The sequence below is a fragment of the Coffea arabica genome, chromosome 5c (assembly GCF_036785885.1).
Source record: "Coffea arabica cultivar ET-39 chromosome 5c, Coffea Arabica ET-39 HiFi, whole genome shotgun sequence".
In the NCBI taxonomy this organism is placed as follows: Eukaryota; Viridiplantae; Streptophyta; class Magnoliopsida; order Gentianales; family Rubiaceae; genus Coffea; species Coffea arabica.
In genome coordinates, this window is record NC_092319.1 from 36,101,906 (window position 1) to 36,229,787 (window position 127,882).

The following is a 127,882-nucleotide window of genomic DNA, read 5'->3' on the forward strand; positions in this document are numbered from 1 at the left end:
TCTTAAAAAACAAAATAAAACTTCAGTTAATTAAATGAGTGTCTTCAAAACTGTAAATACACTAAATAAATTAAGAGTAAATCTTTCCTACACTGACGATGTATATACTATCATCGTTAGATTCATGACATGTGTGCAAAAGTTGAATTTTAAATTTAAATTTTGCATAGTTGTCATTCATCAAACATTGATAGTGTATATACTGTTAGTATAAGAAAGATTAATCTATAAATTAATAAATTATTGATTTATTGATTAATGAATATCTCTTTAAATAAATCATATTTGTGTGGTCTCAAGGTTATTAATTTATAGAGGTTTTACTGTACATGCACGATAGATAAATTATTAAGGTAATTATATCTTATAATTTTTTCACCTAAAATTACTCTTATCTTGTATTATAAAGGTTTACATGAGAATTGAAACGATTTGTTTATCTGGATTCAACCAATAGATTAAATGTTATATGGCTAATTCATGGCTAAATATTATTATTACTTTACCCCCTTAACGTTTGGTGCTACTATCAATTTTCCCCTTAATGTTATATTTTAGCCACTTTACCCCCAAGACTAACGGTCAAACTTAATGGAATTTATTAATTAAAATGAAAAGACATGTTTAACCCTTAAAATTATTATCACTTTACCCAAATAAAATATAGTCTCATTATCAATTTACCCCCTAGAGTTATTTTTTAGACAATTTATCCTACCATTAAACCAACTTAATAAGTTAAAAAATTTTAGAAGAAAATACCCTCCTCTTTGCATAATAAAAATAATAAAAAATTTAGAGTGACTCTTCTCCTTTTTAGTATCAAGAAAAAAAGTCAAAGTATTAATTTTTTTTCTTGGCAATCTTATTAATATTGAAAAAAATAAAAAGATGGAGAGGGGGAGGGGGAGGGGGAGGGAGAGGGAGAAAAGGAGAGAGAGAGCTCAATTCTTTTTTTAAAATTACAAATAAAAAAGAATTAAATACTTTTATTATTTTAAAATTATTTCACTTTTTTATTTACCATCAAATTCCAATTCTAATCTCGACAACCTTAAAGTAATAAGTACAATAATGTTAGACTTTTCTTTATTTTCTTTTTTTGCAAAATCTATTTTTTTTGTCTCCTTCTTTCCCATCTCTTTTTCTTTTCCTAGTATTAATAAATGTGAAAAAATAAAATTTGAGAAAATCCTTTTATTTTTATGTTTTTCGGTCTCTTAAAGTGAAAAAAAGGAAGAATAACAATTCCAATTTTTTTATTTTTAATTATATATAAAGAAGGGTAAATATATTTAAAATATTTTGACCATACTAGTTAGATTAATGATGAGGTAACATGCCTAGAAAATAATGTTAGGAACTAACGTGATTGTATCACTATAATCTAAACGAATAAAGTGATAATAACAATGTAGTAATGCGATAAAATAAAAGGGTATTTTTGTCCAAAATTCCTTGACATGTTGAGTTAAATTATTTATGGGGGTAAAGTGACTAAAAGATAACGTTAGGGAGTAAACTGATAGTAGTGATATAGTTTAAGGGGGTAAAGTAATAATAACTCTTTTTTTCTAGCTTTAGTTATTAAGCTTAAGGATGTTAATCACTGGAGTCAATCTAGTAGTCAAAAAGGCTTTTAAGTCTTTTTCACTATCAAGTTTAGAAGTCGAATCCTGTACCTAATAGCTGAAGATAAGAAAGTGATAGAGAGGGGTAAAAAAAAAAGAGTAAATCTTATATACACTGACAGTATATATACTATCACGGTTGGATGCACAACATACATGCAAAATTTGGATTATATATCATGCATCCAATGATGAAAATATATACACTGTCAGTGTATAAAAGATTAATTAAAAAAAAAAGGTTATGAATGTTGTCAGTATGAAATACTTGTTTTGGGCCATGAAAAGCAAATTTGTGTTAATCTTGCGCCTTAGTTTAGAATTAGATGTTAACACTTTTTGGGTGGACCCATTGTATCATATTATTAGATATGAATGATTTATGTGCTTAGTTGGCTTTTCTTTATGATTATTGGAATTGTTTTATGTGCTTGAGAAAACAGGAGTAAGAAATTTCATTAACTTGAAAAACTCATACATGAGATGAATTTGGACTAATTCAAATTGGGCCCGATCCTATTTTCTTGAGCCTTGTTGAATGTGTCTGCACTAGAAAGAGTGCAATTGTCAATCAATTGAGCTTGAGCCCACTAAAGCCCAATCCTTATAACCCAATTAACAGACCTATTTAAGCTCCACTACTGGATATAGATTTTTTACTTAGTATTTGACTATAAGATGAGAGAGTCAAATATTGTTAGGCAGAACAAGAAGACATCTATGAACAAGATAATCAATAGCTGCTTGTATATTGTTATTGTTAGTTTCTACAGAAAAATTTTTATGTTTTTCATGAATGCATTTTGCAATCACTTTTTTATCTCATATACATTAAATCGTTACGGTATATTATTCTACAAAAACTCCTAAAAATAGCAATCCAAACAGCACCTAAACATCCCAATCATTTTGTGGTTTAACAACTTGTATACTATAATATAAAGGTAGAGCATGCTTATGGTATTAACAATTTTTGCCACCTTATGCCGTTCCATATTTACTCTGATTCCACTTAAATTTTAGAACTTCAAAATTTTCCTTAATTTTTTGCATGACATTTTTTAGTGTCAGAATTTCAAAGTTCCATTTCTTCCTCTTTCATGATATTTTTAATTTAATAACTTATTCTATTATACTAAAGAATATATATAATTTTCAAGAAAAAATATGCATTTTTAAGTAAGCACGCTCATTGAGTGTGTAATAAACATTAGCTACATACTAGTTTAAACTGACTGAAATACTGTTACAATGATATACTTTATCACAAAATTAACAATAAGTCAAATAAGTTTAGTTGTTAATATTGAAATCATTCTTGAATAATTTTATTGCCCTTTAATTTCAGTAACGCCTATATTATATTATATGCACGTCTTACTGCTCACTTAGGCATTTGCACTCCAAGCTTTTATGGTTTAATTAATATATAGTTATTAAAACTATAGAAATACAAAGCTTACAAAAGTAATCTTATAAGTTTGATACAAAAGTAATCTTATAAGTGGTTATATTTAATACAATGCATGTCTATTTGCAAGTTTAAAGAATTTAGGACAGTAAGTTGAACCAAATAGAATGTGCAAAGTGTGCAAAATGTACTTTTAAGAGTACAAACTAGATGAGAAACAAGTTAAATGCCAAGTGAAAATTGACTTGTCAATTGCATATTTGTGACGCCCACATGCATAAAAAGCCATTTGTTTTTTTTTTTTGTTGTGCACAAAAAAAAAAAAAAAAAAAACAAAGTGAGAGTGAAATGAAAGTTTGGAGCATAAAATGTATGATACTCATAGATTCTAGGGTACAAATAAAAAATAAGGGTGCATGGTGAAATGAGTTCAATACATATAATATCTTACAAACTCCATGTATTAAAAAGAAAAATTCCATTTATTAAGTATATATACACGCAAGAAGTATGGGGAAGATTTCCATATGAAGATTTCCAAATGAAATTAAATAGTTATGCGTGATCTTACAGGACTGCATCAAGTATTGCAGAGGCAGATTTTGGTTGAGTTTGAAAGTGAAGTTTCCCCGGAACATTACTGGATTCTTTTACTTGCTTCATGAAAAATTCTATACATCTAGTTTACAACGCAACAACGATGATCACTTCTAACTTTTCAACACCAAGTTATGGCCTTTTACCCAAGGCTACTCGGGGATGATTGTAACCTCTGCAGCTATTGCAGTACTTAAATAAACTAACATAACCCAAACTATATTTGTCCAAAAACTTTAAAATTAATGCCATTAGAAACTAGATTCAGGGTACTACAAATCTCCAGAAGACATTGTTCTGCGACGGGGACCATAAGTGGGTCTAAATTCAGTCAAAATTCAATGGTTTCCAGTCATAACCGATGCAGAGTTCCATTTTTCAGCCAAGTTGTCGGGTTTTCTGGCGTTTATGGACAATGGACTAGTACTAGAATTTTATCCTGTTAGAAAGCTCTTCAAGTCTCGTTTCAAACGCAATTGACAACACTTGATTTTGACCTTTCTATACCAAGTTATGGCCAATTTGCTAAAGCTGTGCAAGGAAAACTGTTACTTCTACTGGTTCGGATTTCTTTACAAGCTTTTGCATACGAATTGCTCAATGCAAATTCAATTCAAGGTCTTCCGGGATACATATAGAACTCATTTATAATCCATTCTAAACAAAAGTATACTGAGTATATAATAAATTAGTATGAAAGTCCTCATTTTGGAAACATTTTAAACCAGTTTAAGAAATGAATGGATTTGATCAGAAACTCCTCACCTTAGCAAGCCTAGAGAAATCAGCTTGAAGCCATGCTATTCTTCTTCAAAACTCTAGCTACTGAATTCTATTTTTCCTTCCTCTTTTCTAGCAGCCAAACTTATGCTATTTCTATTCTTTACCTAAGCCACTCCTTGCTTTTGTTTTTCTTCTGCTCTTTTCCAAAACCAGTCTAGCTTTCATTTCCCCTTTTGCCGATATTGTTTGTTATATTTTCAACAAAACTTTGGAAGTCTTGCTATTCAGTCTAATGTGAAATCACCAATTCCTTGTTGGTTGTTTGTCTCCAAGGGTTTAAAGGGCAATAGCTCATGCTTGCTTATTGCCACTTGTTCTTTCTACATTTTGGTCCCCAAATTTTGAGGCAGGTCATGATGAAGTCCTAAATAAAATCTAAATCTATGAATTGACCTCATGAGTTGGTCCAAACATGCAAATAATTCAAATTAAAGAACACTAAAGTTCTTAACTCTTTTTTTTTGCTAACCCCAGATTAGTTTAAAAGTAATCCAACGTAGGCAAACTCATAAAATATAAATTTTTGAAAAATGGAGTCGTCACAACAACAACTTTTACTCGAATCATTTGATCTTGATTCACCTATAAAAATCCTATAAAGATTTGAATTAATTTTCTAAAGAAAATTTACAAATGCACAGTTAGCAAAATATGGGGATTTGAATTATATATACATTAACTATCACATTTACCCTTTAATTTCTTTTCATTTTGTTGTTTACAGTGTTTTAAATGATTATGCAAATTGTACCACAAACTTTGAAATAAATAGTGGGAAGTTGTATATTATTTAGAGTTGGAGTCTTACAAGCAATCAAACTAACAAACTAGGAATATGTGGTACTTGAGTTCTTTAAAAATGACAACTCATGTTCAAGACATTTTATGTTTTTAAAATTTTGAAGGACAAATAAGTGATTTAACAAAAGCATAAAAACTTTAAAATTTGAGATAATATTGATTAAATATACAAAAGAAAAGAAATTTGGTCTCTAATGTGATATGTACATGTCTATACATATGGAAAGTTTTTAAAGATATGTATAAATATAATATTCTTTACCTTTGATATTTTCCATTTTAAGTGGAAGAATTGTATGAATTCAGTATTTTTGGGGGTGTTTTCCAAAACTTACACTATAGTATTATATGTGAAAAACTTGTCACTATAGTTATTTGTCAGGGTGCTTTTTAAAATTTAAAATTTTATTGAGATATTATTAACAATTATTTAACTGTCTTTGCCACAACCACCCACCATCACCCACCATTACCACTCGCCATCACCTCCACCCACCACTGCCACCACTGCAACCATCTAGCTACTCCTCTCTCCTCCCTCTTTTTCTTCTTCCTCTCTCCTCTTCCTTTTCCTTTCCTTCCCTCTCTCACACCCCTTTCCCTTCCCTTCCCCCATCCCCCCTTCCCATTTTCGCAACTAGACTTGGTCGCTGGAATAGGGAAAGGAGGGAAGGAGAGAAGAGAGGAAGGGAAGAGGGAGAAAGAAAAAGGAGGGGAAAGAGGAGGGGGAAGATGGAGAAAGAACAAGGAGGGAAGAGGAAGGAGAAATGAGAAGAAAAAGGGGGAAAAGAGGGAGAAGAGAGGAGGGGAAGTGGCGGTGGTGGTAGTGCTGGGTGGTGGTAGGTAGTGGTGATGGATGATGGATAAGAGAAAAAGAGGGGGTAGGATTTGGTATGTGTCTATGTATACACACATGTATACATACATATATACATGCACGCGCAAGCGCGCACGCACACACACACACACATATATATATGTATGCATGCATGCATGTATGTATGTATTTCTATTAGGTGTATTTAAAAATTTTGAAGTGGTTTTGGGGTGTCTTTGAAGTTGTTTTCAGATTGTATTATTGTAAACTCCAAAAACAAAAACGCTTATTTCAAAAATAGGAAAATTCATACGGAGCCCATTGTTTTATGACTTGTAACGGATGCCAGGTAGAGTACTATACAAGGTGGGCCCTTATTTTCTTGTCCTCTTTTTTTATGATTTTTATCTCAACATTATCACATGTTAGGATTTTTTACTATAAATTTTACTCAAAATAATTTGAGTTTTGTTGTCTATTCTATGTTACACTTTCCCATTTCATTTTAGTAAAGAATTCGATAAAAGAAAGAAGAAAATAAGGGCTAGATTTTCCATTCAATTCAACCAACAGGTACGTAAACCTTCAAATAGTTCTTATCCAACCAAATTGTATTGATTAATTTTTTAATTTCAATATCTGCAATGAATTGAAGTGGCCATTGTTCAATATTTGGTAATCAACATGATGATTTCAAGTACTGTATTGGTGATATGTAATTTTATCAAAATCAACAATTTTTTTTATGTAAATTCATCAAAATCAACATTTCTTATGCACGGAAAAATTGTCTGACAGTCTAAATTTAACTTATTGTTTCATGGAATATAGTCTGATGTGTAGTTTTTGATGTATAGCCTATCCTAACTTCTAGATTGGTTGATACAAGAGCTATAAATGTGTCTTTCTTGATCTTCTTGATGTGAGATGAACACACAAAGGACTTGAAAATTGTACTATAAATAATTCAAGATCTCATCATATATAATTGTGCAATTGGCATAACTCTATTAAATTTTTTCTTGTAATTAATTTAATTTTTATCACAAATTTATTGCACACATATTATATTAATATGTATTGCTAATGATTCTAGAGATGTTTGAACTTAGAAATAAGAAACTTATATGCTATTAGAACTCTCTAAGAACAATAATTATTTGATAATCATATAGAAGACTATTAAAGCCTTTTTTTTACCCAATTATAATTTTTTCTAGTTATTAGGAGAATCCCTTTCAAAATTCTCCTACTTGAAAATTTGGAAGTTGAACTCCTAGCCTCTTTAGGGTAAGTGTCTGTACTAACACCCATGCCTAACTTTCTCAAAATATGTATTATTAGCTTAAATGGTTATTACTTAAAAGTATTCGACAAAAGTGCAAATAGCCAAAAATATAAATTACACTTGAATATGGGAGATGATGAGCAATAACCTATCCATAAACTGTGAACATACACTCAAAGAATATGATATTTGTATTGTTGTAGCATATAGGTTTTACTTTTTAATCCCTATAATAGCTTAATAGTCAAAGTATATATCTTCTATATAATATAGATTAGAATTTCAATGAGAATTCCTTTTCTTGTTTTTAGAGTTTATGTGCATGATACATAAAACAAGAGTCCTTATCTTTCTTACAACTAATAAAGGAACTCCATTTCTTCTCGGGAATTAAATGGATTAACATACCAACCACGAATGCTTGATTTTTGAGTTAGGAAGCTATGCTGCGAGTTATGACCTCTCTTTTCGGGCCACTATTTTTGCAAGCAATAGAATAATGCCCGTACAAATTCTCTTATTTGTCTTATAGTTGCTTATAAGGCTTTTTTTTTTTTATTTTATTTGTTCTTCTTATAGTTCTTCGTTTGGGTATCATTTTTTCACCATTAGGATTTTATTTGGTAACTTTTTAGCTATATTTTCCTGATGATTTTTGTTCGTTGATTACATACCCAACTCTCTTAACTTTCTTAAGACTATTAGAACGAGAACAAGGGCTAAACTTTGCTTTGATCCGTCTTACCTGAAGAGGCTTTGTTAAAGCTAAAAAAAACATTAGACGAAATTAAACAACTAAAGCTACTTGGACAAGCGAAGAAAGTATTTTGAAAAGCATCCTGCTAAAGCAATAAGGAGGGCATTGGGAAATTCTTAATGGAATATTCTGGCCTTCGTTCTCGACTCCGGTCTCGAATTACAATCTTAATATTATTTTCTCCTTTTGTTAGAATAACCTAAAATTCTCTCTTAGTGTCCGTTAATGTGAACCTTGGTATCTTTGGACTTTAGAATGATATTAATTACCTAACTTTGTAGATAGTTACCATCAACACATTACATAAATATGTGCATACAAATTTGTATGAATATGAATAATATGATATATTATTGTCTATTATTTTTTGCATGACTACATTATCCTTATAATTTCATTGAGAAGTCAAAATATGGATGAGATTTTTTGTTAAATCTACATGATATTTCTTCGTATTATTTTTATGAAGTAGAACTTATTGGTCATAAAATATTTTATCAGGCACTTTTTCCTTGACAATTAAAGTAGGTTTTTACCTATCCTCTTGATTGTTCAATCAAAAATTTAAGAGAAGAGCAAGTTTTAGATAACTAATTATTTATTAGATATTTTACTATCTATTAACTGTAAATTTTGAATTTCGTGAGGCGTTGACATATATTGCTGATTTCAACTTCACAAAAAAATTATCAATTATTTCCATGATAGAAATAATAATTTCAGAGAAGTACTACTTAGGAGTCAATATGTGTTTTATTTGCCAAGTGGCAAACCAAATTGGTGAAGATACAAATCAATGGATTTTTTTTTTACCTCCCAACGCTCCCCACTCTTTTTCCATCCCCAACTATGAGATCTAGAATTCAAACCTTGAACCTAATAGCAAATTAATAAAGTTTAACACAAAAATTAAATTGATATTGGCACTTATGTAGATAATTTTTCAAACATGTTAGCCATAAAGCATGATATTTTGAATAACAAATATTTGATTTTTTATTTAATGACAAGTATTAATATAAAGGCATAAAAAGAAGCACTTATACAACTTCGCTAATAACTTTATCTAAATAGAACTAGAAGAAGAAGTAATTCACCAGTAAGACTACTTTTCTTCATCAACATCTAAAAGTGGGTGAAGTTCTAAAAAGAAAGAAATAATTGTAGAAAATATGAAAACAACTTATAAGCACTAGATGCTTAGAAGTTCTTTACTCATTTTAGTATGATATTTTTCTCTTAAATTACTTTCTATCAATTGCATGAGGAAATAAGGACCCTCATTTATCTTAAAAATTTTAATTTCATAGTCTTCTAAATTTGTACTTGATACAAGGATTTGTATTTTGTAATTGAATTGTTTGTACTAAAAGACAGCCAAATAATTGCAAAATTATAACAACCTTCATCAAGGTTTCTCAATGTGAAAAGTAAATTGAAGTATTTGATAGAGGTCATTACAATTTTAGAAACTGAGATAACAAATTCAAGACATATAGCTATGATTAATTATTTTGTATATATGCATGCATCTACAACTATATGATGTATTTTAAACTAGGTCTACATAGGCTTAAGAAACCAATAATATTTAATATCTTCCTGTTTTGATTGTTAATTTTATATGGTAAATTATTCCTAAAATCAAATTGGTATCATACATTGATTGATTCCTTAAAAGAAATAGGTGTTATATTTAGTTCTAGAGGAAGTTTTATTCTCTCTTAATTTAGTTGAAAAACTAGGAGTTAATTTAGTATTGTTATTGTTGTTACTTATCAAATGTTTGTCAGAACATCTTTAAGATAAAAATGTCAACAAAATTCATGCTACATATTTTTTCTTGGATTTCTTTCTAAATTTAAAAGAATATTGTATAATGCCTTAAAACTTGAAATTTATAATCTCAGCAAAAACTTACCTATTCTACTTTGGCCATATATTGCTTTCTAGGAAGAAATGGATGTGCAATTTGAAAATTTCCCAAAATGGCTCGACTCCTTCTTGCAGAGGACCTTTTTTGGATCTTGCTTGAACCATGAGCTGCAAAAGAATGAATTGAATAGGTACTGCATCACTTGTGATCTAGATGCTTGCAGGTATTGTGTCTCATCTGGTCTACATAACGAACACACGCTACTCAAAATACATCGGCATGTCTACAAAGATGTTGTGCCCTTGGATGAGATGGAGACTCATATGGATTGCACAAAGATCCAGGTAGTTTGAATTAATTTTAAAAGTAATAGACATATGAACTATATTAGTTTTCATTTTTGGTTCCATGAAAAATGTAAATTATAAGGCTTTCAATTTTCAACCTTGTCCAAGTAACTTTTCGGGATAATAGGTCTATGGAAAATTTATATCTCATCTATGCTTTTGATCTTGCCTTATTTTTCTCTTGTATTTAGAAAGACCTTCATTCTACTTGTATAAATTGCTCTACCCTCATATCCAAAAGTTGGATGATCTATAAGATATACAATTTTTATTTTAAAAGACAACTAATTTCTTTTCGTTATAAAGAATTTAGTCCTACAACATTTTAGCGCAAAAAATCTGAATTGCATTCAAACTATTAAGTTGATCAACTTTTAGCCCTTCAACAATTAAGTATATATTTTTACCCTCGAACTAGTAAAATGGTATATTCCCCACCCTTTTGGCTAGAGATAATTTTGAAAATCTCCTCAAGATTTATGTTAATATTACTTGGCACATTTAGAGTTTCAAAAATATCACTAATCTCACGTAAAATTGTACCTTTTGTAACAATCTCACCTTGTATCATTAATAAGAGAGATATATTTTCCTCCCAATTCTACCTTTCTGTATTGTCTTATGCCGAATTTTCTACCAAATTGATTATAATATCATATGTTTTGCCTAAAAATTTTCTTTGCTGTAATATTTTGTCTAAAAATGGTTAAAGTAGTGAAGATGGTTTTGTGAATTCTCGTGCTATGATAGTGATTAATAATCCTATCTCATTGATATGGTAGTTGAGTGATATTCTTGAAACTTCAAAGGTGTTAAGAGATATTACCATAAATCTCAGGGGAGGTTTCTGAAATCATCTCTAGCCAAAAGAGTGAAAATTATATCCTTTTATAAGTTCGAGGGGGTAATAATATGCACTTCATAGTTGAAGGGCTAAAAGTCAACTAACTATATAATTTGAGAGCCATTTAGATTTATTGTCCAATTTTTTATTTCTTGCAATTATTTATCCAAGAACTATGGTTTTACACCAATCTAGTCTTTTAGTAGTTGTTTTGACCAAATCTTGTATTTTTGACACTACTGACTACTAAGTAATGGGGCATGTTTGAATATATTTAGCCTCACATAGTCACATGACATCAAACATGTTAAATTTATATTAGTATCTAATTAAGTATCAAAAGATTTGATTTTGAATGCCTCAAAATCTCCAATTCAATTCGCTTTAAGTAGACATACTCTCTAAAATTTTGCTTAATGTCTAGTTTGATTCACACTGCTTGTTTCAAACTGCATACTTTTAATCGAATGTCTAATTTGTTTCTAATTATACTCAAAATAAAAAATACTATAGTTGGTAAATTTCTCAAGGTTCTCAGAAGTTGCTCAAGATAGATTCATTTATGTTTGTTCTTCATTTTGAAAACTTCATCTGGTCTAAATTAACATAAGGTACTCCATCTAAACAAACATACGGTTAATGTACCATAACAATTTGGTTGGAATGGTGCCTACTCCACTCTATAACAACCTTTGAAACACAAGTTTAGCTACTTATTTTAAGTATCCTAATATTTTTTTTGAAATTGCCATGATTTTACTGATGGTATTGAATTAGCTCTAATTCACTGGCTTTCACCTAACTTTAAATATCTCTATAGGCATTGTATGATTTCATAAGGGAAATTATATTCCAAAATTCCTAGTACAATCATTTCTAGATTTATAACTTTGACTTCGAGCCTAGTTTTTGAAACTTATATCATTTGGCCTTGATTTTGATGAAACATTCATGCTCTTGGCCTATTCATAGGGAGACCTCTCTCTTGTTAGTTTTCTTCTACAAAGTTTGTTAAAAAAATTTTATAAGAAAACTTATATCTATCCCAATCTTTTAAAATTGTTTGGTTTACTTTCATTTGCCTTCACTTGAAAAAGTACTTCAATTATGATTATTATTTAGCTCTAGAGAGAATTCAATATGAGGTCATCACTCACCTAGAAAATTCTTAGTTGTTCAAAAGGACTGAATTATACTTTATTTTTATTATCTGTTTGGGTGTTCAATTTTCTGATATAAAATCAAGACAATGTGAAAATTTGTTTTGTTTTTTTTGCTATTGCTTAAAAGGTATCATAGTAGGATGATAATGAGTCAAAGAGATAAAATTGCAATATGAAACTTTCTTTTCTATTCTTGAAGATATTAAATCAATATTCATGGCAAAGATTAGTTTGAGTTTTCATTAATGTGACATTATTTAAAATATTTCTTTCCATTTTAAACTAGTTGTTATATGACAAAAATGTTTTTAGAAAAAGAAAAATAATGATGGCATACCCATAGTTTTAATTAGGAAAAAGGTATTCTACAAATACACTTTTGTGAAACTTAACAAGTAACCTATATATATATATATATATATGTCTCGTCAGTAGGATTTGTGGAGTTTCTTTGTTTGTCAAACAAAGAACTTTTCTCAGTTAGTTTTGAAAATTTTGAAAGTAAAATACAATTCCACTATTCTATATTTACTTTTTAATGCATATAAAAGTTTTACATCAAAATTATTTTTAAATAAGTACTATATCAGTTTAGCATAAAAACTTGAGTGGCCAAGACACCATGTCTTTTTAAAATTATAAACATGATGTCTTCAATGTATATATGAAATCCATTAAGAGGTATATTGTGAAAAATTAAATGAAGTACCTATCTTCGTCTTGTTCACAACCTATATCCGGACAGTTTGTTTAAAATTTAATGCCCTTATATTCACAATTTTGGACTTCTTAATCATTTTAATACTAAAAAGGTGAAAATTCTGTGAATGTGGTGTGAATATGAATTAATTTTGTCACCCCAAATGAAATTATTATCTTTTCAAGTCAGATCAAGGTGTAGAACAAATATATTAGATCAAAATCTATGGACCTGGATTTTTTGAGTTTTTGGTCGACTAAGCGAAATACCTTTAACAGCAAATTCAAGGTATTTTTATCAATCTAAAATAATCTTGTTGTAGCCTCATGTTGAACTCAACTTAGGGTACTAGCAATCTAAAAAATCATTAGTAGAAGAAAGACAAAACTCTCTACTAGCTATCAAGAAAATATGTACAAATGATTACATATCTTTGCATTGTGATGGCAATAAATAAAACTAATATACATCCACTATCATATTTACAATGATATATCATACTTATAGTAATGAGTTCTAAGGATAGCTTGTTTTGTAGCAATAAATCATATTCATGCTTTGGCAAGTGAGTTTTTTGGGTGTTGGTCTAAAATTTTACTGTAACTTACAGTAGAAGTTTTTAAAAAAAATTTTGAAGTGTGTTTTTTTTTTAATATTTTGAAGTGTACAGTTTAAAAATTTTGAAAATTTTTTTGAGGTTACTGTAGCTAAAGTTTTTAAAAAACTTGTAGCAGACAAACTTGGCAAAAACCTTGGCTGCCAAACAAGGCGCCCTTATCTTACTTTTTCTCTTATGCTAATGAAATTTTTTTGATTTTTGATTTTTCCAATTCAGCCATACAAATGCAACAAAAAATGGGTTATTGCTTTGAATCCTCTTCCGCACTGTGGTTCAGGTGCACAAATTGAGGGAGATGTATCATGTGATGTGTGTAAGAGAAGATTGAATGACCCTGATCAGTATCGCTATTGTTGTATTGCCTGCAAGGTAGAATAGACTAGAAATCAATTCTTCTGTAAGTTTTCACATTGTTTTGTATTTTTTTTAAGGTTGCATCATTATGGTAACACATCTCTTAGTTCCTTTTGTTAAAGGATAAAAAATTCTATGATGTAAATACATGATTTTGAATCCTGCAATGTGCTGCTAAATGGGAGGGTAGTAGGGAGATTTCAATAGTTCAAATTTTCCAATCAATTTCATTTGCAAGTATAAAAAAATTAAAAAGTTCAAAACCATAGGTATACTTTTTAATTTTGCATGTCCAATGGCATTACTATTCTACAAAATGAAAGTAAAATTAATAAATAGTAAAAGTGATTTAAACTATGTTCTATACAAAAAAGTAGCAAGTGATATACATACTTTGGTATTTTTAAGATTTTTTTTGGTGCTTACAAAATAACTTGTTGGACAAATTCAAAACATCAATTCGCCCATCTCTCAAACTTAGATAAATAGGTGGATTTAATTCTAAGGATTGGTATATAAGTGCAATGCATCTCTTTCATATGTAGAATATTTTGCAAGTATGAGAAATTGACTTCCCTTACTATATACTCCCTCCATCCACTATCACTACCGTGGCCTTATAGTCATTTTGGACCATAAGAGATAATTTTAAAAAAATAAAGGAAAAAATATAGTAATTCTCTACTTATAAGCATACATTTTCTCCTTGTTCTATCATAAACTACCTTTATAATATTACTTTAGGATCATCACATTTATCAGGTTATATTACTATAAGACATGCTAAAATGAGGGTTTTAGAAAAGAAGAATGGTGAAGTAGAGACATGGATGAGATATTGAGACATTAGGAGTGGGCTTGCAAAATATAAAAAAAAATAGAACAATATAGGAATAGGCTAATCTATGTTGGCTACAAATAGGTGCTGACATTCTCGTAAGTAACATAAAGAGGATGTTTTCATAAGGGGACTTTCAGTATCGTCACCATATAAGGGTGATATAGACTCGAGATTCGAGAGTTAGTGGTTGAAAAGGGAACTAATTATGTGATTTGGCATCGAGAAAGGGCTTTTGAGAGAGTGGGAAATAGATGCAGATTAAAATCTAAGGATGATTGTAATGAAAGATATAAGAGGTAGGAGTATGAAAGACAACTTGTGATATGGCATTGTTGAATAGAGGAGTTTAAAAGGATGAAAAATGTGTTTAAGTTAGAGTACATGATTAGATGAAAGTCAATGAAATATCAATTGGATTAGATGTACTTTTTAAATATTAATGGGCAAAAAAAAATTTTTTTTTTTTGGTTTAGTCTAAGCAAATTCTATCATATTGATATTCCAAGGTAGTGTAAAGCCATGATTCAAAGTTGTTGGTGTTGCTTGGAATTGAGTGAAAGTTCAAAGAATACAAGGCAATTAATGACTCTTTACTCCATATGTGGTTGCTTTACATTGTACCATCCTTTTCTTATTTAGTCGGAATTTAAAGACTTATCGTGATTATGCATTCTTGTTTCTTTTCACTTGAATATCTATAGGTGGAAGCATTTTCAAGGAAGAGAAAAGAGATGGAGGGTTCATCACTAGAGTGTACAATTGTTGAAAGGCCAAAGCGCAGAAGAAAGGGAGTCCCTCAAAGAGCTCATTTTTATTAGGTCTGGACTGCATGTACCATCTACTGATCCATGCTTTAGACATAATATCTACCAATCCAATTCAACATTACTGTTGCCTTGTGAGCTTCAATTTTCACCAACATAAGTGGGAAAGTTTGAGACTAATTCGATCCAACTTTGGATTTTGGTTCAACTTTTATTCTATTGAACTTGGTTAATTGTATGGGATAATTTGGTCACAATTTGAATTTTTTGATGGTTGATGCTGTTAATTGACAATTTGAGATTGTCTTGTGGTAAACTTATTAGGACTTAAAGTAGAAATTGGTTCATTAAGTTTTCATGGGTTCTTTTTATGGATTAAGTTCAAATGATAGTAGACTTGGTTGTCTTGGAATCAGCCTTCCTCTTTGATTAGCCCCATTCATAGGCAGCATTATACAATTCATGACTTGGAAGCTTATATTTAACCTTAAAATTCAAAAAACAGGTGACAATAGCGTTTCTTATCTGAAACCATACAAGTTCTTTTATTTTTTGTTTGGATGCAGGTAATAACTATATATTGTCTGTGGAGCCAGTAGCTCAACCAGGCGAAGTTTTTCCTCTTATTTATGTTTATCAAATAAATGTTTTCAAAAGTTGCAATAGGGTAGTAATATTGGAAAATTATCCCATTGAAGAATGGGTTTTAATATTATTGTTTAATATTTTTTGTTACAATAAGAATAAATTTATCATAATACACACTAAACAATTTTTAGAATTTTTTGCCAAAATAACTATCTTGCTAAAAAATATTCGCATGGTAATACACTTTCAAATTTTATTTCGATAATGATGTTATTATTGCCACCTAATTATCCTGACTGCTACGCAGAATAATAGGAAAGGAAATGTTTCAAATTTTATTCTCACGTTAATCTATTTATTTCCACATAGATTCCCAAATTAAAAGGAAAATGACCATCTGTAAAAATTTTATTCGATATATCCAATCTACTAAAAATTGTACTCTTGTTTTGTACTGCCATTGTATCTCTTAGAATTTTGCTTAACTACTATATTGCAATTCTTTTCTTTTTTTTCTTGCAATTTGTAATTATATCTATGATAAAGTTCTAAATCTATTCATTTAAGTATTTTATATTAGAACACATGCACATAAATTCTGGACAAAAAAATGATCAAAATTTAATTTGACATAAAAGAATTCGATGTCAAAAGCAAAAGGAAGTGAAGAAAAATCTCTTTCATTCGAAAACCATGATTACTAGCATATGAATTTAGCCTTGACAATATCAAGAATAACATAATATAAGAGTCAAGGATTGTTAACCACTGATCTTTGGAAAACAAGCATTGTGTTTTGAGAAAAAGTGAACTGTCTTTCTTGTTCATTCATTAAAAATAAAAAGAATGATTAATGTAATGAGGAGGGATCATAATGAAAAAAAATGGAAAATATAACATTTCGTGGGATTAGTTTTCCATTCTGGGCGTGTACATTGCAATATATACACTAGAAATGGAATAAAGTTTTTAGTTGTATTAGTTTGGGAATATTTTATGAATAGAAGATTATTTTGGTTAAAAACTTCAATTTTTAAGGGTTTCTCTAACAAATGTGCAATATAGACTTTAGGTGTTCATATTTTGGAAACGAAATGTGGGGAAAGTGTATAAATGTAAGGAAAGATAATAATTATTAATTTGTGCATTCATATGATAAATTATGTATGATTTTAGTGTATTAAAAAGTGGTAAGTTAGGTGTAATTTAGGTGTAGTTACAAATGCCCGTTAGGCACCCGTTGGGGAAATCCAATTTTTAGAATAAAGTTTACGAAAACTTAAAACACAAGAAGATGTAATACTGGACTGTCCACAGACATAGTTATAAAACTCGACCCGATTCGGCGGTCAAACCAGTTAATTAGGTGAACCGGCCATAAGACTGGGATGAGTTGTTAATTAAATCAGCTAAACAACAAATCCATTGACCTGTTAACAATCTACTGATTCAATCGGTAAATAAAAAAAATCGTCAATTGAATCGCAGGTTGAACCACTAACTTAAAATTTTTACTACTTTTATAATTTAAAATATATTATTATATTATGTAAGATAACTATTGTGCAACCTACGGTTGAACTACTCAACTTGCAATTAAACCAATGACCCGATGATCCGGTATTAATAATTATATTCATAGGTTTTCAGTAAATTGTTTGCTTGATTTTCTAGGTCTTTACTCAATAAAATTAACTTACATAATCACAACATTATCTAAGAGATGCAATAAAAAATGGAAACAAGAACCTGTATTCAAAAAAGTTTTGCAATTCTCTCTCTTTTTCTTATCCTGTATTTCTTTTCATTTTATGCACCTTGTTACACAGGATGTAACAGATGCTAATACAAAAAGTTTTTGCAACCCGTGAGAATGACACGATGAATGCGAGCGACTGTATATTCGTGAACTTCTTTCGTTCACTTCTCTTCTGCAGGACATCTCAACCAGACTAGAGTAAAAAAACATACCAGTACACAACGTCATTTCATTATTTTCCATTGCAATGGCAGATGTAAAAGGTACAAAAGAAATTCGCAAACATTACAATTTCTGCAGCCTGCAAGCAAGTAGCCAAAAAATAAGATAGATACATTAGTAACAAATTTGGAGCAATTGCTCGAGTTTGCAACCCTAGCATAAATATTCTTCGAGATTTAACTCTTCTGATGAACAGCAACATGGTGAATGTCCATATCCTTCAACATGACTGAACGGCCACACGAGTCACAGGGAGCTGTCCTAGACCCACACAGACTTTCATGCTCTGAAAGTCCTCGTAATCTATCTCGTATATCTGCAGCAGATGTCCCAGCTTGAACCATGTCTCCACAAAACCGGCATATAACTAACCGCAGTGCACACTCAGAGGACTGGTGTTGCACCTGAAGCATAAAACAGTGAAATGTTAGCAGGATCAGCGAAGCAACAAAATAATACACAAAAGTATCGTGTAGCTGACATTCAGAGTGGAAAGGCAACAAACAATAGTTCAAAGTGCGTGTTGCTTACCATCTGTTCTTTCTCAAGGACAATTCCACAAGGGCATTGGAGTGGCTCATGAAAAACTTTCATGTGCTTTTCAATCTCTCCTTGTTGAAAAGCATTCCCACATTTCTTGCAGTGGACATGGTTTTCGGCCTCCTCAATCCTGAGAACAACACCACAACCAGCATGCTGACAGACAATGTTGTGTCTGCGACAATAAGCCTCATGTAGGGCTATCGTCCTCGAAGGAATGTAATGCTTGCAGTTACTGCACTCCACGGTATCTGCATCAATCGTTGACGAGGAAGACACAGCTTGCTGACCCACCTTAGGCTTCAAGTTGTCTTGAATATTTACAGATGCCTGATACTTTGTTTTCCCCTTGAAGCCATATATACCAATACTATAAGTTCCTGGGCCCAAGCTCAGGTCCTTGGAGCTAAGTATCAATACTTTTGAACCAACGTCATGAGAAGACCATCCATGCTGGTGTTGTGTGGGAAATAAGAGTGGATGCTTGGACACGTAAATATCACAGTCTCCATCTTGTGTCTGTGGTTCTATCCTTATTTCAATTTTGGCATCCCCAGGGGAAATTCTATTCCAAGTCCCATCATCTATCACAAATTTATAATACATGTAATTCCCTTCCTCAACAGCTCCAGATTCTGATTTCCCAAATGTGAGAGGTCTCAATACTTGATGATTGGCTTTCTCCGGATTTGAATCGGAGCCAATAATATCAACTTCAATATCAGTTTCTAGAACAGACACACTTGAAGAGGGCTTCAACTCAAGAACATGTAAATTGTATGTTAGGGCACCATGATTAACCCTCAGCATGTCACCTTCTGACAGAGTTGCATGCTGGCGAAGGCTTGTTTCAAGGACAGCCTTGTGATTTGGAATGTCAGAAAAGCCATATTCATCGGGCTGAAGTTTTGCAAATGTCCCTTTTGGCAACCATACATAACGGACCTCAACCATTGGTAACATAGAAGTCTCCGCTGGGAACAGGTTACTCCATACATGAGGCGGTACTCCTACAGAACCTTCATCAGCAGTAAACTCCAGAACACCAGCATGTGTTGTCCTACGATTTTGACTTCCAGAATTCATAGTTTCTGAAAGGTCATCTTTTACAATCACAGACAAGGAAAAGTGCAATGGCCCCTTATCAAAAGCACCCTGCTCCGACAACTCTGAGAAGCAGGATGGTGGCAACTTTATTTTATCTCCATTTCCCTGGTAAGGCATAGCTTCCAGCATACGAGAAAAAATAACTCCTCGTCCCACAAGCCTATCCTCTTCCATTTGCTGATTAGCCTGCAAAAAAGTAATTGAATCCATGTTAGATTCCAAAACTGAATCATGAGGCAGTAATTACATAGAGTGCTTCCATCATTTTTTTTGTAGCAGATAAAAAAATAAGTAAGTTGAGGAGTTGACTAAGAAACTGTTCATTTTTGTCGCATGCACCGCAATTTAAACTTTAATTAATTCTTCCTATTAAATTTTGAATTACGAAAAACTAGCCTAATATTGAATTACCAAAAATTTTGCACTATATTCTCAAAGACAGTTGAGTCAATATTACAGAGTATTCAACTAGGGGTATGATCAGCTAAAGTTCCCGTATGCTAAGTAAGTGCAAAGATGACGTGACATGAGACTAACAGTGCAAACCACATTGCAGTTCTCATGAGAATTAAGTGACAAAACAATCAGTGAACTTCACAAATGCTCCGACAACCAAATTTAGACAGTTGCAGGTGAAGAAACTCATGATGCAGTACACATGGGTCGCCATTCAATTGTGCAGAAACATCATTTTTTTAAGCCAATACCAAAGCCCATTGATCCCCTCACAATCAACAATTCCGTTTAGTCTACAGGAGATATCCATTGTGATCAAAATTCAAAAGTACCTCAACAGTGATTCGTTTGCTGTCATTCTATAGCTGCTCTATCATACACTTCATTCATTTGCCATTTAGAAGTGAACGATACATTTCTTTGTTTACTAAATGCTCCAAATTTCACATCGTAGTACATTGATTCTTCATTCCTTCATACTGCTACTTAACTTTCCAGATTTCTTCAACAAATCTTAAAGCACACAATTGTAATCCTCATCACAACAGGGTTCAATGATCAGTCACAAACCAGTAGATCATTGGAACCTCCAAATCATTAACATTTACACGAACAACTTAACCCACCTTTAACTACATGATTAATAACAATTCCAATCACCACTCAACATATATTTTCTCTAATTTCTTTTTTTCCATTTTTCTCTTCCACTAAAACCATTAATATACTCCATTCAACTGGAGAGAAAGTTTCCTTAAACTTTTAATGATTTATCGACTCATTAATGTTCTTTCATTATCCAATCCTGCTATCTCTCTCCATTTTCCACATATTAAACTTCACTAAGAAGTCCAAAAGTTAGTAATAATTCTTTTAAGGAATGCAATGATATCCAATCCCAAGTAACAAATTCTCATTAAGCCCTATAAATCCCACTTAAAAAACGTACTAAAAAAATTCCCTAAATCCTTAATTTGTGCTATTAGAACAGCAAAAGATCAAAAGCAATTCAAGCAGTTTAGCTTTAGACTTAAATTAAAATAAATATAAAAAACGAAAATAAAAACAAACTAACTGACGAACCTTGGCTTCGGCTTCTGCAGCATCGAGCCGGCGGGCGCGCTGGGCGGCTTCAAGCGCTTCACGTTGACGAAGGGCTTCTTGCTTGGCTTTCTTTTCTCTCTCGATTTTCAATTTCGCTCTTTCTTTCCTTTCCTTTTGCTCTCTCTCAAGCTTCTCTCGGGCTCTTCTCAGCTCGAAATCCATCTCTGCGATAAATTCCCACAAAAATTCTCTCACCGGAGGAAAATTCGAGATGGGTTTATTGAGGATTTAGAGGATTTCTTTGAGTTGAAGAACAAGAGAACGATCCAATTCTTGATGGAATTTTGATTTGATTTTGTCTGTTCGGTTGTTCGTTGGTTTGGTTTTTGTAGCGAATCACAAATGGAGCTTCCTTAAAATGGTTTTGGGTTCAGTACTACTTGTTCGAGAAGGATCTGGGCTTTTCGGGTTGTGGATGGGTCTATTTTGGTTGGCTTAAAGGGGCGCGGTGGTCCAACGGGAGAGAACCCGTTATACGTGTGGCATGTATGGAATTTCGGAAGATTTATTTGGTCTAACAAATTTGGGCATTTTTTTCCTTCTTTTTTGTGTGTTCATATGAGAACTGAGAAGCCTTACAAGTTAAAGAGAAAAGAAGAGGGGAATTTAGGGTTGATTTGGAACCCAAAACATTTATATAAAACCAAAAAAAATGATAAAACATAAAGAAAACATTTTATATGAGAATTGAGAAACTTTACCAGGAAAAGGGAAAAGAAGAAGAGAGATTTAGGATTAATTTGGAATCCAAATTGGCATGAATGTAGATGGGGCTGCGAGTGGAAATCGAAGAGTAGCTGGATGTGGAGGGATAATCAGAGATGCGACAGGCTTCTGGCAAGACGGTTTCTCGGTTAATCTAGGTTATACAACTAATGTAGTAGCAGAACTTTGGGGTATTCTAATAGGATTAAAGTTGGCATGGAATAAAGGGATAAGCAAGCTTATGATTGAAACAAACTCTAAACCTATGCATGGAGTTGTGATGAAGAAGTACACAAGAGACCGCACACTTCAATCTCATTTTGCAAATAATTAAGAATCAATTCAAGAAATAATGGGATTGTAAACTGCAACATCAATGGAGAGAGAGCAACAAATATGCAGATCACTTAGCTAAGTGCAATCTAATGCATGGACTGGGAAAAGAAATTTATCATGATAGACCTTCATCCTCGATTAGAAATCTGTTAGCCTATGATTTTATTAGCGTCACTACGCCAAAGCTAGTTCAAGCGTAATGGGTCTCCATACTCTCCACCCTCCCATATCACCAAAAAAAAAAAAAAAATTGAATCCAAAACATTTATATAAAACCAAAAAAAAGATGATAAAACGTAAAGAAAAAAATTGGTCAATAGTCCAAAGATAAAGGACCAAAATGGTTGTTTCTCCTAAGTTTTAATTGTACATGCTACGCATTGACTAAAGGGAACTTTCATTTGTAGCCATTAAATGTTTATTATATTTTGATTTTCTTCATAGTAATTTATGATTGTGCCCCTACTGATCAATGAAAAATATACATTTGATTATTGGGCTGTCAAAACATTTGCTTTTACCTTGATATTTGATAAAAATTCAATATAAATGTGTGCCCATGAGTAATTTGATCAAAATTTTTAAAAGATCATGTAATGGACATAAACCATTACATGATGATAATTACATGTACAAACTCATAATGAGTTGTAGAACATTAGTGGATTCCTTACTACAGATCACTTACTATTATGTTTATTTTATTAATACCCAATATTAGTTAGAAAATTAAAGAATTTATTTGAGTTGTGCCTCACTAAAAGATTTTTTTGACTCCACCACCGAAGATAAGGCTAATTAATTTTTTTGGGGTACAAAGATAATACTAATTCATATGATGCTTGGTTTGTTAAGATCATACTACAGATATGCAGTCGATCCGTCTTTCTTTTGATTAGGGTCTTACAACTATTTTGGGGACAAAATCTGATTTTTGAAAATGCTCATATGATATCACTTAACAACGTTGTATTCTAGTTATTTATTTACACCTTCAAAAAAGTATATCGCTAATTATTGCAGTTAAGATGTTTGTTCTATCAGACTTACACCTTCACATTTTTTCTCTAATGTTCAAGGGGCTAAGTAATATTGTTACAAACCTTACGAAGGTTTTTGAAATTATCCCAAAAGATAAGGAACATAGCTTTTCAAAATAATTTTAAAAATATTAATTAGAAGAACAACTAGGAACTACCCCTTTGCCAAGCAAATTGTAGGGACCAAATCCGTAAATACTCGTAATATCAATTATCACATTCAAAAGACCACTTTTGATTTTTGACCTTAATAAAACAATTGAAATGATTAAAAAATATTGCCCCTCTTCCAAGCAAATTGTAGGGACTAAATCCGTAAATTTCCCCAAAATTCCCCTAAAAACCCTCTCTTTGTTCTCATTTCTCATTTTCTCCTCTTCCCGCCGTTTCCTCTGTCCTCTCTCAAGGCATAGCAAATATGCCATTTCGCCTTAAAAACTTATCTTTGTATAAATTATAATTAAATACATATTGGACTTGCTATCCAAGAAATCCAACTTACCAAAAACCCTAATTAATCAGTTCCTCTATAACGCAAGAAATTACTAAAATTGGGAAGAGAGGGAATCAGTAACCTTGTCTTTTCTGCAGATGTTGAAAGGTTCCATCACCAATTTGATCCTGGTAAGTCATTTTCCCCAATTTCTTTCAAGTTATAAAAACCCCTTATTTTTGGTTCGACCTAATTCTAGGAGTTATATTACAGTTGCCCCATTTTTTTTTTTATTTTGGTTAGAAATCATTAATATTTTGGCTAGTGTTATTGGGTACTTTTATGTTGGATATGGACTTTTAGATTCTCATGCAACTTTGGATTTTTATTGCTAATTCGAATTTTAGAAATTTACACTACAGTTTTAGTAAGTGGTACTATTTTTTATCCTGATGTTAGTCGTCAATTGCTTTGTCAATGGCTTGATTGATGTGCATTTGGGGATATTTTTGGCCAGTTATATTCAATAAGTTGACAAGGGATTTCTCATTTTGGAGTTGTTACCATGAGTTCACAAAACAAGGACTCTGCAAGCTCAACCGGAAGCTCACAGGAGCAGCAAAAGCCGCCTCAGATTGAGCCCATTCGGTTGCCTACTGTTGAGGAAATGCGCGGCCAAGATATATGGAATAACTGTGCTGTTCGTAGCGTTGTCAGCGGAGTGATGGGTATTATTCAGTTCTGTATCATTTTGTGGTTTTTCTCGTTGTGTGTGAATTGTATTTGGTGTTTGAGGGTGGTTGTTTATTGTTTGACTTATGGATAAGCTAGGCTGGGCTTAAAATTTTGGTGTATTTGGTTAGGTAGAGTAAAAATGAATTCTTCAACCTGTAACAAGCTTGACTGTTAGTGTTTCCAAACGATTGCCAATGCATTGTCCCTTTTGAGCATTTTGTTAGATAATGTGCTAGTACATGGGCTATAATTGTTAAACTCTTTTACTTTGTTGCATGAGTCTCACTATTGGAAATCTATTCAAGGAATAATTGTCTTTTGTTATTCTTTTGTTGTTGGGATGTTTCTTTAGGAGGAGGGCTCGGGTTGTTCATGGGTCTATTTCTTGGGGCACTTGATAATCCTTTGATGCAAGAAGAAATGACTGGTAGGCAGATGTTTATATACCAAGCAAAGCAGATGGGTAGAAGGAGCTGGAGTTCGTGCAAGGCCTTTGCTCTTATGGGTTTGGTTTTCTCAGCTGCTGAGTGCGTTGTTGAGAAGGTAGAGTGCAAGGGAATTCTTTCTTCTCTACTAGTGAATTTAATTATTCTTATGACAATTGTGTGGGGTGACTGAGCATAATTTACAGGCACCAAATGTTTTTAATGAAATCATGTGCAATGTAGTGATAGTCACATTTGCAATCACCCAAAAAGTCTTGTACAGCAATGTGGCCCAAAGAGATATGCACTTGAGATCATTCTAAATAGATTGACAATTCACATAGAGAATTCAAAGTCAAAATTCATTAATGAAGCAAGTTTCTGCATTTGAATTTGTATCAATAGCTAACAAGGCTGTGAATTTTTTAATTTTAGTCAACATCTTATTCTCTGACATTGAAGTCAAGTACCAAGAAATGGATTAATCTTTTTGGTATATGGTTTTCCTTTCTTTTCTTTTGGGGGGCTGCTGCCAGAGAGGGGGGGGGGGGAGGGTGGAAGGAGAGCTATTGATGTGCAAATTGCTACAACAACATCCTGGACAGACATACACGCAAAGTTTATGCAGATGAGCTTTCGTAATTAGCTGTCAAAGCTCTTCAGACGTTAAAAGAAATTGTAGGTTTTCACCTACAATAACCACTAACTACACAATCATGTCCTATTTCTTAAAGATAATTGGATTACTAACATTTAATAGAGTTGTCAGACCTTTTTAAGATTTTTATGTCCTTACAATTATTATTATTGTTATTTTGGTGGGGGTAGGGTATGGTGACAGTCAGCTGTGGTGATTGAAAGGGACTTTATATGGGCAGATACAGAAGGAAAGAGGCACAGTGGCAGTCATGTATAAAGGTTGCAAAGTAATGTTAGTTTTGATTTTTTTTTTTTTTTTTTTTTTGTGTTTTTCCGTTTGCCTTTGGTGTCATTTTTACTGTATTAGACGCTTTGGGCATAACATGTAACTAAAACCTCAACACTTGGGATCTTCTGTGCTTCTGTCTGTTTGGTGTCTCATTCCAACCTGATTAAATTTTGCTGTTGAACTTCTTTTGCTATTCTCTAGCTGTTTGGGACCTCATTCCAAGTTTGTTAGTTTCCTTTGGAACTTCTTTTGCTATTCTTAAAACTTCATGTGAATTCATTCTGCTCGTGAAATTCTTCATTTGAGGCTAATGGAAACTTTGTGCTTCTTTGAAGGCCCGTGCAAAGCATGACACTACTAATACAGTTGTTGCAGGCTGTGTAACTGGTGGCACGATATCTGCCCGAGGTAATAGCTGATGCTGACCTCCTAAACTTGGACTCTTTTTTGTTTATGAAGACATCATTAGGAGAATGACTCCAGTGCTCGCTAACTTAGATAACTTGTTTTACTCCTTAACGTTTGATGTAGTGAACTTTTCCTCAAACTTTTGTAGATGTTTCAAATTAGTCTTAGGGCTAACCAGCCTTTTGTCTGTGGAAAATGAGAAGAACTTGTTCTTGTTAACCATATATAAGTAATTGATCAGTATAATTAGGCAGCGCTTGCATATCCTGGAGACATGTTGCTGCTAGCTGATGGTTGTAATGCATGTAATTTGTTTCTGTGGGTAATAGTAGTTGAGGGTCTAATTTTTCCCTTTGTAGGAGTTCCTATGAATAATTAGTTCGTAGTTTTGTTTCTAGATTAATATGCAAGTTTCTTAATAGAGCTAATGCAGTATGTTAATAAAGCTTAAAGATTGAAATGCATCAAATTAAATTTTGAGTTGCTTGATAAGTTTTTCTGCAAACCTTGGGATCTTTACATCAGTTTCACTCTTATTTATTAGGGAAGAAATAGTTAAATGGAAGGTCTTTATCTGGTTACTAGCTTACTGTGTGTGGGTTAAAATGGCCGATATTATGTTTATTGATCTTTAATGGAACATGGTGTTATGATCTGATAAAGTAACATTTGCAGTGGCTTAAGTTGCTCCCACTGAAGAGTGTATGTGACCTAACATGTTTATCTCTCAATCGGATACTAAGTGTGGGGCATCACACATGATCATCTGGTAGAGTTGATCAGAGAAACTAGTGTGACCAGAATGTTTAAATTTTTTATATGATGATGCAACGTTGATTGGCTGGCAGAAAGGGCATTCATCAACAACTTTTTCTGACTTCCACTGAGACTACCAGAGCATTCATATTTTGCAACATGTTTCTTACATTTTTCATCTTCATTTTCTTTTGCTTTGGTTCTCTGAGGTTCCCTTGGTGGGCCTGAGCTGAAAGTATTTGATTTAAACCATGTGAAGTAGTGACTTGAAAGAGTTGTGAATCAAGTTAATTTGGGCCACTGAATACCTTGTTAATAGTGCATATCTTTGTTTTTCAATTCAATAGGTTAAAACAAAAGTTTTGGATCTCCAGTTTTGTTTAAAGAATCTGTTTTCTGTTTTAAGGACTTTGACCATGATTCTTGATTAATGACCCCCAAATTTGAATTGCTTATGAGGAAGTATTATAATAGTCTATGCCACTTTTTATTGTAATAGTATATGCCACTTTTTATTCCCTCAATAAGCTTTTCCATTGTTTTGCTCAGACCATAGATTAGGACACCATCTGCTAAGGAGATATTAGATCAGATGAAATAGCTGGTTATTCTACCAATGTTTATATTCTTCTTTGAGGATAAGCTTTTGAGTTCATCTATAATATGTATTTCCTGTAGAAGTTAAGCATACGTCCAAAATTCATGTCTATTGATTTGTGGATGGCTCTTAACCTTCTTGTGATAAAGAATTCAGTGCTTATTGTCATGCTTTTAGTATGTAGTTAAGAAAACTAAGATGCAATGGGATTTCTGAATGTTATCCCAATGGCTATATGGATCAAAAGAATTGGCTGCGATTATTGCAGCCTATGCATTCCATTGTGCTATGCTTGTAGTACCACTGAGGAAAAGAAATATGTTGCAAGGATTTCTATACATATTGCCTGCAGTCTGGCAAGACAGTTCAATATTGGTAGTCATTCTTTAGCTTAATCTAAATGCTTAATTTAGTGCTAAATTGAATTAAACCAAAAAAATTTTCTTTTTGCTGTTGAAATTTCGCTGAATATGCTATTACTATGGTGTTCTTTGTTTTTTCGCTTGTGTAAACTGAATGAGCCATTCTATATTGTTTAGGTGGTCCAAAAGCGGCCTGTGCTGGTTGTGCTGGCTTTGCTGCATTTTCAGTCTTGATAGAGAAATTTTTGGACAGACACGCTTGATGATGGAAATTATTGATTCAGTTTTGCAGAGATATCAGATAATTAGCCACAGTGGGATGTTTCTCAGACACACCTAGTAAACATTTTCATAATCTTCATTTTTGTTCAGCTACATTCCCTTCTTAGTTTTAGCCCATTCATTGCGGATGTAAAGGGATTACAAGCTGTCAATTGGGTAACAATATGACCTGATTCTATTCATGCTTCTACTCATTGTCTCATTAATGAAATAGCTAGAATGGGAATTGAAAGTAGTATACTGGGAGAGCTGACCAGGAAAAGCATGCTAGTTTTAATGTTATTTTGTTGTTTATTGTTCTTTTGCTTCGTGTTTCTTCACATTTGTGCTGTAAGATCCCTTTCGAGGAAGAGAAATAAGCTGTTCAGCTGAATATCTGTAACGAATGTTCAAGTATACTGTTGAACTATAACTTAGAGACGTTGCCCTGTACCTTAACATATATAATTTCGCATGGCGGTATGAGCTTGAAATTAACATGTATGGTATTCCTTCTAGTGTGCAAGAGAATGTTACCTTGTGGTTGGAAAAATTACAAATTAACGGGACATATGAGGACAATGCATTCAAAAGTTTGTATAAGTATACAGTGAGGTTTGTTCAGCTCCATTTGCATTATCTCTTGAAAGCTTTTCATTGCTAGGGTGGTAGGTAATAGGTACAATGATGCTGCTATTTTAATTCTCACCACCATTTCTTGGTATAGGGACACCACTAGTTTTTTACTTTTTGTGGCTCGTCCCACTTAAAGTTGATTTCTGGAAGGAGAAACCTTCTCCATCTTTGAGTATTCTCAAAGTGTGTTGATCTGCAACTCAAGTTAATACTCATCTATTACAAAGGAAAATGGTTTCTTTTTTTGATAATTATCCTGCCTTGATTTGAGCTCGTTTACATTGACCAATGTAAGTTGCAATTTGAAGTTCTGTTCCCTGACTTTGGATCTCATTCCTATTTGGTTCATCAATTTGTGAATTAGCCAAAATAGTTCTCTATTGACAATTTGTTAACTAAGCCTGATTGATAGTTTGTCTGTCGAGTTCCAACTCATTAATGGACTTGAAACTCATCTGGCCTTGAACAATCGTTTGGAAGGAAAAAGAAAAGTTTTTTTTCATATGCCTTGATGATAGACCATTACACGGTTACCCTTAGATCTAGTACCGCCTGGAGAAAATGTCATTAGAATTTGTTTAAAAATTGCAAAAAATGGTGACGAGTACAGAGTAGGAAGAAGTTGTTTGTATTATGTAAATGACATACATTTAAAGAAAAATTTTCAGTTATTCATCAAGGTGCATAAATTAGTTAGATTTACATGAAGTGCACGAAGGATAAACTTAGATAAACCCTTCCTGTTTCCTGAAAAATTTTCATCGGAAAAGGATTAGGTGGTCACATCAAAAGTAGAGGGGATTAAAATTGGGGAAAGGGCTAATATTCTCATTTACCCATGAATTACCTATTAGAAAACAGGAGGAGAAAGTCCATCAAAAGACCAAGGAAACAAATAGAATAGAATAGCTAGTGCATATTTGAAAATCCAATCCAATACTATCAAACACAAAAAACTGAAAATTAATACTCTAATACCATGTCTTCTGGGCTATAATGTAGCACACTTGATAGTTCTACTAATTTACAGCACATGCTATCTAAGTAACTTCTTCATGGCCATCTCACTTCAAGAAATAATGGCCTTATTCTGGTAGCAAACAGCAATGCCAATGTACTTACTCCAGCTCTTCTTTCATAAACCCTTCAAACCTTTCCTTTACAACTGATGGTAAGCTCAATGAGACAACTAAGTTTTCAATATCCTTCCCTTGGGATTCGCACACAACTAGGTTGTCCACTAGTGAAGCAGGAGCAACTTCTTGTGGATCTCCCCACCCAAATTTAATTTCGTTAAAAGGGAGCCTACTCCATTTAGAGATCCAAAATGTGTAAACTCAAGTTGTTGTCTTGCCACTTCATAATGGTCTATGGCTGATTTGATGTAGTCTTCTGTCACTGCTTTTGTGGCATCGTGTACAAATTTTACTGCAAATGAAAATGGTTTTTGAGCTAATTCTCCTGCCTTGGAATGGGCACATGACCAAGCAATGCCATTTCCAAAATAGCAGTTTGGTAATGGTGGCTTGGACTCAGGTCTACCGTCAACAGCAGTGAGAATTCGAGTTCAAAATTCGTTGGAGTTATACTGATATCTTTAACTTCCATAGCTGAAAGTCTTATGTCGTGTTTGGATTGCAATTTTCTGGAGTTTTTTATAGAAAATATACTATAACAATTTGATATATGTGAAATAAAAAGGTGATTGAAAAATGTGTTCACGAAAAAATGTAGAGATATTTTGATGGAAAACCCCTTTCCAAGGCCTGTAGAGGGTGTTTTTATAAAAGCAAAAGGACTTATGCATGACTTTTCCATTCAGAGCATCCACAATGCTATTACACTTTGTGGAGTGTAATGCACATGCCACGTCAGCATTCCACTTTCTCCTCTTTTATTACACTTTCACTCACAATGGATTACACTCCACAAGGTGTAATAGCATGGGTCCACAATTAATCAAATATTTATTTTAATAATGCATAACTCATATTCCATAAATAAATAATGTAATTTTTAAAACTAATTTTGTTATTTTTAAAAAATAAAGTACTAACTTTCGTTAAATTTTGTACATTTTGAATTTTTTTATTTTCTAAAAATGATATTATTAATTTTTAAGTTTGAATAATATATCTTTTTCTATGTTTCAAAAATAATATATTGTTATTTTTTTAAAAATAATTATGTAGGAAATTAAACAAATATTTGATACTTCAAATGCGAAGATATCATAATAATCCATACTTAATTAATAATTCGGAATGTAATTAGTTGAACTCCATAACATAATATTACATAAGTTAAATCAAATAAAATACAAATAATAGAGTAGAATATTGGGATATGTTTTAGCAAAAAGTATTGTGTGTTTATATAGAATTCTAAAAATAGTGCCGTTGGAAATGTTAAATGTGCTTTGTGCTGGAATTTTACCGTTGCCATAGGGCCCACCTTCAATGGATTACACGCATCATGGACATGATGCGTGTAATCTCTATGACACGGCTCCAATGGGGAGCCGTGTCATGGAACGGTGTAATGGCTCCCCATTACACCCGCGTTGTGGCTGCCCTCAGAGAAGGTGGAAAAGCAAGTCTCTTCTTTTCTTGTTTTATGTATTCATCATGAGTAGTATTGACGATTGGAGGCTCCCTTGGAGATAATATAGATCGATCCACAGATGAGGCAGAACTGACAAAGTCATGCCTCTTGCAACTTCAGCCCAAGAGTTCATGAAATGTATGAAGGATTTTCCATCAATTAGAACATGATTGAGTACCACTCCAACAACGATACCACCGCATTTAAATGTTGTCACCTAGACCAAATGTGATGTTGTTAAGGGTGAAAGAATTTGCTTAAGGTCTTAAAGAGTAATAAAAAGCAATGAGAAGAGACAACAAACGAAATAAACTGGTGGCATAAAGCCACTAGAAAACTTAGCATAGAACAGATTTAGTAAATATTTAATTTCGTGCTTATAGTGCAATAGCAAATAAACACGACGAGAAAGTTGCAAAGGATGGACAATTCTCTGGCCTTATATGTGTGAAAACAAAAGGGTGAAAGAGTTTCAAACAGAATCAAAGAGTTGAAGAAGAAAAGTTTTGAACTTTCATAAGAATTAAAGATCTTGAGTTCAAATTCTGCTTCCCTTTTTACTTTTAAGTTTCATTCTTTTCCTGTATGTATATATAATATAGTTCTCATATGTAAGACTGGCCGATCAAAAATGCAAAAATTTTTGAATATCTTCATTGCAAATAGCAAAGAAATAATTGTTTTACAAAAACATGAAAGAAAAGAGCAGATATCAAAAGTTCACCATGTAAAAAAAAAAAAAAAACTGAAAGCAATAAAGGTCAAATAGGATGACAAAGAAACAAAAAAGGGAAAACAAATACATGTACCAACCTCTATAATTGCACCATTTACGTTTAATTCTAGTTGTTTAAGTTTTCGCTTTTCTAATGCTTTGTAATTTTAGGTTTTGAATTGAAGAGTATCTTACAGGACTAAACTCTTAACGATATAAAGCCTCCATACTCTGTGCCATTACCAATTTACCACATATAAACGTTGCAAATTTGCAATCTATAGAGCTAGACTTGACGAAGAAATAGTCAGAATTGGAAATGTAAGAAGCTCATTGCCTCTAAAGTTCGAGATAGCAAATTGATACACAGCTTCACACCCTCAATGGGGGGTCTAGAACAGTAACCATCCCAAGAAAAAAAAAATAGTGTAATTTGTACCATACCCGCACCGTTAAAGGTGGTACATCCAATATGTTTTTTGCTTTGTCATTTTAGTGAACAAGTTCTCGTCGATTCATAGGATTAATGTTTGTGATATCTCCCAGCAGTTCCATCTCATACTCACAGGTTGCTTCAACAAATGGCACACCTTCTCCGTTGCATCTCACCAACATTTTTCCATCCCAACTTGTAGCTACGCAACCTGCAAGAGGATAAAATTCCACCAAGACTTTGGCTAGTTCTGTTTTCAAGACTTCGGCTGAAGTTTTGTTTGTCCCATTTCCCTTTCCCTTGTAGGAAAACACTATCTCAATTGGGTAAGGAAAGGTTTAATTGGTCAAGATTCGATAGGAAATACAAACCACCTGGCGATTTTCCTGCGGGGAGGACTTGATACATGAAAGGGCTCCTCCTTTGCTATTGAGTATTCAACATTTTCCCTGTCTCGTTTGAAGATCAAATATCCAGAAAATTAAGAAAATGTCTTTAGATTTGGATGAGAAAACGAATCACAACAGATAAAATAATAACGGGTGTCTTGCAAGGGTGGAAAAAGAAGCATTTACTAGTATGATTTGCAGTAAAGTAAGGCAACACATTTTTCTAAACTGGGCAAACTGCCATGGATGTCATTCAAGTTTGTATCCACCGTGCTATTCATATTCAATGCATAGAGGAGGAATTCTTGAACTGCCTATTATTCTATGCTTAGTGAGTGTATCCACTAAATGCAGTGTATTCATGGTCCTCTACATGTTTAATAATTTTTTTTTTATTCACAAACATAGAATGCAACTTATAAAGACCTGTTATTCAACTCATTGGAGGGATTGAGACGGTAAGATTAAGAAAGATGTTTTGTACAGGACTTGGTACATTCTTATATAAGTTATTGTTTTCATATATTTATATGAATTAATTTTCGATACACTGACAATGTATATACTTTTATCATTAGATCCATGACACATAATTCGAATTTGAATTTAAAATTCAAATTTTGCATATGCGTCGTATATTTAACCATAATAGTGTATACACTATCCGTGTATATAAAATTTATTTTATATATATATATATATATATAGACACACACAGAGATTAATTTTCATGGATAAAATTGGGTTAATACCACTTTGTCCCCCCAAACTTTGGACGATTACCCACTTTAGTCCCTAAACTTCAAAATGGGACACTTAAGTCCCTAAACTTATAAATAGCTCCCACTTAAGAAAAATTGTTAACAAATCCTGAATGACGTTGGTGGTCGAAGTGTTCCATTTTATAAGGGTTTAGGGATTTAAGTGTTCCATTTTATAAGTTTAGGGACTTAAGTGGGAGGTATTTATAAGTTCAGGGACTTAAGTGTCTCATTTTGAAGTTTAGTGACTGAAGTGGGTAATCGTCCAAAGTTTGGAGGGACAAAGTGGAATTAACCCAATAAGATTTAGTGGAAAACAAAATTCTACTAGTGTAAAACCGAGTCATATAATAAAGTACGACAATCAAACAAAACCGCAGATTAGTACCACAGTAGCCACTATAACAAACTGCTTAATTAGTACCATAGTAGCCACTATAAGAGGTTTTGAACCAATCAATTTTGTATCGCATAAAAATGCTGCAAATACTGACTTCAAAGAACTCTAAACCTGAACTTTCCGAAACAGTGTGCACTTAAAAAAAAACCTTGAATTGAAAGAGAATTTCTGGTACAACACAAACCTCTTCGTATGATTTTTTATACATATAATAGTTACGTTTGTGTAAACGTATTCATGTACTAAACGATGCCGTACATGAGGATTTCTGCGCCTTGTGTGCCTGCGATCTGTAGTAGAATTGATACCAAATGAAAACTTAGAAAAAACTAGAGTTGAATTTGTAAAACGAGATGATTTGAACAGATAACAAGAAAAGAGTAACTTTGGTTCTCTCTAGCAAGGAAATGCGTACGTAAATTGTATTGCAACCCGTCCTTATATAATGCATGCAAGAGATAGATCATAGATGCGTACGTAAATTGTATTGTAACCTATCTTTGTAAAGATAAACGACACAGAAGATTTAACGTTGTTTGCCTCCATAATTGAATCTATGTCTAGAGAAACAACTCGTTCTTTATTACGAGAGAAAAATCCTATGCAAGAATATAATTTGAACTGAATCCCAACCCTTTATTATAAGAGGAAAAAAATCTAAACAAGCATATAACTTGAACTCAATCTCAATCCTTCCAGACCATCTCTCATCTCCTAAGAACTCTCTTTCACCCCATGTATAAGGCGCCCCTTGTATGCTACTTTGTAGTATGCTAGACCCTACCTATTTATAAGTTACATTATTTAACCAATACCCAAGTAATAATAGGAAATAATTGGTAATTCCTAATCTTAAATAGAATAAGAAATAATTCTTAATTCCTAAATTCATATAAATAGGAAATTTCTTGACCACTATTTCAAGTAATGAACCCACCAAAGAGATCCAATATGAGAGTCGAAAGTCCAATGTTGGTCAAAAAATTTAAATTGTTAGGTTTCGACTCGTTATTTACATATTAACCGTTTTTTCTCTATCTCTCAAATTAATGTGGAACACAATTCTTTACTCATAAACTTAACAAATGCTCTAATACTTGGGAGAAATTATTTATTAGAAAACTGACTTAATTTCTTTTAGATAAGTTTCTTTTTTTTATATGAAAATAACTAGTTTCCTTAACGCCTTCCTACAACTTAGTGCCTTCAAGTAACCTAACAAACTTAGTGCCTTCCTACAACTTTTGGACAAGTGTTGATTTAGATTTCATAAGTTTTGATGGTTCAGATGGTATATTTTGACGCTTTATTGTCTTAGTGTTTACATTTATTTTTATACTCCCTCCGTCCCACTTTGATAGTCCTATTTTCCTTCTTGGTCTGTTCTAAATTGTAGTCCACTTTCCAATTGAAAAATATAAGTGTCTTTTAATTTCTCTAAAATACCCTTATTCAATGTAAGTTGTTATTACTATAAACTACCTTATTTAATATAGATTGTTAGTATTGAATATAACCTACCCCATTTAATACATTTAGATTTTTCAAAACATATTGATATATGAAAAGTCAACTTTATTTAATGTAAGAGTATTTTAAGAAAATAGCAATTTAATTTTATTTTTCTAATAAAATTAATTACTTTTTTTTTAAATTGTGTAAAAAGAAAAAAACTAGAACTATCGAAATGGGACAGAGGGAGTAGCATCTGTTTGTGCTGGTACCTATGTATGGTCCAATTGGTATTGGTAACTGCAGATGTTTCAACCTTGTTATGTACTGCTTTCTGTCTACAAGTGGATTTGGGCCTTCTATGGTTGCCAAGTAAGGGTTGTGGTCCATATCAAGCCCAATTAGGTCGATTTAGTTTGAATGGTTAACTTTACTGTGTTGGTTCCTTTCGCAACCACATCTGAACCATATCCGTACGAGTGGAGAAGAATACTGAACAATTCTTTTTTCAGGTCATTATTTTTCTCCAGTTGATTGCAATGGAATTGTTTGAAAATGTTTTCCAATTGACTATAATGGGATTGTTTCTTCTCCACGACTTCGTTTCCTCTGAATTTTTTTGTTCAATTTGTGATTAAAACCAGAGTAATGGTGGCAGAAAATTTCTTTTTTTTTTTTTATAAAAATAAGACAGTGAATTAAAAAATAAATTTTGAGATTTTTATTGATCCAATATTTTTTCTGTTTTACTAACGGACATCCTATGGTTATATGATGACATTCTATTTAAATTGCTTAACAATCCATCAATTATTCTTAATTAGTCACATTTATAAAACTATGAGAATGAAACATGCTTGCATGAAACTTTAGGATTGAAATTGATCAAAATTATAAAATAATGAAAATAAAATGTGTTTTGACTAAAATAAAAAAAATTATCCAACACTCCAATCAATGGAGATGAAAAGTGCATTTTTTCCGTTATCGCATTCAATGTTGACTTGCAACATTATGACCATTTGATTCCTCGTGCTGAGAATGATGTCGTTGTCGTCTATGACTCGTTATCAATTTATCATCTCATTTTTCTCGTTTCCAGGCTTGTGGGACCGTGAAAACGGGATTATGGGAGACTAGGAGAGCAATACAAGTGTCACGCTGCTAGATGTAGCAACTTTCACTGTGACACGAGTAGCGAACATGGAGCTCGATATATAATTTTACTAGCATGGTTCTGGCCGCGCTATGCAGCGGCCTACCCACTGGTATGAACAGCTTAATCTGTAACAATGAGGATAATTTCCTAAAACATCATCATGTATATATAGGCTCAAGAGGTAAATACTATGCAAATCACAATAATATATTACATAAACTCAATCATTCATGTCTTAGTAGAATAGATACTTGGATGCCAGCTACAGTTACATATTAGGAGGCTTAAATAAGCTTCATTGCCTAATGAAGTACAGCATTGATGGTTAAACTATTACTAAATATATTACGATCCATTACTTTTTAAGTCAAAAGAATAATGGATCATAATATAATTCAAAAGATATTGTCTAAGCAATGAAGGAAAGGCAATGAACAAAAGAATATTGCATGTATAGATGCCAGGTTTGAATGATTTCTCAACCATTTTATTGTGAAAGAGAAATGCTTTCTCAATATTTCCCTCCCAGCAGTAGCCTTGAATAATTGTGTTGTAGGTAATTTCATCAGGGACCAACCCATTCTCCAAAAGCTCATTGAGTTTCCCCATTGCTTGTTCAGTTTTTCCAGTCTTGCAAAGCCCGGCTATCACAGAGTTGTATGTGATAATGCTAGGAAAAATACCTTTTTCTTTCATCCCACTCTAGAGCTTGAGAGCTGTGTCGACATTTTCATCTTTAAAGTAACCGACAATTAGAGTGCCATAACTAACTTCATCAACAATATAACCTCGCTTTACTGCACTCTTAAGTAAGTCACGTGCCTCATTAAGCATCCTTTGTTGACAAAGAGAGTGAAGAGCAGTATTCAGAGTCACAGTATCCATTTTCAAACCTTTACCACCCATTTCGTTCATTATTCTAAAAGCTTCAGCCAAGTTCCCAGCTTTGCAGTATCTGCTTATCAAAGTGTTGTAGGTTACACAATCTGGAGAAAACCCATCCTCTTCCATCCTACGTAAAACATCACTAGCTTCACGCATCTTCCTGTCTACGATCCTGTCTACGATCCATTGTGGTGCTTGTTTGCTTTTCAGTTATATTTGTAGAAGCAATTGATCTAGACTTTGCTCTCAGTCTCTTCTTTTTCCATCTAAAGTAGGCATGTCTTCTATATTCTTTCTTATTTATCACCTCTCCAGCATAAATGTCAGAATATTCAAGAGCCCTGTTATTATAAGATATAACTGGAGTAGTACCTATTATAGGTATATGTCTATTCACAAAGAGAGGAGGAGTATAATTAGTTAGTTGCATGTCTAGACCTGATATTTCAGAATAAACATTTTTCCCTTTAACATTTGTGACTTGCTCACTCTGAAACTGATTTTCTATAACAAATGATTGCTCATTGCAGTTAACTTGTGATGAACCAGCAGGCTGAACATCAGACAGATTGATTAAAGATGAATTGATTGGGAGCAAAGAATGATTGTCAATAGAATCAGAAGTATAATGAATTCCTCCAGTATTTTCTGAAGGAAACCAAACATTTTTACCTCTGCAGTCATTCGGCATAATTAGGTTCCTATCGATGTGATTTTGTGAAGCACATGTTTCAACAAAGTGGTTTTCACGAATGTCATTCTCACAGTTGATAGTAAAAGGAGAATATGGCTCATAAACAGAAGAATCGAGACTAAACTTCATATGCTCAGTCAGCATATTTAAGTTTGTCTTTTTGTTTCTTTCCAACATTCTTAGATTAGGGGAATCATCAAACATTTCATCTATTAATCTAAAACCTGTACTAAATTTTCTTTTTTTTTTTCATTTTGAAACACAAAAAATCAAAATCTAATTTTACTATAAACAAAGCAAGATGCTAATCCAAAGGCACACAAAATGACAGAATCAAAGTAGCTAAAACTAAGTAATATATATAAAATGACAACCTTAATAAGCCAAAGGACAATGATACTAAATGATGTAATTATTGAATAGATAAGCAGCTAACAGCATCATGCAACATTTGAAATAAAAAACAGAGGGAAAAGTAAACTATCATAGCATAACATCAAACACATCGCATTCCTTAATTAAGAGAAAGCAATAAACAGAGGCAACAACAGTGAAAAAAAACTTGCAGTTCAAAATAGAAGGTGATAAAATAGAAACATACCTATATTTTCTTTGCTCGCCTGAATGTTGGCAAAAGTCCGGCAGCATTTGAAAATAATATAAAAACAGATAAAAAAAGGAAACGTAAGCTAATCGAAAAAATAGCATCATAATTATTCTTTTATGTATAATATCAAACACATGGCAGTCTTTAATTAACGGAAGGTAAGAACATGACAATAAATATAAATAAATAAACAGAAGGTAAGAACATTCATCAAACTAAAAAATTGCAACTTAATATGCTGACCGAAAAATTGACAGAAACTAAAATTAGTTGCTCAAACTAAAATTTGCAGCTCAGTCATCAAACTAAAACTAAAAAATTGCAGCTCGAAATAGAAGGAAAGAGAATAGGAATTACCTAGATTTTCTTTGCTCGTCTGCTGAATACCGGCAAAACTGGGAAACAGAGGTATATATAGAGCTGGAAATAGTAAGTTCTGAAAGCTGTACCATAGATGATAAGTCGGTAGAACAGCCATCCCTAAAATGAGCTGATTTTGGGGAAAAAGAGATTTGAGTGAGCTGTTTTTTGGGGAAAAAGAAGAATTCACGCGAATGTGGATGATTTTTTGAGAGGTAATCGAAAGGAAGTACAATTAGTTGGTGGAAGTACAATTAGTTGCTCGAGGAATTGACAGAAAATTGAAGATTTTGCAGGCCTCTAGATTTTGGGGGAAAAAATTTTACTGACCTAATTTTTGGGGCAGGACAAAAATTCACGTGCGTGTGGAGGATTTTGTGGGTTGCAATCAAAAGGAAGGACAATTGGTTGTTGAAGGAATTGGTAGAAAACTGAAAATTTTGCAGGCTGATTCGACGGGAAGAAAGCGGCTATTCGAGAGAAAGAAAGAGGCTATTTGACGGGAAAAAAGGGAAAGGGAAAAAGGGGGAAGGAAATTCTGGTAAATGAAGAAGAAGGAAGCTCGATGACTAATAAGGTGTTGACTAACTTACATCATGAGTCATCAGTCATACTAATCACGCTAACAGGCGGGAACATTACTTCTAATTGGTATGACTGCATTAATTTGTATAATTATATAATTAATAATATAATGTAATTCAAAACAGCCCATGTGATAAAAAAAATCCACAAATAGTCTACAATTATTTGCATTTGACCAGAAAATTATCAAAGAGATATTTTCAAATATACAAAAATAACACTAAATAGTTAGCAACTATTTAATGAGCTAGTTTTCATAAAAAGATTCAATTGACCTTTCAAATCAATTAAAAACCAATCAAAAGGAACAAATAAAAATAATTATATAATGTAATTCAAAACAACCCATGTGATAAAAAAACCCACAAATAGTCTACAATTATTTGCATTTGACCAGAAAATTATAAAAGAGATATTTTCAAATATACAAAAATAACACTAAATAGTTAGCAACTATTTAATGAGCTAGTTTTGATAAAAAGATTTAATTGACCTTTCAAATCAATTAAAAACCAATCAGAAGGAACAAATGAAAATAATTATATAATATATTATATAATGTAATTCAAAACAACCCATGTGATAAAAAGGTCCACAAATAGTCTACAATTATTTGCATCTGACCAGAAAATTATAAAAGATATATTTTCAAATATACAAAAATAACCCTAAATAGTTAGCAACTATTTAATGAGGTAGTTTTCATAAAAGGATTCAATTGACCTTTCAAACCAATTAAAAACAAAACAAAAGGAACAAATAAAAATAATTAAACCATTGTTACCAATTAGCCCCTAAATAGTAAGGAACTATTAAGACCTTTAATTTCAAGACCAAGGCTCAAATAGGCATTTCTCACTCTTTAAATCCCAAAAATCAGAAAACAAACTCCTTCCTAACTCCTTCCTCTAACAATATATTGACACTTGGCATTCAAGGGAGAACTTGAGTTGTTCTCTTATCTAGTAGGTAGATATGCCAAGATTGAGTACAGAATTCTGTTTACTCACTTTAAATTGATTACCATTTTCCTGATAGGATTGGAAATCCTATATTTTCTATATTCATTCTATTGAGGACTTAGGTTTTCGAAATAGTGTAAAAAGAAGTGTTTTGAATAATTGCTATTTGGAATTCATTGGGCCTTTTAGGATCAGTCCCTCTAATTGTGAATGTTTTTCATTTTCCCATTTAATTTCTAGAATATGCAAAAGTATTTAATGAAATTAGTAAGAATGTAGAAGTAAACTTTTGCAATATGTGCTAAGTACGGATGCTTTCAGAGTGTGTTCAACCATCTAGCCGTCCCAAGCTGTCCTATCTGGATTGCAATTTTCTGGAATTTTTGTAGAAAAATGTTTTGTTACGGTTTGATATATGTGAGATAAAAAAAATGATTGAAAAATGTGTTCACGAAAAATGTAACCATTTTTTTGATGAAAAATGGTTTTCCAAACAATGCAGAATCCCTCCGTCCCACTTTGATAGGTTTAGTTTTTTTTTTTTTACACAATTTAAGAAAAATTAGTTAATTTTATTAGAAGAATAAATCTAACTTACTATTTTCTTAAAATATCCTTACATTAAATGGAGTATAACTAATTAGTTTTACATTAAATAAGTTAGATTATACTAAATAACAATCTACATTAAATAAAAATATTTAAAAAAAGTTACAAGTTAACTATGTTTTTTAATTAAAAAGTAGACTATAATTTAAGGTCGATGGAAAAGAAAACAATCCTATCAAAGTGAGACGAAGGAAGTTTGGCTTTGATTCTGCCAACATAGCAAAAGTTCATAATGTCCCTTTGAAAAAACACTATGTAACTCTAACACTACTAGCACATACTTTTGATTGTGAATAATACTACTATGTTTTAAAATCATTATTATCAAATGGTTCAAGTTGCTACTAATGATTGAAAAATGATTGCATTGGCAACCATCTCTGTCCCAAAATCATGCTCAATCTCAAACAAATCCATGAAAGATAAAGTATGACTGATTTTCCCTGCAATCATTTCGGAAATGTGTGTAAATTTTGTTGTGGATGGTTATTTTATAACAAATAACTTGTACATATTTACAATAGAGATTTCGGAAAACAATACTAATCATTGTAAAAAATAAATGGGCTCTATAATCTGGATTTCCTGCTGAAATCTAGATGCCTCATTGGCCAAATCTTGTGCTTTATTCGCCATGCTGGAAATATAGAAACCAATTGCATTTTTGGGAGGATTTTATATAAAAATCATTGTAGCACTTTGTTTAAAATGCGTTGTATGTAAAATAAAAAAGATAGTTGAAAATTATGAAAGAGAATATTCCAAAAAAAAATTCATGAAGAATGTAATCCAAGCAAAGAAATGGTAATGAGACGGAACACCCTTTGTTACACCTCATGAGAAATTTTGGGTTTGGGTGGACCAATTACATGGCAAGTTCGCCTTGACCAATCCAATATTGCCAAGTGGGCAAACGAAGACTCCCGATATCTAATGTCAAATTAGTGGGTAGTAGGCTCCCCCATTTTAGTGCATTTTCGTTGGTCAAAAACCAATTACTAGACTTGCTAAATAATTGGTCCGTACCAAGATAAAATTTCTCCTCCCAATGCCCATCTCGCCTACTTAGCCCTTTTTTTTTCATTGCAAGTATACAGATCAGAGCAGATCAAAAAGGTGATTTGATAGCTCCTTTGAATGTTTTTCACTACAAATAGAGTTTAAATTTTCACTCTATAGTTTAAAGAGGGATTTAGTCCCTTTTTGGTGGCGATCGAGGCGAGGTTTAATGATTTCGTACTTAACTCATTACAATTACCGTTTTGACCTTATCCTGCATCTCCAGTACTCCTCTGTTGGGCTCCTCTTTAAATATTTCCTTTTACAAAATTCATTTGTTGGAAGTAAAAATAAATTTAGGGAAATAAACGAACAAAATCGTACATAAAGAATATAAGGCTCATACTTTAATGTGAAGTTGAATTTATACAAAATTGCTGCAAAGTGACACAACAATGCAAACAAGTAAGTTAATAATTCAATTACCCAAATAATATAGTTATACAACTTAACAAGAACCTTTTAGTTAGTTATTTGCAAGTATCCTTATACTATATAAGAATGAGTTTAGAGTAAAGATGTTCTTTGGATTTCAACCGTAAGGATAGGGTTATTTTGGGACTGTAAAAGTATTTGAAGTGCAATTAAAGTATTGAATACAAGTCATTATAGCTAATTTAGTTTTGTTATAATTACTTAGATGTCCTTTTAGACATTTAAAGCTAGGGGTGACAGATATCCGATTGAACACTAGGTATAATTAAATTCAACTTGTGTTTTAGTGAAATTACATAAAAACCTTTCTAATCATTTAATTGTATTAACATCCAAGTCTCTTAATTTCCTAAAGCATTTCTCATCAGTTATTTGCAAACTTATGATATATAGATATTAAGACACAATTAATGCCAATTAGTAGAGAAGTTTGCGGCCGTCACCCCATCTGTTCAAATTCATTTCATTTACTTACAACTTTTTCCACCACAATCATGTAGCCTATTAAATTCGAATGTTGCTACATTAGCTACTCCTCTTCCCCATTTTGCAACACCTTTCTCAATAGGTATATTTTCTTTAGCCAATCTACTTTTTGGTTGTAAGAAATCTCAATAGGTATGTTTTCTTTAACCAATCTACTTTTTGGTTGTAAAAAATCTGTAATCTTGATGGTTGTATGTGTGATAATTTTTTAGTGTTTTAATTCAATTGTCCATGTTAGATAGGCATAATAGGGAGGAGATCACATTTGTTAATTATTATTTGTGGTTTAAAGTAAGTTTGTCATCATAAATTTTTTCATATGCAGATTGCATCTACTTTTATTGTTTTAACTATTAGTTATGATAATTTTCAATTGTTTGTTATTTTATTGATGATTCCATTTAGGCAAATTTTTCATTTCATTTGATTTGCCAATAGGTTTAGCTATCTACTTAGAACTATTTGGCTGCAAATCTAAAGTATGTACTTCATTACTTTTAATTGTTTTCTTGAATTGAGTGGTCTAAGATGTTTTAGTATTTTATTTGATGTGGTTATTCCTCTAAATTAGCATGTTAGTTGTTGTATATCTTTGCAACTAGATCAAAAACTGATGTTTAGTGATTGTAATCCCTATCGAGAAGGAGATGCTTTACTATATGTTCTAAATTGTACAATAAATCATAATTGATTGATTGGTGAATGTGGAGGTCTCATAATGATATGTTCTTGGAATCAATATAAATTTAAGAATTTGGCTTGCAAGAATCGAAATTCCACTAGCAATAATTTTCTTCAAATATGCTAATTGTTCAAATCTCACTTATATGACAAGATAATGTAATAGACTGCCCTTATATTAAGATCAAATTCAAACTAAACAACAGATTTTAATATCCATAAAGTGCATGAGCAAATATAAGTAGGTCTTTTATTTTATTAGGTTAGGTGCAAAGTAGTTGATCATATCTTATAATTCTGTTTCATTACATATTAGTATATTTTTTTTAACTCAATATGTAACTTATGATTTTTCTGTTTAATATCATATATTAAAATTGTCGTACTTCAATTCTTATACTACAAAATACCAAATAATAATTATTAATCATCTTTAATTATAAGCACTAAACTCCCGCGCGTCGTGCAGGCTTTTCCCCCTAGTAAATATAAAATAAGTATTAGTGAACAGTATGGAAATCACATATATCGACAATATCCTAGGAGGAGGATGGGTTGGACCTGGTATTTTTTTTTTTTTTTTGTCAATTGTCATTATCTATATTTACTTATACTCCTACTCTAACATAGCCTAAGGAGGTGACTCAACAAGGTCACATGGAACCGACAGAATTGAACCACCATCAGATCATACAGGTGCATTATGTGCCCATATGGATCTAAGAGAAACCAAATACCTCTAGAGTAGTTGGCTACCACATGTCTTGTAGGGTGGGAGGTTAAGGGTTCAAACATTGTCTTCCATCCAAGTTGCCACTTAAATGTGGATTCTCTTAAATCCATATGAGAAGTCCCATCTCACAAGATATGCGGTGCCCAACTATTTTAGAGCTAGTTGGTTTCAAAAAAAAAAATTGCTTGGACCTTGTACTGCATGTCTAGGTCTTGTTTGGATTGTAGTTTACTTGAAGAAAATTTTTTATATTTTTTGTGAACATATTTTCTAATCATATTTTTAACAAAAATTAAAAAAAAAAATCAATCCAAATGGGACCTAGCGTCCAGCAAGGCGAGTGCCCGTGGCCTTGCCATCCCTACTTGTTTTATTGGGTAAATCTATTACCTAAACTACTCAGAAAGTTAAGTAAATCACTTTTCGCTTGTGTTAAACATTGTAAGTCCGTTTAGTTATTCTTAAGATACAAATTGAATTGATCAGAATTTCGCAATCTATAATTCCAATATTTTCATTTGTGATTGTGTGAAAAACAGATGCATGACTTAATTTTGAAAGGTCTGAGTTGCAAACTCATTATCTGTAGACTAACATAAGAGTTTATTCAACATTTTACGAATTAGAAAAAAATTATTGCTCTTGATGGTAAGAGCCAATAGCTAAGTAAAAAAAGGTTTAGGATCAATGTTCCTAAGTAAATTGTTCCTTGCAGCCCTAATCATGTTCCTATTTTGTAGCAATTGGTGATGCCAGGATCTCAAAAATTGCACATTGAAATGTTTGTTTGTGATTCTTAGTATTTTCTTACATACAAAAAATCCTAGGAATACTTAAAGGCCTTCGTAATAATAAAAAAAAAAACTCAAAATTTTGAAATTTAACTAGATCTCGTAAAAGTGCAGACATTTCAAAAGCAGGAAGACAAAATCTATGCAGTTGTCGAGACAAAATATAAAAAACCTGTAAAGACACCTGAAGGTTAGTAATCCATAACCGAACAATTTCGAAATCAATTTGTTTTATAAGCTTTAAGAGTATATTGAAGTAGGGGACAAAGGACAGCGGCAGGTATGTCTGCGGGTTTAAATTAGTGTGGATAAAAATTGAAAAAACCGTTCGAAACATCTCTCATATTTTGTAAAACGAAATTTTTTCACCCCTCACTTTTAAATTGCTAATGTTATATCCCTTCCAAATTCAAGTGGACAAAATTTAGTATCAATTAAAACTTTTGACCACTTTTTAATCTGAATCTACTACATGACGCACATACGGTCTTTTTCTGAGGGGTAAAGCGTGAGGTTTGGATCGAATCATTTGTTCAACTATAAATGGGATCTGATTTTATTTTTACCCATAAAAAAATAACCACATCTAGTCAACAACAAGCATCTATCTATACTTCAGGGGCTTTGGCATCTTCAAAGAGAAACAAAGTTATATTCCAGCCATGGGTCATAAGAGAAACTTCAGGGATTTTGGCATCTTCATGAGAGAAACCTTTTTGCCCCTCATAAAGTAAGAGATTTATGGTGTGGAACAGATTTTTGTGCTTCCTACAAGTCAGCGTTACTCAAATTATATCCATTATCCAATAATAACATCATTATTCTAACCTACCTAACCAAACTAGTTCTAAAAACAAAAAATCCAAACACTACCAGCATAGGTTTCTTTTTTTTTTTTTTCCTCCAAATTTCCTTCAGTAGATTAGGTTAATCATAGTGAATTTATTGTCAAACATATTACGCCTCTCTGTTTAATTTCAAGATTAAATTAAAAACCAACTTAAACCCTCAATCCTTATTTTGCTTCATATAAATGATTCAACCTCATTTTATACAAGTACAAGAATAACATATCAAAATGGGTTTCTTTCGTGCTGACAGATTAATGTCAGTACGTTCATAATCTTTCTTTTTTTTTTTTTTTTCTCATCAATCATTATTTGTGGGTTAGAAACGGTAATTTCTTGTAAGTGTTTATCTTTTTCTTCCCCCCCCCCCTTCCTTTTCCCCTTTTTAAGGTGCTTTATTTTTCCTTTTTCTTCCTTTCACTTTTCACTTTTTTAAGGTGCTTAAACTTTTAGTTGTTACGCAATTTTTTTGAGTACACCAAGTATTCATCTATACATCAACATTATTTTATTGTTTGAACCACCAGAATTCATATCCAAATTATCAATGATATTAAAACCCTTATAATTGTGAACTTAAAAGGAGAAACCAAATGTGCAACTTAATTATGAAAGGTTTAAGATCCAATCCATTGTTTAATTATGCACTAACATATCATTAAAAGTCTAACATTTTACTAGCAAGAAAAAAGAACTATTGCTCTTCATGGTAAAAGATTTAGGATCGACAACAATTTTGAGCCTAGCAATGGTAGGGAAAAGAAAATGCAGCATGAGCATGCATGTGCTTGTTTTGCAGCAGTAGATGATGCTTGGATGTCAAGAATTGCAAATTTATAATTTTTCGTTAGTAATTCTTAGTATTTGCACGCATAAATAAATATTGCACGTCTTTTGTCATAATAAAATGAAGATCTTTCTAGTCAAAAGTGGAATTTTTGTGTTAATATCTGATAAATTATCCATTTTCTTTTTTATATGTGCCTACCAAATTGTGACAACCCAGGGAAATATAGCAAACAATAGAGGGTACGGATCTTCAAGAATTTAAATGGTCTTACTTATTTGAAACATAAAAAACTTGTGGTTCTTGTGAACTTTTTAGTGTGTTTTAGTTGAAGCACATAAATTTCTCTGTTAATTCGCTGCACCTGTGTATTTATCATCATCATTAGAAATTATATTTTGCTACAAATATAAGATTTTAATTACAAATTTCAAAGTTTTAGGCACTCAAAATATAAAAAAAATAATTGTAATTAGTATCACAAATTTATTAGTTGGTACTAATTTACTTTAAATGACAAGAAGCGTATTGGTTTACTTAATACGCTTATATGTGGGATTTTGTAAAACTAAACAAGTGCTTGTTCCAAAAAAAAAAAAAAAACTATTTATACTAGGTTGAGTCTCGTTCAAATCCGGCCCATGCTAACACTGAACCCATTTCAAGTCGAAAACTCGTGCAGCCCATTTATGCACAAAGCCTAATTATTAATTCTAAGACCAAGCTCGCGCCAAGATGGGCCTTTTGACAGCCTTACTCACCGTGTCACAGTTCAGGCTATTTAGATTATCATATGCTTTTCAGTATTTCAATTAGAATCAATGTGCTTTCACTATAATTAAAAAGAAAAAAAATCTAGGGAGAACAAAAAAAATTCTGTATAAATATCTCACATCCTTTAATTGACTTCGATATCTTTTAAGAAAAAGAAAAAGACAAAGCTCAAACCTATTTAACATATGCTTGGCTTAGCAATGATTCAAGGAGTCAAATATTGCAAATCTCAAAATTCGTGACAAACAATCCGTCTACAGATCAAGGTTGAGATCCCAGATTCAAGAACTTTAGGTTCAAATTTCACAAGCCGTGAGTTTATTCTAACTTCGTGTTCAGCGTTTGTCCGACCAAATGTTGGTATTAGTTGTAATTTGGTGTACTATGATCACTGAATCATAAAAAATCCCTTAAAAATATCGGATTAGCTTTATAGTTAAGGGTCTTCGTTTTACAATTTGAACTGCTCGGTTCTCAGCAATGACTATAAGTATGAGCAAATAGATGGTAATATGAATTAAGTGACGTGATAACAATAGAGTGATGAGACCCAATAAGGGCGCGGTCGAAGAGGGGACAGACTTTACAAAGCAGGAGGGGACAAAAAAAAACATTTCTCGGGAAAGTTGAACATAAGCTGAATATAAAAGGATAGTGAGTGTCATATTTGAAACTAATTAAAACCGGATAAGATTATTTGGTTATATAATACCATAAATAATCACCATTGCACAACCTTTCCTTGTCCCATTAGGATGTCAAGAATGCTGTTTGATGTTTTATACCAGAAGATTCCAATTGCCTGAGCATCTAATTAAACTTTAACACTGACTAATCAATCACCAAATAGGAAAAAAAAAAAAGAAAAAAAAATTTCTTGATCAACCTTGAATGGTATTTAGATACAAAATTATTTCAAATATTATTTTGCCTGTATCATAAATACGTTTTTCAACTCGTATTTTTAAAATTTTGACTATTTTTTTATTTTATTTCACATACATTATTTTTGTAATGTCGGAGATGATGATGCTTCGATGGCATTCAGGAGTCAGAACACTACTAGTTTCCATCACTACGGTGTTTTCTTGTGTAGATTCTAATATTTGGAGTTCACTTACTTTGACTTGCACATTCTTTATTCACACCATAGGGATAGGGTCCTCTCATCCAAATCTCCTATTCAATGATGACATGTTAATCTACATTGAAAAGTATTTCAAATGATTGAAACGATTCAACAACCTTGAATAATGTAATGATAATAATAATGTTATAATAAAAAAATTGTGGGGCTGATAATTCGGATGATTGTACCAAACAATTTCAATTAATTAAAATTTGTAATTGATTTTTTTTTTTAAAACATCTCTTGTTTGATGAAAGACAAGCTTTTGTGTTGAACAAAGTTTCTATCAATTTCCTATGAATCTTTTTTTTTATTTTTAGTAGTTCGGAAAATGCCCCGACTCGAATCTATAGGATCCGAGTCCGCACACCAAGGATCCGAGTCGGGGGCACCAAACCGGAGGAGTGCGCCATGGCCCATGCAGTGATAATGTTGTTATAATAGGTCGATTGACAGGGAAACAGAATTTGGACATACTACTATTGTGTGCATGCACGCATGCACTATGTGCCCGATTTCAGAATCATATTTCGTCTTCCTGCCCATGTATTTCTGGCAGGCTAAATTAGGTGTTTTTCTTCATTGTTCATTTATAAAGATAGACTTCTCTTGTTTGTGTTTAATTTATTTCAGACTGTGAATATAAAGTTTTCGTTTAAAATATAACAGAAAAGTATTATTGGACCCAGAGTACTTCACTTGTATCCAATCTTTTAAGTTTCTTTTTTTGGTTCAGGGTAAGAAAATAAAAATTCTGTTACAAAATTTGCTGAAAGTCGTCCAGTACAATTTGCTAAAAAATTGTTTGGTTAGACTTGAGATACGAAATGAACTCATAAGAATTTCGCAAATTTTGTTTCCAAAATTCTCTTAACTGATTTTGGAGAAAACAACAATAACTTAGAGTCAGGAAAGTATTTTAGTGGGAGCACAAATAAATTAGAGCTATTTTAATTATTTAAATGGTATGGAACAATAATAATATAAGGTGCTATTTTTTTTGTATAGAAATACTCACAAGTAAACTGAACTTCCTATAGCATTGAGTTTGTGCTTGTAGCAATCATTTTTTTTTTATTAAAAAACATGCTATCAAATTACTCGTAGGTACATAATTGTATTGAATTTCTACTAATTATATGGGTAAAAACATAATTTTTCCACAGTACTTGAAATGTATATTTTACTTTAGTCTGTAGGGGCACATTGATAAAGTGGTAGGGCAAAAATATATTATGTATAAAGTTTATGCCTAAAATTGAAAATGGGACATATATATATCTATATATATAATTGTAAATGTCAATGAAATATTCAGCGAATTTGGAAAAGAAGAGCTGCAGGTTCTTTTTCTCTCTTTTTTGCATTTCGCAACTATATTTATCTATTTATTTGTTCCTATTCATGTAGAGCATGAGAAAAATGAAGTAATCGAAGTTTCAGACACTGTGATTTTTCACATTTTGATTTTTTTCTTTTTACAATAAAATTTTCATTTTTCACACTCATGAAAAAAATCAGTCTATTTTGAGTAAATTCTTTGTATGATATTGAAATTGAATTTCATTTATTGTTGAGATTTTTTGCTCAAATGTATGTGCTTATATATATTAATTACCTTCAACACTATGGAGGATTTTATTTGTAAAAGTGGTTTAAAGAATAGTATTTACTTTTACTATCTCTCTCTATAGTAGAAGTGATTATTAGTTACAACATAAAGAGTAAAAATGCAATTTTGGTATTCAAATTTTGACACATGAGCAATTTTAGTTCCCAAACTTTGGACAAAAGCAAATCTGGTACCCAATCTTTGAACTTTTAAGCACATTTAGAACCTTCGATGGATTTTTTTCAAATTGCAATAGGAAAGAGTCACCTGATAGTCACATGTTCACCAACTATTATATAAAAAAATACAAAAAAAAAGTTAAATTTAGTCCTTAAACTAGGTATTTAGTGTTAGAAGAATACATTACGGGTCCGTTTGGATTCCTTGTTTTTGCCTCTGTTTTTCACATTGCAAATACTACAGTAAATGTGATCAATCCAAAACAGCTCCAAAAACACCGTTTGACATATTTTATAAAATAGTTGCCGGATATGTGACAATCACATGACTTTTTTCAGTTACAATTTCGAAAAAAATCGTTAAATGTACTAAATGGGCTCAAAAGTTAAAAAATTGGGTACCATATTTGCTTTTGTCCAAAGTTTGGGAACTAAAACCGCTCATATGTCAAAATTTGGATATTAAAACTACATTTTTCTCCAACATAAATCCTTATCAGCTTTCATCCCCTCACTTTTAAATGGTTCCAACTTAGTACTTTCTTTTTTTCTTGGTCTATAAAATGCTCATTTTCTTTGATAGCCCAAGTGTATTATGGGCATTAAAATATTCTCTCTCCTCTAATATGAATATTCTAATATTATTTTTGGTAAGCAGGGCTGATAATTAACGCAGCAAAATATTCTCACCTTTGACCTTTAGTGGATTTAGTGACGTCACTTGGATGGAAAAGTTTTGAACAGGTTTCACAAACCCAAATAAAATAAGAAAAAAAAAACAGAGAGATAAACATTTTGCATTTTTCAAAGAGGCAAAAGTTATATGGGCCCAAAGCAGCAGATTAGTTGACTGGTTAACATGTTAGCTGCATATCCAGACAGGAGCAATCTTCTGTGGTAAAAGACAGACAAATATTTACAATATATATATATATATAACTAACAATAGAGCAACAACTTATTTTGGATTTAATAAAAACAAGATTTTAATAGAAAAAGAAATTGATTACTCAAATGCACCCAAAAACTTTTGACAGAAAAAAAACCCCTTGAAAATAGTTATTTCATACTAATACACTAGTCTAAATAAATTAAATTGTGCTTCATAATTAACGGTCTTTGTTTTCCATTTCAGAATTAATGAGAGCTTGAATATTTTCAATAAACATGTCGTGCATATCTAGATGATAAATTATGAACCTAGACAGTAAATTATGTATGTTCACAAGTATTACCTTATAAAAATCTTGGGTTTATCTAACGGTGTCTAATGCTTATTTGTTAACATACCTAAATTTCATATAATCAGTCATGTATATGTACATATAATTATTATCCTCCCTTGTATTTGTATACTTTTCTAAATTAATTTTACCCTTCTAAAAATCTAATACTTGAAATACATCTTAACTGGTGATTATTTAAAATAGACTCTAAATTCTTTAGTAAACAAATTTTCTTATCATGATAGAATATTTGGTAAGAGTTTGTTGAATTGCTGGTCCAATAAGGAAATTGTCTTCATATATTTATCTTGCAAGGACGGCTTGACAAAACTAACTACGTAAAGGAATCCTCGTTGGTAATTTCCTCCAAGTAGCCGTTAACACATGCTTTTTTTGCCGACAAGAATTTAAAGCTACCAAAATTCCCACACATTTCACACAGAAAAACACACAGCATTCACACGCACCCCACCTCAATTCCTTCCCGTTATATTATATCACTACCTTTTCGGCCACTCTATATAGTATATATAATCACTGCGTGCACTGTGTGTAAATACTTTTCTGTTGTTTCTCTGATAAATCCCAAAATGCAGGATCCCACTTCAGGGTCTTAACTTGTCCTAGAGGGTGTCGTTTTCCGAGCCACAGTCAAGCAGTTTTTTGAGTTTCTGTCTTCTCTTCAAATAGTCTTCAGTTCATCCTCAGAGTGGGAGGAGATTTCGAGGGCCCTTGATATTTGAGTATGAATCTCCAAACCCTTTTGCCTTTTATGCTGAAATGTCTGTTTTGTGTTTTCTTCAGACATTGTTTGGCTATATCTGTGGTTAATTTGCTTGCCAGTGTGTGTTCTTGTGTTTGCTTTTTGTAACATGGTGAAGCAGAGTTTATCTTAGTGATACTTGTTCCGTTTGGGATTAGTCTCATATACACCATTAATGTAATTAGTTTCCACATAGGGAGATTACAAGATTTTCAGTTAATGTGTTCCAGGCATGACATTTTATTTTGTATTCCAATTGAAGTTCTTGCAAGGAATTGTGGTTTCACCATATTAGGACATAATAGAAGTAATATAGGTGTGGAAATCTTGATAATTCATAAATGATGCAACTAGTATTTAGGAATAAAAGTGTTTTATGTGGCGTTTTGTGGTGGATAATTAGAGTTGAATTGTCGGTTTAGGGGTTTTAGCTAGTTTAGTTCTTTCAATTCCCAGGTCTATTAATTTGCCTTCAAAGACTTGGTTGTAATATTTTGTTTGAATGCAACAATAAACTGGACAAGTGCATGAATACATACACGAAACAACAAGAAGAATTTAGAATAGTGATATAGAAAATAGTGGTGGTTGGATATAGAAAATAGTTCAGGTATATCAATCATCTTCACTTGATATTAACTGTTTGAATTCACCATTTCCAAGCATCGATGTGCTTTTACTGCAAGATATATATTGCAAAGACTCCATTGTATGTAATTTAGATATATGCTAACATCTTTCTAGGAATGATAAATATCCTAGCCAATGAGTACCTTTGTCCAGTTTATTCTTGAAATGACCTGTTGTTAAGTTTGGCCAATATTCTTTTATAGGAGAGATGATCAGGGTGGAAATATAACTTGTTATTTTGCTATGCACATAATCTTTTGGTCCCCTTGTACTATATTGAATGGTAATGTGATTGAAAGCAGTATTTGTACTTGCTCTTGGTGCATAGCAGTTACGTATTTTTTTGATGTATGGGAAGGATGGTCAAGACCTGTTTGTAGTTCTGGTAACTGTATATTAAACTTTCATTGTTTTTCCCTTTTGATCTAAAGTATTTCTTTCTCAATGTTGTGGAGATCTTTTTGAAGAATGCCAAATCTCTGAAGTCTTTCAGTATATACCTTACTTTGGGTTTATAGTTTTATCTTTTTGATTCAAGAAGAAATTTAAGATCTTTTAGAGATGAGTTATGTCTTTCCCGGGATTTGCGGTGCAAAATTACTGGAGCAAAAGGCAATTCGAGAAATGTAGTTTTTACATTGAAAACAATGTGAAAGTGTCTTAAGCGATGTGCATTTTTATTGTAGTTTGCTTTCTTAAGAAATCCCTCCTGGAAAGTGGTAGTGAAATGCTGAACATGCAAATCAGTACTCACACTTAGTTAAGAGAAATTAATGGAAGGGCCTGCAATTTTTGCCCTTGATTCCTCTACCTCAAACAAATTGCAGACAGACATGTCCTGCTACCTTGACTATCTCTGCTTTTCTTCCTTTCTATTGAACACTATTTTATTGTGTACATTTCTGTTCCCGGACTCTTTAGATAGTTTTCACATTTCATATGAATAGAACTGACTTAATGCTAGGTGCTTGCCTTATTAAGAAAGAAGGGTGTGATCTCAATAATTAGTTCATTATATTCTGTTTGTATCATTTTTGACATTTACATCGATAACAATACACAGAACCGCTCCAGTCTGTAAAAAAGTCCTTATTTTTATTAAATCAAATGTACCTTCTTCCTTGAATTTCACCTCAGATTTCTCTCATATTCAATCTATTGCAGCCTTCACCAATTTGCTTAGACCAGATAACTCCAAACCTCGTAGTTTTATTCAGTAGTCTTAACATAATTAGGACTGCAGCTATCACCTGTTCGGCAATATCAGGTGAAATTATGCTTCCAAGCATGTATATGGGTGATTTGGTTACAAATGTAAGAAAATACAGACATAGACTTTCTTGATCCCAGTACATATTTTAAGGATGCAATTGGTAATTCAGGAAAATGTATCTGCAGGATTTGTGTTTGAAGGGGTAAACTATATCTTTGTCCTTACTAATTTAAAAGATCATCTTTTAGAAAAGTAAATTACCCTTAAAAATGAAACTAGAATTGCTGATTAGGAGACATGGTTGCTCTCTCTTTCTCTTGATCTATCTATCTATGTACCTCTTCTGTGTCTTTCTGTGACTTATTGCATATGCACGTGTGAGGAATTCTTAAGCAGTTTTCTTTTGCAGGGTTGTATATAATCCTAATTGAAGCAGTATGGCGACTATTGCTGATATTTCTGTTGCAGCATCTATAAATATACTCAGTGCGTTTGCTTTCTTTGTGGCTTTTGCGATACTGAGAATTCAGCCAATCAATGATAGGGTATATTTCCCAAAGTGGTACCTGAAAGGTTTGAGAAGCAGTCCATTGCAGTCAGGCGCTTTTGTCCATAAATTTGTCAATTTGGACTTCCATTCATATTTGAGATTTTTGAATTGGATGCCTGCTGCAATGCGAATGCCAGAACCTGAGCTTATTGATCATGCAGGATTGGATTCTGCTGTTTACTTAAGAATTTACTTGACAGGGTACACTTCCTTTCCTTTGTTTAAATTCTAATAAGCATTGATTATGTGCTTATAGAGGCTGCCCACATCCCTGAGCTATGCAGGTGGAATCATTGAAAACTTTGAAACTTTTTTTTTCCCCTAACATGTATACTGAAGAAGATATGATAATTAGTTCACCTTTTATCTCACCATCTTATTACACCAGTTGACGAATGGGTTGGTATTATTCTACAGACACAAAATTTATCTACCGAAGTAATTGAGGGCCATTAATTAGATAATATGTTCAGCACACAAGGTTGGCACTTGACATTTATTTCATTATATACTTTTGAGGAAGATATTTTCACCACAAATAGACAGCAGAAATATCCACCAGTAACGTTAGAGCTTAGTCAGCATCAAGAATCCATATTTAAAATATATAGATTAAGATCTCGTTCACTATATTCCTTTATCATCATTCCAGCATTGATAGTTCATTTTGGATATTGGCTGCTTAATGATACTGACTTTGCTCTTAAATTATCTACTAACTTTTCTCTTTTCTTCTTTCTTTCTTTCTACCCTTCCTTTCCTTTTCACGCTGCAGGCTTAAAATATTTGTTCCTATTGCAGTAATTGCTTTCACAGTTATGGTACCTGTCAATTGGACCAATAGCACTTTAGAGCATTCCAATTTGACTTTTAGCAACATAGACAAGCTTTCAATTTCAAACATTCCTCATGGATCAAAAAGGTATCAAGTTGCCACACATGATTGGTTGCAGTTAACTTTTAATTTCTTTGTCTGATCTTTCCAAAGGAATTGCTTCAGATGATGCAGTTTGTTAACATGAATAGGATTTTTTCCTTCTCTATTTTTTACTGCCTCATTTACAGCATTGTATTTGTCAATTTTCACTAGCATTTATCTGACAATTTCTGTCTTTATATGTCTTCTCAATTCATTTTAGTAGTCACAGTCATCACGTCCAATTTTAAATCAACAGATAAACACAGGAAAAGAAAACAGTTCGTTACTCTGTCTAGATAACGCTTGATGACAATGGCTAATTTGAGGAAGAAGATAATTTTTTTCATGCATAACATTGTCTGCAGGACGTTAAATTTGGAATATAGAGATCAACTATTAGATCCCTTACACTGGACTGCAATGGAGTCTCAACAATGATAGGCAAAAGTAATAAGTACCTCTGCAATGAGAGGTCAGATGCAGTGGTCTGTGGTGTGTGAATTACAATATGGCAATCCCAGCTTTGAGCAGAGAAAATTGACCAGCTTAGAAACATTCTATTTCAATGCTAAGCCTCCCATTCATTTTAGCAACTCTAAATATTGCTGAAGGAGTAAGATTAAGCTGACCTCAAAAGATTGTCTTTTAACACGAATTTTGAATGTCTACTATTTTGAGTAGGTACAATTAAGTTTCACGCGGAGTTCTAAGGGAGTGAAACTATACTAAAATGTAGAGCCGTAGAAGGAACAAAAAGTCAAGAAAGTGTAGTAAAAGTTATATCTTAACCAAAAATCACAAAACAAGGATTATTCTAATAAGTATTCTTAATCTTGTAGAAAATGATGCTCTTTCTTTATGAGTTGTATAATTTACTTCTTGTCAGCACAGAAAGGTATAAAAAAAACTGTCTTTTTTATTTGGTACCTTGCTTGGTTTCTCTTGTTCATTTGGCTGGCTCAGAAAGAAAGTGTAGTGAATTTTGACATCATCCATGATCTTTCAGAAGTAGTTAGCACTTGAGTATAGTTTTCGTATTGGAGCAATAAGTGCTGACATTAAGGTTTTTGCTTATAACTTATACCAGAAACTTTGCTGTCTTAAATTTGACTAACAAAAAAAGAAAAGTTGCAACTACAGTGTCTTGCAGACCCATGATACATCCTCATTGGAAGTGTCAACCTGAAGATGCTACAATCTAAGTTGTTGGAATTAGTTAAGAATTTGGAGTACTGAGAAAGCATGCTTTGAAGTATCTCCTCAGCTTAAAATTTATTGAAAATTGCAGGAATCTAACATAAGAACCTTATATGAAGATGAACGAAGCAATCTGTTTAAGAATTGACTTTTAATCCTTAAACTCTGGGAATGGCATTTGCATGTACTATTGATTTTTGTGCCTTAAGAATCTGGATATTCAGATCTTCTTGTGCACACCCTTTTACGTGACTGCGAAGTATAACCTGTAAGGTCTTAATTTTTGTGCCTTAAACTCTTGGAATGGCACTTGTCTGGAGATGCTAATGATTTTTCTTCCTTAAGAATCTGGATATTCTGATCTTCTTCTCCACACCCTTTTACATGATTGACAATACAACCTGCAATGTGCTCTTTGTATTTTATTTTATTTTACTTTTCCTTTTTCATTCTTTCCAACTAAATTCAAGTTCTCCAGCTAAGTTCTGGAAAATGAAGTAGATAGATGGTTAGTAGTTGAAGTTTCCAGAATAGTTACCACTACCGATCTCTTATTTATGGTAGATATTCTTCACAAGGTTTGCAAGATTGCTGAAGCAGCAATTCGTCATAGACTCTGCTCATATATCCTTTGATTCCTTTGGTCCAGAATGAGGGAGACGAATTTTATACCCTTGCTTGTGCTTGGCTATACTTGCTATATAGTCTCTCTTTCATAAGGGAAATATCTGTATAGGTTATAGGAACATTAATTTTTTAAAATTCAGTTATGTTGAAGCTTAAACACGGGCACTCAATCTGAAAAAGCATTGTGGTTTTGTTGAAGTAGTGCTTTTTATAAAAGTTCAATGTCCATGTTTGCTAGTTTTTTGTTTTTTTTTTGTGCACTGTGGACATCTAAAGTACTGGAGGATCTTTTCTGTGTTCAATGATTCATATATTTTGCTCTTTCTTTTCTTGAGCTTCATAAATCTTTTAGTGGACTGGTTTATTTTGTTTACTCTTAGTAAAAATGTAGCTTGCACTTCTTTTTTATTGTCTTATTTTGACTGTCATAAAGTTTCATTTCTCATTTCACTCTTGCAGATTCTGGACTCACATAGTAATGGCTTATGTCTTTACATTCTGGACATGTTATGTTTTGAAGAGGGAATATGAGACAATTACATCAATGAGATTGCAGTTTATTGCTTCAGAACATCGACGTCCAGATCAATTTACGGTAACAGACTAATATTCAAATAATCATATTTGTTTTCTTGCTTAGTTATTCAGATATGGTCTTCCTATTCTGAAGTGTAAATTATATCACTTAATCTTAAGGTTGATTTTGATTCACATCTTCTTAAGTTTTGGAGATTTAATAGACTCAACACTCTGGAAATTTGAACTTCTAATACTTAAATTCCATCATGCATACTCATCATCAAATTTTGTTAACTACCCTTTGAAGAGAACTGATTTGAAATGGCTATTGTACGGAAATTTCAAAATGGATAAGTACATGACATCTCAGGTTGAATGACTGAAATTTAGTACCTTGGATGAAGCTATTTGTGAACTGTACCAATCCTTAAAAGTCTTACCTTCAACAAGTTTTACAATTAGAAACCCTTTTAGGTATTCACACAAGTACTAGTAATGACCTGGCTATGTAAAGGTGTAATTGACAACTTTCTTCCTGCATTGGTGTATGCTTACTATGAAGCATCATTGGATCAATTTCCAATCTTTCATAAGCATTAAAAGATCAACTTAAAATGGAGGTGATTTTCATTTTAGACAAAGTTGGATTAAGACAATATCTCAAATTTTGATGTCTTTTCTTTTCAATTCCCATTTTGAATTTGCTGTTGCCAATAGGCAAGCCTTCCTTTTCCATTCTGTTTTACTGTAAAGGTAAAAGATGTTACTCCATGGTTTCTTGTTAATATCTAACTACTCATATGCTTTATACATCTGAAGTGTTTTTGTAACTAAGGATGTTTTCTTTGTGGTCATTCGGTCCAGGTACTTGTAAGAAATGTGCCACCAGACCCTGATGAATCTGTTAGTGAACTTGTGGAGCATTTCTTCATGGTCAACCATCCTGATCACTATCTAACTCATCAGGTTTTACTCCAACCAACCTTGATATATGATGAAGTATCAATCAACTAGCTGACATCTAGCTTGCAGAGATTTCTGTAGTTTGTATTGGGGAACATCATGCATATATAGAATAGGGTCTGTGCAAATCAATTGGTATTGCCTTGTACTTTAGAGAGGTTCACAAGAAAGCTATTGCTTAAGTTATTTACAATAATAGTTAATGTTGATATCCCATGAAAGTATGTCTTGTTAGCACAACACAAACTGCTGTGATATGCTGGACCTTCCTGTTTTGCAAAATTCACTCCTTTCAAGCAGTGGCAAGACCTTGGTGTTTGGATTATCCAACTTAGTTAACTATCTCTTGAAGCTGGTTGAAGCAAAGCTTCTTCTAAGTTTTACTAGTTGCTTCATTTCTTTCTGACGTACCCTTTAATGTGCTTGTGTCATTGATATTGTTACATTTGCGAGCAATCATACTTGTTGGCTGATCAAATTTTCTGGAAAACTTGCATACTGGTCATGGACAATCATTTGTTAGAATACCTATTGGCTGCTCAATTTTTCTGGTAGACTTGGGTAGCATTAGACAATTCATAACCTCCACTTTGGTTTTTATCAATACTGAGCTCATTGTAGCTTGTCTTAGAGTAATTTTGAAGTGTCTCACCCAAGGTTGTCCAAGTCTTCGATATTTTCTAATCTGAAAGGCAGAAACTTAAAAGTCTCTCTGGATAAACTCAGGTGCATACTTATAGATTTGTCACCAGATTATGACTCTATAACATGACTGACCATACAAAGGATGATACTGACCATACAAAGGAAATATTTTGGATCCTCTTATTGCTATCAGTAAAATTTACTGTGACTCTTAGAACAGAATAGAATGAACTTTGAATTAATTTTTCCATTTTATCACCATGGAGGTCCAAGTACAATTTCATAAACTTATGATGATTAATTTATAAATATTTTTTCTTGTCAAAATATCATTGTACGGCTTCTGAGATTGCCTCCTATATTAATCCATGTCTAATAATCTGGTATAATTTGTACATATCCTTAGTTTCTAGGTGGTTGTTGTTTGGGAGGGGACTACAGCAATGAAAAGCCTGCACTAAACCTTTTATGCCTTCTATTTTTCCAATTTCCTTCCAATCTAGAATGGCATTCAGAATGGATATTTATATAACCGACATATCATGGTTCTTATTGCTACTTCATTACTGCACATCCTAAAAGTCTAGTTCTAAGCATGTAAAATAATTATTTTTCTACTAATTGGCTTTCTTACTGCACCGTAAAGTGATTTCCTGTTCATGCAGTTTGTCATGCATTAGTTAAGGAAACTATTGAGTCAAAAGGAAATGAAATTTTCTACTGCCCCTGCCCTCAGCTTGGCCATGCAACATAAAATAACATATATCTTCATATTTAGCGTGCAGGTTTTATTTTTAATAAGCTAGCACTGCATGTAATAAGAAAAAAGAAAATAAATAAAAGCTAGCATTTCAGGTACCTGATAAACTAAGTAGTCTGATTTGCAGGTATTTAATTATCGGTTAAACAATCATGGTCATGTTCTAAGTGAAAATATGAGCATTCTTCTTTATACAATATGATTGCCTAACTGATTTCAAAAAGTGGAGACAATTTAGTCATATATATGGGGGAATTTCTGATTTCATCTGTCTACTTGGTAGGCACGTGTAATGGTATGAAAATTTTGTTTTCAGATTTTATTTAATTATCAGAATGCAAAATCTCTCGCTTCATTTTGCTTGCTGTTATACTACCTAGCGTTATGAGTATAGACATGATTTCCCAGAAATACAAGATTAGGATTGTAGTTGGTATTTTGCAAACCTGACATATCAGACAAATGACTTTGGACATTGAAGAAATGGCCTTAGCAAGCCCCTCTTCTGCACAGGATTCTTACTTACTCTTGTTTCCCTTTGCTAAAATTTCTCAGCAGATTTGTTTTATGTCTTTTATGCAGTTGATTGGCTGCTACTTGAGGAAAAAAAGAAAAGAAAATGGAGATAAAATGAAATATTACCTCTTTTGACGACTGTTTGTTATAGCAATATCTTCTATCCTCTAATTACCTAAGCAGAGTTAGTCAGTTGCCATGCTCAATATATCTGTATTCTTCACATGCTTTATCTGCAGGTGGTTTACAATGCAAACAAGCTCTCTGAACTCGTGAATGAGAAAAAGAACAAGCAGAACTGGCTTGACTACTATCAACTGAAGTATGCTAGGAACCAATCAAGAAGGCCCACATCAAAGGTACTTCGATGTGATATTATTCGTTCGCCTCTGGATATGTCAATCATAAAGTAATAGTCCTGAACATCTCATACATCCTAAAACTAACACCTTCTGAGGAAAATATTTTGATTTGAGCAGAGTGGTTATCTTGGCTTTTGGGGTAAAACAGTGGATACTATCAATTTTTACACCTCTGAAATTGAAAGACTTTCGAAGGAAGTAAGTGATTTGTTTCCCTTAACATGCTTTATACAATAATGTAAATGAGGTTGTTATCTAAGTTTTTTTGTTTGGTTTTACAACAAGACGAGGTTATGACCTTAGTCACTTAGCAGAAAAAAAGCCTATCTTAGTTTCAGTTTTGACTTTTGTTAGTCTTGGCTTAAGATCTTTCTTAGAAGATGAAGGATCATTTTCAGGGGCTCCATAGTTGTTATTTATCCATCATTCAATTGATGCTTAGAATTCTAGCACCATGATATTCCAATTATTCATGGTAGAATTTCAGCACCACATACCCCAAATACAGTTATTTGATGTTCTGATAATCGTCAATCTGAAGAAGTCTTCAATTTATATACTGGGACAAAAGAATAGAAAAGTTTATCTTAATGTCAAAGAAGTTCAAAACGTTCTTATTGCAATACCTGTGTACACATATTTCCATATTGTTTGCTTTTTCGTGATACAACACCATGAAATGCTAGACTGTGTAGAATCAATAATTAATTCGAGTCTATGTGATGCTTGAATTTTGTAGTGGATGATCAAGGATCATCATTGTCACGATAAGGGTGGAACAAAAGTTCTACCTGTAAGAGAAACTGGAAATGAGCTTATTATTCACATAGTGGTTAAAGGGTGTTTCTCCAAAGTCTTCCAGCCCCAAAGTTGGATCATCATCACAATTAGGGTTGAACAAAAACTCTACCTGTAAGAGAAACTGGACATTATTCACATAGCAGTTAAAGGGTGTTTCCCCAAAGTCTTCCAGTCCCAATGTTAGATAGGTATGTTTTGCCCTTTTTGTTTGTATGAAGCTTTCTACTTTTTCTTCATCTACAAGTTTGAATTAACAATTTAGGAGGAAGCCAAGCTGCAAGGGCTCTTTTATCACCTGATCTTGGCTGGTGGGTTTTTAACTTGTACAAGCTGTAGAAAGTACCAGGCATCATAGATGTCCAAACATATTGTGCACACTTGATTCTTTAATCGGTTTCTCTTTCCTATTAAACCCAATTTAAAAGCCAGAATGTGTTAGTCTCTTAAAATAACATACATGAGGGCAACCGTGCTGGATGAATTTTTAGCTAGATGCTAGTCTTTTTATTCATGGATACTAAACTGGATCTTATTACATCTAGTTGACCTTCCTGCAAGCTCATCAAGGTGTAAAAAAATTGGTTAACTTAGGCTGCCTTGGCAATGTATTCATCTCATTATCTGGGTTCCATCCCACTTGAAGTGTGTCTTTGAATTTTGGGCCATCTTTTGAACCACGTGTGGTTGGAAGCTTATTCATAGCCTTGTTCTATTCATATTTCATATTCATCATGCTTAAAGTGCAAGTACTATTTATTGTCTTAACATAGGTCTTCAGCTTGCGTATGAGTTGTAATATTTATTTTCTTTAGTAGCCATGACATGAGTATTATAAGAATACCTCCCGATATATCTGACAGGTATCAATGTATTGTTAGACTGACTTAATGAGCTCACAAACTTATTGAATTGAGCCTAGGGCTTCTTGCTCCTTGCACCTCAACTTTGGCTGTTTTAAAGCACAAATTACTTGTATATTTTAAGAATATTCATGAATTCATTTGAACTATGCACACTTCACTGTGACATCCTTAAAACAACATTAAATTTCACACATTTCTCATTCAAATTTGTTCCTTTTGATCATCTACATTCACATCTGTAGTTTTTGCACTAATCTATTGGATACTGAAGAAATTTGAAATAAAACTTTAGTAAATTGCTGCTCAAAATAAAGTGTTAGTCTATCCAAAATATTAGCCAAATGTAAGTTGTGAACAGCATACTCATCCATACAACAGAATCTGTTTGACACAATCTGTATTTAGAACAAAAGTGGCTTATTAGTAGATCACAAAATTTTTTCCTGAAAGTAATGGTGAAATTAGGACTCTTCTTCTGTAAACATTTAAAAGTAACACTAAGTCTTATTTAAATCATCAAGTCCCTGTTGTTTTGTCCAATTAAGAGATTGTACGTTTTATCTCAAGCTTGAATAAATGTATCATACACTCAATGAAATAACTTAAAGCTCCTTATTTAGTTGAAAGGTGTATTCACTAATTGACACAAAATTAAAGCCTGCATTTAACATGTTGAGATTGTTCTAGTGTGAAACAGAATAGTATGCAGTAAAAACCCTTGTTAACTTTGTAGTGGCAATGCACGGACAGGTCTTCTTATACATTGATTCCAACATCAAAGACAGCTTGTGCTTATTAAAAATTGTGTTCTGTAGTCCATTCAAATTGCGTTAGCCTTGCAGATGAACAGGAACTCTTTTATTTGTTTTAAACTTTTGAAGATGACTTCAATTATCTACTTCAGCATGTCTTTGTCATAATTTCTGGCATATATTTGTTTTGCCTTCTAAAACTCACTGCATATATTTGTTTGATTCTAAAACTCACTTTTGGTACTTAACAAATGAATGTCAGATAGCTGCTGAGAGACTGAAGATTGACAATAATGCTAAGTACATAATGCCTGCAGCATTTGTTTCCTTTAAAACCAGATGGGGAGCTGCTGTTTGTGCTCAAACTCAGCAGTCAAGAAATCCAACCTTGTGGCTAACTGAATGGGCTCCAGAGCCCTGTGACGTGTATTGGAATAATCTAGCAATTCCCTATGTCTCACTTACTATTAGGAGGCTTGTCATAGCTGTTGCATTTTTCTTCCTTACCTTTTTCTTTATGATTCCCATCGCTTTTGTTCAGTCCCTTGCAAATGTAGAGGGAATAGAGAAAGCACTTCCTTTCCTGAAGCCAATAATTGAAAAGTAAGTATGCTTCTCCTATTTCATTTCATTGCCTTCAAATGGTCAGAAAGATCATTTTCTATTGCATTTTTAACATGACTTGAGGGCTTTTTGTGTATCTTTGTTTTAATTAAGGTGTTCTTGATGATGATTGAGGTCAATTTAATTTACTCAGTTCCTCAGTAATTGGTCACGAATTAAATGAAATCAACTCCCTTTCAATTCACTTTTTCAGGGAGGAAGTGGCTGTATTATAAAATGCAGTTTATTTTTGCTGCTTCTGATTTTAGTGTGGAAAGATAAATTTTGAGTGAGCTTATTTCTATTTTCCACCTTCATAGATTTTACAAATTTCACAACGAAATATCAGTATTTATATGTGTGATTGCATAGTTGGAATAAAAATGAGGAGACAGAGAGGAATGACATCACAATCCATAGATCTTTCACATGGATAAAAAGCATGAAACTAGGAGCATTTCCATATTTAGATGGATATGCACTGCCCACAGATTTATGTGCTGCCATAGAATTTACTATATGGGCGTCCTTAGTATCTATCCAGAAAATTCTTTCCTTTTACTGTTTAGTCCATGCATATGTTCAAATAATCTTATTTGTGATGCAGGAAAGTCATTAAGGGATTCATCCAGGGTTTTCTTCCAGGAATTGCTTTGAAGATTTTTCTCATATTTTTACCATCAATACTGATGTTGATGTCGAAATTTGAAGGATTCAGCTCCATATCAGCTCTTGAAAGAAGATCTGCAACTAGATACTACATTTTTCAGTTCATAAATGTCTTTCTTGGAAGCATCATCACTGGAACAGCATTTCAGCAATTAAATAACTTTATTCACCAGTCACCAAATGAGTATGTTCTTTTAGAGCAAACCATATTCTATCCTTTCTGTTTCATTTCAAGTTAACTCATGTTTTACTGTGGGGGTATAGCTTAGCTGAAGCATTTTTACAGTCAACTTTTTGCTGCATTTAATGTGTGAACAAATATATGGTTCCGTGTTCATATTAATTAATGCAAGGATGCATGTAGAGTCATATCAACTTGAAGCATAGTTTGTTGGGAAGCAAAATTGGATTAAAAAGATACTGCTTGTGAAATATGGAATCAAAAGCATACAATGGAATGCACCTTGTGAGAAAAATTGAGTGCAAAATTTGCATAACACTTCAGTGCATTATACATATTCATATGTATATGTATATTTTTGTTTAATTCAACAAACATGTCTCAGACATCCCACATGTCAGAAAGATATCAACACAGTGGTATTAAAGCATGTGTAGAAGTTTTAATAGGGCAGCTACATAAGTTTTTGCATTGTTATCCACCAGTTGACAAAACCAGTTTAATATCAACTAATTGTGGTTGTGTTCCATTCGCTTATTTTCTGGCTTATATGCCCAAAATGTAGTAGTACTGTAGTAGTTTAGAAGACTTTATTCTATTTGGAAATTGAAGAGCTTCTTTTGCAGGATTCCAAAGACAATTGGTGTCTCCATACCTATGAAAGCTACCTTCTTCATAACGTACATAATGGTGGATGGATGGGCTGGAGTTGCAGGCGAGATTCTTAGATTGAGACCTTTAATTATCTATCACCTCAAAAATTTCTTCATGGTAAAGACTGAAACTGATAGGGAGGAGGCAATGAATCCTGGGAGCCTGGGTTTCAACACAGGCGAACCTCAGATACAGCTGTATTTCTTGCTGGGGCTGGTTTATGCTGTTGTTTCTCCAATTTTGCTTCCTTTTATCGTCATATTCTTTGGACTAGCATATATCGTATACCGTCATCAGGTAAATTTGAATATTTGGTAAAATAAATTCTTCCTATGTAGAATGTTCTGTTGTAAACAAAAACAATCGATGCTTGGACCCTCTGGTTGTGAAGCAATGCTCTTAAAACTGTTTATTGTTTTTATGAGTGTGGAGACCATGTGCAACTTATAGTTTTGGGGTTCATAAATCACTTTGATTGTACAAATTTTACCTCAACAAGAAAAAGAATTTGATGCACTCAAAGTACCAAACTTTCCTTTCTTCCTCCTGAGAGACAATTTTTCCAAGCATTTTATCGTATTTGGGAAGTATAAAACATATTTTACATATAAAGATCAGAGTGAAAAGATTTTTCTTATTGTTTTTCTGTTGCTGGTGATTAAAATTTATTACTCTGTATTCTTCCTATGCCCTTCTCTCTTGTAGGGGTGTGAGTCACTTGTATTGTTATAAGCTGGCACTTTTATATAATGTGTATGTCAGGAACTTCACCCGTAGTCAATTTAGAGGAAATATTGCAAAAGTATAAGCCAAAAGGCTTACTATTCTTTTGAGTCTACACTATGAAGGTCTGCTGCAGTGTTTTTAAAATAGAAGGAGTCTCTCAATTTCTGAGCTGAAGGGATCAGAATCTGATCTAGTTTCAGCTGTGACTAATCTCAATTTATATTTGCATATCTTGGTGGCAAATTCAAAATGGAAATTATTGTAGTAGCTTTTCTTTGCTTTCTCTAGGCTCTATTAAGTTGGATTATTTTACATAAAAGCTTGGATTATACCTGAAAATTGTGGTGACAAGCCAAAACAGATTTTTTTGGATATTTGGTTTGTAATTTTGGCTCCTCAACTGCAACAAGCCAGTGGAAATAGAAGATTCATACTATAATACATTATAAAGTTTTCATATCTGAATATACTGTAAATGGAATTCCTAGTTGAACATTTTCCATGTTATACCTTTCGTGGGGCTTCATTAGACATTTTTGTGTAGATTATGAATGTCTACAATCAAGAGTATGAGAGCGCTGCAGCATTCTGGCCTGATGTTCATGGGCGCATCATAATAGCATTGATAGTCTCCCAACTGCTTTTACTGGGGCTGTTGAGTACAAAAGATGCTTCTCAGTCAACTCCATTTCTCATTACACTCCCTGTATTGACCATATGCTTCGACAGATACTGCAAAGGTCGTTATGAACCTGCCTTTGTTAGATATCCATTGCAGGTATTTATAGCTGTATTAAGTATTAACCTTAATGTTACTTGATCAGTTATCCCCATTTTGATGAAAAACTTTCATGTAAACAAGTCTTTCAGCTGTGCATCATTCCACAGATATGTTCATGCTATCTAGCATAGAATAGTCCCAGCCAATTCCCTCCATAATGGAAATGAGAACTCTCAGATAATTGTCATCATCAACTAGCTAAGTCCCAGGTCCCAGTCACATCTTAACAACATTCAGCTGTTCCTTGTATTTTCTACCTAAGTATCCAAATGGAGGAAAAGTCAAATCTTTCATTCAGCCACATGCTATTAGATGATGAGATGGGTTTGGCAGTCTTATCTATTTAACAATCTTTCAACCTGTGCAGTCATTTTCTAATGTGCACCTTGTGTCCATGCCTCTGTGCTTTGCTGGATTTTGCAGCAAGCTATGATGAAAGATATACTGAATCGTACAAGGGAGCCAAATGTTAATCTAAAGGATTACCTTCGAAGTGCTTACATCCACCCAGTCTTCAAGGCCGGAGATGATTATGAGAACAATTTGGTTAGTGAAGATGAGGAGCAAGAACCTACTCTTGTCCCCACAAAACGCCAGTCTCGAAGGAGCACCCCGTTTTCCAGCAAATACAGCGGTTCATCTCAGTCTTTACCATATGAAGTTGATCAGAACTTGCAGCCCTGAGAAGCTTTGACATGAACCTTTGTTAGAAATTGAGCCTACTACGAGTTTTAGATATTCAGCTTGATATTTGAAATCAAGTTGGCAAGAAGTATGTCCTCTGACCAAACTGTCTCATGCAATGTTCTTTCGCGGGAATACAGGTCTTTAGGAGTTGTAATTGAGCATTTGGCATGATCAATTTTGGCTGAATATCACCAGCCTGAGTTTGTATGGTATTTGGAATGACGAAATTTCTCTGTACATAGACCATTCTTTTACCAAGTGTAGCAGCTAGGTTCCAGATTCTCTACTTACCATAATCTTTGCCATACAATCCCATGTGCTGCGAAGTCCTTGTTATATTATTTCAAACCAAATAGACCAAGTTATGTGATGTTTGTGCTTACTTTTGCAACAACACTTACTTTTGATAGAACGCTTGTTAACAAAGGGTAGTTGAAATACCACATGTGCCTAACAAGGAGAGCACAAATAGATAACAAATGATCCAACGATTAATGCTGAACACAAAATCATATACTTTTGAAAATGAATTAGCTGCTTTATTTCCACCATATTTTGATGGCATGTCGTTTTTGAAAAACTTTTTATTTTCGGTCAATTTTCATGGGCGCTTTTAATAGGGAAAAAATAAAAAAGAATGGAATCACTACCTAGTAGTTTTTTTTTTTTTTGGTCTAATTTTATAGGATTGATGTTTAGGGCTAAGGGACCTATACCTCTTGGAAATTTCCTATTAAATAAAATATAAAATGTGGGGGGGGGGGGGGGTTCTATAACTCTTTTGGATACAATATCAATAAGATAAAATTCATTGTTCAATGTAGAATAAGAGTTATCAATCGTTAAATGATTTTAAGAGTTCAAATTATTAGATAATATGGGAAGATATAAATAGACTAGCATTATGGGTACAGTATCCAAAATAGGGATTGCAGTATTTTCCATAAAATGGCCCTTTTTTTTATAACTTCTTGGTCATGGTGTTTACTATAACCACAAATTTGTCCCCTTAACTTTTTTTCACTTGTCCATTATAGATAAAAGTAAAGTAATTTTTTTTAAGAAGCAAACCCAATCCCAATGAAATAAACAAACTCAATCCCACAGCTAAACTTGTAATCAAATAATAAAAACACATTTTTTAATACCTAATATGTTAGAAAATAGATTTTATTTGTCTTACTTCCATTGAAATAAAAAAAAAAATTCAATTCTCATCACATAAGAATTGTACAACAACTCTAGACTCATGCAAAAACAATGACTTGTAGGTGAGTGTGAGTGGTCTTCTTTTACTGCCATTGCTCCTACTCTTCCTCCTCCTTCTTCATCATCGTCGTCATCATCATCATCATCAAAGATAAAAATTTTAATGATTAATCTTGTGTATTTTTTACTTTTAGTTTTGGTGTATTTGGACCATATTGAATATCTTGAGATCACAATACCAAGACTAAATCACTTAACTCCATCGGACCAAAAGTATGTAGTGTTTTAATAAAGAATTACTTTTATGATAATTTGGCAATTATCTATTTTATTTCCCTGCAATAAAATTCATTTTTTTTTGTGTCATTGAATATAGTAAACACGTTTTCTTCTAATACAATGATAGGAAAAATATAAAGTATGAGGCTAGACTACAAAATCAATGTTTCTGATATAATTTTCTAAAAATTTTAAAAACAAATTTATACTTCATTAAAATGAAAAAAAACTTAAAACTTTTAAAACTCAAGACATGCAATTAATCATGTTAGTGATTTTTCAGGTTATTCAAACTCAAATAAACATTCTACCACCAATCTATTCTCAGTTGGATGCCCCCTAGGATTAAAGGACAAAAATTTTTTTTTTATTTTATTGAAGTGGGACAAATTTCATTCTTTAGGTACTAAAGTGTTCCACTTTAAAGTTTAGTGACCAGAAAAAATATTCGGGTATGGTTAAAGAGTAAAAAGAGGAATAACCATTTAATCTTGAGATATCTAACTACTTAAAAGGGGAAGTATAGTAAGTAAATAATGTTGTCCAATTGGTTAGTTATTCCATCCTTTTTCAATTTGTGATGCCTAATTCTATCTTTTTGATAGTGTGCCACTAGATTTCTTTCTATTTTTTTTTTATAGATAAAAGAGTCAAGAACTAGTAGTCTATTATCAGGGGTTGGAAGTCTTTATTTCTAATACTTAAAAAAAAAAATTTTTTTACAGTAGATTGGATTGGATTTGGAAATTGATATGCCAATTTCTTGATAAAGTGTCAAGTCTACAGTAACTGTTGTAGGAACGGAAGTATCATGGTCAAGAATTTGAGACACAAGTACCTATAAGCTCATTCGTTCCTACAATATTTGTATTTCTTGGTGATGATTTTCTCTTGGCTGCCTCTATCTCGAGAAATGCATGAAGAAAAAATCATATAATGGCTGCCTCAATATTTGTTGTGCAATTTTCACTATCTTTTGTGCCTGATTCTATCCTGTCTGCTTATTAGTTCTTTGATCCTCTTTACTTGGTGGATGTATTGGTACATGTGTGTATGTAGGATGGAAGGTTTGTTGAATTAATGATGCCTCCAATATGCAGTCAAAGCTTTGTGTTGGAAGGTATAATTTATGTAACTGGAAGTGTGTATAAACGTGAAAGCGAGATGTTTTTATAGTCATTGGTGAGGTGGCATGGGTGTAGTTACATCTTTATCTATTTATGCTTTGTTTATGTGGCTAATGTATTTGATCTTTTGGGGATTTTGCGTGTGCATTTGTTGGACGAGATTTATTATGCACCTATTGTGCCAATTATGTTGGTCATTTACATTGAAAACTGATATGAATTTCATTTTGTAATTACGTAGTTACACATCGGACTAGTCTATTGGCTTGTTTGCTATAATAATCTCTAGCCATTATTTCATGTTGCATGAAACTGGTTATTGGTGGAATTTTTTCCCCATTCGCCATCATTATGTTTGTTAATTATTTTTTTAAATCATTTTATTTTAACTTTTTTTTATTTAGAAGTTCTTAGGAGTTCTTTTTTTCCCATTTTTAAAGTTCTTAGGAGTTCTTATTGTTTCTTTTATTTGGTCATTTTTACTACTTTGTTCAAGATAGTGTGGTTTTGATGCACTCTTAACTTTTGTTGGTTCTAAAATCCTTTTGAATAGGTAAAATATTCTTCTCTTTTATTTATTTTGTACCTTGATGTAACTATAGATGAGGAAGAAATATAAATATATATATTTGTTGTTAATTTTGTTTTAATGTTATGTTTTGATTTATATCATTTATGGTTGTAGTAAATGTCTGAGTTGTTATTGCACTTTTTATTGGTATAGTTGGTTCTTTTTTTGCTGTATTTATAGTTGGTTTCCCTTCAGTTTATATAAGAGGATTATGGTACTTATTTAGTGTAACTGTTTTTCTCCTCTTTTTGTTGTCTCTTTGCCACAAGCTTCAGTGAATTTTACTGTGCTATTATCTGTTATATTCTTCATGTTTTTTTGTTATGTTTTTCCTCTTTTATGTATTAGTTTTTTTTCCCTTTGTTTTATATGCCTTGGTTGTTTAAATTTTTTGTTATTTTTGTGCTCCTATTTGGTGTTTGTTTGTTGATTTTGTATAATATTTTTTTTGTTTACATAATTTTCATTTGTTCCATGCCTTTTGAATTATACTTTTTAAGATTCAGGTTTACTAATGTGGTTGATATCGTGTTTTTCCTTTTGTTTGAAATTTTTTCTGTATTTTTATTGTTCAAGGTAAGTACTGGTTCACCTATTGTTCTGTATTGATTGCTTTTTAACTTCGGAAAAGACATATTCTTCATTTTTTTTGATATAAATGTTTTTTTTATATTTTTGTTTGTATTTCAATTATGATTTCTTTTAAAAGAATGAATAGTTTTTTTTTAAAGATATTAGTGCTTTTTTGTTTAATTATCTGTGAAGTCCTTTTGCATTCATTTTATGCTCTTAACAGGTATATTTGTTTTGTGATGTAATCATTATATCTTACGTCTTTAAGTGCTTGTGATTGTTTTTTGATGTTTATCTTTTGATGTTTTTATTTGTGATAAATTATCAATAATTATAATAGGTCAAAAGAGGAAATTTGTGTGATAAGGAACAATGGTTGGAAAAAAACCGTCATAATCGAGAAAGATAAGCAACTCTTCCAAATAAAAAGGGGTAGAATTATTAATAAAGAATCATCTCTCGCGTTTAAGGACTAAACTGATGAAAGAATTCAGATCAACCTTGCAGTGTTATTAATACTATTGAATTAGGTACTGTTATTAATGTTATCGAATTAGACAGAATTATTAGAGAATCCATTTCTCATTGTGACATACTTATTAAGCAGATTGCTATAACTGTTGTAACTGAATAGACAATGATGTCAGAGGTGAGATTTTTCTCTTAATTCTATTTACTTATTTATTATTGTGTTTAATTGTGTTGATATACATATTTATTTATGTGATTATATATGTGAAAAATATGTGTGTATATATTTATGTATAATATAGATGAATATTGATTCCTATATAATTTAATTTTTCTGGTTATCTTGGTCTTATTAAATGCCATAAAAACTGTCTTTAGCAAATTTTGATGTTGTTAGAAATATAGCAATGACTATGTATACTATGCATAATGATTATATAGATTGACATATCTATATAATTTGCCAGATTACTTAGACAATGATTAACTTTTTAAATTTGATTATTAGTTATTTGATTGTTTCAGATGTCCAAATGCATGCTTGGTTGATCCCAAATACATTATTATATGATATTATTCAGAATATAGAGATGCTGATAGATCTATGATAAAATAATTAGCAGTTTTGATGTCATTCTTGATTATTTAAAAGACAAAACAATGAGTGTTTTTTTATGTTATTGTTAATTACACAGTATTTTCAGATATGCAAAATGTGTTTCAATTGAGTACAAATACACCAATGTCTGAGATGAGATTGATTTTTGGTATTCATCTAATAGAACAATATATGCTATTATTGTGTTTTCTATTATGTTTTATATAATTTACAAAGATTGTGTTAATTAAAATCCTTAGGTCTGGTATTTTATGTATTTTATTTTAATATATTTAAGAAAGAAGTTTAAGAAATAAAAAAAAGTTAAAAAACACACCAGTATAATAGAATACATAGATACATTTATTACAAATAATCCTTAGGTAACCAAACTTTATCACATACGCATACACACACACACACACATAAACATACACACAATGAAACATATCTATATGTGCACAAATACACACTTATACACACACATATATAAAACTCCTGTGCACTAATAAAACCTCCTATAAATATCATCTAATGCAATCTTTCATAACATAACAATTACTCTTTCTTATATGCTTATCTACTAAATCTTTACTTCCCTTTATACAACATGAATAACTATATATTCCAACCTCTTCAACTACAACGAACTCCAACACACTAGTTAGGTGTCCAACATTGCACACCGCACAGTGGTAATATTGCCCAACATTGTTAGTTAGGTGTCCGTAAAGATCGAATTATGAAGAGGATATGCTAATTGCAAAAGACTAAAAAACATAATTTTAAAAAAATGCCTAGGAAATATCAAAACCAAAGGCTTTTTGGACAATTATGAAGCGAACGACTTTTTTTTTTTTATGCAATAGCTTGATCAAATGTAATTCCAGCACATTATAAAGCCAATTCAACACATTAAGGCAAAGGCTTAACATATTTGCATGCCTTTTCGAACTATTTCTAAATAAACGTTTTTCTTTTTGTTCATCATATTCAACAAAAATACTCTCAAAACTAAAAAAAACTCTCAAAAAAATTGCTCCTTTACCTGTCATAGAAAATAAAAATTGCCAAATAAAATAAGTAATCTTCTAGTAATGTCTAGCAGAAAAATGTGTGGGATTACAGTTAACAAAAGTCCAACCTTAAGTTTTCATGACTATTTACAACTTGAAAGGAATTTTGGATCCCTTTCTTAATTTGATTTTCCTTTTTGCCCCAACTTATTAAAATATTCTATCATTGATGAAAAGTTTTTCGAAATATTCTCAAAGTTTGCAGTAAAAACTTGAGTATGGCCTGTTAAACATGTTATTCAGTTTTATTAGTCTTATCTTTGCCTCCTCTAACCTCCACGTAGGTCACAGCTCAGGAAATCGTGCAATGAAGGTTTGATTTTCTTTACCTCATTAATTAAAAAGCATAATCCACTGGGCCTGGTAGTTCTAAATCAATTAGTATCCACGTAATATACATGTAATGGAAGTGCGAAGACCCCCAATGTCACTAGCATGCATAGCCTAATAGCCACCTGATCAAGCTGCGCACGGAGATGCCTAGCATCACAAATGTATACAAGAACAATGAAGAAAATTTTAGTGAAAGCAGAAACACATTTCCCGATTGCCTTTGCATAAAAATCCGCTTACATAGTCTCAACTAAAAGTGTTTGTAATACAATGAATAAAAATAGGCAGCAACTGGTAATAGCTTAACTGCCATGACCTAAAATAACATCAGAAGAGAAAATAACAGCAAGCAAATGACAAGATATTGCAAGCAATTACACAAACGCTCACACAGAAGCAGAGAATATTGGATTCTTTTAATCAAGATGACAACAAAAGAGTCCATATGCAAAACAACTAGGGCTGCAAACGAACCGAGTCGAGTCGAGTTTTGGGCCAATCGAGCCGAGTCTCGACTAAATTTTACCAAGCTTGAGCTCGAACTCAAGCCGGCAATTTTCGAGCTCGAGCTCGACTCGAATCAATTCAAGCCGAGCTCGAGCTCAAAAAAAATTAAAAAAAATTATTTTATTTTTTAAAAAATAAATAAAATAATATATTTTTTAATAAATAATAAAAATATTAAGGATATATATGTAATTTTACTATTAAAATAAAAAAATATATACTTAAAAATAAAAAATATATATAAATATACTTAAAATAAAAAAAATAAAAAATATTATATATATACTCGAGCTCGCGAGCTAACAAGCTTAATATTTTGAGTTCGATTTTGATCGAGCTCGACTCGAGCTTGACTCAAGCCGCTCGCGAGCGGCTCGATTCGTTTGCAACCCTAAAAACAACAAACAAGAGCATAAAGTGCTCCAAACACATATTGAAAGCATCCTTACACCAAAAAAATAGCAAGCTACATCACGAAAGAGGCTAGGCAACATAAAAAGTAACAACAGTAAACCTGACAGAAGTGGTTTTCCTAATATGATCAGATGAATGCTTAATATAGCACAAAAGCCTTTTTCCTTTGGCCTCATTAGCAACGTAATAGCTCAATCTAGCATGTTGCAGAAAGAGAAGAATCAAACAACACCATTAGCATAAACGGAATCATAGATGCAAACATCGTAGAGGTATAAAAAAAACCAAGCTACACTACATCTTGTTCATCGAGCGCATAAAGATGAAAAGTAGCAAGACCAATAAGGCGCACAACTTCATCGCCAATAACCAGAATATTCATAGAGCCAGAGTCATCTTTAATTGATAGAGCAATATAGACCCTGCAATCAACAGCAATCATGCATAAAGCTAGACCAACATCATGGACAAATAGTAGCAGGAGAACAATAGAACAAGAATACCTAGGGAAAATATACATTTGTCGACCACAACACTTGCACACAATTCCCAAAGTATCGGCAAAATCATAAGGCTGGTGACAGTGCAGACAGGCAAGAAACCACAAGCAGTCCATCCGAAACCAAACCTGCGCCTCTCCTCTAATCCAAGCAGTGCCCCCATCCTTCAAATTCCAAGGCAAAAAACCTACTAAACACAGGTGCAAAAAGAAAGAAAAATAAGCACTTCAGAAAAAAACAGCCAAAGATTCTAGTACAAATTTTGTGGAACAAGCAAAATCAGATATGGGAGTGAGAACAGGATCGCGAACAGGCGAGAGAAGCTGAAATAGATTATTGAAACTGTTCTCATAAACCTCTCACAACAGATTCCTTCCTCTTTGCGGCTCAGCCATATCAACACTCACTTCAACATTCTACAGCAAAAAAATCAGAAGCATAGTCATAAACTGCATAAGTATGAGTAACCAAATGTATTTCTAGTCTGCACACACTACTTATTCACAGCCAAAATTCAAACCATTGGCTATCTTACAATAATCAATTTAACAGTAAATCACATCCCTAATCAAACAAGATGAATGCCTAACACATGATCACCTAGCCTGACATTCTGAGGCCATGAAAACAGAGACATAAGCATAAACTACATAAGTATGAATAATCAAACAAAGATCATAAACATGAAAAGCAGCCAAACTAATCAATCTTTGGGCTCCATTCTAAAAAAGCAAAAAATTCACAGAGCTTAAATCAGGAAAAATCTCTTTTAGACAAAAAAATAATTGTCAGATTGCATAAAAAAGATTAGTCCCACAATGCAAACCATACACAAAACCAGAGCAATCACTAACTCATATCATTTTTTCACAATCCAAATTGTATTCATTGAATAAAAAGAGAGAAACACAAAAAATTTCAGTTTTATACAAAACCAACAGATAAGAAGCACAAAATTTCCTTCACATATCACAACTTCAAAACCAAAAGCAATCCAAAACGAAACAAAATAAAAAACTGCAATAAAGATTTCATCCTCATCAATCAAGTCCTACAACCACCAAAGCAAAATATCTTAAAAAAAAAAAAGAAAAAAGAACCTAAAATGCACAGAAATGAGAAAAGAAGAAGGAACCAAGCAAAGTCAAGCTCACTAAAAATCAACTACTTGAAGTTGTCCCACAATTTCTTTGGCCTAAAAATGATACAAAAAGAAAAAAAAGGACGATTAAGACTGAGTTAGGTAAGATATAATTCTTTTCCCCCTGGAATAGGGACAAATTTTACCTACGCAAAGAGAAAGGGGGGAAGGGGTGGGAGATTTAACCTTCCTTTTAGGGGGTAAATTTTACCACTTGTCAATTTTAGAGTAGGTCTTGAAAAAGAAGAGAAAAAACATATGATTCAGAACAAGACGAAAAGAAACGTAAAAAAAAAAAAGAAGAGGAAATCCCAGTTACCATTCTGTAGCAATCCCAATTAAAACAGAAGCAAGACCACACCCCGCGCTGAACATCGGATTCTTAAATATATAAAGCCAAAATTCCGAGGTGGAGCTCATGGATCTGCTGCAGGGGAAAATATCATAATAATACCATCAACAAATATACAGTAGCAGTAACCAAAAAAATATAGAAATCAACAAACTATAGTAACCCAAGATATCAACTCAGGAAAGAAAATACAACAAACCAAGTCGTAAAAAATCACCAAATCAGTCCAAATGCAACCAAAAAAGAAAAGAGGATTAAACAAGAAACAGAACCGCTAAGTCACCAGTTCTAAGTTCAAATCAGAACACTAAAACCACAAATTAGAACCTAAGCTCAATTTAATGGAAGAAAAAAAGGAACAAAAGGAAAAAAAAAAGAGCAAGATCTGATGAAAAGAGATGGATTAAAGAAATGAAGAGAAGAAGAGGCCAGTCTATCTATGTTATCGGAGAGCAAATGCAATGGTGAGGAAGAAAAGAGATTACCGGCAACGGTAAGGAAGATGAGAAAGACGAGCCATCTGCCAAGTTTTGGAAAGACCTGGACCACAATTGAGATGGGATGATGAGATCCTTTTTGACTATTGCTTCAAGGGTCCTAAAATGCAGAATACAAATAACGAGTCTATCTATGTAAAAATGCACAATACAAAAGATAAGATAATGAGGGTTAATGAAATCACGCGAGAACCACCAAATCCTTTGGCTTTTTTTATTACTTATATGTAGTTGAGTTTGCAAAATATACAACAAAATCCAACCGCTCTTCAATTTTTCAATTATTTGATTACTCAATGAAACAATCATACTCTTGAATTTGCTGAATTGAGGAATGAAACATTTGAACTACTCAAATGCATGCACTAGACCCCTACATGGGCCATAATGCTCCAATCTCCCCTCTACATTCATTATCATATCCCAATTTTAGAAGCACTATCAGTATAGGCTGAAGCAAGCTTGCATGAAGAGAGAAGAAGGTGATCCCAAGCTTAGCAACAATAAATTGATGTATCCAACCATTATTATGCAAAAATCTAAATAAAGTTGAAACAAGAATTTTACTAATTTATATATACAATTGAACATATAACTATTATTGTATGTATAACAAAAATTAATTAATTCATTATCCAAAATATACTCAATAATAAACAAACTAATATATGCACATGAAAAACAACAAAAATATTGCTATACCTAAAAAAAAGATCAGTTTCTTTTTCTAATTGCATTGAACTATTAAAGCTTAATTATAAACTTGCATTATAACACAAAATAATTGCACAAAAAAAAAGAATCTAATATATTTTGATTATAACCATATCTTTTCCCTCTATTTCTTTACTAATAACATTCATCCATATATAGGCATAATAAAAACAACATATTGATGCACATATAAACCATTAAAGCACATACCACCCATTTTACAATTCTTGCTACACATATAATCTATTAAAATCTCTGCCTTCAGTAATCTCACATATTTACTTTTTATTTAAATAAAAAATACCCGTGTCGAATCTCTGCAATTAATAGTAATAAATGCATCAAAACTGTCGACACTAGTTCCATAGAGTTTCTCACATCCAAATTAAAACATTAGCTTTATACTGTCCATCAAACAAATCAAACCCTATGAATTACCTTTCACATGAACAAAGAAAGACTTTGCTGTTGTCAAAATTCGGAATAGAGCAATTAAAGGAACACATTACAGAGATCAAAGGTATATAATCTTTGCTTTCAATATTCAGTAATTTAGATTCAAAATATATTGCACACTATTCTTATAATATTTTCTTCAAAATTTTTTCCTATTCTCACAGTTTCTATACTCTTTAAAATGAAGCACAATATTTTCCTTCAGTGTTCATCAAGTAAGTCCTCAAAATTTTTTAATTCTTACTTTTCCTTACTAATTATTATTTCCATTCATTAGTAAATTTTTTGTTTTAATTAAATAAGTATAAATATAATGATTTTTTAAAACACACTATACTATACTATATATATATCATACTAATTACACTAATATATTTTTCCTACACCAAATATAACAATAAATAATATATATTAATTTTGATATTAATATGGAACATCAAAATATTTCAATTTTCTTACCCAATACCAAAATAAAACACAAATAGACTACACAATGACCAATATAAAAACTTAAACCATTTTAAAAAATGCATAATTTGCTAATGTATTTACTTTTTTTTAATAGGAATATCATTATACCTAAATCAATGGAAGTGAAAATGCATTGTGTTAATTGTAGTCTTAATACTAAAATTAGATATAGGGTTAATAGCTGTAATATTTTGAAGATCATTTTTTCGTTAGAATTTTCTACAATTGCATTTATAATATTTTTGTTTCTATATGATGAAAAAAATATTTAATTTAAAAATAATAAAAAAATAGATAAAAATAATATGAATTAAATATGAAACAAAAAGAAGACACATAGTAACAATTAGCTGCTTTTATTATATACATTATTCATTACATTTAATTAGCATACACCTAGACATTTATACTACTATTATTCATTATCCTTTTTATGCGAACCAAAGAGCTTTTGTGCCAACCATAATAGTACTTTAAAAATGTCCCATAAAAAAATCATCACAAAGTTTTTCAAAACTTTATATTATGCATGCCTTGCTATTTTACCATTTCTAGGCTGACACATTCATCCAATGCTCTATTATTGTTTATTTCATACTTTTTAAAAATAACCATAAAAACATATATTTCAACCATAGTTATTGAACCCGCCCCAGGAGGAACCCGGCAAAAGAGATGGGTCAGCAGGTTACTGGTTTAACTAGTGGGTGAGTGGTACCACCAGTGGATCACTAAATATATTTAAATATTATGTCTCATAATTTTTTATATGGTTGAAATTATAAATTATGCTATAATAAATGCTCGATCACTACAAGGAAAGATAGCCTTTTGTGACTTGTAATATTGTGGGAGTCATAAATACAAAACTTTTTATGACACCACTAAGCATGTCACATAAGAGAGGATAAAACTACGTGGTTTAGTAACCTTTTGTGACCAGCACCCATTCAGGTCATAAAAAATCCAGCTTTATCTATTTTTTTTGGTAAGTCAAAAAAAATCTAACAATAGAAATAAAGTTTCAAATTTTCACTTACCAAAATTTTCACTTGTAAAAAGCCAATGAATTTCAAAATGAAAACAATGGATGATTGGTTTTTAGATGACAACTAATGAACAATCAATTATTACTTTGCCCATGACTACTGCTTCAAAAGACCAAAAAATAGAAATAAAGTATCAAACTCTTTGTTTCTGAAGCATTTCTTCTCCCCTCTTTCAATTTGTTGTTCTGTGTTTTGCCTTTTCCTTTCCCTCCGTATTAATCTCCATATCAACCTCTGTCAATTTTTCTCTTCTTCCCTCTTAACATTTTCCAATTTTCCTTCGACGAATTTCACTTTGACTTGAGCTGAAACCATTGCAATGGGCGTTTGGAAATTTTGTTTAATCTGAGAATTTTCCAGAATCTGGATAAGGATCGAGATTCTTCAGGTTTTTAAGCTCATTTTTTATTAATCTTTTTTTGTTTGTTTTGCTTTTTTTTTTTTCCAAGAATTTTAGACTGTTTTTCTTTACTTTTAATCACATTCTAAATTTGTAAAATAGGAATTTGTTATTTCCTCACAATTCATTTTTTTTTTGGATTTTTTAGTTCGATGATCTTGTTTGTTTATTTTCCTAATAAATTGATGAAATTAGATTTTTCCAACAAAACTGATGTTATGAAACTAGGTCTTCGATGCATGCACAAAAAATTAGGTTTAGTAGAAATTCGGTCTTGGATCATGTGTATGAAATTAGGCTGCCAATGAAATCATGAGCTCGTATTAGTTATTTTTTATTTATTATTTTTTTAATAGTGAGTGCAGGTTTATTTGCATAAACTTGATAAGCTACCTCTGTTGACTACTCTATAAATTTATACTTCTAATTTCTGTTGGATGGATATCTTAAAGTCGGATTGATCAATTTGAGTGATTTCTCTAAGTTTAGTTATTAAGAACATTTGAATACTACTTTTTGAATAAGTGTATTTGTGTAATGAATGTTGAACTAATGAGAGCTTAGGGAGCATCTTACTATCCCATATATTTATTTTCCTACAATCTGTTCTCTTTTTACCAATACATAGCGAATTTCCAATTTTGAAGTTGTCTCTAGGTTAAAAAAGAAAAAACACAGACACAGGTTAGTACGGGTTACCCTTGAATCATAGTTAGTTCCACATTTGGGCTGATGATTTGGATTTTTAGTCCTGAACAAAAATGAACTTGGCATGAATGCAATTGCATCCTAATGCACTTTCTAGCCAATTCATAATTTAGTGCGCACCAATGAATCGAAATTGAGAATCTTATGTCTAAATTTGTTTGCCTTTTGCCTTAATCAATATAAAGTTCTTTTTTACTTATGTTTTCTTCTTTGATGGTTTGGTATTCAGTCGTATTTACCTCAATATTATAATTCTTTAGGGCTTATAAAAAGTTGTCTTCCATTGGTGCATGGGAGAACACAAAAAAAGCATAAGTAGAGGTGGAACTAAAACTGATTGGTGTAAAGGCTTTCGTGCTGTTAATTTTCTTAGGAGGGAGTCATTTAGCTGCCTTAACTCTAGTAATTTGTTCAAATTAAGCTGATTCCTACCTTTTCAACTAAACTATTTTGGGCACTCTAAATATCTTAGCTTAATTTCAGTCAAAAAATACCTTTACAAGAATATGAACAGTGCTTAATATCAAAATTTGGAGTACCTTTTTAATATTTTTCAGAGAAGCTAAGCCTGAACAAGCCATGATACATGCTTCTTCTTTCATATTATATAAGCAAAGCAATGATGAGGGCCTTGGAATGTGGTAGCTCTTGTTTAGACATGTGTAACCATTCGTCGTGCATGAATGAGTAGGAAGAATATGAAATATGAAATATGAATTCTTGGAATTTGGCTAATAGTCAAAAGAGATTGACATTTCAAATGATATTCTGTATGAAATTCATTTGATTTTATAGTGTAATTTCAGGGTGTATGTTCTTTTGACGTATGGTTGTTGTCCTTTAGGATGGATTTGCTTTGCTTAGTATGCTTTTATGACTAATATAAAGGGACTATATGTTTGATGGAGCTTGGGTCAAATATGAATGCATCATTGGGGAAAAAGATCCACAAAATTGATTCAGCTTTAGTAATTGCTTAATCTAATAGTTCTTGGTGGGATGTAGAAGGATATCAATGTTGCGGTAGGAGTAGAGTTTGTAATCTAAAATTCATCAAGAACATTTGTTTTTGCTGGTTTATGGGTTACATCATATTTGCAATCCTTTTTTTTTTGTTTTATGCTTGCATATTGAAAATAACAACTCTATATTTAATACTTATGGTAATTTTGCTATATTTAATACTTATGCCTTATGCTTACATTGATTTACCTTCATTTTTAGATTGAACAGGACAAATTAAAGTGCTGGAATTTCATATACTTGGGTGGTCATCCCGACTCATATCTAACTACCTAAGAGAGTTCTGTACTGGTAAGTTCTGTACTAGTGTGTTTATTACCTAATTAATAATTTCAGCTTGTTAACTGATCAAAATTCAGTTCCATGTTATTGCACACAAAGTTTTTATTTCGAAGATTTGGTCCACAATTCTTGTTCTGGTTAATTTCTTTGAACATACAAAATTTCTTATGCCATGTCCAAGATGATAGAGCACTGCATATTCTGGTCTATGTCAAATTTGGAATCAATCATGAGGCCTTTTTTTGTTTGTCTGGGATTTGGATGTGGTATTGCTGCAGTTGTCTAGGATTTGCTATCATGGGCGGTTAAAAAAGAGCAAAAAGCATCACTATGGCTGATGTGATACATAATTAGGGAAGTGCACTTTTCTCTAATGCTTCTATATCTCAACCTATTTAGCATCATGTGATTAGATCTCAGTCTCAATCGAAGATGCTTACACTTCAAGTTGGACTTATGCATAGCCAATTATAATCATTTTCCCAGGCCTCATCTGGAAATGACAATAATAATCTAGGTATGGAAAAAAGTTTCAAATCAGGTTCAACATCTTTTTTTGTGTTTCTAGAGGATGTGTGATATAAAATGGCTGATTACAAAATTTTCACTTCTATGTGAATGGTTCAATCTGAAAATACTAAACAGGAGCTAGCACAAGTGCAAGTGCATCCTCAATGAATGAGATGAATGAGAATAAAGGTGTAAGGGGTCCAGCTAAACAGTCCAACAAATGGAAAACAAAAGAGAAGCATATTGTGTATTTAACTGAGGATGGAGAGATTGTAGGACCAGTTGAAGGGTCATTATATAGTAACCTTGGAATCTTGGCCTGAAATGGCTATAGGGTATCTTTGACTTACCCGTCTTGGATAGAAGTGTATTCTAGATGATCTTTGGAGGGAGGTGCAGGTCAGTTTAGTTGTTGCTTTAAAAATGTGTGAATTTTCAAGTCTTTAGATAAATATCTATTTAATAACATATTTTATATAGGTCAATACTGATTTGCCAAATGAAACTAGATAATTGATTTTAAGTATTGGCATTAAGTGAAAGAATTGGAAATACCGAGTGAAGCAAATGTATCTAGCAAACAAAGACAATATTGAGAGAATAGCACAAGTACCTGATGAAAGGATTGAACCTCAACAATGGAAGTTCTTGATTTCATATTGGAGAAAGGAGAAAATTCAGGTTATTTTAATGTTCAGCTTTTGACTCACATTTTAGAGTAAATAGCTTATGTGTACATGATTAGTAGTATGATAACAAATCTATGCAAGCAACTACTATTAACAAGTAATTTATGTGTACATGATTGCAAACATGTAAAAAAGAAATAATTTGGAGCAGAATATGGTTATTTTATAAGTTAATTACTAGTTTACAATGTATTATGACTATTGCTATTGAAAATCTATGCTGAAAACTACAATCTTTATCACATTCTAATATTTTTCTATTATTTTCCCGTTGGCATTAAATTGGATGATCATGTAGGCACTTGCAAGGAGAAACAAAGATAGTAGGACAAAATTGTATTTTCCTCGTAGGACGGGAAGGACTAGCTTCAAGAATATAAACAGAAAGGTACCTTGTTAGCTGTTGAATTTCATGTTCTCTATGCATTTGCAAATGGTGTTCTAAATCATGCTAGTGGCCTAGATGGAAGTCGAAGGTATGGATACATCTCTTGTGAGCCTTTTTTGTGTTACATGTGAGCCTGCCAAAGATGAAGATACACGTAATCTAATTGTAAGATTACCTATTCTTTTGTCATCATTTTCTTGTTTTTTTTGTCAGCAGTGACATTGTTTATTCTTATGGATTTCATGTTTTAATGAATTGCTTGTAGACACAACTTAAAGACAGCTTGTATCAAGTGCTTGAGGAAGAGCAAACTGAGACATTCAAGAACAATGTGTGGGTTGAGCATAGGGGGCTGGACACACGAGGTTACGTTAGACGCATGGGGAAGTATACCTCTGTGACCCAAAGGCATGTACCAATGAATGATAGGAAGGCGATTATTCAAGAAATCAAAAATCAGATTGTTGAGGAGGTACGAGAGGAAGTATTATAGCAAGTTAGAGGAATGACACCGCATCAATCGAGAGAAGAGATAAGAGCAGATTTTAGTGCACAGTTTGAGTATATGCAGAAAACCATTAGTTTCTTAATGTCACATTTGGATGTCAATGCCTTACACATGTTTCCAGATTGGATTTTTGGTGCTTTTCCTAGTCGACAGGTAACGAAATTTGAGAAAGTTGTCATGGTTGTATTTCATTTCATTGATGCATCTAATATAAACTAATATCTTGAAGGGTCCAGCTGAGTCTACTAATTAAGGAGGATTAAACTTGTGATAGATTTGGTAAGTACTTTTGGCTTTTCTCTTCCCTTCTTCATGACTTTGTTGCTGAAACTTGCATAGAGTATTGGGTGAACGAATGAGTAGTTGATCATTCCAATGTGGCAATCGCATTGTTTATATGCTCTTCGCATAAAAAGAGCATTTCAGAGCTTTGAGTTGATGCAAATCACAAATAGATTCCTGGGAAATCCCTCATGATTTTTGAAGCCTTTTTTAGTTTCACAAATTACTAGTTTTTGTATATCAGGAAAGCCGTTAAAGACCTCCCTGTTGCAACTTGCTGTTCTGATTGCTGCAAGTGTTTGAAGATTATGTAAAACCAATGATTTCCTTGCATGTTATCTTCTACTTTCTCAAGATCAGGCAAATAACTAGCTGCACTCAATTTGAGATGCCTTAACTGAGACATCAGCCAAATCTCTAGCAGCAAAGTTGGGTACTTTTTCAATATCTTGCTTGTCCAAGGACCATAGACTATGATTCTCTACAGATTCCAGTGAGTGCAGAGTACCTCAAGTTTATCAGCTTCAAGAACACGTGAAGCAAATGAAAGATTATAACTTTTTGAGTGATTGTTAGACTAGCTTCCTCAATGATAACTAATGCAGCGCATGTTGCCTGTGTCGTTTGGAGAAACAGTGATTGTTTGACTTTTGAGTGTTTGCTTTGTTATGATATGTATAGTTTGTTTCATTATGGTAGACCAGCCATAAATTTTGCTGTAAATAAATTTTGTCTTTTTCTTTGTCCATCACGTGAGACTTATGAATGAATTTCTTTCTAGTTTTGGGCTTTCAAAAAGAATAAAAATAAAAACAGGTTGAAAAAGGAAAAAAATAGAGAAAATGTTTTTGTGACTTACAATCTAGCTAGTCACAAGGCTTTTAGGTCTCACTCTTAGTAGGTCCCAATAGAACTTATGACCAACAAAAATGACACAAAAGATCTTTTATAACTATTATTTACATGTCACAAATACATTCTAGTTTTTTTTACTTTTTATTACATTCAAAATGCAAGTCATAAAAAGTATTCTTGCAAGTAACAATTGATAATGTGACTTTTATATTCAAGTCATAAAAAATTTGTGACTATTAAATCCGTGACTCTTATATACATGTCACAATGTAGTCACAAAAAGTTTTGTGACTCTTTGGACCTTTTTATGACTACCATTAACAAGTCACAAAAACAACTTTTTTGTTATAAAATAATTAAAAGTATGGATGTCCCTTTGTATTCCCAAGAGAATTAATTCTTGATTTATGATTACATTATGTATAGAAGTTACAATCCATAAATCTATTCATGTAGTGGAGAAATCGTTTCATAGATTTTTTCATATTCTTGTAGTAGTGGGTGTTTAATAGAATTGATGTACCTTTAATCTTGTAGTACCTATATATAGAGGTACATTGACACCTTTGGTAAGACCTTTTGTATTAGTTGGAATCATAAGAATATTATTCTCCATTTCTCTACATCTTTCTCTAATATCTCCATTTATGCTATAGTAGTTTATTAGTTTTATAACACGTTATCAGTACGAGTCTCTACTTTTGAGTAAAAGGTGAAAATGAAGCCTCTACCTTGAGTAAAAGTGAAATATGAGATTCTGCCCGTGTTTTTTTCAGCAACTTCTATCTACTGATTGAGGTAAATCTCTGACCTACAAACTTATTTCAATTTCTTATGGCTAACATTTGAATAATCGAAAAATACAAGTGCCTATTGCTGAGCAATCACTAAACACAAATATATACTGTTTGACATTTTTGAGGTAATATTTCTCCTTTTAATTCTCCTTATTTATCTTTTGAATTATTTGTTATAAATACTTATATTCTGATGCAATGAATTTTGGAGATACTATTATAGAAAATTAATTATATTTGAGGATCTACTTGTCCTTTGAAATATTTAAAGAAAAAGTTTCGATCACCTGAAGATGGTCGTTCTTTAACAAAAAAATTTGGCTACCAGAAGATGGTCATTATTTCAAAAGTCTGGTATGATAAATTTACCTATGGCTACAAGAAGATAATCCTCCAATTTTCAGAATTACTTCTTAGTTGAAATTGTGTCAAAAAATTTTACTCATAAGATATATTGAAACTGATATTCTTTACAATTAATTTCTCGAATATGCTCCTGTAGTAGCAATATTGAGAAAAAATTTGAGAAGTATTTTGTACTTATTATATGCTAGTTCTAGTCCATTCCCAGAAGTGAATGTGACTAAATTTCAATTTACTAGTTATTGTTGATGCCATGACTATAATTTTGGTAAATATGTAATTTACCATGATAAAAGAAAAAGTTACCACTTGAAGTGAGATAATAATGATGAGGACAAAAAAGTAAGGATCCTGAAGATAAATGTCTCGAAATACATATAAGGAATCAAAATTATAATAGCATATTTACATGGCCAATTTCTTTAAACACCCTGAAGGTGTATGATGCTTGATTTAATTTATGATAGTAATTGAATTTTCTTTCTGAAGAAGAAATGGATGTCAAATATTTGGAATTAAATAATGGTGATGATGATATTTGTCTCATTGATAGTGCTACTACGCACACCATATTGAAAAATAAAAAATATTTTTCTTGTTTGAAAATGGGAGAGACAAACGTTAATACCATTAGTGGTAGTGCAAAATTGATTGAAAGCTCCGGAAGAGCCATTATATTTCTCCCTGAAGGGACTAAAATTATTGTAAATAATGCACTATTCTCTTCCAAGTCTCAGAGAAACTTATTGAGTTTTAAAGATATCCGCGAAAATGGATATCATATCGAGACAATGACTGAGACAAATGGTGAATTTTTATTAATCATAAGTATCATTTCTAGGCAAAAATGCATATTAGAAAAATTACCTTCTTTTTCTTCTGGCTTATATTATGCACAAATTAGTGCAATTGAAATTTATCACCTAGTAGATCAGAAGTCTACACATCCCAATGATTTTATGGTTTGGCATGATTGTCTCGGACATTCTGGATCTATAATGATGAGACGAATAATTGAGAATTCACATGGCCACTCATTGAAAAATAAAAAAGTATTAAAAGCCAATGAATTCTCTTGTGTTGCTTGTTCTCAAAGAAAATTAATTATTAGACCATCACAAGTTAAAGTTGGGACTGAATCTCCTACATTTCTAGAACGAATTCATGGTGATATATGTGGACCTGTAGATCCACCATGTGGACCATTTCGATATTTTATGGTGTTATTTGATGCATCAACTAGATGGTCACATATATGTTTATTATCTACTCACAACCTGGCGTTTGCGAGATTGCTTGCTTAAATAATTAAATTGCGAGCACAATTTCCAGATTATCCAATAAAGAAAATTCATCTAGATAATACTGGTGAATATTCGTCATATACTTTTGACATTATTGTATGTCCATTGGAATAACTGTTGAACATCCTGTAGTTTATGTTCACACACAAAATGGTCTAACCGAATCACTTATTAAACGGCTACAATTAATTGCTAAACCATTGTTGATGAGGTCGAAACTTCCTTCATTTGCTTGGGGACATGCCATTTAAATGCAGCAACACTTGTGAGAATTAGACCGACAAGTTATCATACTTATTCTCCCCTACAATTAACTTTTGGTTATGAGCCCAATATTTCTCATTTACGAATATTTGGTTGTACGGTATATGTCCCAATTGCACCGCTCCAACGTAGTAAATTGGGCCCCCAAAGAAGATTGGGGATATATGTCGGATATGAATCACTTTCAATCATTAAGTATATGGAACCATTAACAGGTGATTTATTTACTGCGAGATTTGCAGATTGTCATTTTGATGAATCACATTTTCCGACATTAGGGGGAGATAAAAATCAACCTAAATAGGAAATTACTTGGAAAAAATCGTTAAATTTCCTTGATTCTCGTACTAAAGAATGTGAACTGGAAGTTCAAAGGATTATACATTTGCAAAAAATTGCAAATCAATTACCGGATGCATTTAATGACTCCAGAAGAATTATTAAATCACATATTCCTGCTGAAAATGCTCCGATTAAAATTGATGTCCCTGAAGGACAAATTACAAGTGCTAATGAGTCTAAAGCACGCTTGAAGCGTGGGAGACCTCTTGGTTCCAAAGATAAAAATTCTCGAAAGAAAAGAGAAGTAGATGAATCAACAATTAGTGACAAAATTCAACCTCCTAAAGAGGTCGGTCCTAAAGAGCCAATTCTTGAAGAGAATGAAATTATAGAAAATTCAATAAATTTTGTCACTTCAAGGAAAAGTTGGAACCGAAAAGAAATAATTATTGATAGTATTTTCGCATATAATGTAGCACTTGATATTATGGCAGAGGACGAAGATCATGAATCTAGACCGGTTGATGAATGTCGATATAGAAATGATTGGGCAAAGTGGAAAGATGCGATCCAATCTAAATTGAATTTATTGATTAAAAGAAAAGTTTTTGGACTTGTAGTCCAAACACCTAAAGGTGTAAAGCTAGTAGCTTAAGGATTTTCACAAAGGCCTGAATTTGATTATGATGAAACGTATTCACCTGTAGTGGATGCCATCACATTTAGATATCTTGTGAGTTTTGCAGTACATGAAAACTAGAGATGCGTTTAATGGACGTTGTTATTGCATATTTATATTGAAATTTTTGAAAATGATATTTATATGAGAATTCTCGAAGAATTCAACATGTTTGAAGCATGCAAATCAAATCTTAAAGATATTTATTCTATTAAATTACAAAGGTCTTTGTATGGATTCAAACAATCTGGACATATGTGGTATAACCACTTCAATGAATGTTTAGTTAAAAAAGGTTATACAAATGATTCAATATGTCCATGTGTTTTTATCAAGAAAAATGGATCAAATTTTGTGATCATTGCTATATATATATATTGATGATCTAAATCTTATTGGAATTCCTGAAGAGATTCAAAATAATGTTGAATATTTGAAGAAGGAATTTGATATCAAAGATTTTGGAGAAATAAAATTCCTTGGTTTACAAATTAAACATTTGAAGAGTGGAATTTTTGTCTACCAAACTGCATATATCCAGAAAGTATTAAAGCAATTTTATATGGATAAAACATATACATTAAGTACTCCAATGGTCGTCAGATCATTAGATCCTAATACGGATCCTTTTAGATCGCGAGAGGAAGATGAAGAGATACTTGGTCCTGAAGTACCATATTTCAGTGCAATTGGTGAAGAATATTGGAATGCGATGATTAAAAGATCTCAAATAATGTTTGCATCAGGGGGAGAAATTAATACACAAGAATATTGTACTCTTTTTCCTTCACTAGGGTTTTTGTCCCGATGGATTTTTCCCTGGTAAGATTTTAATGAGACATATTCTTTGTGTAATGGACATCCAAGGGGGAGTGTTATGAAACAATTAAAAGTATGGATGTCCCTTTGTATTCCCAAGAGGATTAATTCTTGATTTATGATTACATTATGTATAGAAGTTACAATTTATAAATCTATTCATGTAGTGGAGAAATCGTTTCATAGGTTTTTTCATATTCTTGTAGTAGTGGGTGTTTAATAGAATTGATGTACGTTTAATCTTGTAGTACCTATATATAGAGGTACATTGACACCCTTTGGTAAGACCTTTTGTATTAGTTGGAATCATGAGAATATCATTCTCCATTTCTCTACATCTTTCTCTAATATCTCCATTTATGCTATAGTAGTTTATTAGTTTTATAATATTTTTCTAGTAGTGGATTAGTTTAATTTATCATAGAATCATTAATTCTTATAAGAATTAATAGCCAAAATTTAATTAGTAATCCACTAAATTGCAAGTATAAAATTTTATCTAAATACAATTATCTAGTTTATTTATGAATTTTAAGTGCAAAAGTTTATTCAGAATGATATTTACCTTTAAAATGCATTGTGTAATATGTTATTTTTTAAGTCAATTTCATAACTTATAGAGTTTGGGGAATAATAAAATATTATTAAAAGATTCCAAATAAATTTTGTTTTGGAGAGATAAAATAAAAATAATAGTCTAATAAATAATATAAGAAGGATAAAATCAACAACAAATGGGTGGTTAGTTCATTGGTGATTGCATTATGCTTTTTTGCATGAGATCTCAAGTTCAAATCTCCACTCTAGCATCTTCACAAAATTTTTCCCTTAACATGTAGCTTGGTTCCTCACAAAATCGGTTGGTTTTCTGAGTTGGCCAATTGAGCCGTTGGTCCGTTTGACAAGTCAAATGACTCAAATCAGTACATATTTATCACAAAACAAATATAGTAATTTTTACACATATTGCAGCCCAAATGAGTGACACTGATTTCAACACCGGGTTAAACACTGATTTCAACACATGCATACCCAAATCAGTACATATTTATCACAAAACAAATACAGTAATTTTTACACATATTGCAGTACAAAATGAGTGACAGAGTATAGCAATGTTGGATGATAAGCACAACAACCAACTCCGACTAACAACAAATCCTCAAGTATTACTTTTTTTTATAACAAAACATATTTCATTAACGAATTGCTGAAAATCGTCTAGCATGATTGATACACATCGTTTCCCTAATGGCAGATAAAACATGCACTAAAATTATAGATCTACAATTTAACAGATACAAAAGACCATATAAATTAAGAATAGATGTAAAAAGTACCATCAATTTTAAAATTATCTCCTCATGGAATAAATCGCTGCATCCCACTTTGTGCATATTACAATAATCAGATTTGCTAATCAATAATTGTAAGCTTTAATAAAGATGATGAGATATGCTGACATAGACCCAAATATAAAATAAATTCAGATCTGACAACTAGATCTGAAGTAAATTCAAATTTAAACAACAAAACAAGGAAAAATAGTACAAAATCTTACTAGAACTCCTAGAATAGCAAAAATTCTCACTAGGAACTTTAGGAGAAATAGAGATCTCCCACTAAAAAATTTTGGAGAGACTTTATTAGGAAAATAACAAAAATGAAACCTATGGGAGGGACCTGGTCTCCCTCCTGAACAGGAAGAGATTCAAAGAAAAGGAGCACTAGAGAGGAGTTGAAGAAGAGAAGCAGTAGAGAGAAGTCCTTAAGTATTACTTGATTGCATTGAATGGTACCAAATATCTTGTTGCAATAGTCCGTGAGAGAGATCCAAAACACTACACATACAAGTCAAACCAACAGTTTCATGATAACAATGTAGAGCTAATCGAAAATGCAGGGTTGCCAGAATTGAGTGACATAATGTTCATACCAAACTGGTTAGAACATATTTTGTCATTTTATTGTTCTCCAATACTAAGTACAACAAAGAATCAATTCTATGCATACTATTTCACTATTTAGATACATTGCTAGTGTTATTACTAATTCTTATTGCAGGGCAACCTTTTATGCATAATAGACCAATTGCATATCCTCCAGCACCATGCTGTTTCACTATCACATATGCCAAAAACAGCATAATGGCAAGCTGTACTTATATAGCCAAACATTTATACAAAAGCACCTCATCAAATCATTGCATTTTAGGGCATTCCACCAGATTTCATCGAATCAGTAGAGATACATTTCCAGGCATTTATAATAGTCAAAGTAAAGAACATCCATTGGACTATCCAACTCAGCAACTATATATTTGGTGAAGGATAGAATAAAATTGCACAAGACCGCGACCTGTAGAAAAGTGATACCATTTTATTTAAGCATTGCGCAAACATGGAATTTAGTACAATCATCTTTGGAAAAAAAAGTTTGCAAAATGACTTTGGTTGGACAACAAAACTCTCAAACAAAGCCTAGCCAAACCCATTTGAGGGCATGTTATATGACCGATTAGTCTGCATTCATCGAGAAATCCGTACTAGAATGCCACTGAATTTTGTCCAACATCTTACCGACCTAGCATTCATAAAAAAGGTTACTTCATATGAACTATGAATACTGGTATAATCATCTTGCTAAAATACATCTGTTACATTTTTATATCTTCTAATAACTAATTATATCTATTTTATAGAGACTGTCTATTGACATGCCACCACCATTTACAAAAAATAAACAACCACCACTGATATTGATAATAAGGCACAACAAATTCAACTTTTTTGATGTGAACGACAGGCTATTTGATGATACATGGAGTGCTTATGCTCAATAACAAAACATAATGGTGAATGATATTTTGGTATTTATCCCCCAGAATGTGGTGGAATATAGCATGCTGATTTTCAAAGAAAATGGAGTAGAGAAGATAACATCAGATGATACAAGAATAAAATCATAGAAGGAAAATTGTTAGAAGACCCTTTTCTTTTTGTTATTCACCTTTTTCCTTCACATTGTCTTGTTTGGATTGAAGTTTTTTATAGAAAATTTTTTACGTGATCACATTTTTCAAATATCTTTTTATATCATATATCTCAAATTGTTAGAGTATATTTTTCTCCAGAAAAATCCAGAAGACCTTAGATTTCTCCTTTTTCCTTCATTGGTAGAAGACTTTTTTTAAAAAAAAAATTGTCTTCTACTCCTATTATGGTGTGCCAATTCTAAAGGCAACGAACTAAAAAAAAAAAGCATTTTTCAAGCTTGAATATTAACAACTATTTTCTAATGGACAACATTTAGGTATTATCAATCATTATAAGAAATTAAAAAGTAAATATTTAGCAGGAGATACTATCGTGAGGGCCTAACGTAAATGATGGCGAGATAGGAAGCGTAAACAATATGTGGGAATGGTATCAACTATCATCGAAGAGTGTAGATCTTATCTGTGAGCAATAGATGATGGCATGATGCAGACGATTTCCTTGGTAGGGCCAACTGCATGAACTAGAGCTGGCAAAAAAGTCCAATGTCCAACAACCCGTCCAACCCGCTCATCAATATTAAAGGATAGGTTGGATCAATTGAGTTATGAATTTTGTTGGGTTAGATAAGAATAATTTAACTTATTCATTGGGTGGGTTGGATTTTTTATTTGGGTACCCAATACCCAACTTGTTTCAAAGTAATTCAATGCAATAAATACAAGATCCAATATACGTACGCCTAACTACTTGCATTTGGACATGTGTTAATAATTCATTGACCAATTTGTATTCAAAATTCTCATATATATATGTTTTCAGTAAAATTTTTTAATTTTTATTTAAAAGAAAAATGAAACTTGAAATAAAAACTCATAATTATTTTACTTTTATAACAGTAGTTAAACTTGCTCAACTTTTATAATAATTTATATGCCTTTTAAGAGTATGTTGTTTTCCTCCCCTTTTTTCATTTTTTTTTGTGGTTGTACTTAAGTTGCTACTTGCTTTTGTTTGTTAATATTTCATGTATGTAAAATAGAGTTTTAAATTTGTTCTAATTGCATTTTTTTAAATATTTCGTGATTGTTTTTGTTTGTTAATATTTCGTGTATGTATAATATTGTACAAATTTCTTTTTTAACCTTTTAGCAATATATAATATCGGATTCTTCAAATTTACAAACAAAAGCTTACTTTGTATTAGCCTAATTTTTCGTTAATTCAAAATAATGCGATCCCGATGTGGTAAAAATGTCAGAACATTTCACGAATTCTCCTCTCATTTATTTCTTAAAAAGTTTGGGATTTTCCTTAATAATTTTTTGGGGTCCAATTCCAGTACCTTTTACAAGCATATAATATTTTCTGCTTTATATCAAAACTGTGGTAGTTCTAAAATATTAATATGACCATAGCATCAAGTATGATCCTAGATGATTCTAATTAATTAGGTGACGAATTATCTAACTTTATCAAATCAATAAAAAAACCTTCTAATATATATTATATGTATATAGATCATGATTTTAATTTTGAATCAATATAGTTGACTTGGAGATTCTTTTTTGTTTTGATTAATTATGGCAACTTGGGCATGACTAGTCCAACAATTGATTTTGATTTCGTCCAAAGTAAATACCTCCAATATTCTTCAATTTCATGAGAAGCTTACAATCAGTAAGACAATTAATTTTTCTTCTTAATTAGCGAGTTGAAGAACCAAAATGCAGTATTGTCCCCAGTCATTTAATGGAAGAAAGCAATTTGTATATTATCCCCATAATGGAGTTCTGATGCATGGACCTTTTACAATAGTTTGCAAAATTTCTAGAGTCATGAATCATAAAATTTTTTAGAATATAAGGACTAAAGTACAAACTTATTTTCTATAATTTCAATATTATAATACAACAAATTATATGTTTCTTACTTACATTTTCAAGTATAATATAATCTAGCATTCTATAATTTAAATATATAGAATATTATAACATATTAGGGGTGGCAATTTCCGACACGACCTGAAAACACGACACGAACTGAAAATACGACACGAACCTAATACGAAATTAATGGACTTGGGTTGAAATTTCGCGGGTTCGGGTCAGAATCGGGTCGAACCCGATGAACCCGAAAAGAGAACGAGTTGAATTCGGGTCAACCCGTGGGTGACTCAATAACCCGTTTACGAATTAAAAATAATTTAATAAACATAAAATTATTTTATCTAACTAAACTAAGTTATTCTTTTTTCCCAAAGGCATTAACCACTTAATCCTAAATGAATTTATTTAACTTGTGTGAAGTTGAAATTATTATATTTGAAAAAATAATGTATTATATTATTTTTTACTTTTATACTGTTTTAATTTATTTTATATTTGGTTTGGGATAAAACACTCTTACGGTGTTTTAATTTATTTTAGATTTGGTTTGGGATTATTTATTTAAAATTTTATTACTTGATTATATAATTAGTCTTGTGCAAAATTGACTTTATTAGAAATTATAATGGTAAATTAATAAATTAAAATTAAGTTTCGGGTCATTTCGGGTCGACCTGTCAACTCGAAATTTTTGGGTTCGAGTCACGTATCCCGACCTGTTTGGGATTGTCGGATCAGCGGGTTTTCTGTTATACCCGGGTCTCAACCCGATCTGGACCCGATTGCCACCCCTACAACTTACAATAAAGCAAATATGGATAGTAAAAGTGTTAATAAGTTGTGACAAAAGTAAGTTTCAATCAATTAGTAGTATTAAAAAGTATAAAGTAAACAATTTTTTTAACTAATCTATTTAAATGTGTATCACAATACAAGCAATATAAAATATTATTTTATTTATGATGTGTTTCCAAGGAACTTAAGCAGTGAATGTGTGTTTGTGTGTGTGAAAATACATTTATGCATGTGAAAGTGTGTTTATGTGTGTGAAAATTTTTTTGTGTGTGTTAAAATATATGTGAGAAAGTTTATGCATTAAAATGTATTAATTAATATGTTGAGTTATATTTGGGTCATGGGTTTGAGATAACCCGATATGACCTAATCCAAAATCAACAAGTTGGACGAGATGGATATAACCTAATAAATGAAAATCCAATAACAACCCGTCCAAAACCTATCAAATCCGCCCAATTGCCAGGGATAACATGAACGCAATGTTGATTGAAACTTTGGCACGTAAAAAACGGGGGCTATGATGTCCAGGGATTCACGGTTAGAATGGAAAGGCAACGTGTTTCTCTTCCCATCGTTGTTGAAGCTCCTGATGAGGAGGTATTGTTTGTTATTCTTTCTGTTGGCCTGGCTATGATGCTGAGTGACGAATTTAGGGCTTTTGATGAATGCACAGTAGGATCTGCTAAAGCATTTGAAACGGATCAACGATTTCACCTGCAATCTCATTAGAATCTCTGTCAAGATATCTGCAGGTAAATTATTCAAAGCGCTGATGATCTCCATGTTGTGAACTCAGTTGCCTTTTATCTGGGTTGACAATCTCCATGTTGTGAATAAGTTGCCTACTAAGTTTTATCTTGGATGATGATCTCCACAACTATGCAGTTGTAGTTGTGGGATGGTTGGGAAGATAGGGAAGAAATGACAGGTGTGTGTCTGGAAATCGAGGTTCACTTCATCCCACCGAGTAATAAATGGTTTCCCATATTCAAGCATAAACTGGGAAAGATGGCTTCTTAATTAGTTGTAGACTATTTTAACCTACCTCCATTCTTGAGGTTTTGATCACTACATGAATGGTTATAGATTTCATATCTGGATTACAACACACTGTTTAAATAGAATTTCATTGCCTTTCTGTAATACTAATTAAGCAGAACTCGGTTTGAAAAAAGTTAATCAAGTCCCCATTTCTTGTTGGTTCTGTTGTGTTCATTTTTCGATTTTGCTATAAGCGGGGAATACCAGCAAATCACTATGAGCCCCATGGTGGTCCTTCAGGGAACAAAGATCCACACCATCATGAGCCTTATTTTTTTTTTTTTTTTTGAAATTTCCTACACAATGTCCATTTGAACATGTTGTCCTTTCATTTTTGCCTAAATATTCCTTGTCATTTCTGGATTTAAAGAACTATTATATTTCCTTCTTTTCCACATCCTGGACTCACAATACAAAAGTTCTCATAACAGTATCTTCTACACAAAGTCTCAGGCCTGAAGTTTTAGACCTCCCAGCTCAGACTAGCTTGGATGGGACATGCTTGCAAGTTGCAAACCATTAGTAGTTTAAAACCAAGCTACTACTTGAATTGTTTTCTTTGTTCCAGCAAGTCATGATCAAGATATAGCTATGTAAATGAATTCAAGAATTATTTGGTGGAGAAGCTGAAGGCAGCTGTTACAAAATTGGACGATAAGAGCATGTTGTTCTTATTTTCCCTACAGACATCCTAAGTTGAGCACTCAAAATATATATCGCATAGTTGAGCATCTCCTGTGTTGTTCTCATATTAGAAAATTTTAGTCCTACCTGTGAGTCTATTCACCATCAAGGGAAGAAAGAGGTCAACTCACATCTTTCCATGGGAATACATCATGAGTCGATTCTGAAGCCAACATCAGCCTCAAGGATGTATCCTACTATGCCAACTTCACCAAATTTTGATAGACATGCTATTAGAAATACATCTTTTGCTGGGAATTCCTCTGCAGGACCTTCTCCTGCATCATTCTTAAGATCTGATGTAAGATATAAATAGGCATTTTAGTGCACATCAAGTTAGTCTCCTGACTCTCCTCGCTATATGCAAAACTAAAGTTTAAATATCAAGAATATTGCATCACAGACAAATAACTAGCATGGTTAGTTCCAACAATGAGGGATGTAATTAATTTTTACCTGTAGTAGAATAAAACTGGCAACTAATCTCTTCAAGAAGAATTCCCCATTCTTTCCTCAATGCCTTTGCTGCTTCTTCAGCTTGAGGAACTTGTACAGTTGGCATTAACTCTTGTTGGACAACAGAGTGCAGTCTTGGGGCTGTATCTCAAACTTGCTACACAAACCTGTGTGATAACTGATAATCAAGTTGGTTCAGATATTTCATTGTCATAATAGGAACAAATACATCAGTTACAGCAGCAGATAAAATATGTGATCATTCACTGCAGTTGAATATAGCTAGAAAGATCTACTACCCATGTTAATTCCAACATGTTTTACAGCCAAGTTGACAGTTTGTCTTCCTGAAACAGTGACGTTATCTAACTGGAACTGCACTTCAATTCCAGCATTGCTTGAAAATAAAAAATTACAAAGAGGAAAAAAAAGGTTTTTTGATATGTTCACTATACTGAAACTAAGCCTTCTTGCTTCATCTTACTACAGAAACAAGTAATATTTGTGAGTAAAAGACCATGATGAGAATATTCTCAATCTTCTGCAGGACTGATTTTTACTTGTATGGTACAGAAAAAGTAAATTAACACCCCAGAGAGAGAGAGAGAGAGAGAGAGAGAAGTAAAGCAGAAAAAGATGCTTTTCTAGGAGTTGAGACTTGAGAGACATTAGAGAAGAGGCAAACATGCTTGCAAGACCATATAATAAGCTTGAATTTGTGTGGCTTACTGGAGTGGTGCAGAAACCTAGAGCACCTCTGCAGATAGTCCTTCTTATCTTCTCTGTTCAATTAAAAACTTGAGCCTCTAAGATTGTATACATCTGAGATTGAGTACTAGATTTATGCATATGTACCAGAACAGCTATATACATATTTAAATTTTCTTAAATCGTTGAAATTGCAAAGCACTTTCTTTTGACTACCTCTAGGCACATTATTTTGTCCAACTATATATACTTCAAGATAGTTCAAACGTGGCCATCAGGATACTGTGATGTTTTTATAGCAGCATGTCATAGCATTACAATATCCTTGTGGCCATGTTTGAGCCATCTTGACATTAAAACATTTTCAATACGATATGTCTAGACTCTAGATGTACAAGGTGCACCCTAAGGACCGTTGTTATATACTTGAATGTGCTGAGTTGAGAATAACTTCATGTGGATAACTTTCTGGTGAACATTTAGTGCATTGTAGTTTAATCATGCAAAGTATGGTTGTCATAAAGAATTGCATCCAGATGATTTTTGGTTATGGTAGTTAAAACATTCAAGCAGGCCATATGCCTAATTAAGTTTATCTACCTTAGCTAAAATATTCAAAACTAAAACAGAAAAGTCATACATGTTCGACTTTCATGAAGAACTCCGAGCTTTGGCTTCCAAAGTCCCTATAACAAATTCATATTTAGGTACGGGAGAAATCGTAGCCAACTAGACAAATTTGTTGCAAAAGTGTTTCAGTGATTGAAAATGCTGTAGCCAATATCGTTGCAAATGTGCTCCCAATAATTAGATGATCAAATGTCTGTAGAGCCTTGCTCCCAATATTTAGATAATCGTATGTAAACCTTGTCAAGGGAAGTTGACAATCAATTGGAGGTGAAGATGTAGCTCAACTGATTAAAGATTGCTTCTGTACAAAACAGTCCCGGCCTGACATGAAGAAGGGAACTGCTATCGAAGAAAAGCACTTTGTTCTGATGTTCACAAAAATGGTGCAATGAATATTCATCTCCTCTCACTAAGTAGAGGTTTCTCTCTCTCTAAGTAGAAGTGCTCTCTCTTGGGATAGGAGCTTCTTCACCTTTTTGGTGGGAAGGTTCTAATTTCAAACTTTTTCATAATCTCAGTCTCATACATCCAATTTCCCGCATTTCATCACACATGAGATCCCGAGATAGAGGATTCATTAGCTATGGCGGAAGCCATGCAATTGTCAGGAGTAATCACTGAGCGACGTTCTACATGGATAAAAGAAGCCCAAGCGACACAAGCTTCAGAACTTGAGTAAGCTTTTGCCAGGTTAATGCGGGCCATGGATCCAGTTCCCTTAGCTCTTTGTGTAGGTAACGGTGTTCATAGCAACCTTTACAATGTCTTTCATCTTGGTGGGTCTTTTTCAGTTTAATCCCTTCAGTTCTCCTTCTGGTTTATTTTGTACTCTGTTTTCCTTTGTGTACTCTGTTTGTTAAGCCCTTTTCCCTGAGTGTGGAGTTGAGATTTACCTTTTAGAAAGGACTGTTTGCCCATGGAGGGAGAATTAGCGGATCTTCTGCAGAAATTTTCTTTGGAAGGGAATGAGCTCTTAGGAGCGGTTCTGGAGGTTGAAGACCTTCAACATGGTGTGAGAGCCTGCGAAGATAGCATCATAGGTAGAATTATAGGAGAGAAAGTGTCTAACTTTACAGGAGTTAAAAGCTTCGTGGCTTCGGCTTGGGGGTATCCGAGAAACATGACAGTTATAGAATTGGGACCGAATGTGTTTCAGTTTAACATCCCTAATGCTGATGAGAAGGAGAAAATTGTTACTGGGGGCCCTTGGGTGATTGATAACCAAATTTTAGTGTTGAAAAGATGGTCAGAGGGAATAGAAGAGGACTATAGTGCTTTTATGGTAGCACCCCTTTGGGTGCAGCTCTGGAATGTGCCGATCCATTGGCTCTCGAAAGAGGTAGGAAAAAAGGTAGGATCAGTGTTTGAAGGTGTTAGTGAAGTGATAGTTCCTCAGTCAGGGGGGAAAGAAGGTAGACATTTAAAGATTCTAGCTCAGGTTGATTTGTCTAAACCTCTCTTAAGAGGTACAGTGGTCAAGATTGCTGGCGTCCTTAAGTGGGTAGGTTTTAAATACGAAAGGTGCCCTGATTTTTGTTATAGTTGTGGTTTCGTAAGCCATAGTGAAAGGACTTGCAAGGAGAGGCGTGTTTTAGGGGGAAGCTGCGTAGAGAACCAGTATGGTCCTTGGATGAGAGCTGGGACTTATAAGGCTTCACCACAGAATAAACCCAGTAGGCCTTCAGTGGTAAATGACAGAAGATATTGGTCCTACCGCAATGGCGATCTAGTTGAGCAGGAAAGTAGTAGGACTAAGTTGACTAAATGCCTGCTGGAAAAACTCTTGACCACTGAAAATGGAGGAGTGAGCTCCAGAGGGAATAGTAGTGTTAGAGTAGAGGATGGGATGGTGCAAGAGACGGTTGCACCTTTGTTCGAACAGGAATGTAAGATGGCCTCGCATAGTGGTCAGGAGAGTCAGCTAAGCTTAGGCAAGGAAAACCATGAGCTATCTCTAGTGCCGCAGGCTGCAGAAGCAGGAAAAAATCTTGTTGAGGTAGAGACTATGGAAGAGGATAGCGAGGCAGTGGTTAAGAGCCTGAATCAAAACCAAGAGGTGGGGTCAAATGAGGAGACAGAAGGCACTTTTGTGATTAATCAGGAGAGCCTATGTGTGGAAAGGGTGGGGGTAGAGGTAGTCCAGCAAGCTAAGAGGACTTTTAGAAGGTTGAAATCCCAAAACAGAACCAGGATTCCTCTGACAGAGCTTAACGGTAGAGGTGGTAATCACATTAAGGATGGAAAAAGGAAGTGCCTGGTAAGAGATGAAGAAATGGAGGAAGCTTCCAGTGAGTTAGTGCATTGGAAAAAATCTAAGCCTCTGGAGGAGCTGTATTCTACTGAACTGAGAGGAGAGGAGGAGGGGCCCTTCCTTAAAGGGGCCCCCATAGGAGTATGAGGGTTTTGGTGTGGAACTGTCAAGGAGTGGGGAGCCCCTTGACAGTTCCCCAGCTGAGGGAGGTTAACAACCTCTCCTCTCCAAGTTTGATTTTTTTAAGCGAAACTAAGAATAGGAAACCTGTCATTGATAGGATTGCTAGAAGGCTCAGGTTCGAGAATTCTGTAGTTGTGGAAGCTATGAATAGAGCTGGTGGTATGGCTATGTTCTGGTCTAGGGACACTAACATCTTAGAAGTGAACACTACTGCTTTCACGATAGAGGCTAAAATTGAGGACAGTGACAGTAACTGCATCTGGTGGTTTGTTGGCTTATATGCTAGCTGTGATCCGTTGATTAGGAGGGAACAATGGAGGGTGATCAGTAGAAGGAAAAGGCTGTGGGGAGACAGATTCCTTATAGCTGGGGACTTCAATGACATCTTATCGAATGAAGAAAAGTGGGGAGGTGTTGTAAGAGAGGAGAGAAGTTTTAGGAATTTCAAAGATTTCATTGATCAGAACAATCTTGTCGACATTGGCTATGATGGTCAACCTTGGACGTGGAGTAACCATTGGAATGATGAAGGAGAAATTAGGCAAAGGCTCGATAGAGGCCTTTGTAGTATGGGTTGGTTCCAAGTTTTTGAGCAGGCAAGGTGCCAGCACTTGACCACTTTGGCTTCTGATCACTCCATGCTGATGATAGACACCATACCTGCTACAGACAGGCATAAGAAAAGGTTTTACTTTGACAAGAGGTGGCTTCAAAAGGAAGGGGTGCATCAAGTGATTGAGAGGGCTTGGAATATAGAGGAGCAAGGCTCTAGGATGTTCAAAATTACAAAAAAGATCAGAAATTGCAGAATTGAACTCTTGAAATGGAGGAATTCTTTCCAAGCCAATTCAAGGAGCAAAATTCAAGATCTTAAGAAAGAACTGGAGGAAGCCAGAATTTCGGAGTCTGCTAACAGGTGGCAAAATCTGAATGACATTAAGGATAAGCTGAGCACTGCATATAAGGAGGAAGAGCATTTTTGGAGACAAAAGTCGAGAATTAGTTGGCTTAGGGAGGGGGATAAAAATACCAAGTTTTTTCACACCTATGTCAAGGGTAGAAGAGTGCACAATAGAATCAGAAACTTGCAGCGTAATGATAGTTCTTGGACTAGTAGTGAGGATGAGGTTGTGAAGGAAATTTCTGATTACTTTAAGGATCTTTTTAGCAGTGGTGGGAGAGGTGACATGTCTGATATTCTAGATGGTATTCCTAACTCCATTACTCAGGACATGAATAATAATCTGACCAAGGTAGTTGAGGAAAAAGAAATTCATGATGCTCTCTTTTCCATGAATTCCGAAAAATCTCCACGACAAGATGGGATGACTCCTCTATTTTTCCAGAAATTTTGGAGCATCATCAAAAAAGACATCATCCCAGCGATTCAAGCTTTCTTCACTTCAGGCTTCATGCTCAAATCCATCAACCATACAATCATATCTCTTATCCCCAAAATCCAGAATCCTATCAGTTTAAAGCATTTCAGGCCTATCAGTCTTTGTAGTGTGCTTTATAAAATCATTTCAAAAATCTTGGCTAATAGACTAAAGGTAGTCCTGCACAAATGCATTAGCAAGACTCAATCAGCCTTTATCCCAGGTAGACAAATCTTAGATAATGTAATGGTTGCTCATGAATACATGCATTACTTGAAAAACAAAAGACAAGGGAAAAATGGATATATGGCTGTTAAGCTTGACATGGCAAAAGCTTATGATAGGGTGGAGTAGCATTTCTTGCTGGCTATGATGAGCAAAATGGGCTTCTGTACTAAATGGATTGAATGGATAACAGGCTGCCTAACAACAGTCAATTATTCTTTCAATTGTAATGGAGAAGTGAAAGGTTTTGTCTCACCAGGGAGAGGTATTCGTCAAGGAGATCCATTGTCACCATACCTGTTCGTAATATGTTCTGAGGGATTCTCCAATCTGTTAAGGCAAGCTGAAGAAAGCAAGAGGATCACAGGCTTGAAAATCAGCAGGCAAGGTCCTCAACTTACCCATCTTTTCTTTGCTGATGATTCGCTTATCTTTTGCAAAGCAAATAAGGAAGAGGCAGCTGAAATAATGAAAGTCTTAAAAGTCTATGAAGCAGCCTCAGGACAGCTGATCAACTTTGACAAATCTGCAGTTTTCTTTAGTAAAAATCTGGAAGTTGTTCAAAAAGGAATGATCTGCCAAGCCTTGGGAGGGATGGTGGAAGCTAAGCAAGGTAAGTACTTGGGTTTTCCTATGGTGATTTCCAGAACAAAGAATCAGATTTTCGGTTTTATTAGAGAAAACATCAAGTGCAAGCTTCAGAATTGGAAAAATAAATTTTTGAGTTTAGCTGGAAAAGAGGTCATGCTGAAGGCAGTTGCAATGGCCATGCCTACGTACGTTATGTCTTGCTTTAAGCTGCCAAGATCACTCTACAAAGAAATTAGCACCATGATGTCCAATTTCTGGTGGGGTGGATCTGAGGGAAGGAACAACATGCACTGGATCTCTTGGAACAAAATGGTAGTACATAAGAACATAGGCGGCCTTGGGTTCAAGGATCTGGAAGCTTTCAACAAAGCACTCTTGGGTAAGCAGTTATGGAGAATATTAACCAGCCCAAATCTTCTGGTCAGCAAGGTCTTAAAATCCAAGTATTTCCCTCAGGAATCCATTCTACAATGCACCCTCCCTAAAAATGCATCATGGATTTGGCAAGGATTGCTGGGAGCAAGGAGCTTAATAGAGGAAGGCCTGATTAGGAGGATTGGAAATGGTAGGAACACGAAAATCTGGGACCACAAATGGTTACCAGAGACACCTACGGGGAAGCTTTCAACATGTAGAACAAGTAACTGTGAGTTAAAGATGGTTGATGAGCTAATCTGCCAGCAGAGATGGAACAGGAATGTTATCTTCAGATATTTCAACAAAGAAGACGCTGAGCAGATTCTCCGTATCCCTCTAAGCTTATCAGGGAGGGAAGAATAGCTTCTACTGGAAACCAAAAGCTGGAGGGGAATACACAGTCGACTCAGGATACAAACTGTTGATGGAAAAAAGCATGAGCAGAAGAAGGTGCAACCAGGAGGGAGCTGGAACAAGCATCTCAGAAGGAAGCCAGCAAATGGTTCAGATGTGGAATACTTTATGGAAGCTCAACATCAAGCATAAAATTAAGCACTTCATCTGGAAGTGCATTAAACGAGCAGTACCAGTCAGGGAGGCAGTGAGAAAGCGAACAGGAATAGGGGACCCTATCTGCTCAACCTGTGGTGAGGCTCCAGAAACCATAGAACATATGTTACTCAACTGTCCACATGCACTGGAAGTATGGAAATCAGCCCCCATTCAGTGGGATGGAGCAAATGATCAGAGGGGTGATTTTAAGAGATGGTGGATGAGAGTTACAGAAGCAAGAGCTAGACAGGAAGGTAAGGAGCATATTGGCCTGACAGCAAATATATTATGGCAGGTATGGAAAGATAGGAACAAGAGGGAATATGAGAACTCAATTAGATTAGCTCCACTGAGATTAGTAGAACGGGCGCACAAAGAATGGATGGAACAAGGGATTGAACATCAGCAGGGGGATAAAAAGAGTACAGAAGAAACAGTTCATACCAATGTTCTCCAAGGACAGAGCAATGGAAATGAAGGGGCCCTAATCATACAAGTGGCAACAGTAAAGAAACAAGGGCAAAACGCTTTTGGCATAGGAGTCACAGCAAAGAATGCGGCAAACACTAAAATTGCAGATTGGATGCTGACAGAGAGAAGTTTGGGGAGCAACATTTTAGACGCAGCTCTGGCAGTAAAATTGGTTCTATGCAAAGCTGTACAGCAGCAGTGGAGGGAGGTACGTCTCAATTTCTGCAACAAAGAACTATGGAAACAACTAACACAGCAACGGCCAACAGATAGTAAGATGGCTACATTGCTGGAGGATATTCTAAGCCTGAAGAGACTGTTTTGCATGTGCTCTTTTGGTTTGGAAAGTGAGGAAAATATGTGAGACAATAGACTACTGAGTGTGGATGCTTTAAGCATAATTGTGGATGAGGAAAGAAATTTCCTCAGTGTTTGTTGAACACTTTTTGTGCAGTTACTTCGAGCCGTTGCTCGTACATGTAATATGGTTTTTAGTTAATGATATTTCCTATCGTTTCGACAAAAAAAAAAAAAGACACTCTCATTAATGATGGAAGAACCTGTTGGCCACTGTTTCTTCTTTTGTTCAAGCAATTAATGACAAGCTTCGGACTGCTATAGTTGCAACAGACCCTAAGACAGGCGAAGTGTAAAAAGGCAAAATGAGAAGCATTTCCTTTACATCAGGATTTTGGGTTAAAACCAAGAGAAACGACTTGCATAAAGAGCTGATTTATCACATTCAAAGCTCTATCAGAACTTAAAAAAGAAGCGGTTTTTTTATTAGTCACCAGAAATTGAATGGTAATGCACTGATGAAATAAGGATTCATGAAAGTCTAAGCGTAAACTAGAATCCCGAATTTGGTTTAATTTACTCCAAGAAATTAAAGAACCAGTGGATCGAAAAAATTTCAAAACCTTTACCAACTAGGAATGCAGAGCAGGGACCAATCTGCAGAAACCAAATATAACTAAAATGACAAGATATGATAGTAGATTTCTTACAGAACAGTGGAACCATAGAAAAGCATGATATACAACTACAGCTGGTGCTAATCACTTTTTTGTTTTAATAGTCACTTTCGAATGTTTCATTGCAAAACAAACCATTGAACAGGTATATGCTGTGTAATGAAGAGATTAGTCCTGTGAACTACCAAGCCTAAGGACCAAAGAAATCGGATCATATCAAATTAAGAAAATTGCAAAATAATCTACTAAGTTTCCAGTAAACAATCCCCAATGTCATACTCTCTCCGTTCCATTGAAACTGTCATGCTTTTCATTTTGGTCTGTCCCAAAATGTTTATCACATGCCTAAAATGGCAAATGAATTTTTCTCCTTCTTCTAACTTTACCCTTCAAGTACTACCTTTAAATATGTGGGTCTAGCACAAGTTATCATAAGACCGGGATGCACTTTAAAGTGCGTGACTGGTGCTAATGGATGTTTGCTAGCACGTGCAGTGTAACATAGGCAAAGAGTTAGTGTAGCTTTAATAATATAGTGGGCCCAAATTGTTGACTTGTTTGCATAAATTATTTGAATAACTTCACCACACCACTTATAGGCAAAGTTTGGGCAGTTTGGCGGGGACAATTTAGGAAGTGTAGATGGATATCTCTTCTTTTTGCCCAGTGTTGAAAAATACTCCAATTCTCGAAAAGTTTGTCACTTTTCGGGACGGAGGGAGTAATAGACAATGGTTCCTTTCAGCATTGAGACTAATCAAACTCTCAGTATAAGTTACAACGCTTAGGTAAGTTGGAAACCCATGGTTAGTTGGTCGGCTCGTACATCTGATACTTCCGAAGCTCTTGGCCATTGCGGAGATCCCATGAAGATCAACTCTCCCATTCTTGATTTGTGTAAACAGCTCCTCATCATTGTTCCAAAAGGATAATTGGCAATTGATTTCTGGTAGATGTGCTGTGGAAAATTTCTTGGTCCAAGACTCCCTAACACCATATTCTTTCATCACCCAAACCTTGATTGAAGTATTATAATCATATGCTGGAGAAAAGAGTTTGGGATTCCCTGATATGCTCGAGATAAGGATAAGGGATTCTTCTAAGATAGTCACACTATTCTCGCCCCTACTACCAATGCTCAAATTGAGATACTCTATCTCTCGAAACACCTCATTGGTGATATTGAAACAAAGGATAGCATTCTGGATGACCCAATGTAACTATCCTTCAAATGAAACTGCAGCATATGGTTTCTCTTACAGACACTATCGGGGAACGGTATCTAACTCCCTCCAAGAACTGGTACCGAGATTGTAAACATCAGCTCTGACTACAAAAGCCTGATGTCCATATCTTTTATTAGGCGTCATTGTTACTAGCCTGATAACCTTGTAATCATTAGTGATAGGATCATTCTCGAATCCTGAATGCTCGGAGATCTTGTGACATCCATGTGGGATCCCTAAAGGGCAAGCGGGAAGCTTGATGAATTTGCGTAACACAGGATTACAAAAAATAAATATCATCATGACGATGCATGATGCAAAAGAAGCCATTAGCAGGGCCTGTTGCCCTGATGTAAGGTATGATTGAAAGTAGGAACCTCCAAATCTGGGGCTATGACGGCCAGCGATTCATTGTTAGAATGGAATGACAAGACGTTTTTCGTTAAAGTCTTCGATGAAGCGCCTGATGAGGAGGTATTGTTATTGTTTGTCATCCTCTCTGTTGGCATGGCTAAGACGCTGAGCGATGAATTCAAGGCTTTTGATGAATGCACACCAGGATTTGTTAACACCCCTGAATCGGATCAATGATTTCACCTGCCATCTCAGTAGAATTTCTGTCGTCAAATCTGTTGGTAAATCCATAACGCTAATGAAGTCCATGTTATGATTTCCTCAACTTTATCTGGGCTGCTGACCGCCATTTTGTAGCCTTTTATCTTGCTACGATAATTGCATAACAGAGTAGTGTTAGAATAGGTTTCGTATTTGGATTAGGAATCAGTGTTTATATACGATTTCACGGCCATTTCAGTTTTCACACTGACGTTGGCGTTGCATTTAAAGTAAGAAAAGAAGGCTTGTTGTTCATTCTATTGAAAATAACATAAAGACCCATAAACTAGATTCTCTAACGTTTTAAATGTCAAAATTACCACTAATGCTTATTAAATGATCAATTTGTCATAATTTTTTTGTGAGATTTACATGCAACTAAACTTTTGGCTACAAAGTTCTATGTCTATAAAATTATAAAAAAAAAAAAAGTTGTGTAGTTATACCTAAAGAATAAAGAACAAGTCGAAATGTAATAGATGAACTCCAAAACACAAAAGATTAATACTTTACACTCGAGAGGTAGTCAATAATTCATGCTCATACAACATATATAAAATTATCACCATTATAAATTTTATCCACTATTAGATTGATGTAAGAGTAGAGAAAGTTGAATAAATTGATAAAAGAAAACAGAGAAAGTTATTGACAAATGCTTAGACGGGCAATTTCACTTTATATAATAACTTCCTAGGTTTTTTTTATCTCCTTTCATTAACTAATTAAAAAAATAATAGAATGCTTGGAAAAAAAAAAATTTTGGTGTCAATATTAGCTGTCGAGAAAACCCAAAAATCTGCTTTGTCACTATTTTTTATTAAAAAAAATTTAGTTACCTCTCAGGTCCTTGTCCCGTTCTATTAAATCTTTCTGTCTTCATTCTAAATTATAAATCATTCCGTTTGGTGACCATTCCCACTGAAATTTTCGCCTGCCTTCATTCAGATGCAGGAAGAGTTGCCAAATTCTTTTCATACATACTAAAATTTCCTCCTCCTTTATGTCTATAAACAGAGCAAGAGACCTTGGCTTTTGCTTCCTTTACCATATACCAGGAACTCAGGAAGGCCCTTGCTTTGATAATTCCAAAAGACTACTACTCGATTTCTTCTACCTTCAACAGTGTCTCTAAAGTAGAAAGTTACTAATTAGCTGTGCATACATCCTAGAACTGAATTTAACAGCATACAAGCTTGGACTGACAGAAGAAAAAAGAAAAAAAAATAAAAAGTAGTGTCAAACCATTATTCCACAAAAGCAGATAGAGAAAGTAAAAGAGGAAATAAACTAGCAAAACCAGTCAATACAAGGGAATTGATTTTTTCCTTTAACCAACTAGTCATTTCAATAGCTAGGCATTATAAACTAGGGTAGGGCGAAGCACGTGTCATTTTGCATTGCCTCACTCGTACCAACAGTTACTGAATTTATCAGCCTCATAGGATTGCAACATTGCACAAGACAGAAAGCAGGTTGCGTAAACAGAGTAGCTAAATCACAAATCTATTTGATAGTACTTACAAATCCACAGCTAGAAGGCCAGACCATGGCAGAATCAACAAAATGAAATAGCAATACTCACGGCAGGCAGAGAACCCTTGTCAAGAATAACTCTGATCTCAGTTGCTCTTCACAGAAATTTAAGTCCCATTGCTTGCCCCTGTTCAACTTCTGATGGATGTCAAGCATACAGGCTTGCAAAATGTATTTTTGCTCGTACAAAGAAATTCCAGCTGGCATGTCGATGATGTTTTTGGGAGTGCTGATATCTTCCTAACTGCATCCGACCAGTTTGAGAATCCATTATTCTGTGAAAAAATTAAGTTTATCTTCTCCAGTACTTGTCCATACTGCAGAAGATAGCTTAGCAAATCAAGTTCAAACTGCATCCCTTTGAAATTGAAAATATCCACTGTCCTGAGGTACTGAGCCAAGCAGATGGGCTGATTCTGCGTTACAGGAAACTTGGGCCATTGGCGAATATCGTTGTCTGGAAATTCCTATGCAAGTGTAATCGAAAACTTTGATATCCAAACAAGAAAAACAACTCTAATATGCAACTTAAGGTGAAACTTTGCATCTCCCATCCTAACTCACCATATCAAGAGCCAAAGTTTTTAGATTGGGTGTACTGTGAAGTAGGATTGGTAGCAATTCCCAATGACAGTTATGGCGTGGCACTAGCTTCATATAGGTCAAATTTTGGAATTTGGGGATTGAACAGCCGGAATGAAGGAGACCCTTCATACAAGATATCAAAATATTAGACTCAGAATTAGTTTCGGAATTTCTAACAATATTTGAAAAAGCTGAAGAAATAGAAAAAGCATGAAAGCTTACCTCCAAGCAAACAGTTAGGAGAGTAAGAGACTTGGTGTTAGCCATTGCATTCAGGAACTTAGAGACATGACCCCCACATAAGCATGCATCATCTGTGTTTTGTAGAGTTACAGAGTAAGGAAACAAATAAGCTTTGACCAATGACTTCAGATTTTTCACCAATGGATCTCCATTTAAAAAATCAACATAGCACAGGTCCTCAAGATTTGGGGTATCAATGACAACTCGGAATGCACCGTAACAATTGAAAAATTCTAAGCTCTTCAGAGAAGGAGTTGAAATATCAAGAACTTGAATTCCATGCAATTGGCAACCACACATGTGCAGATGCTCAAGCTTAGGACAACCAGCAAGGATCTGTGGTATAGAACCATCATCCGTTAATTCTACTCCGAAAAGACGTAAGATCTTCAGATTTGGTAAATGAACTAACTTCGGCTTGATGATAATGGAGCTATCCAGGTTTAACCACTGAAGTGTTTTACAAGTGAAAAGTTCACTTGTTAAACATCTAGGATTGTCATATTTCATGAAAAGATTAAGCACCTGAACCTTATGCAAAAGCACAGCACATAACCATGCATTGATTACTGAACTTTCGAAAGTCGTTGTGCATTTGAGATGAAATTGAATTATGTCAGCATTTCGCAGCATAAGCACCCTATCTGCAAATCTTCTAAAACTGTCGCTTCTGATGTTGTCCTGAGATTCTTCTTCTTCTTGAGAATGTACAGTGTCATCTAGTTCTATCACAGGAACAGACATGTAAAGGTATTTCCATCTGGTAGATAAAATGGAGGTTGCAACGACATATTTCATTGGGAGAAATGAAAGGATGTGGCATAAGACAGCATCTGGTAAAGCACTTAGTCTGTCATACTTTTGTCTTCTCCAATCTTCAGAATTTTTGAAACTCATACCTTCCAAAAGCAGCAAAAACACCTAGCACCAAGCAATTCAGAAGACCAAAGGTAGAGATAGAACATTAGATATTTAACAACAATCTTTTAGCGTAGACCTAAATGAGCAAAAATTGAATGTAAAATCAATACACCCTTAAACCGAAAAGATATCAAGCATATTACACAAATCCTACACGTATGTGGGTAATATCCACCAGAACTACGATACCCTAAACTTCGAGGCAAACAACTCGAGAATCGATGAAGAATTAATTCATATCCCCATTCTAAGCAAACAACTCAACACTGAAAAAGCTGAAAAGAAAATGTAATAAGAAACAAACTTGAAACTTCAACATAGAAGGACAAGTTGTAGTTTTGTGCTTTTATGTGCCAGACTTTTACACAGTTTAGTCCATGTATTCCCATTTAAATACAATTTGGAATAATAATAATTTGACCTCTCCTGGTTTAGCCCTGCATGTTTCATTTCCAACACATTCGATCGCTTAACATTCGGAATCTATGAATGTAACTGAAGTTTGAATCCAGTGACTTGGAGAAAAAAGAAGGTAGAAATGAAAATTCTCCTGTTTGGCAGTTTGATTGAGGTAAACAACGAGATTGGAGAAAATAATTCAATTGAATTTCAGACATGGGGAGAAATGAAGGAAAGTGAAATGAAAGCTTATTAAACCTTTCTAGTCACCCATTTTGCCTAAATTAATTATACTCAATGAATAATACACGTGAAATGTAAAGTAGACTAATAGCAATACTCAACAAATTGGATATCATTCCGTTTCATTCCCAAACTCTCAAACAAAAGGCAAGAAACTTGCCAAGTTTAGAATCTTTCCTTTTTCTCTACTAACTCAAGTTTTCTGCTGATTTTCATCCCCTAATCCCCCAAAACTAGACCAAACTGTCAGCCAAGTAACTAAGAAAGCACATGAACATCGGGAAGGAATTATGGACCATAATCAAATTATTCTACTACGAGAAACAAAAACACATAGACTTCAATTAATTAAAATTCAACAACGAAACAGAACTCGAGACAGATCAAAACCCTGCAACGTAAAATTTCTAACCACTTTAAATTTCTTTTTTAGAAAACGAAGGAACTAGAACAAATTTCAAAACTGTAAGTGAATGAATTAACTAAACAAAAAATGAACAAATCCAAGAATCAGAGCGTAATTGAGCCACAATTAACCAACTATCGAAAAATAAGAGGAACCCACAAAAATCCAACTGCTTCCATACAAAATATGACATACAGAGACTTCAATCAAACCAGAAAACAGGAAAAATGTAGCAACAGAAGAGGATCATATCTTACCTTATGTTTTTACTGTATTTCAGGGAAAATGTGAAGTCCGTGTGACCTCCTAAATTCCTAAATTGCAAATGTAATGAATGAAAATCTCTCTAGTGCAAAAAAAAAAAAAAAAAAAAACTCTAATTTTAGACTGTTTTACTTACTAGCTATCTTTACAGCATTGAAATGACTAAAAAAACCCATAAATTAGTGTTTGAATAAAAGGGCAATTTGGCAATTTAAAATTTCAGAAACTATTCTGAGAGTCATTTCAAAATTAATACTGGGGAGCGAGTGATTGAATAGAAATAATTTGGGAAAATGATGTCGGAAAAATCTAGAACCAGCAGCTCGGTCAAAAACACGTGACTCGAGTTCAAATATACAAATCTAATAGCAAGAGTAGATAGCTCGTCGAGCCTTATCGAATTTTTTAAGTTTAATTTTTTAATATATTATTATTATAAAATTACCCTTGTGATCGTAAAAGTGATTGGATTTATAAAATATTTTAAGTTATATGAAATTTTTTTAAGAGTGATAATATCTTTTCACTCAAAAATTATCAAAAAATTTCAAATCTTTCTGACTCGAATTCAATACAGCTCGTTTTGACTTCATGCCATGTGAATCGAGTTCGAGTTCTATGAATAATGTATCAAACTTGAACTCGAGTAATAATGCTACTCGCTCGAATATTTTTCTTGTACGTCGAATCGAGTTCGGATCGAGTTCGGATATATCAATGCTCGAGCTCGAGTCTTGATTAAACTCGATTACATTCCTAGACAAATCTATGCATTCCACTGTGACACAGGTTTTATATAATTGGAAATGGGGCATTGATTATATTACATTGAGAAAGGTGCATCTGCAGCAGTTGTAATTCCAACAATACATGGGGCTAAGTCCAACGTGTAGGGTGGAGATCACCCCTATAACTTGTATGTTCCACGTTAGAAATGAGGAAAAGAAAGAAATGGTATATAAGCACTAGTCCATAGCCATCCTATCAAATCACCTACGTGAAACTATTTTAAATCTCGAGTTTATCCAATTAGTGTACATAAGCTATTCGTTAAAATATAATTCAAGTGTTATTTTTTAAAATGTAAAATTAATTAAAAAAATAAATTTAAAGGATAGTAAATAAAATTAAATAAAAAAATAAATAAATATAAAGAATGATAATTATTAGTATATATATATATATATATATATATATATATATAAAATAAGTTAGATGAATGTTAACTGTGTTAAGTACTTCGTTACAAAAATTCTTAAATTTCTAATTTCACTTTAATGGTTATTTGACCCGGCCCGTAAAACTATTTACATAAAATATATGCTTTCACATGGATCATCCTCAACCTTTTCAGCTCCTATCCTCAGCCAATGTAGTAGGTATCTAATCCTAGCTGACAGCCTATATGGAGCCTATGAATGGAAATGTACCTCATCCAATCCAATAGGTAGCCTAGTTAACTGACAGCCTGTTTGGAGCCTTTGAATGCAAGTGTATTTCATCACAGCAAAGGTAACAAGCCATATAGTTTCAAAACCGATTTGTACATGAACATTCTGTTGATTAATTTTCACCATTAAATTCCCGAATATTATTGATGATAACTATTTTTGATGTAAAATTACCAGCAATTGTTCCTTAAGACTTGATTGGCAGGGATATCCCTGAGGTTCTTACTTCGACGTTCAAACCATTCATTTCTCTTTTCTCCTTTTTCTCGTGTAATGTAGCATCCCGCGTTGGAAAAATTGCAAAAGAAAAAAATGGTTTAAGAACTTAGGCTTATGAGTTGCTTTGTAATTTGGATTAACCATTTTAGGCCAGTAAATTTCGGTTGAAAAAGTTACTTAGGTCAGCTCTTAGACTTAGATCGTGACAGTTGGTATCAGAGTGAATCTTGTGTGATCTCTGAACAGAGTGAGCCTCAAACCAACGGGTTATGGCTCTGATTATCAAGGCTGCAAACGAGTCGAATCGAGTCGAATTTTGATCTAATTGTATCGAGTCTCGACTTAATTTTATCAACCTCGAACTCAAACCCAAACTCAACGAACTTTCAATGTAAAGATCGAGTCAAGATCGAGCTTGAGCTCGAGTTTAAAAAAATAAAAATAATTATTTCATTTTTTAAAAAATCAAATAAAATAATAAATTTTCTTATCAAATAATAAAATATTAGGGATATATATGTACTTTTATTATTAAAATAAAAAATAATATATATATATATGTATATATAATTGAGTTGGCTCGCAAGTTAACTAGTTGAGTATCTTTGAGCTCGACCTTGATATTAACTGAGCTCGAGTAGGGTTTTGACTCGAACTGTTCGATTCGTTTGCAATTTTACTATTGTGCAAGGAAGTGTTGAAACCAGGGTTATGATTCTGGCTACGCAAGGAAATGCAAGTGTTTGTGAGAATGCAAAGTCTTAAAGATGAAAGGATGTAAAAGAAAGAAATGGTTAAGAGAAAGAAATTGTTAAGAACTTGGGTTCATGGGCTACTTTGTAACTTGGATTAACTATTTTGGACCAGTAAATTTGGGCCCAAAAATCTACTTGGGCCAGCTCTTGGACTGGATCGTGACATGTGCGGATCAGAGATTATGTTTGAACCAGAAAAGAAATTATCCAATAACTTCGTGCACGTTTGTTACTAATTAGTATCTTGTCAACACTTAGCATGGAAAAAAAAAGTGCACTCCATTGCTCAAAAAACAGCAAAGAGAAAAATGAAAAGAGACAGAGACAAAAGGAAAGACAAACGACCTCATAAAGCAGTAAAAATAAGGTATAGTATCAGAAATATCAGAAACCTCCCTTGAGGTTTCTCTTAATATCACTTGATACTTATGAGGTTTTAGAAATATCACTTTTTTCTCATACTAATTATAAAAAGACTATATTAACCCTCACTTGACACATAATTTACAACATATCAAATAAATGGAGCTCAAAAATTAAAAAAAATGAAAGTTACTTTTTTTTTTTTTTCTCTTTTCTCCATCATTTTCTCTTACTCATTTTTCGGATGACTATGTAATATTTTATTTGTAAATTATAATATATTCGATTTTGTTTATTTTTTACTTTTTGTGATTATGATTAAGTGGAGTATAATTTATTTGCTTATTTTGAATTGATTTTCATAATGATTGATACAGTTTAATGGTTTGATCAAGGGTTGAGAAGATGTTGGAAAAAAATATAAATTGATAAGAAATCAGTTTTTTAACATATAGAGTCAAATTGATGCAAGTGTATTTCTTTTCAAATTTCTTTTTATTTTTCAAATTTATATTTTTATGGGGTATAGTTTTTGAGGTGATGGTTTTCTTCAAGTGAAACAAAGTGGTTTAGGAACATTTTTATTTGGCCAGTGAAAGGATAGTTTAGGATTTTTAAAAATTTTGTTAAACAAATAACAAAAGTAAGGGAGGTAAGTGATATTTTTAAAACTTTTGGGAGTGCCAGGTGATATTAAGACAAACATCAAGGGAGGTTTCTAATATTATCCCAAAAATAAAAAAATACTTGGCAAGGAACATACATCTAGATCAGTGAAGAAGGTAAATATGAAAATCTGAATATGTGTAAACCAAAAAAAATAAAGGACCCCAGAAGATAGCCCGAAGTTTAGCAAATCTCTCAGGCAAGACCTTTATCATCTTGTAATGGCAATATTTTGATTGAAGATCCCGAATTCTTTAGGGGGCGTTTGGTAAGAGGGTATCGGATTCGGAGAATGGAATGAACCCCATAAATGGTGTTTGGTTTACTGGAATGGGAATTGAAATCTTGGAATGATTTCTAAAAATTTGGTGTTTCTCCATTCCCAAGTATTTTGGTGGGTTTTGTCCAATTCCCAAGTTTGATTCCAAGAAACAAATCCAATTACATATTATAATTATACAATGATATAATTAATATTTATATATATTATATTTATTATATATTATAATATATACATATATATAATATCTTATAATTATAATATTAGTACATTATATAAATATATATTATAATTATTTAGTTAAATATAATTATATTTATATAATATATATATAAATTTATTAATATTGTGTAATAATATATTTATAATATATATGTATATTTATAAATGCATATTATATGTGCATATGATTATAATATACACATGTAGGCAATATTAATAAATTATATAATTATATTTATATTTATATTTATTATTTTAAATACAATAATATATAATAATTACTATATCTAATATTAATATGCATTATACTTATATAAAATATGAGTACAATTAATATTTATATATTATATAATTATAGTTATGTACATATATATAATATATTATAATTATAATATTAGTACATTATATAAATATATATTATAATTATTCAGTTAAATATAATTATATTTATATAATATATATAAATTTATTAATATTATGTAATAATATATTTATAATATATATGTATATTTATAAATGCATATTATATGTGCATATGATTATAATATACACATGTATATAATATTAATAAATTATATAATTATAATTATAATTATATTTATTATTTTAAATACAATAATATATAATAATTACTATATCTAATATTAATATGCATTATACTTATATAAAATATGAGTACAATTAATATTTATATATTATATAATTATAATTATGTATTTATTTTATAGCGTTTGTATAATTCTAATTAATTATATATATAACATTTAATTTAATTAGTTACAAACTTATAATAATGATGTTATTGTATTATATAATTATATATTATAATTATTTAGTTAAATATAATTATACTTATATAATATATATTATAAATTTATTAATATTATATAATATTATATTTATAATATATATGTATATTTATAAATGTATATTATATGTGCATATAATTATAATATATACATGTATGTAATATTAATAAGTTATATAATTATAATTATAATTATTTTAAATATAATAATATATAATAATAACTATATTTAATATGTAATATATATTATATTTATATAAAATATTAGTATAATTAATATTTGTATATATTATATAATTATATAATTATATATTTATATTTAATTATATATATAATATTTAATTTAATTAGTTACAAACTTATAATGATAATATTATTATCTAAATTTACTAATACATTTATACTAATATATTTACTAATACATTTATACTAATATATTTAATTAGTGAAAATTTCTTATATCTTATTTACAAAGAGCTAATGATTATCATTTACGATGTGGTTTTGTGGACAAACCAAACATCAACTATAGTAATGATACACATTCCAGGTACTTGAACCAAACAAATATATTGGAATGAATGACCTCATTCCAAACCCAAGATATCCGATTCCGAATCCGAATCCGATTCCGACGTGCGAACCAAACGCCACCTAAAACTTTCAAATGCACAGTATAAATACATGATTTGAGCCTCTGGAACACTTTAAAAGCTGGTTTTTAACTTGATCTGCCTCATGCCGCCTCTGCTGTTGATAAATCAAGAACTCCTTCAGCTCCACTGCATTCCTCAGTAAAAACTTCGCCAAACGACTCTCCGTTGGTCTAGTAAAATAGGCAGAATATTCTAATTTGACTACCTTGAGGCAACATAAGAAATTCCCTGGCATCAATTCAATTCCATCATTGTTGCCAGCAGCCTTGCTTGAATATTGCTGTTCAGTGAAGTTATTTATAACATAAAGGAAAAAAAAATCAGTTTCAACCAGATGGAATTGACAAAACATGCACAAAAGACATACATACCCCAGTATATGGAGTGATAAAATTTATGGCTTTTTTCTTAACTTTCAGGGGCTTGCAAAACGGTAAAAACTAATTAACCTACCCCAGTAAACAGAAGTGATTCAAGGGCTGGCGCCATCTTCAAAAAGTCTATCAGAGCTGCATCACACTCAATTGCCATTCTTGCTGAATACACTTTGAGGTGGGTAAGCTTATAGAAGAACGGAAGAGGATATGATGGATCACTATGGGAAAGTACCTTGAGAAAATAGTATAGCTAGTTAAGCTACCAGTAGTCCAGATACAACACAAGGAAAAGGCATCATGATATTCTTTAGCAAGATATGTATATCTAAAAGTCCAAGCATTTATCAAAATGGCAAGGCATCTTAAAAGTTAACACATCTAACGTTTATGTAGACTGAGCCTGTTGCTTGTTGCTTGCCTCTGTATTCTTATCCACAATCTCAAAATGTGTGAATGATGAAGATAATAACAAAAGTTAATTGCAAAATGTCAGATTATGATCAATTGTATAAAAACATGCTGCTTAAACAAACCTGGACCAGATCAGTAGATAATTCCAAGGATCTGATGAAAGCTGAGAGCTGTCTCAAGATCATACAGGCTCGAAAAGATGTCTCCATCCTTAACTTAAGATCATCAATCGTGTAAGGCTCCGAATAATGAAGAGATGCATCAACAAGTTTTGATTGGCTAGAAAAATAGAAACTGGCAAACTTATCAACACTACATTTGAATTTTGCAAGGTTGCCCCCACAAACCTCTATTTTGCAATCATTTGATCCATCATTTGCATGTTCAAAGATGCAGTCTGTCATCTCAAACCTGGCAAGCCTTGGAGCCTCTATTTCAAGAAACTTCATATTCCACCATTTGCAACCCGAAGACAGAAACTCTTCAAGGACAGGGAAGGTAAACACCAGGTGGCTAGATTGCAAGGATTCATCATTCTGAAATTTAACATCATGGATATCCAAGATACGAAGGCTTGAGTAAGATATATTCATCGGAATTTTGATCTTGCAGTGTTTGAGTTCTAATTTCATCAAAGAATCAGATGTGAAAAACCAACGAGGGAATACCAAGTCCGCTACATATGAAATAAGAAGCCTCTGGACATTAGAGCTTAGAGCAGCAGTGATCCAAGTTTTAATACGAAATGGATCATACACGTCTAGACACAAAAGGTGACACTCTTTGATAGACGAATTCTTAGAAAGAGCAAGAACTCTGTCCACAAAGTTCATAAAATCTGTCTTTTTAAGCTGCTTCTGCGCCTTCCACATCCTCCACCTGTGCGAGTAACAAAATCTCTTCCTATCATCAAAGGTTAAGTTATAAATGGAAGTCCATTTGTACTCCCATTTCCTTGATAAGACACTTGTTCTAACAGCATCCTCTGTTGGCAAACGGGACAGGATGTGACTCATAACACTTTCGGGAAGTTCACTGATTCTATCTTTTTTACTGTCCAATAATTCCTTACTTCGACTTCTTTTCTTGTCCATGCTTCCAATTTTTCAACTTAGAACTGGAACTAGCTAAGATCACTTGGATTTTGGCTTAGAACTGGAACTAGCTAAGATCACTTGGATTTTGGCTTAGCCTAGAACTGGAATTGGTTGGTTGATTCCTTCATTCGTTGGAAGCTAGAATTCCATATTTGTAAGTTGGGAAAACGGATGGGCTGCTTAGTTGCAATTGACACTGTTAAGGTTCTCAATAATAATTCAATGTATTTGGTAACAAGGAAACGCAAACTGACTTTTCACAAGTACTCTCCCTAAACCATACGTACGCATATTTAGGAACTAAAACGGTAATCAGATGGAGTCTCAGAAATTGAGTGTTGTGGCATTAATATAGATAGATGCTACAGTGTACGAGGTTCATGAACTACTTCCAAACATACACACAGGTTCCACATTTTTCTCGCAAATGAATTCTTCCAATACACTCCAATAATCGTACATCATAAATGCTATCCATATTTATCTTCTTGAGAAATGAAAAATAAGAAATGGTGTCTTTGGATGTTTCAAAAGATAGAATTGATTCAGTATAATGTAGCTTTACGAGTCCATATTGGAGGGGAAGTTCATGCATCTCTAACCAGGCTGACTATGGAACTGTGCAGATAAAACAATTGAGATAGGAAAGGCATTTATTGCTCTCATATGCAGAACTTGGAGATGTCACCTTATTGATCTTACGAATTCCTTTGACGAAAATTATGTATGGTTATCAAAATAGTAAGAAACGTACCAGAATGACAGGGATGTTGCATAATTGCCCTTTGTGTGCAGCAATTCTATTAGCTGTGCGTGGATCCTGGGATTGAATGTATTAATCAATCTTGAAGTGACATAGGAAAAAGAGGTAAAGAAAGATAATTAATCTAGTCAACTTTCAATCTTACAAAGTACTCACTTTTGATGTACACACACAGCCATACAATCTCACATCTACGATATCAAGTATTCTCCAATGCTTACAATCACAAGAAAAGAAACAGACCTGGCAGAAACCAATTTGACCAATATTTCTTTGCATTATGATATACTTCTGCAGGATAAGGACTTGGGTATGTTTACAATTCATAACTGAAACCAAGTAGGAAATTAGTTACTTTCCACACCAAATAAGGATCTAACTGCTATATCACATAAATGCAAGCCCTGAAGCAATTGACAGCGTATAAGGATTAACCCTTTGAATGGAATTGTCATTACTTGATATGACATAATTCAAGCCCAGGAGTTACAGTTTTGGTAAAACGATCAACTCCGTGACATTCAAGGTGGCAAAGCTGTATAATTTTGCAACTTTTTGCACATGAAAGTTGCCCTCACCAAACCTTCATGGTGGTTATATCTCACTTAGAAGATGGAATTATTGAGCATTAATACGAGAGAAAAGGCTACCAATACTTGTTTAGATGTCCACACAGTTAAAATAAAAGAGGAAAAAGCTACCAATACTTGTGCATATGGATGCATGTCTGCATAAATATCGATGTGAACATATTGTCCTCAATGTAATGCTAATGACAACGTGTTTTTTTAATCCTTTTGCCTTATTTACCAAATTCATGTAAGTTACAACCTTTCTTTCTTCCTTTCTTTACTTCTTTCCTTTTTTTTTTTTTTAATTTTACTCATTCTTTGTACCTTTCCACAAATATTCGTTGGAAAATTGTACCTAAGAAAAACAATATTTAAAATAAACAAATATACTTGTTTTATGCACTCTTCATAAAATGTTTCTGCAGAATGTCTTCTTTTGCCGTGCACATGTATAAACATATTCTCACATTATTTTATGAAAAATTTTAAGTAAGTATTTAAATATAATTATTTTACCAAAAAATAGTTGAAAAACCATCATGAAAATAAAAATAATATAACATGTATGAAATAATCTTGTCTAAGAAATACAAATTAATTGGTAATGAGCTTGGCATTAAGAAAGTAGCAGGAGAATTGAGAAAAAAAAAAAAAAAGGCTTCTGTGCCTAGCAACTATTTATGTAAATAGGCCATTTTCATACCCAAAAAGAAAGTGAAAAATAGTGGTCTTGATTAGGGTTGTTAATGGGTTGTGTCAACCAAAACTCAACCAAATTGATTCGAAATAATTCGAGTCGAGCCTTGCATATTATTGGGCTATAGGGCGAGGTGGAGGTTAAGACCCGATTAAATTGTGAGCCGATTATGTGTTTAAAGAGACTCAACTTGATTAAAACCCGACCCGACCCGACCCGATTAAGCACATAAATAACTATTTTTTATTCATAATGATGCATGTTATGTAATAATTATAAATTATAATGTAAATAGTTTATAACATATATATATATTATGATACAATAAAATAAATATTATATGTATATTATTTTTAAAGTTATGTATTAATTGTGAATTTGGGCCAAGTTCGAATTAGGCCAAAACTCTTGTATTTTTGTGAACTGAGTATGAGTTTTACACATTGAGCCTAGATACTGAGTCCCAAAACATGAAAGTGCTACTGAGTGTGTTTGGACAGCCAATTATTTGGCCAAATATATTTGCTGACATCACCATTACAATTTTCAATACACCTTTTTATCTTCCCAATTACCTTTTTATCTCACATACATCACATCACAAAAAGTGCTACAGTAAAAATATTTCAAATAACTTACAATCCAAACACACCAAGTACTGTATTTTTATAAGCCAAACTTGGACTTGTCAAATCTAACTCGTCAGGCCCACTTGATACCCCTAATTGTGATGGAAAAATGAATGCATAATTTTGTTCTAGTCATCTTGGTGAAAAGTTTTCATTTCCCTTTAATTTGTCCAGTTACTTGTGGTGACAAGTGTTCAGTGGGCTAGTAGCAAGCTTCATTAACCTGCAATCACCGGAATTGGCCCATAATTAAAATAAGGCTCTTGGAGTTCTCCTCGCAATTAAACTCTTAGAGCTCTTAGAGTTCTCCAATTAAGGGATTGGATAAACATTAGCAGATGATCTCTAACTTCATCCACCTTATGCCCCTCATGCTGTGAATAAATCAACAGCTCCTTAAGCTTTACAGCATTCCGCAGAAAAAATTTCACCAAAGTACTCTCCGTTGGCTTATGAATGTACGAATATACCAGTTTGATTACCTCGAGGAAAGATAGATATCCAGGCAACAATTGAATTTGATCGTAGTCATCAGCAGCTTGCCTCGAAAATTCCTGTTTAATGAAGTTAAACAAGGAAGACAATGAATAGGACTACAGGTTAAACATTAAGGAACCACCAAAGCACATAAACACAAAAGTTAACGAAGTCTGCAAAAAAAAAAGACTTTCAGGAGCGTGGAAATGGTAATCTTTATTTTACCCCCAGCAAATGTAAGTGATTCAAGACCTGGTGCCATCTTCATGAGTGCTGCATCACACTGAATTGGAATACTTGCTGAATACACTTTGAGGTGGGCAAGCTCATAAAAGAAAAGAGGAGGACATTGCGGATACGCACCAGCAAGTACCTTGAGGAGATCGGGCAATTAGGCTAGCATTAGAAGGGCTGAAAGGTGAACCAACCTACTCCATACTTGAAACTAGTTTAGCTCAATAAGAGATTGTTTAGAATTGGTTCGCTAACTAATCAAGTCAAACTTGAATAGCATCAACTTTCAAAGTATAAAAATGAAAAATTAGAATTTGTAGATAAGAAAACGCAACCTGCTCGAGCTTGCCTTCGTAAAACCTCATTTGAGATCAGCTTGATAAATAAATAAAGCAAGCTCAAAAACAATTTCAAGCTTTTTACAATAATCAAAGAAGTTTGAATAGTTTGATGTTTGGTTTGATTAGACTTATTTACAGCCATAAGCATCAGTCAAGATACAACACAAGAAAAAGGCATAGGGGTATTTTCTAGCAAGATCATGTACATCATGAAGCTAATCATTTATCAGAATGGCAAGACGTCATGAGTCATGATAAATCGTAGACTGAGCCTGTTACTTGCCTCTATATTCTTATCTACAAACTCAAATTGCGTGAATAATGAAAGAGAATAGCAAGAGGTAATTGCAAAATTAAATTCTGAAGAACTATAAATGAACAATTTTGCTTGAGGTGAGATTTAGAAACTGGCATAAGGGGGAATCTTTACCCCGACCAGATCAGTAGATAGTTCCAGGAAGCTGATGAAAACAGAGAATCTTGTCAAGATCATACAGGCTCGAACACCTGTCTCGCTTCTTTGGTTAATATTGTCATTCATTTCAGGCTCCAAATACTCTAGAGATGCATCAACAATTCTTGATAGGCTAGAAAAATAGATATTGGCGAACTTATCAACACTACATTTGAAATTTGCAAGGTTGCCCCTACAAATCTCTATTTTCCTGTCAGTTGTTCCGTCATTTGCACGTTCACAGATGTTCAAAGATGGAGCCTGTCATCTCGAACCTAGCAAGCATTGGTGTCTGTGTTTTAAGCTTATTCACATTCCTCCATTAGCAATCTGATGACAGAAACTCTTCAATGACAGAGTAGGTAAGAAATATGGCTAGAAGGGTCAGCGTTCTGGAATTCAATATCATGGATATCCAAAGTTCGATGGTTTGAATTACATATGGTCATTGGAATTTTAAACTTGCAGAGTTTGAGTTTCAATCTCGTCAGAGAATCAAATGTGAAAAACCAACGGGGAAATACTAAGTTCCCTTCGTATGAAATACAAAGCCTCGGGACATTAGCTCTTAGAGCAGCGGTGATCCAAGTTTTCAAACGGAATGGATCATAGGCATCTAGAAACAAGAGGTGACACTCTTTGATAGATGAATTCTTAGAAAGAGGAAGCACTCTGTCCACAAAGTCCATAAAATCTGTCTTTTTAGGCTCCTTCTGCGCTTCCATTTGCCTCACTTGTGCGAGTATCGAAAACTCTTTCCTTCATCAAAGGTTAAGTTGTAAATGGAAGTCCATTTGTACTCCCATTTATCAACACTAGTTCTAACAGCATCCTCTATTGGTAAACGGGATAGGATGCGACTCAAAACACTTTCGGGAAGTTCACTGATTCTATCTTCTTTACCGTCCAATAATTTCCTACTTCCACTTCTTTTCTGGTCCATACTTCCGATTTTTCAAAACCAGAACTGAAACTAGCTAAGATCACTTGGATGTTGGATTAGAACTTGAATTGGTTGGTTGGTTCCCTTGTTAGTTGGAAGATAGAATTTGATAATTCTAAGTTAATGGGGAAAAGGCAAGGGCTTCTTAGATGCAATTGACTGTAGGCTTCAATAATAATTCAATGTATTTGGTAACAAGAAAATTGAATTTTCACCTGTATTCCCCCTAAACCAAATAGGCGCATCATTTGAGAACTCAAAAGGTAATGCAATGGAGTCTCAGAAATTGATTATTGTGGCATCAAGTGTAGAAAGATGCTACAGCAGTGATAAACAAAAATGGCGTCCTTGAATCTTTCAAAAGATAAAACAGATTCTGTATGTAGCTTTATCGGTCCAGACTGGAGTGGAAGTTCATGCATCTGCTGCCAAACCGACTATGGCATTTTTTTTTCTTTTTTTTTCAGAACTTCACCTAACAGGATTATTCAGATGAGGCTGCCGACAACCGTGAAGGAACCAAATTGATGCCTGGAGACTTCTTATCTTCCCTCAAGCTAGTCACATTGCAATTTTCCTATTTCCCTTGCCCATCGGAGAGTCCACCGGAGAAGGTATTGTTGGCATTATGTAGCCTTATACATGAGGTGAGAGAAAGCTCTTGGGAGGTGAGAAAAATTATATACGGGTTAGGTTTAGGTTCAAATTGTTGTAATCTCATAATAATCTTTTGTCTCATTTATTTTCATATTTGTAGTTTATTTGTCATTAAATTGTTATAGACTTTGAGACATGTTTGTTTCGCAGCTGGATCAAAACAAAATTGTTAGGGAGAAACACTTTTCCTCATTTGTCATTAAATTGTTGTATAATTTGAAACATGTTTGTTTCACAGTTGAACCACAACAAACTTGTTAGGGAGAAACACTCAAGAGATAAGAAAAATTATACAAGGGTTGGATTTAGGTTCAAGTTATTATGATCTCACAAAAATCTTGTGTCTCGTTTATTTTCATGTTTGTAGTTTATTTGTCATTAAATTGTTGTACACTTTGAGACGTTTATTTTGCGGCTAGATCACAACAAACTTGTTAGGGATAAACATTTTTCATTATTTGTCATTAAATTGTTGTATACTTTGAAACATGTTTGTTCAGCAGTTGAATCACAACAAACTTGTTAGGGAGAAACACTCAAGTGAGCCTGCTAAAAAGACCAAATATGTAAGTTAAGAACCTAACATTGATGAAAAAGGTTAAACCGCTGGGTTTCAGGCCCTCATTTACATATTAAGGACTCTTTCTCTCTTTCTCAAACTAACGTGAAACATAATTCTTTATTCATGAGTCTAATAATCTCCCTCTTCATGAGTAACAAGTTCTTTTTCAAGATACTTTAATACTCAACGCAATTCCACCATAACATCTATGTCATTTCCTCTACCAATCATAGATCCAATATTCTTCAACATCCAAACTGGATTTCAAACCCGGCCAATCCATGGCATACTCGGTCTAACAGTAGCTAAACTTCTTGGCACTTCAGTCTATCACCAACAAGATAAG

General features: G+C 33.0%; 8 protein-coding genes, 3 long non-coding RNA genes and 1 pseudogene across 20 annotated transcripts; 5 read left to right on the forward strand and 7 right to left on the reverse strand.

Moving 5' to 3' along the window:
• The first annotated feature begins 5,796 nt into the window (after positions 1–5,796).
• On the forward strand, positions 5,797–15,836 carry LOC113690224 (protein RGF1 INDUCIBLE TRANSCRIPTION FACTOR 1-like). The gene is made up of 3 exons (XM_072050187.1): positions 5,797–10,305; positions 13,851–14,003; positions 15,531–15,836. Exons 1-3 carry the CDS (start codon positions 10,045–10,047, stop codon positions 15,645–15,647), a joined length of 531 nt encoding a protein of 176 aa, XP_071906288.1. The 5' UTR covers positions 5,797–10,044; the 3' UTR covers positions 15,648–15,836.
• A 2,319-nt stretch (positions 15,837–18,155) lies between these two features.
• LOC113688862 (uncharacterized) lies at positions 18,156–21,814 on the reverse strand. Its single transcript, XM_027206670.2, has 3 exons — positions 21,349–21,814; positions 18,694–19,995; positions 18,156–18,566 (listed from the first exon to the last, which is right to left on the reverse strand). Exons 1-3 carry the CDS (start codon positions 21,529–21,531, stop codon positions 18,339–18,341), a joined length of 1,713 nt encoding a protein of 570 aa, XP_027062471.1. The 5' UTR covers positions 21,532–21,814; the 3' UTR covers positions 18,156–18,338.
• Positions 21,815–23,799: 1,985 nt separating this feature from the next.
• Positions 23,800–28,797, forward strand: LOC113689750 (mitochondrial import inner membrane translocase subunit TIM22-4-like). 3 transcript variants are annotated; one of them, XM_027207512.2, is made up of 5 exons: positions 23,802–24,074; positions 24,441–24,611; positions 24,971–25,161; positions 26,307–26,379; positions 28,273–28,797. In XM_027207512.2, the coding sequence occupies exons 2-5, from the start codon at positions 24,449–24,451 to the stop codon at positions 28,356–28,358; spliced, it is 513 nt and encodes a 170-aa protein (XP_027063313.1). In that variant the 5' UTR covers positions 23,802–24,074; positions 24,441–24,448; the 3' UTR covers positions 28,359–28,797. The 3 variants fall into 3 exon arrangements, with proteins under 3 accessions (XP_071906937.1, XP_027063313.1, XP_027063312.1); XM_027207511.2 differs by having other exon boundaries at positions 23,803–24,074; positions 24,401–24,611; XM_072050836.1 differs by lacking the exon at positions 26,307–26,379 and having other exon boundaries at positions 23,800–24,074; positions 24,401–24,611.
• Positions 28,798–30,110: 1,313 nt separating this feature from the next.
• LOC140007291 (omega-hydroxypalmitate O-feruloyl transferase-like) lies at positions 30,111–33,209 on the reverse strand (annotated as a pseudogene).
• A 3,882-nt stretch (positions 33,210–37,091) lies between these two features.
• Positions 37,092–40,022, reverse strand: LOC140007724 (uncharacterized). The gene is made up of 2 exons (XR_011815095.1): positions 39,449–40,022; positions 37,092–39,104 (listed from the first exon to the last, which is right to left on the reverse strand). It is a non-coding gene; the product is annotated as an uncharacterized lncRNA (long non-coding RNA).
• Positions 40,023–52,881: 12,859 nt separating this feature from the next.
• LOC113689924 (CSC1-like protein At3g21620) lies at positions 52,882–69,038 on the forward strand. Its single transcript, XM_072050837.1, has 12 exons — positions 52,882–53,090; positions 55,363–55,704; positions 56,279–56,425; positions 58,706–58,841; positions 59,630–59,731; positions 61,889–62,008; positions 62,129–62,209; positions 64,690–65,030; positions 65,638–65,883; positions 66,507–66,831; positions 67,805–68,038; positions 68,465–69,038. Exons 2-12 carry the CDS (start codon positions 55,391–55,393, stop codon positions 68,723–68,725), a joined length of 2,307 nt encoding a protein of 768 aa, XP_071906938.1. The 5' UTR covers positions 52,882–53,090; positions 55,363–55,390; the 3' UTR covers positions 68,726–69,038.
• A 7,203-nt stretch (positions 69,039–76,241) lies between these two features.
• Positions 76,242–78,601, reverse strand: LOC113688867 (uncharacterized). Of its 2 annotated transcripts, XR_011815096.1 has the most exons (5): positions 78,365–78,601; positions 77,847–77,954; positions 76,743–76,802; positions 76,390–76,576; positions 76,242–76,308 (listed from the first exon to the last, which is right to left on the reverse strand). It is a non-coding gene; the product is annotated as an uncharacterized lncRNA (long non-coding RNA). The 2 variants fall into 2 exon arrangements; XR_003448131.2 differs by having other exon boundaries at positions 76,242–76,576; positions 78,365–78,589.
• Positions 78,602–80,968: 2,367 nt separating this feature from the next.
• On the forward strand, positions 80,969–86,607 carry LOC113690054 (uncharacterized). Of its 4 annotated transcripts, XR_003448307.2 has the most exons (7): positions 80,970–81,454; positions 83,399–83,488; positions 84,977–85,066; positions 85,142–85,231; positions 85,332–85,727; positions 85,804–85,853; positions 86,101–86,607. It is a non-coding gene; the product is annotated as an uncharacterized lncRNA (long non-coding RNA). The 4 variants fall into 4 exon arrangements; XR_003448309.2 differs by having other exon boundaries at positions 80,969–81,454; positions 85,134–85,231; positions 85,804–86,607; XR_003448308.2 differs by having other exon boundaries at positions 80,971–81,454; positions 85,811–86,607.
• A 16,208-nt stretch (positions 86,608–102,815) lies between these two features.
• Positions 102,816–104,588, forward strand: LOC140007292 (uncharacterized). The gene has a single exon (XM_072050009.1). It carries the CDS (start codon positions 102,816–102,818, stop codon positions 104,586–104,588), a length of 1,773 nt encoding a protein of 590 aa, XP_071906110.1.
• Positions 104,589–108,093: 3,505 nt separating this feature from the next.
• Positions 108,094–109,020, reverse strand: LOC113689342 (uncharacterized). The gene is made up of 2 exons (XM_072050010.1): positions 108,784–109,020; positions 108,094–108,666 (listed from the first exon to the last, which is right to left on the reverse strand). The coding sequence occupies exons 1-2, from the start codon at positions 109,018–109,020 to the stop codon at positions 108,094–108,096; spliced, it is 810 nt and encodes a 269-aa protein (XP_071906111.1).
• A 1,592-nt stretch (positions 109,021–110,612) lies between these two features.
• Positions 110,613–114,230, reverse strand: LOC113689768 (F-box/LRR-repeat protein At4g14103). 4 transcript variants are annotated; one of them, XM_072050838.1, is made up of 5 exons: positions 113,896–114,226; positions 112,195–112,590; positions 111,649–112,005; positions 111,406–111,549; positions 110,613–111,308 (listed from the first exon to the last, which is right to left on the reverse strand). In XM_072050838.1, exons 2-5 carry the CDS (start codon positions 112,564–112,566, stop codon positions 110,973–110,975), a joined length of 1,209 nt encoding a protein of 402 aa, XP_071906939.1. In that variant the 5' UTR covers positions 112,567–112,590; positions 113,896–114,226; the 3' UTR covers positions 110,613–110,972. The 4 variants fall into 4 exon arrangements, with proteins under 4 accessions (XP_071906939.1, XP_027063338.1, XP_027063339.1 ...); XM_027207537.2 differs by having other exon boundaries at positions 111,649–112,590; XM_027207538.2 differs by lacking the exon at positions 113,896–114,226 and adding an exon at positions 113,798–113,878 and having other exon boundaries at positions 111,649–112,590.
• Positions 114,231–119,329: 5,099 nt separating this feature from the next.
• Positions 119,330–121,204, reverse strand: LOC113689343 (F-box/FBD/LRR-repeat protein At3g14710-like). The gene is made up of 3 exons (XM_027207127.1): positions 120,233–121,204; positions 119,776–119,931; positions 119,330–119,602 (listed from the first exon to the last, which is right to left on the reverse strand). Exons 1-3 carry the CDS (start codon positions 121,202–121,204, stop codon positions 119,330–119,332), a joined length of 1,401 nt encoding a protein of 466 aa, XP_027062928.1.
• Positions 121,205–127,882: the final 6,678 nt, after the last annotated feature.

Bases quoted from the DNA above. Each gene is read 5' to 3' on its own strand.
- LOC113690224 (XM_072050187.1), top strand. From the start codon at position 10,045: ATGGATGTGCAATTTGAAAATTTCCCAAAATGGCTCGACTCCTTCTTG. The intron at 10,306-13,850 runs GTAGTTTGAATT...TTTCCAATTCAG, and splicing joins TGGATTGCACAAAGATCCAG to CCATACAAATGCAACAAAAA. The intron at 14,004-15,530 runs GTAGAATAGACT...GAATATCTATAG, and splicing joins ATTGTTGTATTGCCTGCAAG to GTGGAAGCATTTTCAAGGAA.
- LOC113688862 (XM_027206670.2), bottom strand. From the start codon at position 21,531: ATGGATTTCGAGCTGAGAAGAGCCCGAGAGAAGCTTGAGAGAGAGCAA. The intron at 19,996-21,348 runs GTTCGTCAGTTA...ACTTTTTTGCAG, and splicing joins CTGCAGAAGCCGAAGCCAAG to GCTAATCAGCAAATGGAAGA. The intron at 18,567-18,693 runs GTAAGCAACACG...TTTATGCTTCAG, and splicing joins TCCTTGAGAAAGAACAGATG to GTGCAACACCAGTCCTCTGA.
- LOC113689750 (XM_027207512.2), top strand. From the start codon at position 24,449: ATGAGTTCACAAAACAAGGACTCTGCAAGCTCAACCGGAAGCTCACAG. The intron at 24,612-24,970 runs GTATTATTCAGT...ATGTTTCTTTAG, and splicing joins CGTTGTCAGCGGAGTGATGG to GAGGAGGGCTCGGGTTGTTC. The intron at 25,162-26,306 runs GTAGAGTGCAAG...GCTTCTTTGAAG, and splicing joins CTGAGTGCGTTGTTGAGAAG to GCCCGTGCAAAGCATGACAC.
- LOC113689924 (XM_072050837.1), top strand. From the start codon at position 55,391: ATGGCGACTATTGCTGATATTTCTGTTGCAGCATCTATAAATATACTC. The intron at 56,426-58,705 runs GTATCAAGTTGC...TCACTCTTGCAG, and splicing joins ATTCCTCATGGATCAAAAAG to ATTCTGGACTCACATAGTAA. The intron at 59,732-61,888 runs GTTTTACTCCAA...CTTTATCTGCAG, and splicing joins ATCACTATCTAACTCATCAG to GTGGTTTACAATGCAAACAA.
- LOC140007292 (XM_072050009.1), top strand. From the start codon at position 102,816: ATGAGGGTTTTGGTGTGGAACTGTCAAGGAGTGGGGAGCCCCTTGACA.
- LOC113689342 (XM_072050010.1), bottom strand. From the start codon at position 109,020: ATGGCTTCTTTTGCATCATGCATCGTCATGATGATATTTATTTTTTGT. The intron at 108,667-108,783 runs GTTTACAATCTC...TGGGTCATCCAG, and splicing joins CTTTTGTAGTCAGAGCTGAT to AATGCTATCCTTTGTTTCAA.
- LOC113689768 (XM_027207537.2), bottom strand. From the start codon at position 112,566: ATGAGTTTCAAAAATTCTGAAGATTGGAGAAGACAAAAGTATGACAGA. The intron at 111,550-111,648 runs GTAAGCTTTCAT...TCTTGTATGAAG, and splicing joins TCCTAACTGTTTGCTTGGAG to GGTCTCCTTCATTCCGGCTG. The intron at 111,309-111,405 runs GTGAGTTAGGAT...ACACTTGCATAG, and splicing joins AAACTTTGGCTCTTGATATG to GAATTTCCAGACAACGATAT.
- LOC113689343 (XM_027207127.1), bottom strand. From the start codon at position 121,204: ATGGACAAGAAAAGAAGTCGAAGTAAGGAATTATTGGACAGTAAAAAA. The intron at 119,932-120,232 runs GTTTGTTTAAGC...TATTTTCTCAAG, and splicing joins TATCTACTGATCTGGTCCAG to GTACTTTCCCATAGTGATCC. The intron at 119,603-119,775 runs GTAGGTTAATTA...TTCACTGAACAG, and splicing joins AATCACTTCTGTTTACTGGG to CAATATTCAAGCAAGGCTGC.